We start from the raw sequence: 144,179 nt of genomic DNA, 5'->3' as shown, positions 1-144,179 counted from the left end.
TCAGTGGAAATTTACCTGATATTGGTGACCATTAGATGCCACAAAACCCTTTGAAGAATTTTGAGCTTATGATTTGTGTCTTTGTTCTCTTAAAGCATTCTGATCTCCTGAATGGTCTTACTTCCAAATGTAAGGAGGAGGACTGACCTCACCTCCTGTTCAGTGCGTCTACAAGCCAGAGACGAGTTAGAGAGCAGATGGGAAAAAAAACAACACAAAATCACAGTTAAGGAATCTCAAAAGGTTTTTAATAGAGCATTTATTTCCCCATATGAGAAAATACTTATTCAGACAAAGTATCTGGCGAGTAGGAAAAATCTGCAGTTTGTACAAGCTTATAAAGGTGTACTTGTCCATTTGACTCATAAACCAGGGCTCCAAGGAACAATCCATAATAAATAGAATATTCTTGGGGTTTATAGTGAATGATGGCGCTGGTCAGGACTAAAAGCTTGCCAACATCAGTATAAACACCTCAATATGTCTAAAATGTTGGCTGCATGTTTCTAAAACCTTATTCCATTCGTTTTAAATAACAGATTTCATTCTCAACTTCAACCAATATAGCTTTATTTCTATAGTTCTGTCTTCCATAAATAAATTATTTTTCTCTGTATCAAAAAGAGAATTCAAATATAAAGAATGGGTCATTGTGTTGTGTGCCGACTGTGCACACATACACAAGCTCTCTCACGCTCTCTCTCACACACACACACACACACGCACACGCACACACCCAGCACAATGAAATTACATCAAAGACAAGCTAAATACACTCTGCAGCAAGTCAGGAATTATGTTTTCCTCCACAAATATACATAGCCTCTGTTTACCCCTTGCGGGCTGATTGAAATACGCATTTTTAAACAGCAACATTAAATTAGACTGGGTATGATAATACACATACATATGTACACAAAGTGTGCCTTTACAATATACAAGTGTTTTCTGTAAAAGATTAAAATGTAAAAAGCTATTGTATAAAAGATGGCAGTGATCCATTCATACGTCTTCCATGGTTCATATAAATATGTGAAATCTCTTTTTCTGACATTTTGATTCCTTGGCAGTAGCATTATACAAAATAGAGGGGAATTCTTTTACATTTGATCCAGCCAAACTGCACCGACACATGATGTGGAGTAAGCATAAACCTCATCCAAAAATAAAAATTAAAATTTAAAAAATTAAATAAAAAGCCTTCACAGGGCATCGATGCTTACTGACCACATCAGCGTGGGACCTACGACTTCTTTCGTTTCCGGAGCTCCACATCTATAAAACAAATGACACGAAGGCATTTACCACTGCTCTTTGTGCGAGACACTAGTGGTTTAGTAAAGAACTATAGTCCAGCACCCAGTCATGCAACTGATACTTGCAGTCGGACTCTTCAACGTCCACCCACTGAATTAAGACCAAGAAGAGATGCATAGTGGGTAGCTCTAGGTGCAGTGGGGCGGCCTATCGCCCTCTACAGGTAATTGGAGGTCATGAAGCCGTGGTCGTGGCTGACTCTGCTCTGGTGGATCATGGCCCGGTCGTAAGCCACCTGGACAGACTTGCGGATGCTGGTCTTGCGGCCCTCCATCATGCGCAGCTTGTCGGCCGTGTCATCTACGCCCAAGGGTGTCACCTTGTCCCGTGGGAGCCACTGCCTGCAGGACAACACACACAGACCAGAGTGACGAGCTCCCCTTGAGCAACACGTGTCCATCACTTTGGACATCTGTATTATCTGCCACTAAACATTCATAATCAAGCCAGCATTTGTCCTCTCTACTTCATATTCATCAACTAGTTAGAAAAAAGAAAAAACTGTCCATTTCAAACGGTTTAAAAAAAGTAGTGCAATCCAAAATAAAGAATCAAAAGGTTATTCTGACTGATTGACAGTAGGCTCCAGAGGCCTGACTCCACTACCACTACCTCTTTATTCAACCTTTATTTATATCATAATTTATTCAAATGTTCCATCAACTGATATTCCTCAAGAGCAATTTCAGTATTCACTAATACTGCAGTCAACTTCCTGATGCTCTTCATGAAAATAAGCAAAAACGACTCAAATAAACACTGCAAAATTTCTGCTCAAATGTTTGGAGAAACTCTTTCACTGTACGAAAATACCTTTAAACTTTGTTTTTGAAAGTTACAGCATTTCTCTCAAAAACACGGCACACACGTTAGGAATGTTGGGGTCATACATTTTCAAAATCAATGAGCCGTATTATTCATGTCAACAAGCTCGCTGGGACAAAAGCAGCCCTTACTGAGAGGGACCTGCAAGAGCCTGTGCTTGAACTCTGCAAAGTATCATCTGTGCTTTATAAACATCGCACAAAAAGTAAGGAAATTTGTGTTTGGTAGATTATTTCTTTGTTGTAACAATACCTCTTGGCAATAAATCTTATACCGCTGGAAAACCTGTTTATTTCCCTTTTAAATGGTGCGACATTTGTAAGGAGCATGCGTTTGTGGGATGAGCAGCAGAGCTGAGTATGTGGGCTGTGCACATGAAAAATTTGCCAAATCTTCTCTGCCATAATACTCAGACATCAGTCCATTATGAAGACATTATAAAATTATGTGTTTTGTGAATGAACAGGCTACTTGTAATTCATTGCACTGATAAACTCCTGGCCTTTGTATACAAGGGGGAAACAAAAGATTTGTTCCGAGCTGTCTGCTGTTCCCTGGGGGTTTTCAAAGGGACATAAGGGCAACTTGTTGAACTTTCAGCTTTTTATCTTGGTAAAATGACTGACAATGGTTACCTCTCTCCCAGATTTTGAAATCAGTGAGAGCTACTATGATTTTACTGGGTGGCCTAATTTAGGTTACAGGAACTCAAGTAAAGTATTTAGGGAAATGCAACAGACGGATGAGGATAGAGCAAGGAGAGAGGCTGAGCAGACAACCTATGGTAGCAAGGCAGCTGGACTAAAGACTGAATTCTTTGAATCTAAATTAATTAATTAATTAATTAAAAAAACACATTTATAGGTGTTTTTCTGAGCTGTTTCATGGATGGTTAATTTTTAGCAGTTAGATCCTTTAATATTTCAATGAGATAAGTGGTTTGAAAACATATTATGAGAACCTCACTGTATGGTGTGATGTCAAAATATTCAGATGTACAGTATTTCAAATGAAGGCATTATAAAAGCACTTCTTAAAAGATTTAAAACTTATAGTACATAGTGAGTGGAACCAGACTTTTGGACTCCACTGTGTGTATTCATGATCAAGTGTTTGGTGCTTAACATCGTCTTTCAACTGGAGGACCTGGGTTCCAGACGCCTGCATCACCAAGTGTCCCTCCTATTCAAGTGTCCTTGAGCAACACACTGGATCCCCCCTGAGCTCCAAGAGGGGGAGGGCTAGAAAAAAAGAGACCATTTCCCCACTAGGTTCAATTAAGTATCTCTGCAAAAAGGTCGACTCTCACCATGTCCGCTTGTTGTCGAAGAAGAGCACCAGGTAGAGCCTCTCGCCAGCCTCCTCCTGCCTCTGCTCCCCCAGACGGAGGACATCTTTGGGTGGGACGGGGATGGGAACCCCGTTGTGCAACAGGCCCTCCTCAGGCATCTCTGGGTCGATGATCTGGGATAAAGACATGGGCATCACAATGGGAAGCTTGCAGAAAGGCTTTTAGGTGCTCATCGCAACTCTCTGTAGAGCCAGTCACCAATTTGAAGCCAACAAATCATCATCACAGCGGATGGTGTTGAAGACTGAGGAGAAATCTGTATTCATTTGACATTTAAAAAATAAAACTCAAACAATACTGCCAAATGAAAAGAGTCAGGAATTACCAGTGCAGGATAGGAGGGATATCCCCGACACTTGGCCCACACCAGATCTAGAGGCTCCAGCTCCGTCTCATCCTCAGACATTTGGCTGCTGTTGCCTGCTCAAGAAAACAACAGAGGGTCAGATTTTCATATGAAGAGAGTAAAAAAATAATGCAAATTCTCTACAACCAAGGACGGTCATAAAGGGATCAAACTTTAGGGCATATTTTTTCAGAATCCCATATGCATGTCTGGCATAAAAGGTGACACTCCAGCTGATGTTTAGAATGAAAACTGGTTTGTATTAATTATTTATGTATTAACATATAAATTCCATGACTTTATGGGTGTGCATAGCCAGATGTGTCTTTTGATTTTATTTTATCTTTTTTGTATGGACCTTGAGTCTGGAATAAAGCATATCTATCTATCTATCTATCTATCTATCTATCTATCATATAGCATAATGGTTTTTCAGTATCTTTTACACCATTTCTTCTGCAGCCACCCATCCTGGACTTAGGCTGACGATTTTAAGCCCTGTCATAAGATTTTGCATGGTGGACTTATTCCCACTACTTTAATTTATTTAAGCAAAAGAATGACATGAACATTGGACATCAACTCTACCCGGACTTCCCTGATTAGTCACAGTAGAGTTAACTGCTTTATCCTAATTACTGCTCATTAATCATTAGTTACTATGATTTTTTTTTTTTTTATGGGCCAAACAGCATCTGTTGCAAGCACCACTAATATTGTTGCAGATGATCTAAAAAAATGGCCATACCAGTGTAATCGGAGTCTCCATTAACCATCTCGAGGAAAGGAACTTTGGACAGAGCTGGTTTCCCCAGGCTTCGTTTGGGCGGTGAGCTGCTGTAAGATGAGGCAGTGCAAACATCGGTCAGTGACAAACAGAGACAAATAGGGAGAGTGCAGATGTTGGGACTTGAAATCACTACCAAAGCCACAAAGATGCAACAGATCCAGCATGACTTACATTTCTTTATGGAGGACTGGGCAGGTGCTGTACGCCAAGTCGGACCCAGAGTCTTTGTGCTTGCTGAACCCATTGGTCAGTCCTGAAAGCCAAAGAGAAGCATTGTCATTGTCAAATGTCTAGAGCAAGAGGACAACTGATAGAGGAGCCCATTCTGAAACAGAAGATGCAACTTCAGTCAAAATTAGTCAGTGGGAAACTGTCAAATCAAATTAATACTTGTGTGACAAAATCCCCCTGTAGCAACAAAGCTAAAGTCTGTAGCTCCTGCAGAGGCTGCGATGGACAGAAGATTGCAAAAACCGATCTGCCTCTGCTTGATCACCTTGTACTTCTTCTTGTTTTGTGATTGATTTCCCCTCGAAATAATGCAGACAACATTGGGTCAGCCAAAGCGAGACAAGGTTTGTATATATTGTCATTTCTACAACACATCATCCCCAAATCATGAAAACTTACGCAAGTCACAAAATTTTAGGAGAGAAATACCCAGTGATTTGGCCACAGCAGGCAGGGATCTTCTCCATCTAACTGACCTTTTTCACAGCAGCTATTCTGACATGAAATAGCAGGGGTAAACACAGGTGTAATGACATTAAGGTTCTGTTCCATTTAGGTCGAACAGAGGGTCCTGCTATTGTTCGTGCTGGCTCACTGGAGAGACTCTGCAATACTTAAATGGAACTGAACCATATTTCTCAATTCTTAATTCTCTTAATCTCATTAGTAATTTTCCTGTTTCCTGACTACTTACATGAGTGGTTGTCTTTGAGACTGACAAAATGCAGGAAAAATTCATGCTTGTGGTCTGAGATTTCCCCAGACAACAATGGCATTGTTTGAGAGAGGCTCTGCACATGCCAACATAAGCTAGCTAGTTACTGATGTAGCAGCATCTTGGAGCAACTGCACAGCTGTGCGTTGTGGCTGTTTCTATGGTTATCATGCAGGGAACACCAGGTGTTCCTTTGTCTTCACATGAGGCATGTTGCGTGCCACAGAGAGGCGGTGAAGGTCCACATGCAGCTGTCACATCTCGGCTAAAAAAAAACCTCTCACACTACTCACCACTTTCCAGTGTATGCTTTGGTGTCTTCTCCGGCTCGCTGTCTGAGCAGACATCTCGACTGGGTGTCCAATGGTGAGGTGTGGTGAGGGTGGGGGGGCCAGGGATTTTTTGTGGGGTCTTGGATGGAGTAGAGAAGGGTGAGGAGGACGGGGTGCTGGCTGTGGAGTTGGGTGACAGAGGGGTGCTGCCTGTACTGTCCTCCTGTGGCCCTTTCCCATTAAGCAAAGGATTGTCTCTCTCTCTGAAGAGCTTTGCTCCATTTTTTGCCTTTTTGAACAACACAGAGGTGCGTCGGCCAACTCCCCCTGTGGTGGGCCGTGGAGGCGTGGTGATCTCCGGCAGACCATTAGTCACCACCAGCCCTCCCCTGTGCAAACTGGGAGGCGGTGTAGCTGGCCGCTCCTCTGTTTTAGTGCAATTAATGTTCCCTGTGGCGCCGTCGGAGAGTTCGCTGTCTAATTTCAGGTGCTTGCAGGGCCAGCTCGGGGACCGGGGCTCCCCGGTTATTGGCCTCAGGGTGGGGGGCTCCAGTGGTGCATCCCCCTGTCGAGGAGGAGGAGCCGGGCCAGTAGGCTCCAGTGTCGGGGGCGAAGTGGATTTAAGATCATCTGGAAGACGAGAGCAGGAGGGAGGTAATTTTTAAAATTCTATTCCAACAGTTTATTTCAAATGAATGTCCATTTAGTATGTAGTGTGATGTGGTGGTGTAGTATTCACATTGGAGAATGACATCAACTTGTAATGACTCCTTTCAGGCATTCTAGCATAAACACACTTTTTTTTTTTGAAAAAGGCATGGAACACCTTCAAGACGAGTGAATCAATAACTTTGCTCTCACAACTATAAACTGAATGGTAATATGGCAGTACTTATGACGAAACTGGCACAAATCACAGGTGTTCAGCTGCCCTCCTCTATGGCAGAACAAATCCTTTCATCTGACTAGCCTGCTGTCAGAAGTGGGATGATATGGCATGACTGTATGTGGCCAATGGAGAGTGGTGAGTCCATGAGAGTGATGTATAAAAGAGGTGCAGACATAGAGTGCACTTAGAGAGAGGAGTTGTGAGGCAGCCATGGCTAACGAGACTCTGTGGGCCCCTACTTACTAGACTGGAGACAGTGGGGTGGTTGGGGTTGGTGCGTGGGGGGGACCCTGGCTCAATTACCTGAGGACAATGTTCTGTTAGCTCATGTTCGCAACTGGACTCATTTGAAAATAGTGGCTTTTAAAATGTACATGCACTGGCAATTTCATACTGTTACGACTTCAGTGCTTTTATCACCCACCTTTATCAGAAGACGACAGGCGATTGTCCACCTCTGTGTCTTTCTCGTCGTCTTCCTCGTCGTCACCGTCGTCGTCGTCTTCCTTGAGGTGTCCGTTGTGGAGGACGTGGCGGGGGTGCTGGCCCTGCCGGTAGCGGACGTTGTTGATCTCACGGCGAAGCAGGCGGATGCGTCGGGTTCGAGCGCCGCTGCATCGCATGGAGGTGACAAAGTCCAGCTTGTCCAGCAGCTCCTTCAGCTGCTCCTCGACCGTCATGTGAAGGCGGTTGTCTGGATCCAGCACACTGTCAACTGGGCAGGACAGGGAAGAGTTACTCAAACAGTGAACCTGTCCTAAGCCTACGGGTAGCCTGCATGAGTTGAAATTTACAATATGTCAGTGTCTGTGGTTGGTTGTTATGAGCCCACAGACTTGCAAACACAAAGGTTTTGTGAAGGTGAGCCAAATAATCCGGCTGTGATTCAAGTCATTGCGAGATGACCTGAAAACTCAAGTTCAAAGAATTTGGTGTCCTACCATTAGTCATACCCAACAAATTGGAGGAGACAACAGAAAAATAGTGAAATTTCTAAAAATACAGCTCTCAAAGTTTTAGCCATCAGCTATTTTTCTCCTTACCAGATATCAAAGGGGCTAAAAACAGCACAACTTTCAAAATCACTGTCTGGAGACATAATTACCTTCAGCGCTGCCACACCCCCTGAGCTGCAGACTGCTGACTACCATATGCCACATCGCCCCTATTTACAAGTGTGACTTACCATCTTCCCACGTGCAGCTATAAAAGTCGCGTTTCTGCGGCGACTCGAGAAGGTGCATGCCAGTATCGACATCCAGGCCAGTGTTGGTGGCTTGCCGTTGTGCGTGTCGCAGGATGGCTCCCCCCAAGTCACGGAGGCGCAATGCCGCCCGGTGGAAGATTGTGTCCTTGGCATTGTAGAGAAGGCAGTTGGCCACCATCAGGTTGAAGTCAGCCTCCAGGTCAGATAAGGAGCGGTAGGCATGAGCTTCCAACTTTGAGCGCATGGTGGAAAAGTCCATAGGCTGGCTGATGAACTCCAGGTAGTCTGGGACCTGAGGAAAAGACACAAGACAATATAACTAAATACAGGAAATTTACACAAATGGTATTACCTGTAATGTTATATGTAGCCCAGATCACCATGTCTGTATGTTAGCAAAGGTGCTAGCTCACAACAGAAGTAAAGGCTTAATAGCCTCACAAATTTCCACTCGGGCTTTGTTTTTGTTTTGTTTTTCTATATCATGCCTTAACAAACCAAACCTTTCAATTGTATTCACAATCAATTACATACTTTTTTTGCTACTACATATTATGAAATCTTATGGCAATATATTTCTCAAATATACGAAAAGATGGTTATATTTCATTTTTGCTTATTAGACCTGTGAAAACATACTAGTTGCAAGCAGAGATATGACCTACTGCTCTGTCTGGGAAAGTAAACATTGTTATGGTTAAATCCTGTACAGTTAAAATTAATGTTTGTCTTTGTCATCAGATCCTGAACTACAACATCTAGTCAAGTGACACTTCTACAAACTACTGTCCATCACATTAAAATTGCATGCTTCAGGTAACCTATTCACAATATTACGCACAGGAAGTTTCCCTACATCAGAGTAATTTCCTATACAGGAGAAGGGGCAGTGTGTTCCCTGTACCAGTGGTAAGAGTGAAATGCCTGACCTCCTTGATATTGACTGGCTGTGCAAAGATCTGGGCTGTGTCTTTCTCCTGCAGTTGATCAAGTGTGGATCGAAGCAGCACCAACAATGGGGTCAACTGCATCTCTAGAGCTGCCTGGTGAACTTTGACCTGCAGTGTTCAGAGGACAAGATGCTGGGTCAAAAACACAATTAAGAGATAAAAGGGCTAATGAACAGGTTAAGAACAGAACAAGCATCTAAACTACTTAAACTAAAGACCGCATTACCCTGCAGTCTCAGATATGGCAGCATACACCTTAATATGTTGTGTAATGTCTGTTCTTTGACATTAATTACGATGAATTTCAGCTGTAAAACATTGTCATTCCTATGATGATGTTTATCTACACAGACAACAGACTGAGAAACAGGTGAATGACATCATCCAGGATATTTTTAACGGAGGTAAGAATACATTTGCTGGTTTGAACAAATCACACTAGTAAGATGTAAAACTAATTTGGTAGTAAACTTTACTGATTCAACTCCAATGGAACTTCAGCGGCAATACTAGAAATATATGATTTTTTTTAGCCTCAGTAATATTCCCCTTCCTGATTTCAAAAATGTAAACATAAGGTCACATATTCAAACAACAAGCATCAATATGACAGACAGTCATATATCCAACATGAATCCTTGCATGTTACCTGCTCTCGTTTAAGTTTCTCCCTTTTGCGAATGAGCTCCACCAAAAGCCTGGCTCTTTCGAGGTCATGCCGAAGCTTCTGCCAATACCTCAGTGCTTCTCTTGCTGCAGACACCTTCTCATCCACCTCAGGCTAGAAAATACAACACACACCCATTAGCACACTGCCACTTTTTTCCCCTATCAAATGTATTCTCTGGAGATAGGACTCTTCCATCTAGTGTTCTAATCTATTTGCTAGCTCCCAGTTATCGTCCTATTGATATGACGAGCATGATACAGTCTGTGTGATTCCATACAGTACTTAGTGTAGCGCTTAATCTAAACAGTTTCTTATACCACTTTTTGATCAGACTGTAGACAGATGTGTGTGATTATATATTAAAAGTCTAAGTATAAGTAGTAGGAGTTAACTTTCATTTGTACATTATCCTGGGTTCTCAGAGTCACATAGTCTAAAGGCTGTATTGGAGGAAAATGCATTCTGCCAAGACTAAAATAATGGATGAAAACACATGATACTTTTTTTTTTTTTTAGAATTGTTTGAATTTCAGAAGCTTCAGTGGTAACAATGTCCTTTAAAACTCTTAATGAGTTAAAACTTCATCCAAAGCATATGATAAATTTTGCTATCCTAACCTGTTCTGCATTCCTTTGGGATTGGACGTTAGAGTGCAAACGCCGGACCAGCGGCACACCGTTCCTTGACTGTCGCTTCAGTAACCAGTAGTTGTGAAGCCTCTGCATGAACTGGTTTTTCTTCTGGAAAAGGATTCCTTTGCAGATGGTGTTCAGCCTGCGCAGCAGAGAGAGATTCAGGATGATCTGATCATCTATAGACTGACATCAGCTCCACTGAGGACTAATGTGTCATACTGCAAGAGTCCATAAATACATACTTTTGCAGTCAGGCAAGAAAATCATCAAACTCAAAGCAAGTCCACATTCCATGCTCATTCCACCAAAAGATCACTTAAAGATCATTTTATATCTATCTATCTATCTATATCTACATCTATCTATTTATATATAGATATATATCTATATCTATCTATCAATATATCTATCTATATCTATCTATATCTAGATATAGATATATCGATATAGATAGATATATCGATATAGATATCTATCTATATCTATCTATCTATATCTATATCTATATCTATAGATAGATAGATAAATAGATACACACACACACACACACACACACACACACACACACACACACACACACACACACATATATATGGAAACCTTGTCAAACAATGTTTTGATCAAGCTGGTCTGCATTAGGTGTGCTGAAGATGTGATGAACACCATCCCAGTCAAAACGTTGTGTATGACAACTGAAATATTTCATGGTTTTCGTTAGTGTTGTGCAGACCTGATCTGAGTGTCTGACCTAACTGCTGCTAGTACCTAGCACCAGTACCTAGCACCAGTTAAAGAGCTGGATGTGTGCATCACTTAATTTCATTCAGGCAGAAAGCAAATTATACCTGTGTGTAGGTATCTGAGGCACTGTGACAAGTGGTGAAGCAGTGCGTCGTGATGCTGCCTCCGTGCTCTTCTTCCCTTTCTTTTTACCCTGCTTGGCATCACTGTCACGCTTCTTGCCTTGTTTTAGCATTGCTGGACCCTCAGTGTAGGCACTGCGTCCTCTACTAGCCCTGCCCCTGCTGCCCACCACTCTTCCTCCACTCTCCTCCTCATCTGAGATAGTGTCTTGGCCTGGCGGTGAGTGGGCCTCGCAGAACGCTGTCTTCTTAACAGAGAACGTAGTCCCATTGATGTTTGTCTCTCTGACAGGGTCGATCTTCATGAAGAGGCCAGCACGCTGGGCGCAAGTCACATGGAAAGCGGTGTAACAGTTGGCTTTGTGGCATTGGATGGATGCACCACGACTCTTCTGCTTGCATAGGTAGCAGGTCAGCTTCCAGCGGGCAGAGGGGATGTTTGAGACTCCCTCCACTGGCTCTAGAAAGACTGTGTTCGCAAAGCAGACCTCTGGGATCCAGATAGCACAGACTACATGGGCCCAGCGCCCGTCACTTGTCTGTTTGAAGGCACCGCCGCGGTTTGGACAGAGCACGCAGTCGACAGGTTTCTGAGGAGACTGAAGGCAGCAGCGGCACAGCCACTGGCCCTCAGGGATGTAGGGCACTCCATAACACTCCTGGTGCACAGCCAGGTTGCAGGAGTCACAGAAGAGGATGACGTTGCTGTTGAGGCACTCGTCATCTAGGCACACACAGCAGAAGGCATCGTCATCGATAGCGCTCTGAGAGGGCGCACGGCTGCGGGCCTCCCTGTATGCCTCCTCCTCCAGTCGGTCTACCAGCAGCTCAAAGGTGTCCGCCGAGACAGCCGAGTGACCCTCTGATGTCCGGCCAGTGTTGACCATCTCCAGCCAGGCAGTGTCCTCTTCATCCATGTCATATTCCGCCTCGCCTTCCTGTTCCTCTGCTGAGCGTTCAATGTAACGGTAATAGGCCGTGGGCAGAGGAGGCGCCTCAACAGGCTTGAAAGTCTCAAGCACACGAAACTTAGGCTCAGGAAGGTTCATGTGGTGATGGTGTGATGAGTTTAGCTTGTCCGGTGTTTGTGAATGAGAATTGGGGCAGTGGTTCTGGGATGATGGGGGCGATCTTCCAGAGGAATATTTGGATTCTTTCCTGCGGCCTCGAGGCGTGGAGGGTTTGCGTACTGGGTGGACGCTGCTGGCGGCAGGGGATGGCTGCTCGCTGTTCTCCTTGTTGCTGTTACATTCGGCAATATCCTGCGCCATCATCTCATCTTCAGTAATGACCACCAAGGGTTCCAGGATGGAGATGCGGTGGAGCCTGCCATCCAGGTCCACCTCCACCACTTTCTGGGCCTGGGCATAGGTCAGCGTCTCTCTGCTAGGAGATGCTTTGAGGCTATAAGGAGATGGGGAGCGCTGGCGGGCACCCCCACGCCCACTGACCACCACATCAGACTTTCTGCCACCAGCTGCACCTCCAGCCGGCTGGCCTCTTCGGCGTGGCTTCCTCATAGGCCTCCGACCACGCTTTCCCTTGTTCTAATTTAAAGGCAAAAAGCAGAAATAATACAAAAATAAAATTAGCAAAGCAAAACTTAAAAAACACAAAATTGCAGCCTCAAATGCTTCAGCAACTTCTACAACAACATATAGAAATAAAACTTTGAGGACTATGAAACCTGAAGATCACTGAGATCAAAATGTTGTTTGTTTGTTAAATAAAGAAGTCTTGAGACGAGGTGTGCGGGCTCTATCTACTTTCTATGATGTTCTATCTTTGACCCAGCACCCACCATCGATGTGCGAATTGTTATGTCCTCACTCAATATGTAATGTTTTGACAAAATTACAAGTATGGCCCAAAGCTAATGTCGGCGAAGTCCACGTGTAAAAAATTCCCAGTTCAATGATAATACAGTAGCATCCTGCTAATCACCACCTGACTGACACAGAAAGTTCTGAGGAGAATCTGGTTGGCCAAACTATTTTTTAGTGGAAAACATTGTTACATGTCTTGAGAGATTGAGAGAATTTCATTAAGTTTTTTTTTTTTTTTTGGAAACATAACTCACTCACTGTCCCAACCACAGAGGCGAGTTATACATTTCCCTGCCCATGTTATGGGGTAGGGTTATGGCTGTGGTAACGGTAGTGTAAACATTCCTTCACACACTTTAACTCGCAAAGGAAACTGATTCACACTCAGTATCTAAATACATCAAGAGCTGGTGTGATGACAGCTGGCCTACTGTCAAACTAAGGATAAATGTCCTCAGCCAATACAGAAATGGTGAGTAAGGAGAAACGATCAGTAGATTATTCACGACTTTATCTCATAAAACTGTTGGCAACTACTAAGGAGTCTGGCAACAACACAACGGGCTCGTCCAATCGCCTTTGAGATTTTTTTGATTGACCTATCCTTTAGCCAATCGCTTTCGAGAATGCGGCAGCCTCTACGGATCAGTGTCCTTATTTCGCGAGTAAAATGTCAGCCATATTTACAGTTTTAAAACATTGTTAAAAGATCCTCTACTATTTACACCATGACAGTCGCTTTGTAATTTTTAAACAACTGTTTAACATGTATGCTCAGTTTGAGGAATTAACAGTGTCGAGATTGGATATTCTGTCATAAAAATACATTAACAACTGACAGTAGCAGCTAGCCTGCTAACTTTGCAGATGGGTAGCTCTAACGTTAGCTAGCTACTTATCATGCTTTAGCGCTGACAAGACGGTAACTGTGAGAGCAAATCAAACTGTTGCCAGCTTAAATACACTTAAAAGTACTGAACTATTCAGCCGTTTATTATAGGACGTAGTACACTGACGCTGTCTTACCTATAATGGCAAGTGACTGATACAGGTACCTCGACAGCCGGTCTAAAGCCGCTTTCTCAGTAATGGTTGCCTAGCCAGTAGCTCCCACAGCACTGCTAGCAGCTCCCGCTAGCCAGCTACACTCCTTGGCCGTCAAAGCCGGTATTTTCGCTGTTTTAAAACGCTTCCGTTTCTTTATAGCACGGCGGCTGCCAATCGTTCAGTCACCCCAAACGCCTGACTCAGAATATGAGTGGCATGATCCCCTGAAATTAGTCTGAACAACAGCTTGTTGTCGACCCAGTTTTATGAGGAGAAATGCTAGCCTCAGCTAGCTGGCTAGCCACTTGGAATCCTCAAGATATGCGCTAGCTAATATTTTAAGTCGATGTTAGCCAGAGCACAAACACAGGACTTCCGGACTCTTTCGAAATTAAATACTTATTATTTCCAACGATTGTTTTTTCCGACGTTACAAAGTAAATGTTAAAGAAAAATATTATGGTTTCATCGATATTATGAAATAAAGTGGAAATTGTTGTATTTTCCATCTAAACATTATTTCAATAATGTTTAAAATCGTCATCTCTATTTCTGTCATGCTCAGTTTCTTATTTCTGTATTTATTGTAATATTGTGTAGGATTAACGCACATATTTCGACATAATGCATTTTTTTTTTTTTTTTTTTTTTTTTTTACAACTATGATTAATGCACAAGTGGTAATGATGCTCATATTTAGACATAATACTTTATTTATGTATTTATTTATTCATTAGTTTGTTTGTGTTTGTTTGTTTTTACAAATTTATAACGAACATATTTCTATATTTCTTATTTCTTTTTCTGTTTCATATAATTTAATTTTCTTCTTGAGAATCTGAGCAACTGCAGTTGACCCAATTTCCCCTTGGCTATCCACAGACACTGTAATACATAGGGTTACTCTTTCCCATACACCTTATTCATGCATTTACCTTCACATGTTGTAATAGCCTCTTATGCTTATATAGTCCCCATTTGCTATATTTATGTTTGTATTTGTTTATTTATTTATTTTTATGTTAAAATTTGCAAAGCCCTTTCCCCATTTCAGATTTCACTTCCTCATCAAATTGAATCCTTAAACATCATTCACATAGCGTACACATCTGGCAGTCATGTCTACTGTTTTGAAAAAACAATCTCAACTCATAGCTATAATTGCTCCTAATGGTCAGAAATGTTGAGCTTCATTAAATATGATCAAGTGATAATTTCCTTACTTGTTTTCATGCTGAAGAAAACATTATTTTTTTACTTCACTGTACTGTCTACAGAATACTTATTATTAATAAATCCCATCAACCAAAACCGTTTTTAAAACTATTTTTGAACTATGGTTAGACTCTGATTTAAAAGACTGGCTTAACTCAATCAATCAATCTTCGCGTCTGTACACAGCTCCAAGCAATAAATTGTACGCTTTTATTTTGATTGCTAATTCGCGTGACTTCCGGTGTTATGCTAGTCACAGCTGGCTACTTTGATTAGCGCACAAAGCCCGCCCCCCCTGACGTCACCAGTCCTTGATTTTCGCGCGCAAGCCTCAGAAAAGAGGGCTGCGAGCGGTTGCAGTTCTTTATAATGTAGGGCATAGATATAGAGCTACACGAGACTTGACGCATGTTAAAGGTAAAATGTTTATGCAGTAGATATATCAACATGAACATCACTGTCTGCACAATGCAAAAGTGGACGGAGCATTTCTCAGGTGTGACCATGTGGCCTCATCCGGATGCCTTGAAGCACATTGCTGACTCCATGTACACATGCACGCACACAAGCATAAGTTGAACTATTTATTTATGTTCACATAAATATGTGTACACACACTCACTCATTCACTCAGAGAAGGCAAAGGCAACAGACTAATATATTTTAAGGTATTATGCGGTCAAAATCTCTCCTGGGCAGCAACAAGTCTAATCCCAACCCTCATAAACAATAGATTTTGATAGAATTTCCCCTCCCACCCCCATTAATGGTGTCCATCCAACACTGCACATCATACATCAACCCCTGAAAGTACCCAGCCAGTCAAGTAGTAAGCAAATGCTAATACAGATTTAACATAGCCACACCAGTCTTGGGGTACAACATTGTGTACGAGAGTCAAATAATGCATTAGTGTTGATATGGTATGTAATCACAAAATGACATAAGCAAGAAATGGGAGTATAAGGATTCATTGCTCACAGCACTATACACAAACATTACTGGTAATCTTTACAGGGCCCTGAACCACTGAGAGCTGTGAGGGCTTCAATCATTTTCACTGTACTGAGAGAGAGTGCTGGTCACCGGCTGGTCTTCTAATAAAAGAAAAAAAATGTCTTTGCAGATGCAATTTTCACCATGACACAGAGCTAAATTCAATGACATAGTGTATTAGTTGGTTAAGGAGTGGCTGCATGCATGCATTCAACAAAAATCAAACTGTGTGGGATTGCACTACATAATGCAATGTGGCATTTCTTTGGACAGTTACCCAGCATCGTTTACTATTTATTGCAAAAATCCACTCCACTAAAGGTATCCTTTCATGGAAAAATACCATTATACAGTAAGGCTTACAGTAAATCCTGTGACATTTGGTCACAATAAATCTATGCAAGACACTAATAGGGAATGCAGGCAGATGACCGGCAGTCTACATTTAGGATATAATTGTTCAAGACCTGTTTTCGAACACTGATTCAAAATCTAAACATATCCAGTGTAAAAGAAAAAGTCTGAATCCGTGGGTAGAAAACGCAAGGGCACCATTGGCTGTATACTGTGTTGGTTTGGGGGCATCAGTAGTTACACGGTGTCTGACGGATCACTGAGACATAGTGAGAGTGTTTTTCCTCTTCGAGTCTCGTCGCGGGAACGGCACAAAGCTTTTCACCTCCTTGAAACATAACCCTGTGGGCAAAAAATATCGTTTCTGAATTAGCAACACATCCATCACTGCAGTTATAATTTTACCACAATATCATTAGAGGTGCTTTGTGGAGTATTTTATCATCAATAATTTGTTTCCACGCTACTATCATGTTACAACTCAAGATTCATAGCCATAATGAGGCATCGCATCCGAGCAGCGACAGTCTGTGCTGCAGACCCGGTTGGAACAGCTGGACAGATTAACAGCTGTGCATCTTCACTGGCTGCATGCAATATAAAGCTCATACGATGCATTCAATACAACTGGGAACTTTCCACATCAGAGCATTTAAAGAAGAGGCTGAGGGGGGGAACTGTACTGACACCTGAAAGAAGGCTGCCTTTTTTTAAGATGCTTTCTGGGAAACAAAAGCTAAGCAAATACATGAATAAATAAATACATAAACAAATAAATGGGTGTCAGGGACAGGAGCAATGGGATTTATGAGAAATGATTTTGAAAAACACCAGCATTAGCAAAACCACTGGAGTGAGATAGAGGCTACCCACTGTCTCTAGCATGGTCTCTTCTGTAAGCTGTTGCACTTAGGTATAACAATTAATTGATAATTGACAATGATTTGTTTATCTTTATTGCTACCTTGGCTTCGACCCCATTGGAAAAGAAGCTCTACTCTCAACTGGGCTTTTCCTTGTTAAATAAAAGTGAAATACATTTTTAAAAAATCACCCAAATTGTTCATAATATATTTTTACATTTAGAATCTTTTTCCAATTAATTTTCTTCTGCAACAACCTAATTTCCCTTCAGGGATCATTAGTTTAATCTAATCCTCTTCATTGTTGCTGATTTTCATTTTTCACTTACGCTTCCACTCATCCAGACTCAGTGTGTCATTGTCGTGGCTGTCGTCGTACGGCTCGGGCTCCCGGGTGTCCTCTGGGTCCCTCAAGCTGTCAAAGTACGGGTGCTCCAGAGCCAGTTCAGCTGTGGGCCTCACGTCTCCATCCAGAACCAGCATCTTCTCCAGCACGTCGATAGCTGCAACACAGTGGCGGTAGAAAACAATGTGACGAGTCAAAAAACACCTCATCATGTTATGTGTGTGGATGTACAATAACATTTACAATTTCACATTAGCTACTGAACAGCCAGGCTTCTCCAACCTTTTTAAGACTGACAGTCTGAAAGTCTGTATAAAAATATAAATGGGAGACATTTTCCTCTTTAAAATCCATGTTGTTGGCACATTGGCACAGTGGCTTATCATCAGTGGCAGCTCACATTTTCACCTGTCTTTCACCCAGCTGTAGTTTCATCTAGTCTGATCAAACTCTGTACAGGTAAAACTAAAATAAGACAAACCAGGATTCAACAAAATCATGGCTCCCTGAGTCTGCAAAACTTTTATAATGACCTGCTGCTGGAAATCACTTTGACCACTGACATAATTAGACAGCAATGGATTATTCATGAGGTAGAGGACAAAAAATGCTTTTTTATAAAAAATAAAACATGTGATCCAGTTTTACATCTAGAAGTACTACTTGAGTTGTATTACACACTCAGTGGCACTTTATCAGGTCCGCCTGTCCAGTCTGATGCAGTTCAGGTCAACAGCTCTGCCATAAATTCTACCTTTTAACAAAGTTTATCATGTTCAGTTTATGCTGACATTGTAGAGAATATGTAAATTTAATTCTATGTTTATTATTGAGGTTGTAGTTTGCAGAGGTCTTGTACTGGACTACATTATATCGAGAGGTGTTTCTATTTTTTTGTCCTTCCTATTTATATACATGAGGGGGGCAGAATATTGGAAACATCTCTCAATAAAATGCAGTCCAGTCCAACAGCAGCACTAACTATGAGCTCAATGCCAAACATAGAAGTGAATGAACACCTCTGTTACTGTGACAACAAGAAAAGCTGAGCATTATAGGTAGCAGGAAAGGAAACATCATGGCACAACATTTATATTGGACTATATTAGATTGTACAGGTGGACCTGATAAATTGGCCACTGAGTGTATATCTAAGTAAATTCAATTTGTAGATGGTGGTCTCAGTCAATATTAAGAGATTGTTTCATGCAAATTCTCCACAGTGCCCCATTTTATCTCCCTGCAAGAGATAATATAATAGTATTAAATCACTAGTGGGGCAAAGGTGTGTTTTCCAAGTTGCAAGTCTGTGTAGCCCATAAAAGGTCAACAGTTATAACATTATCTCCAGCTAGTTAAACTACACCAGGATACTCCATACTCCATGCATGCTCTGCTTATAGATCCTCATGCATGTGCCTGAAAACCATGTGGTTAGTGTTTTTACTACTGTACTGGGTATCACCTTCACTCATTAGCATTGGCCAAAAACTCTGTTGGTAATCTTTAAAATACAAACAGCAGCAAACAAGTCTTATGGCTACAGTGGCCAAACGTGTTACTATTTTTTCCATCATCTGCACTAGCCACTAAGAAAATGAAATTTAAACCTAAGATAACAGAGTTCTTCAAACTGTCAAAAAGTCATACAATTCAAAACCAAATTTTCCTTAGATTTTCAGCAATCTGAGAAACCCAGAAGCTTTCATGGCAAACTGTTGTGTGAGTCGTGAAATGAGCTTATGGATGTAAAGGATAGTGGATCTGTGCAGGTAAGGTGAAGAGGCAAAGGTGACGTCTTGCAGGATGATTCTGGAGGGTTGGAATGTTTGTCCTGTTTACTACGATTTCCCCCACATTTTACACTGCAACCAACCATTTTGCAAGTCATGCACGGGTATGTGAGATTTCACAACTCAAAATGAAAATCCTTTGATTTTTAAATATGAAAACTGCGTGACAATTGGCTGTGTAAAGCAAATGTTTCCCTGGGAACTATTTTCTGACGGAGGCCTGATGTCATCAAAACACAACAGTGCTGCTAATGTGGAGGACTTTATGACAGTGAAGGAATACTGGTGTGAAGAAAGATTGAAGTCTCTGAAAGTTCATTTTCATATTGTAGTGGAATGAATGGAAACCGTTGGTTGGATAAAAGGGAGGAAAAAATATATCCAAGTTCTAAGATGTGACTGTTTGCTTCAGGAAAAGATTAGCGGAGACATTTATTATAGCTTATACATGTTGTAGGTATTAAGTTAAACATATAAAATCACAAGTATGATCTGCTGCCGTGGTTGTTGAGTGAGGAGGTTTGTTTATTATGACCAGGAAGCTAAGACAAAAAAAAAAAAAAAATCCATACAAAGGATTTGTGGTTGAAATGTAGCAGTGATGCAGCTGAAAACAATGAAAAAGAAGTGAAGAAGTGAAGAAGCAAAAACAGAAACAACAACTTTGTGTTGTTTGTGGGCCACTAAGGTAAACATGTTGGGTTTAAGAACAGCATGCAGTACACGGTGACGCATCACCTCCCCACCCCTTCAACCACCATTTGTGGTTTTCAAAGTTAACGGTTTACAATGTCACCGCCCCCTCTGCACAGAACTGGACTGACTGCTGTCAGAGTGACATGAGATTTTCTGTTGATGACGTTTGAGTGTCTGTAGGTGGCGCTCTGTCTGTTAGGAGAAAGTGGCTCATGCAAAACTGAAGGATTCTTCAATTTATTCTAAAGAAACAGGAAACATGACATGCCTCACTTCCTGTACACAGAAGGAAAACTATGGTGCCCAGCAAAGCTCCCCTGAATGAACTCACCCTGAGCGCTGGCTGTGGGGAACAGCGACGAGAAGTCCTTTCTTGGAAAGCGAGGGAGGGACTTGATGTAACTCCTGGCCTGTTGTCAGAAACAAAAGGAAAACAAATCATGCAGTCATTAAACTAACTCTGACAGGATTATAGTGCAAGTCAACAGATCACATCTATCCAAAAATCAAAGAGCTGCCATTTTTGCAGGCATAGCTAGAGTTTAATCTATTGCTGTAAACATGTACTACAGTTTCATTCAATTTGATTTGATTCTGCACTGCAAATTCCTCCTGCTAAACTCCATTCATTTAGTGTTTTTCAAGACGATACTACAAAATATAACCATGGTTGGTTGCAGTGTATAACCATGATGATAGTGAGATAATTACTTTCAAAGTCAGACAAATTCAGAACAGCGTTAACTGGAAATACAAAAGGCAAACAAGAATAAAATCATCAGAATGATAGAATAAACATCTCTAAATCTGGTATCCTTTCGCTCTGAATGGCCGCCTGAAAGTCTCCGACACTCTGACTCCCAAGGCACAAAATATCTACACTAGGTCTATGGAGCAACATTCAGGACAAATGAAAATAAATATATCAATAAATGATTTGTGAAATGTTATTATGACTACATGTATGTACTGTTAAATAAATAATTCAATATATGAATAGATAATGACTATATACACCATTACATATATGCTAAAATATAAGTTAAAATATATACCATTTATTTTTTAATTATTTATCTATTTATTCTTTTATTGAAAGATGTCATCACATTAGCAGACATAATGGAAACAGCAGGTTCTTTCTTCAAATTTTACAAGCAACTTGACTGATGACTGATGATCCCGTACTTGCAACCCTGGAGGAATTTCTCCAGTGGAGTAGGCTGCATTATTTCCTGCCCTCAACGCCCCTGTTTTGACATGCCTGCCACCTCATGTGAGCGCTATGCCTTATGGGCCTGAAAATTTCATCAAGACAGTATTGGTAAATAATCACAATAGTTTTTACTCCAAATTGGTGGAGTAGATAGTGGCAGTGCTACGGCAGAAAGTAGTTCCACCATCTTAATAGCCAGGGGGCTGAAAAGAGCGTCTACTTCATTGACTTTGGAGAACTACACTCCCAGTGAAGCTCCCATTCTTGCGGCAGGGAAGGATTTACTTGGTGGATGTAGCAAATTCCACAATATTTGGATCTTAACTATCAAGGTTCAGTTCAGTACAAAACTGTCTCTTGGCAGCATCACCCTGAGAAATATTGGCATCCTTATTTAAATTTGAAATCCCATGTCAGTTGACCCCTTGTTTCATGATGTTTGTTTTGTCCTACCTCTGGACTGTCCAGCTTCTTTATGAATTCTGATCCAGGTACTCCAGTCACTTTCATGATCTGACTCAGCTGGTCCATGTCTGATTGTGCAGGACTTAAGTCAAGGATATTGAAACTGAAGGGCGTCCTAGAGGCTCAGTTGGCTAAGGTGCCTGTCCGGTACCTGCAACATCCTGGGTCGCATTCTGGTCCAGGACCTTTGTCGCAAGCCTCCCACCCCCAAGCCTCTCTTCTGTGCCTCTCTAGTGTTATTTGTCCTTTGAAGGAAAAATGCCTCAAATAATCCAAAACAGCTATTTAAACTTCATATATGGTCATAAGATACATTGTTTTCAGACTACTGACATGCTTTGTGGATCACGCCATAGCTGTGCACTTAAACCTTTATCGTTTTTCGTTTAGGTTGCGCTGTCTTGGCCTCAAAAGTTAGAACTTCAGCAAATGGACAAGGAAGATGAAAGGATACAGTCTTTCCCTTTGAAAAGGGTTTTTCCATTGATCATTTCTGCCATGATACACCCCACAGACCAGATATCCACTAGAATAAACACCAAAAAAAAACATCAATGAGAAACCAAGCAGAAGACACATCAATCAAACTGTGCTGCAGTTGCTCAGGGAAAAAGGAATGAAGAAGGCACCGTTTATATGCCAAAGAAAGCAGCTTATTCCTGATAATCTGATCCTGTGAAGGGTGTAAACTTGCTAGCATTGTTTTCTGTGCTAAATTCCGTTCTGCAGATTGCAGGCTTTGTTTACAACATGAAATGCCATTATCTTCTGAGGAAACATTATAAATCCTAGGAAAATCAATTGCATGGCACTGACAGCTCAGTCATTGACTCTCAGCTCCGGAATGCTGTTGTCAGGCCAATTGGTGTCAACTTTTCACAGATTAAGTTTTGATGTCAGACTGACACCCATGACATTTTGAAATTCTATAATGTATTTCAAATGAGTTTCATGCACCATACATTGATGGAAATTGCCCCCAAAAAACAGAAAGGCACCATTTAAATTGGCAAAACTGGAGACAGGGCATTTTCACATGACAAAAGCAAACAGCTGAAGCACTGCCAAGCCAGTTCAGCTGAGGCAACAGCGAGGACGGCCATGAGAATATGCAACAGCTATGATTGTCTTGCCAGTCTGGGTGTAGTGCATCCAGTTCAGAATGACCTCAGGCGCCCGGTACCAACGGGTCACCACGTAGCCTGTCATCTCTGCGTCAGTGCTGCGAGCCAGCCCGAAGTCCAGGATCTGCATCAAAAACAAAGGTCTGATCAAAATCCGGGACATAAACACTGGCTGGATTTCACACCTGTCATGTGAATACGAGTGGACGTTTTGCGCACGTATGTAGAGCCATCTGTAGCCTTGTTAATGTAAATATGATGCATTTTGGCATATCGTGTGTACTGCTGTAAATTCACATATTCGCTTTGTTGAGCTTTCCTGGATCCCTCTCAGCGCTGTAATGCTGCATAGAGACTATTTAATACTGCATACATGTTGCTATTTTTATATCATTATTATTATCACTGCAATGATGATGATGATGTTATTATTATATCATACACATTTCTATTTGTATAACACTTATTTTATATTTTGCAGTCCATGTTTTAGCCAGCAAAACAGAACATCTGTAAGAACTGTATGTCAGTCCATATGTTTGTAATCCAAAGTCTTTCACATACAAGTGTAGAAGATTTTACTTTAATTTCTAATTTTGTATTTATTTTTTTCATATACTATTTTGTTCCAATATTGTTTTCTTTTTTTCCCTGCTGAATTCTACTACCTTTGCTGCTAAAACTACCCACCACAATCATTAAGGTTTCATCTTAATTTTGGCCCTGTGATCACAAACCTTCAGCTCGCAGTCTTGGTTCACAGCCAGGTTTCCAGGTTTAAGGTCCTGCGAAAGAAAAGGAGCTGAGTGATGGTCACATAGTGCAGCACACTGTGGTGAGCAGGAAATTCCTCTATTTGCATGATGTGGTATCAAAACTGAGGCTAAACGTTTCAGGGCTTGTGCTCAAAGTATTTTGCATGCGGCAAATCAAACATAAGCCCACACTGGGAGTGCAGCACTTCTGCATGCTGTCATTCATAAAATACTACCGGCTGCTAGGAAGTGATGATAACACCTTTACTGCTGCAGACACTGTTACTACTTGCTACTAATTACTACTACTCATGGTGCACACACACACATACACATACACACAACTGTAAGGCGCAGGCAATATCCGTTGTGAAGACTAGTGATTTATGTTCATGATTAAATCTGCACATTGGCAACATCAAAATGGCAACATGACGTGACTGTCTGAAAAATTTGGAAGTCTGTTTAGTCATGTTTACCAAATGGGCCTGTCTGTGACATTTAATACCAAAGCATATCAAATGAATGAGATCAAACATTTGTGAGTCCAGCTCAGTCCAGACGCAGTGCTGCCTCACTGCTGTCGCTTTGATTTGTCACTTTCTCAAGTCAAGTACTGTCTCTGTCTGACAGCAGAGCTTTATGTAGGCAAACGGAGGATCTATGGTGATTTATTTAGTGAGGATGGGACACTTTGCTCTGTTGCAGGCCCGTGTTGAGATTTAGGCTGACATGACAGATGTATGCATAAAAAGCCTGACTAATGCCTCTTTAATAATGTCATGCAATGCCCAAATTTATTCAACCAATATGGGCTGCTGACGGTGGAGACTGAAAATATTTAAATTGAAGGTGTATATCTTAAGTTGAAAATTTGCATGCCAAAAATTCCCCAAATAACATATTTTTCAGTGTTTTCCCCATTTTATTCTTGTCAGGGTTGAAAAGCCTCTGAAACAACATTTAGACCATGAGACTTGAAACCAGGGATATTACAACTAATGCAACTACTGCTAACGTATCCATGCACACTCAGATACAGTGGAAACCCATTAAATGTCACATTAGATTCAGTATAAGTTAAGATCTACCCAGAGACAAATGCAGTATTAATAATTACCTCTCCCCATTCTGTCTGTCTGTTTGTTTGCTAGCAAGATATTTTAAAATGTTATGAACAGATTTGCATGAAACTTGGTGGAAAGGAAGTTCTGATCGATTATCTGTATTGGGTTCCAACACTGACATAATTCACTCATTGGATATCAAACTGACATTACCAATCCACATGCTGATCCAGATTCCATAGTCTCATGTTTTTATGAATGAATAATATATAATAATGCAATTTTAAACCCATATCCAAAATGATGTAGCACATAATTAGTAATTAAAAAGTTCTGCAAAGATATTCAGTAGTCCCCATATTTTATTATTTATTTGATATTTTATTATTTTTAAGGGCTTTTTAGATGGGTGAAGAAAATTGCATCTGGCTCCATGCTGCCATTCTGTCATACTCACCATGTCCCATGTGAAGGGATAAACTACAGGGCTGACCTGTGAGCATGTGCGTTGTAACCATTAACACAACTGCAGCACTTCAGCACAAAAGCTGCAGACACTGTTACTACAGTAACAGTATGCGTGCTAAAAACTGTCTAAAACGTGTTGACAAACATACAGTTTGCCCACTAGCAAAGTAAGCCCTGCAGCCGGCTGTGGGCTGTGGGCAGAATGCCTGTGGAACAGGAGTGGGAGATCAACAGTTTAGTTGTGCTATGAGACCTGTGCTGGCTTCCAAGTCTGACTTTGGTTCATTTCACCACTTGATGGCAGAACTAGACATATCAGAGCACACCTCGTTTCCACTCACCGGTCAACTGAGTGAGCACCTTCCATGTCACGCTGTTCAGGACAGGTCAACTTTTTAAGAGGAGGCAGGCGGAGTGGGCTTGTCCTTGTAAAAAGTTCCACTTGTGCTCAAACTGTGCACACGTCTGCTCACCTGCATCGCTCAGGCCGCACTGCTCCTAAACTCGCCTCTCATTGAAAATTAAAGCCATGCAATTTTCATCACCCATGTAAAAAGCCGTTGCGCTGGACCATTAGTCTGCAACTGACTGAGCCAGTAACAGCTGTGTAAGAACTGCTGTGTGGTTTACTACAGCCTCATGTAACATTACAGGTAATACCAACAACAATAATAATAATGACAATAATAATGATAATCAAGAAAAAAGCAATACAAAGGCTAAGCCACAGTGGCCTGGGCTTGAATTTGACCCAGACCCTTTGCTGCATGTCATCAACTCTTTCTAATCTGTCTGTCCTGTCCCCCTCCAATGTGACTGTCTAATAAAGCAGAAAAATATATATATAAAAAAATACATAAATGAATATAGAAAAAATTGCTCTGGTCTCTACAATGTATTAGGGCCATTGTAGGGAGAGAAAAAAATTACAGAACTGGCAGAGGGGAGTAATCTTCTGAGAAAAAAACTATATGAGATTAAAGTCATAAATTTACAATAAAAAAATAGATTGTCTTTCATTTTTTTCCCTTTTTTTTAGCCAAGGAACCAAGAACCAAGAACCGGATTCAGCAAAGTGAAGTGATGCAAAAAAAAAAAAAAAAGTCAAAGATAAACTATTTTTTGACTTTATAATATCTCAATTTCAGTTTAATTTCCTCAAAAATCTGTTTTTTTCCTCATAAATTTACCACTCTAAAGATTTTTTTTCTGCTTTATTTGACAGACACAGTAGAGGCAAGGGAGCGAGAGGGGATGACATGCAGCAAAGTGGCTCAGAACCAGATCTGAACCCCAGACAGCGTGGCCAGGACCCAGCCTTCACAAGTGGCAGGACCTCCACCGGGCTCCACATTCATAATATTTCAGAATATTATCCACCTGCTCCACAATTTTTTTCCCTACAGTGCCACTAAAACACTGTCGGTAGGTATCAGCACGGGCAGATATCAAAATTCACATACCAGAATCAGATCAGAACTGAAAAACATTGGTACAACTCTACAAGGAAGAGCAGATTAACTCAACCATGCTTCCTCCGACATGCACACAGAGCCAGCTGTCTGGCGCGGCTGGCACAGGGTGTGTCCTAACAGCTCTAGACATGCAGGCAGACACCAGAGAAGACTCTACTCATCGTACCTGTTCGGGCAGCATAAGTAATGACTCAATAGCAGTGATGGATTTAATCAACATTCTCATGCTTCTCTGTAACACAGTTATAAAAGGTCAAGCCTCCTGTCGATAAAAGCATTGTCTCTTGTGCTCCACAGTGCCCTGGAGAGGAGGATCTACTGAAGACAAATGTACCCAAAGATGTGGCTATTTTTTACACCTGAGTTCTAATATCGGCTCATGGCAAACCGACTCCCACTTACCCTGTGGATGATGCCAGCCTTGTGAATGTACTGAGGACAAGGAAAAAACACAGCAGTTAACAGGAACAATTGCATACATAATCAGCGGTGAGTGGAGTTTGAGGAGAAAATGCTTTCACGGTGACACTTTAAAGGTATCACAGATGTAAATTTCAAGTATGGGTGAACAGTGACCTCCAGTAGGTGACCATCACCATCAGCATGAACAAACATCAATTATATTTTCATAAAAGCATTCATTTATACTTTCATCTTCACATATCCCACATCACATTGAGACTGCTGATGTTAGTGTTAAAAGGTGGTCACACTGAGTTTAGCTGCCATCCCGCTACTCAATTTCTGCCGTCACATTAGAAAAATACATGCACAATGTATTATGCATTATTTTAATATGCATTTAAGTGCATTTTTCATCAGTGGTATGATCATCCCACCACGCTCTAATTATAGCTTATGGTTTTCCTGTTATAAATAGAGAGCTTTATTTAACGTTTAATGTTTCTGACAGCCTGTCCAGCTTCACTGGCTCACCCGCAGCCCACAGAGCATCTGGTAGACGAGAAACTGGACTCTGTCTTCTGAGAGGCAGCCTCGCACCTTCGACAGGTCAGTAAACATGTAAGGCATCACCAGGTAGCTGGGGACAAAGAGACAGAGAGAGAAGGGGAAAGGTATGAAGATGGAGAGTGAGATCATCACTTCAGATGTGAGGTGGGCGATTGCTACCCTAAACTTTACTCACTCCAAAGCAGCAACACCGCAAACGCTTGTCTTTGCCCCCGTAAGCGCTGCCGCTGTTATTTTGCACACCCTCTTAATGCTGTAATCCATGCCTTTTCATATTTGCATGCAGACATTTCTAGGCAGCTTAGTGCTCAAACCGGTGGCTGCGTATGTTTACACAACTCTCATGTTTATATAACTCTCAAAATATTCCATTTTTCTGTGCTGCATCCACTTAACCTCCTCAACCCTGTTGGTCCCATCAGTGGGTTCGTCATTGCTGCGTGGCCCATCTTTGTTCAAAGCCACAGACCTTTATTTTTAATTCCAGTGGAGAACCCACGGTTTCCAAAGATACCCAACAGGCCCTGGCGAGTTACAGGGAAATGTGTATTCAATGATGCACAAGACAACTAGATCTTTTCTTTCTGGTGTAATGCTGCAGCCTTAAAACAGCGGTGTCAGGGGTTTCAAAATGTCACTCTGTTGCTTCAGTGAAGTGTTGCTAGCAGCAGACACAGAATATGTATGTGACACTGTAAAATATGGGAAAAAATATCTAATGGGTTAATATTTTGCAGCTGAATAACAACTGTTGTACGAGGAAGTTTAGCAGATTTTTTCTCTGATGCCATTGTTTAATATGTAGGCCAACAAAGAGCCATAGTCAAGAGCTGGCAAACTGCTCTTCTGGGACATATTCATCTTTTTCAGGGTGAAATCCATGTTATAAAATGCATGTATTAACAGCAAAATCATATTTGGATCAGATTTTTTATTGTGTCACTGTTCAGAATGATGCATCCTGATAGCAGCTTAATAATGACTGTCAACTAGAGCATATCTCTCCACAGCTGGAGATGATGCTTCACAATAAACACAACATGAGATGACAATAGGTCTGTAACTATAAGAAAGTGGGAAGCGAGAAGACCACTCGGCTGAATAGTTTGTTTGCACCGATCTGTGGAATGGCAAAATAATCAGCACCTATTCCCAATGGTCCTGCAGTCCTGTGTGTATTTCTGCAGGTAAAAGCCTTGTCTGCACATCATAAGAGGCGCTTTCTGACTCTGCCTGAAGGCTTTTTTTAATCATGGCAATAATTACTCACAAGTCCTGGAAGTCGTCGAGACTTGAGGCTGGCGTAAACACATCAAGAAGTCCTATCACCTAGTGGGAATGAAAGAGGACGATGACGAATATCAGCATGATGAATAGAGCACAGAGAGCTGAGCCATGGGAACAGACGTGTGGTACTGTTCATTCATTCATTCATCTAGCATTTCCAGTACATTATCACCCCTGAAATGTACAATTGTGTCAGTGTAAATCCACTGATGTGCAAGCTCTGATGAAGGAAAGCAGTGCACAGAGTCAGTCTAAAGACCGACAGTGCTGAGATGTGCAGGAGAAACCTACGCAGCGCGGTGGGTCTCAACTACTCACATTTTCATGCTTCATGTGTTTGAGCAGTCGGAGCTCCCGGTAGGCCCTCTTGGCAAAGATCTCCGACTGGAACGGCCTGTGGAGCTTCTTGATGGCTACTTTCTCTTTAGTCTTCTCATTTATTGATGAACTGTGAAAAACAACAGAATAACTAGTACACATACACCAGTGTTACAATTATGACAATATGTTGTTTTCATTTCAGCTCAGGAAAAATAAATCCCAGAAGTGTGAGACCCATCATGATAGAAGAAGTCTCAAATTGACAAGATATTAATATAACGAACAGATTGGTTGACAGACAAGCACGTCAGCATCATCTGAGACGGTAGTTCCCAAAGTAGGGTTGGGACCAGGGTTTGGTCCACCTGCCACAGTGTCTGGTGGGCGGACTCCCAAATTTTAAACAGCCAGTCAGATTTTTTACCAGATACATTTTTAGGTTTTTTTTTTTTTTTTTTTTTTTTTTTTGTTAATTACATTTACAACAGGCATTTTTGTGCCCAATGGGCAGGTTGTGGTCCTTAAATGCTTGTGAAGGGCATCTGAACAATAAATCTGACTTTGATCCAGAATCACTGATCTGATATTTCAACATATTATTGGCCTTTTTTAAAAAGATTTTTTTGCTACTTGTCAAGAATTTTAAGCTAATTTATCATTTGGTCATTTATTTTATTTTATTTTATTTTATTTTATTTTATTTCTTTGTTTGCTTATTTATGGCTAATCTTTTACAAACGTTCCCCCATGTTTCTGAAAGAAATTCATGAATTTGCACCAGTTTCAAAGGCTTAATTACTTCCAGTTTAATTTTCTTTCCCCATGACAAACGTGTTTAACTGCCCCTTATCTGAGACATAAACTAGGTGAAGAACATCATATCATTGTGTTCTGTTCTCTTCCCCTCTCATCTTTTCACTGCCTTTCATTACATAATCTTCTCTACTTAGGGTGTTTCTACTTTCTTTTATTGTTTGCCATTTTAGTGGCTTCAGTGGGCCTTTTCAAGCCGGGTCTGTGTCGCCACATAACTTTTTATGCCCTGCTGGGCTTTAAAAAAATCTACCCGCTGATGCAAATATTTACATGCATATATTTGGCATGTGGCGGGTGCTAATTTGTCACTCTGGTTGGGACACTCAGGGGTCCTTATGGCGGTTACAGATTATTCCCAGCAAAATAAAGAATTGTTCAATTTTGCACGTGGATTTTATGTGAACATACACCAGTTTTAAGTGAGGATGCAACAGCGTAGATTTGCGTTCTTTGTCAAAAAGTGGTATAGGAGTTGATACGGACAATTCGGGCAAGGAATAATTGATTAAATGGTCATTGGGATGTGAAATCTGGTGATAAGAGACTTGTTTCAAAAACCTAAGAGACTGTAAAACCAAAGAATCAACACAAACATCAGTGATAAAATTTCAGTGATCTGAATGATGCAAGTTGGAGACCTGCTCAGTGGGAAGTCTGCACTCTGTGCGAACCATGTAGTTTCAGGTTTACCATTTAAACTTAGAGCAGTGGGAGAAAGATGAAGAATGTCTACTTTGATCAGAGGTTTCAGTCCCACCACAAGTCTTCTCTCTACCTCCAGCTGTCCAAGTCTGTATGAAACCGCATCTAGCAACAAAGACCTGCTCAGACAGGAGGCGCGCATCATGCAGGCTTGTGCAGTTTCATGTGTGTCTGTATGTAAATGCTTGGCACTGCAGCATCATGTTGTGGTGATCAGGGCAACAAGCTGTAGGAGGAAAGGCTGTCAGGCTATTTGAAGCCGCATCCACCAACACAGATTGCACACGCTACTGGTGCTCATTGTTCCAGCTGCTGTCGATCCACCCGAGCAGGCTCCGCTCACTTTTACATGCAGTTGGATCCAGATCTGCAGCTGAATGTGCATCTCACACATTTACTGCTCCCTATGCTTTCACCTCTCTCCATGAGGGTTTGAGACAAAGGCAGGAAATGTAGCAAAATGACTTTTCTGCTACTGAGGATCATTCGATGGAGATGGCAGCCATGTTTAAAGTCAAATACTTAATGCTTTAAAACATAACTCCTACACTGGAAATGTGTGGGGAAACCACTTGGGTCTACTTGGTCAACCTCCAAACTCCACCATAAAGGACTTTTCACCAATTTCATTTTTGGAAAAAACTGTTTTTTTCCCTCCTCACGGGGTTTCTTAATTTTTGACCTGGCATACCCAAACAGGCTCAACTGGAAAAATAATATGGCAGCAATACAAGCTGGAGAAATGAAGACTGGTTGTGGAAAAACATTAGCACGACAATAACATGCTAATAACGGAACACAACTATAATTAATGTCATTAGTAACACCTGGGTTTACCTGCTGTTTCATGTCAAAATGGCTAATGTGGAAAAGCTCTACTGGCTCATTACAAACTAAATATTATACTAAAGGAACATAGTTAAGTGCCAGTGATGGCAGGGATTAATTAGGACTTTATGAACTTTAATGTATTTCTACTGTTTTTCAATGTGATTCACTCTATTTCAATGTGCCCAACTCAATTAATAAAACTCTTCTGACAAGAATCTCTTTCTGACAGGCAGGTGGTTACCAGCATTTGACAACAGGCCATATTATTCACCCAACTCTAGTTGAGTCAGAACTGTGAACCACGATACAATTACAACCCAAATTAAGTTTAATTTAGTCCATGGAAAACTTCACAAGAATTTGCAATTTGCATATTGCTCCTTTTTGGAACATTCCTGAGAAAAATGTTTTTCATGCCATTCAGTTATCACTTTACAAAGAGCGCAAACCTCCTTAAAACATCTGAACTCACAATTAATTTCATATTTAGTAGCTAGATAGCTAGAATAGCTGGTCACATCAACTTGGCTTGCATGAAAAATTTACTGTGATGTTTAAATTACAGACCACTAACCCTCTACCACATGAGAATACACTTTCACCAGAAGAGATGTGTAGATTGACAATAATTAGTGCTCTAAATTCATCAATCCATAATTCCTCATTCAAACTGATGTAAATTACAAGGTTATTGTTTTGTTATTTATATTTGTTTGTGGAAAAAAATGTTTTTCAAGAAGTACAACTGATTATTGTTATTAGGTGCTGTTTGTATAGGCCTACATATGTCAAAAACACCACGCATGTCAATGCACAGTGTATTACTGTACCATGTATGTGAATGGGGTAGAAATTTGAAAACACTACTGATATGTATTTACATCTCCTCATACCGACCAACTGTACACGTGTAGATCTGTTTATATCATCACGTCATGTATAGTGCAAAGCGTCGTATTGCACATGTTATATTGTACACATGGTTACAAGATGACAGATTAGTAATGCATGTGTTCGTCATGTAACATGCAACATAAAGCTAGTAGTTGGATGTGTTTGCATGATGTCATCAGTGTTGACAGTAAGGCCCAGTGTGTGCAGACGATGTGCGGAGTGATGTGACGGCTGCGGTGTAAGCGCTGCTCTCCCACCGACAACAGCACGCCTCAGGACGGCGGCTCACTCACCACACCGAGCCGTACGCTCCCGTCCCGATCTGCTTGAGTCGTGTGTATTTCTCCGGGACTTCCCACACCGTGCTGTTGATTTCCTCGCGGGAGAAAGGTGCCTGAGCTTCCATGTTGGAGATTTACTGCGGAGAAGAAGAGAGAGAGGGGAGAAAAAAAAAAAACTCGTAGAAGGCGAGGCGAGAAAGTTGCTCTCCGCCCCCTCTCCGCTGGACGGCCGATAGCAGTCACCTGCTTCCAAGGTACAGCTCTACACCCCGGAGCTTCAAGCCGCACACCAGCAAAACACACACCACTTCCGGTGAGGACTTTCAAATTACGTGCGAAATTAACTTCCGGCAACAACTTTCAAAATATAAGTGTTAAGCACGAATGTGGTGCTATAGTTTGTATGTGGTGCCGTAGTTTGATGCAAAGTGCAAAAGTAAAATAAATAAATAAATAAATGTGTGTGTGTGTGTGTGTGTGTGTGTGTGTGTGGATAGATACATATAGATATAGATATAGATAAATGATATAGAGCTACAAAGTGGAGCAGTTTGGATTCAATAATTACTCACCAAGCTTTTCATTTTCACATATATTTATGGAAGAATCCATGGCAAATGAAAATACAACAGAGCTTTTTCACAGCAGCAGTTTTGACATATAATAGCAGGGAAACCCAGGTGTTGCTGGTGATATTAATTAAGGCTCTGCTCCATTTAGGTCTATTACTACAATCTAAATGAATGTCATTACACCTGTGTTCATCCTGCTCTTTCATGTTAAAATGGCTGCTGTGATAAATGTCTATTGCCTCCGCCCCAGAGATCTTTTACATTGTATTATATTCATGATTTGGAAGAATGTCTTTAGAAATATAATATTTTGAGACTCAGTGCCTAAATAATGTAACTTGAAATTTGTCTGTTAATCTGCACCAGTGCAAGTCAGCCTTTTATTTTGCAGGCAAAATCGCCCAGTTTCCTGTCTTGCTATGACTTCCTGTGGCTGGCTTGACACAGCTCCATAATACTGTATCATCCTGTCAACACTGTGAGCCTGTTATAGTTACTCTGTTAGACTGTATGGTGCGTAGTGTGCAGAAAATCAGTTTAGAAAAAGTGCCACCGTTCACTGGGGGAAATAACCAAATGATTCAATAACTGCAGAAACTGTGAGCTTCCCAGAGTCAAAAACCAGAGGAGCAGCTTGCTTAAACATGTCAATATGACTCAATCTGCTCTCACCCACACATAGTAGGTGGTACTTGTCATGAATAATTACTGCACATTGCCAATTGTTTATGAATCATGACAGCCCACAGCAGGATGTCCACTTTCTCAGACAGCATGTAACCTGGTGGCTGGGCATGGGCATGAGACTTTCAAGTTTTTATATGACTAGATCTAAGCTGATTAACATATTCACAACCCATTTAGAAAACCCTCATTATACTGCTATGACTCCATTCAAAGCCACATGTTTCTCTGGTAGCCAGGGTTCCACTGTCAATATTTGTGAAGAGCAACAGCTTTCCGAAAGCTAGAAAAGCCAGATCATCAAGACTGCAATCTGTGATGTCATCAGATAAATAACCTGAAGCTCCTCCATTGGCAGTCAATAAGGATTTGAAAATACAGTGAGCATTTTCCCACCAAAATGAGTATGATTTCACTGTGGTGCCGCCAGTTCTCAAAAATACCCGTCATACCAACATTACCATATCCAACATTACACTGTACAAAGGTCTACAGGAAATCCTATGTGACCCAAATTGAGCTGTGTTCAGTGCCAGGGCTCTGAAAGCACTGTGAGTTTGTTGTGTAAACAAAAAGAAAGAATAAAATGCATGAACACATAAAAAAGTACATGAATGAGCAAATTAGAAATAGGTACCTTTTGAGTAGCAAGGCAGAGCTGCAGCTGAGCAATAGGCCTTTTTAACAGCAGCCATTTTGACCTGAAATAGCAGGGTAAAAACAAGGGTCACAACTACAGTACAGGCCAAAAGTTTGGACACACCTTCTCATTGAATGCGTTTTCTTTATTTTCATGACTATTTACATTGTAGATTCTCACTGAAGGCATCAAAACTATGAATGAACACATGTGGAGTTATGTATTTAACAAAAAAGGTGAAATAACTGAAAACATGTTTTATATTCTAGTTTCTTCAAAATAGCCACCCTTTGCTCTGATTACTGCTTTGCACACTCTTGGCATTCTCTGGATGAGCTTCAAGAGGTAGTCACCTGAAATGGTTTTCCAGCAGTCTTGAAGGAGTTCCCAGAGGTGTTTAGCACTTGTTGGCCCCTTTGCCTTCACTCTGCGGTCCAGCTCACCCCAAACCATCTGGATTGGGTTCAGGTCCGGTGACTGTGGAGGCCAGGTCATCTGCCGCAGCACTCCATCACTCTCCTTCTTGGTCAAATAGCCCTTACACAGCCTGGAGGTGTGTTTGGGCTCATTGTCCTGTTGAAAAATAAATGATGGTCCAACTAAACGCAAACCAGATGGGATGGCATGTCGCTGCAGGATGCTGTGGTAGCCATGCTGGTTCAGTGTGCCTTCAATTTTGAATAAATCCCCAACAGTGTCACCAGCAAAACACCCCCACACCATCACACCTCCTCCTCCATGCGTCACAGTGGGAACCAGGCATGTGGAATCCATCCGTTCACCTTTTCTGCGTCTCACAAAGACACGGCGGTTGGAACCAAAGATCTCAAATTTGGACTCATCAGACCAAAGCACAGATTTCCACTGGTCTAATGTCCATTCCTTGTGTTTCTTGGCCCAAACAAATCTCTTCTGCTTGTTGCCTCTCCTTAGCAGTGGTTTCCTAGCAGCTATTTGACCATGAAGGCCTGATTCGCGCAGTCTCCTCTTAACAGTTGTTCTAGAGATGGGTCTGCTGCTAGAACTCTGTGTGGCATTTATCTGGTCTCTGATCTGAGCTGCTGTTAACTTGCGATTTCTGAGGCTGGTGACTCGGATGAACTTGTCCTCAGAAGCAGAGGTGACTCTTGGTCTTCCTTTCCTGGGTCGGTCCTCATGTGTGCCAGTTTCGTTGTAGCGCTTGATGGTTTTTGCGACTCCACTTGGGGACCCATTTAAAGTTTTTGCAATTTTCCGGACTGACTGACCTTCATTTCTTAAAGTAATGATGGCCACTCGTTTTTCTTTAGTTAGCTGATTGGTTCTTGCCATAATATGAATTTTAACAGTTGTCCAATAGGGCTGTTGGCTGTGTAGTAACCTGACTTCTGCACAACACAACTGATGGTCCCAACCCCATTGATAAAGCAAGAAATTCCACTAATTAACCCTGATAAGGCACACCTGTGAAGTGAAAACCATGTCAGGTGACTACCTCTTGAAGCTCATGGAGCTTAACTAGACAGTACAACATATCTACACAGCCCTCAAGCAAATGTGACACACTTTACTGACTTCTTTCTATAGCAAACAACTATAATCACCATTTTATTGTTTCATTCAAGCTCCATTCAAGTTCTGTGGTCCTGGTCTTGTTCATGCTGGCTCACTGGAAAGACTCCGCTACATGTAAATGAAATGGAACCTCAAGTAAAGTCATAACACCTGTGTTTACCCTGCTATTTCAAGTCAAAATGGCAGCAGTGAAAAGGTCTCTTGCACACTGATGGACCCTTATCCAAATGGGTCTTTATCCATCCAAGTAATTCACCATTAGCGACTCGACTCATAGCTGTTAAAAAATGAAAATAATAGCCCTGTTTGTGAAGAAAAGGACCACAAACATCTGCCTTGGCAAGGGAAAGAATTCTCCAGGGTTTGAGGCTTGGCTGGCACCAGTGCACCAGTACCACCTCATATCCATATTATCAGATTAACCTAGGTAAAAAAAAAAAAAAAAAAAAAAAAAAAAGGGGTTAAATTGGCATATACATCAATGACAAAAATCAAAACTGTACTGCAAATGCAAAAAGCACTGCAATCATTATGGCTGAAGGAGAGAAGGAATGCACCTCCACAATATAATAGGTACTTAGCTGACAGAGAAGTTTTTAACCACTGGTGATTAGGATGGTAGTGGAGGGCAAAATTGCTTTCTGCTTTATTCGATAGTGACAGAGAGAGAGAGAGAGAGAGAGACTGGAGAGTCAAGGGAGAGAGAGGAGGTGACATGTCCCGGGACACTGTGACAAGGACTAAGCCTTGATATGTGGTACACACTTTACCAGGTGAGAATAGATTTTCACCAGAATAGATGTGTCGGCTGACAAGATTAATCACTGACCTAAATTCATCCTACACATCGTAGCGGGTAGCGTCAAACTAATATAAATTCCAGAGTTACAGTTTTGTTGTTCATATTTATTTGTGAAAAAATGCTTTTCAAGAAGTATAAATGAATTATTGTTATTGGATGCTGTTTGTATTTGGATGATCACAGATTAATTCATAGTTTACCCACCTTTTCATGTAATACCGCATCACAGCTGATGATAATAATGGATGGTGATCAAAGAGTAAGTTATGCATGTGTATGTGCGTATGTATGTATTTGACACTATGCAACAGTGTCTGCAATACATAGAAAAGATAAATACAAGTGCAACAAACCTGCATGGAACTGATAAGGGGTTAAACACAAGGCTTCAGTTCATGAAATACCCCAGAGCGCAATATCAGGTTGACCTCCATATGCTTGCTGTTCAAAATGGGCTCCCTCTCCTTTAAAGTAATATTTAAAATAATAATTGACTGATTAGCTGAAACCAACGATCTTCGAAGGACAATTTAGTGCCTGGCGCAAGCGTAATTTAATAGTCTATTTTTTATTTTTTTTTTCAAATCTAAAATGAAGGAAATGAACCAAACGTGTCGTTCACCTTGTCATTCACATTCACCAAACAGTTCAGTGCAGAGGAAGTCGCACGTTCCCAGCAGTTAAATGGACCTCATGAACGTATATAATTAAGACTCTTCAAGACTGTGAATATCATTCATGTTAATTAGGTGTTGTTGAATTAATGGTAACATGTGGAGCAATACAGTTGGCTGGAGTTGTGATGTCATATGTTCTACCTTAAATTCACATAATTAATCAGTCTACATGCACTTTTCTAACTATTTGCAGTGTTATGGGTAATTCCATTATGTATTATGCATTATGTACATTCAGTTTCCCCTCAGGGATCAATAAAGTACCTCTGATTCTGATTCTGTATTACGTGCAGTCTTTTTTTGTTATACAGGTTTGATATAACTGATAATACATCAGGCATACTTGATCTTTCCATGTCTATATGCATTTTGACATTTTTTAGATAAGGCTAGTGTTACTATTTATGGGTAAATGGCACTGAAATGCCACATTTCTGATATTTCTGCAGTTCTTGAGAGGCCACGGGTGATGGGTCTTGATAAAGTTCTACCCATGTACGTGCAAATCACAACTTATCTGAAGCCATCATGGAACAAAACAGATCTTCATTAGCGTCTGTTGTATCCCACTGATGCCCCAGGTCAAAAAGGCTTTTACACGTCACATATTCTCAGCAAACTAGTTACACGCTGGCAAGGGACTAGAAACAAGTTGCCAACATTATGTAATATGGGTGTGGTTGACAGGTAATCATTTTCATTTCACAGGAATTCTCAGTAATAGTTTAGGCTGTGTTCCAGTGATCCCCACGGCATGTCTCACAGTAATATAAAGCAAAATGGATTCAGTGAATTCATTGTATGTTTGTACATTTTCAACTGACCCATTCAGTGACTGAAGCAGCTACAAAGATTTCAGCCCGTATGGTTTTGTTAAATCAAAAACACTATCACTATCCCAATTCACATATTTCCATTCATAAGCAGACATAAAAAAGGAAATTAAGGTCAGTTTGTCTGTGTGACTAAATGCCGTATGTAAGACAAAGTGAGAAGTCCTCACATGCAGGTGACTGCTTTAAGGGGACTCGTCACATTGGAATGATTCTGGTTAGTCCCCACAAGATGGAGCCAATGTCCTGCGGTGGACCTTGGGCTGAGCCGTTGGCTTTATGATGTTGGTATGCATTCAGTTATTTTAAGAAACCACGCTAAAATTAGTGAGCAGTTTTAGCAGTCTATGTGGATTTGTTTTGTTTTTTCAAAAGTGCTTGCACCACCAAAATAAGTCGTGTTTGAATGTCATTTCTGACCAAACCTACAGACATACTGTCTTTTAGTGGTAACCTGCTAATCTTTCTAAATGTTATTTTTTTGTGTCCTTGTTTGGTGCTAAATGCTCACTGCTGGGATGTTTCTGCACTACACTTCCTAGAGATTGCCTGTCAGTCAGACACTGTGGGCGGTGCTGTGATGTCTTCTTCCTAGGATTCTCTGTGAGCCTGTCTGAGTGCTGTCAGTGTGTGTGTGTGTGTTTGTGTGTGTGTAAACACAGGAACTTAGTTTCACACACAAAAACACACAACCACAGGTGTGCATGCACACACATATGCATGCATGCCGCCACAAATGGAAACATGCACAGGCAGTCAGACTCAAACACACTCATGCAAATATGCATGTCCATATACACCCACACACACACACACAGCAAAGCACTCTGCGCCTCTCTGTGGATACTGATGTGTAGTCGGAAACTGTGTGTGTGTGTGTTCTGTGTTTGCTCACAGGTTCCAACTGAACAGCGGTTATAAACATAGCGCTCTACCATCAGGCCTGCTTGCACCTATTTGCCAAAATCCTCCCGAGCAAAATCTGAGTTGACATTTTCAAGCACTGAATTAGCAGAGAAATTAGGCTAGTGCGTAGATGCATGCTGCTGAGAAGGAGCAGGAGAGCCAGAGAGAGACAGTGGAAATGAAAGAGCGACATAGGGAGAGAGAGAGAGAGGGAGAAGGAGAAGGAGAGAGCAGCTTGTTTCACAAAAGGCCACAGCTAGAGGAAGACATCTATTCGCCCTCGTGCCACCGAGGCACACAATGCCATTAACCTAATGAGTCTTTACATAGTAATTAAAGGTTCCCCACTGAATGATACTCTCAGTCTCTCTCTCTGTACTGAAGGGGAATTAATTATTAGTATTAATCAATGATGTTATCTGTGGGTGTTACTTGGTTAAGAAGGGAGACGGGCAGACAGTGGCATTTAGCTGTGATTAATGAAGTGACCTTCCCTACAGCCTTGGCTGGGCTCTAGAAAAATCTATTCCATTTCAAAGTGACCTCCGGGGGGATGGCTGGTAGGTGCAACCATACAGCTCGGCATCCAAATGCACTGAAAACACACACAGGCACACATGCACGTGCACACGGCCGTGTGCACAAGAGCTTCACGGTGGGAGGTGAATGATGCCGGCGTTGCTAAACTTCAGGAGGTAACACCTACCATTTGTGGTTCTGGGCAGAATTCAAATCAGTCATGGTAGTTTGGAGTACTTCATTGTCTGAGGGTGACAATGTGTTAATTTTTTGTGATGAGGTAGTTATTAAATGAAATGCATCTTATATTCAGTCTATACTGACAAATGATTGAAAATAGTCTTGTCATTTTAGCTAAATTTAGCAAACTGAACCCGTCCCTGTTAAGATATTATCCCTCAAAGCCTTAGCACACTGTCCACTAGCATGCAAATGTGGTGGCAGAAGTGGCAATAATAATGATATTAATGGGTGCCCAAAGACTTCTGAGATATTTCCATATTTTGTCCTATGGGCCTCTGTTGGTAGAGCATGGCATTAACATTTTTATGTGGGTACCATTCCCATTAGGACAGAACAGGCCAAGCATGTGGGCTGTATGAATTCTTCACGGTGCAATTCACAACAGCAGAGCTGCCACACTAAAAGGTCCACCAAACAGACACTGAATACAGCACTTTATTCGCCAGTGAGTGGAAAGGCAGGAAAGGCAGGGGAGAGAGAGGGGATGACATGCAGGGCTTGGCTCGGATTTGATCCCAGGCTGCTGCAGTAAGGACTCAGCCTTGATAAGTGGTACGCACTCTACCATGTCAACTACCAGGATGGCCCGATATAATTGCTTATAGATTGTCAGTAAAGACAAATACTCTGTGAATGAGAGTTCTTCCACAGTGTGTGCACATGCATAGTCCACAGCTGAGGGCTAACATGCAGCACGTGAAGCACCTGCTAAGATGAAGTAACTCTCCGTACCAGAAGGGGGCACTAGTCTCAATAGAGTCAACTGGCAGCCTCAGGATCGTGGAAAGATGAGGAGGCAAACTAGCATCAACCCTTCATTTTCATGCCACTCTAAGTCTGTTCAAACTGTTATGCTTTATGAATCAGGAAATTGTCTTATGAGACGCTGCAGTTTGCACTGACATTGTCTGCCTGAAGCTGCTTTGCTATCTGCTGGTGGTGGCATATTCCATGGGGGGATTTTTTGCATGCTTGAATCATGCTCTATCCATTGAGCTGACACTTCAGGACTTGTCTTTCAGTATGGATATATTTAGATGTTCCTGTCTTTCCTGCCTCCTTATTGTGAAAATGTCACCTAATCACCAAGGAATTGGTAATTCACTGTGCGGGCACTTGTTTGCCTCAATGTTGTGATGCCATCCCAACACCTGTTTAGTAGATGTGCATACCTTGACTCTTCTGAATCCTTAGCATGGTTCCCATGTGGATCTTGGACCCAGGATCCCCAATTACTCGAGCTGTCTCTTTTGTGGCCTTTGGGACATTCAGCCTCCACCAGCACTAATCATCTCTCCTTTCTTCCCAACAGTCTGTAAGGTGGCTAAGAGAGTTGCTGCCTCATTCTTTCCTGACATGCAGTTTGATGTTATCCATGTAAAGGACGTAGCTAATGGAAGCCCCATTCTTGAAGCTATATCCCTATCTGGTGACTTTGCTGAGGGGGTCAGAGTTATGCAGAACAGCAATGGGCATCACCTTGGTGTATACCGCATGTGATGGTCCCTTTTGTGTCTTGCCTTTGTCTTGTGTTGGCTTTTGGTGCCGCTCTCCACTGACCCACTGAGTACGATTATTTTTTCTGGCCCTCATGATGAGCCAGGAAAAAATCCCCCCCAAAACCCCAAAATAATAAGGATAAAGGATTTTTTTAGAAGACTATAGAGAGAGGGGGGCTCTTCCTGGCCAGTCAGAAGTTCATTTGGTGCCAACCAAGAGGGCAAATTATCAAATTAAATTAGCCAATTAGGCCAAAAATTGCAAATCATACATTACATACCGTACAATGCTCTGTTTGCATGCAATTCTTTACACCAAATCATTGCTGTTCAGGAAAATATTGGATATAATGAGGTAATTACTGGACTTTTGGACCCAGAGCACAATTGTTTGGCTATAAAATGCTTGAATTATGTTGTATCAGCTGTTTGGGGAAATTTAATGGACATTTTATGTTTCTTTGGAGCTATAAAAAGATGGCTAAGTTAATTTCAGTTGTGAGAAGGCATGGCTCTACATTGGCTCAACTCATTGTGTGTTTGGTGATTGTACCACCTTCAGTGGAGTTTCCGCTGATATGGGGTGAGACGAAAATGACTGCAAATTCATTTTTGGGGTCAGCTATTTCTTACCTGCTCTGTATTAATCTCAGACTGAACATGTGTATGGAAACAAATGTAATGCAGATACCTGAAAATGACAGTACTGCCATTCAGTTAAACATTCTGTAATTACTATTTATACCAACACCTAATAATTATATATTGATGAAATAAGACTTCTAATTTTTGAAGAAACATTTTATAATTTTAAGGCCCTAAGTTTAGATAACTTAAGACTTATTTAGACTGTTAATCGTGTGCAGATGCTTTACGGTAATAAAGTGGCAGTGCAACATTTGGACTTGCAGGCGTCTGTCACAGATGATTCATCGCCACATTGTCAGCCATGATGGCCAAGATTTGACCATCCTCTCAGAGCACAAAGCACTTTACAATCCCAGCTGAGTCCATTCAAGATGACTGTCACCAGATCTGACCCAGCATGAAGTTGACACAGAATAACCCCTCAAATGAAAATGAGGGGGGAAAATACATAAAAAACTAATTTCTCTAAGCCTTGCAGATGTTTCATTTGTTTTTAATAGATTAACATTGAGTAACAGATGGGTAATACATGCACGCACACACACACACACACACACACACACACACACACACACACACACATACACACACAATGCCAGTGAGAGTTAACACACTACTGCTCATCAAAACGCCGATTACCATCTCATATGAGGCTGGTGTGCTGCCCACACAATGACAGCTCGCCATACAGGACAGCAAGTCCCCATGGAGCCACTTTACTGAGCCTTAGAGGCATGTAAGTCATTGTGCCACATTTAATCTCACCCACTCATTAATGATGTTTGTGGGCCAGCACATGACAGACTTCAGTTTGCCATTGTTTGTTGGCTGTGTTGCTTCAGCACACTAAGCCAGTTCTAATAGATTATTTGGCAAGCTACTACTGCTTTTCTGGAGTGTACAGAACACTCTTGGTGGACTGACCTTCAGTATAATGACCCAGCGTTGGCCATCTTAGTCCTTATAAAGTATTCAGGACACTGACTTTACATTCATGAGTATGAGACTGAGGAAAAGGGGGTAATAATGAGCTTTAGACAGGCAAGTGTATTCATTTGTGTAAATGATGACCCAAATAGTGTCAGACGGTACAGTCTCATCTGAGTGAAAGACTGGAATGGGAAATTTGTTCCTTTGTGGACAATATGTCACTGTCTGTATTTTCAATGCAACTTAAATGCCGATTATATTGCAGCAATGGTAGAACATTGTGCCATTATTAACCTATGTTAACGCCCAAAGGAGAAAAGTGCTGCTAATTGCTGATCAATACAATTTTAAATCAATGTAAAATTGCTCTGTGGTCAATGAAGTGAATCTAAAATGGAGTCACATGCTTTGTCTTCTCTTCTTAGCTTCTGTCAGGAAACTGGCTGCAGCAGTATGGACGATCTGAATATTCCTCTGGGCTAGACAGTGTCCAGGGAGGTACAAAAGTCAAAATATAATGAGATAAAGCGCTTATTACACGTTTCAGGTGATTCAGAGACAAAAAAAAAAAAAACAAGCTCCAGTTTGAGTTGTAGAAATCTGTCTGTTTCTCCAGGCTAAGACTGGCTTTGAATAATGGGCCCAATAATGATAAACTCAGACTCATCTTCAATCAGCTGTAAGAAATCCAGCTTTGAATATCCAAAACAATATTGAATTCAGGTATTAAGAAAATTGTATTAGGAAAAATGTCTTCACTGAAGCATATAGGTCTTTACTTGGCATGTAAATTTAAATTCTAAATAAAGCTGAGCAGTAAAACTGTAGTGAGATGTTGTAATGTCACAGGCATAGCGATAAATAACTTCACTCTCCTGCTTCAGCAAAGGCGCATCACTCTGAAAGCTGAATGCAAGTTGTGTGTGTGAAATGCTTTTCTAACACTAGCTCTGTAATAAAATGTGCCAAACATGGCAGCAGACGTGTATATAAGTTCATGAGTAAAATCCATCTGTATATGTGGGTGTCTTACCAGTGGGCCCGCATGCTTTTGTGACTCCCCATGTGTGACCTCATGTGTTTAATACTATACACAGCACTTCACAGCACACATGCCCTCCCATTTGTATGCATGAGGTTGTGTTTTCACCTCAACTTGCGTAAAAAAATACCTTAAAAGGGTGCTTGACATTTTGTGTTGATTTTCTGCAGCATCATTTAATATCATGAATATCACATTATCCAAGCCAGCACTATTCATATCAACAATAGGTAATAACAATACATTTTATTTGTGGGCCCCGTTCAAGACACAGCAATAAAAGCAAAAACAGTAAAGTGAAACCATTAAAAGCACAAACTGAAGCACAATAAGCTGCATAATTTGTGTTGATTAATCAGTATCAGCAATTCTAAATTTAATTATGGCGGAAACACAATGTGATATCTGGAAAGCTGCAGGTCTAACTAAGAAACTTAGTGCTCAGGATAAGTAGCACATCAATTGTGGTAGTAAATATGCCGCAAAAATTTTCAGTTAATTGCCATTAAGGTTAGACTGACATATCAGTCTCTTTTTCAGAGACTGGCCAGTCAGTGCTGTCAGCCGCTGATATGATGGATGCAGTTTGATTACTTATTTAGAGCATCATTAAAAAATGCCACACTGTTTGCCAATTGTAACCTGAAGTAAATCTAAGTAGTAGACGTAAAAGAAGAAGAAGAAGAAAGAAGAAGAAGAAGAAAGAAGAGACAGATAGGTCTATCTGCGTACTGGCAGTGCAACATGACACACCCCCTGTGTAGACAGAATAGAACAGTGGTCACAGTTTGGGCAGGTTGAGGCATTAAATCTACATGGTTAAGGTTAGGGAAAGGTTATGATTTGAATTGAAGTTCTTTGTCATCACGATTCAGGTTAGGAAACGGTCATGGTTTGGGTTAACATACTTCATTGTTGTCATGATTAATGTTAAAAAAAGGTCATGGTTTTGGGTTAACATACTTCAGTGTCGTGGTTATGGTTAAGAAAAGGTGATGATTTGCGTTAACATACTTTGTTGTTGTGGTCAAGGTTAGGAAAAGGTCATGGTCTGTGTTATCACACTTTGCCATCATGGTTAAGGTTAGGAAAAGATCATGGTGTGGGTTAACATACTTTGTCATCATGGTTAAGGTTAGATACAGGTCGTGGTTTGGGTCACTATTCTTTGTTGTTGTGGTTAAGGTTAAGAAAAGTTCATCTTTTGGTTTAATACACTTCGTTGTCATGGGTCATGGTTTTTGGCTTTAAGTATCACTTCACATGGAAATCGAACTCCAGTCTCCTACCTGACTGTCCACTGACCTCTCCACCACCACAACCACAGCCTCACAGATCTACTTACACAGTTCTGTATGTTAACATGCGTCATTCTCCTACTAATCCATGCCATCAGGTGGTGTTTCTTGGGTACCGTATTTCACCAATTAATCGCCCGGGTGTTTAATATGCCAAATCAACATGGACCCCGGGCGTTTAAAAGAACCAGGCGGCTATTCGCTGCAGACCTTTATTTATTTTTGCACAGACCTGCACCAGGCCATTACCGTGATGACAGTTACCGTCCAACATATTTATAGTCGGGCAATTTAAGATTACGGTACACCCTTTTTTTCTAACGTTAGCTAGCGCTCTTATTTTGCCAGAAAACAACACAATAACAGTGCCGCACTGTTATTGTGCGGATAACTGTTTACTTCTGCAAAAATAAGGTGAGTAGCCTTATTTTGGGTTACCTCATTACGATGCAAATAATCGCCCTGGCGGTTATTCGGATGGGCATTTAATACGCAAAATGGGTGCAGACCCCAGGCGTTTATAAGAACCCGGCGGCTATTTGTGGCCAGGCGATTAATTGGTGAAATACGGTATGTCATGTTGTAAAATGAGTGTGTTGTGTTGTACTGCTGGTACGTGGTTAGACCCTTCTCAAAGGAGAAGAAGAAGCAGAAGAAGGATTATTTTCAGTACTAAGAATAGAACTTTTTACAGTGTCCCAGTGCTATTTCACACAATTATACACCAGGAAACAGTGGATATTTGGTATGATAATGGTCAAACTTAAAATACTGAACATAAGTTTAAAAACACTGATTATCAGCAGCTTCAGTTCAACCAATCAAAAACTATATCCCTCAGACCCTTATTGCTATTGCATCCCCCCACCCCCTCCCCCGTGCAAAATCAGTGTTTTTTAAAATACTTGCCAGAATGGCAATGATCTGCATATGCTGATGCCAGCAACAGACTGTAGGCTTTTTATTTGGTAATGTTGAACTGCCGTGTCTGCGCTGCCTGTGGTAAGAACCATTATGGGTGTTACCTTGTGCACACATCACATTACAGTATTGTGTGTCCTTGATTGGCCTATAAATATACAAATGTGCATCTAATACATTAATATAAAGAGGCAGAGAAGCCGCATCAATTGCTTCTCTTAGCTCTACTTATTGTGTGATAAAAATAATCTATTAAGGGATAAATTCATTATCCAATTAGAAGAAATCCTAAGGCATTATTCTGTTAAACAGCAACTGACAATGTACTTTGCGTTTCTGGGCACATATCATCGTGTGGTGTATTTTCCTTATTTCCACGAATAACTGGCCAAGTACAGATGACATGATGTCTCACTGAGATATTTCCAGCAGCTACAGCAGCGTTTAATAGGATACATTTTCAGCCATCAAAAACGTCAATGGTAAACATCAGTTTTTTCATGCCAGCCGCGCAGAATCAAACAGCAAAGGCCTCTTCCTAGACTCACCCCTTTGCTCCGGCATTAAACAATCACACAGAGGGAATTCCATCATCAAAGAGCCAATTTATCCACTTACAGTTGGTACAGCAGGTCAGAACGCAATCACATGCTGTGTTTTGAGTAAGGGACATGACACTTGCTTCTTCTTGACAGTAAAAATAATCTCTTGCCATTTTTGCTGCTATAATGTTGTTGCTGTCTCCGCCAACACATAAAACCGAGTGGTGTACGCAACAAGTTCAGGCAAGTTTTCTGAGAATCGTTATTCTGGCAAACATAGAAAAACACTTACTGAAGTAGGTGAGTCAGGGGGGAAAATTAAGGGAAATTAGGTTCACCAAAAATGTAAGTTACAGCAATTCATACAAAACAATTTCCTGAAATGCACTGAGCATCACAGATTGATGACGTCCAACCGTTAACTGTTTGAATATCTTAGGGTGAAATTTTCCTTCAATTCTTTGGCAGAGTGTGGGGCTGTATGGTTACCTGGGTGTTATATGAGTCCACATGCTGGTGAAATCTCCTCATTAGTTGCTCTGTGCTCCCCTGGGCTGCTAATCCACAATACTGCATTTGTGCCTCTCCATTCACTTCCATAGCCGCAAAACAGCTCCCAAAATAACACTAGGCACATAAATGAACGCAAACAAAGTGGATTTTGCCAAGATAAAAAGTGACAACTCAAGGTTGGGCGAGATAAAGAAATAAAGAAATTGCAGATACACAGTAAACAGTAAAGTCAAACATGGTTCATTGATTCTTACTGTTATGACCAAAGTAGAATATAAAAAATGAATGATAAAAAAGCAATAAGTTCCACTGCCCTTTTTTTATTAAACAGCTCTTTCCTTGTTATTTATTTATTTTTTTTTTTAATGTTATTGGTATTTTTTTTTTTTTATTAGAAAGTAGATCCGGCAGTTAGTGGCTGCGGGACATTTCTGCATAGTAGCCTCAAGCCAGGAAGAAACGGCCTGATTTTACTCCCAAATAACTGTAATTATATTGTTTTTTATATTAATCCGCTTTGTTCGAATTCATTTATGCACTAAAAGTGTTATTTTGGGAGCTGTTATAGAAGTGGATGGAGAGATAGAAATCCAGTATTGTGGATTAGCAGCCCAGGGGAGCACAGAGCAACTAATGAGGAGATTTCACCACCATGTGGACTCATAACACATCCAGGGAACTAGACAACCCTAAACACTCTACTTGTTGAAATTCAAATTTGATGAATGTTTCTAAATTTTATTAGAGCATAGTGATGCCAAGTAATGCCATTACACTTGTTAATTATTTCTCACAGTTTTTTTTTTTTAACAAAATAAAACTAAAGGAATCTTACTGAATCAGTGGGCTAATTCAAACCTGAGCTCTCAGCAGATTCTCCAAGAATCTAATGACTTGTAACATTTTTCTATTGCACACACTTACTTTGCAAATAAGCAGTGCTACTTAAAGCTTAGAGGTGTTGTCTCCATGGCTGCCATACAAAAAAACACCTCAACTTGTTATGATAATAATAATAATAATAATAATAATAATAATAATAAAACTTATTTGTATAGCACCTTTCAGTTGCAGCTTAGTAGTGCTTCACAATAAAAAGAAGCACATTTGAAACACATTGAATAAAAATAAAACATTAAAAAGAATAAAACAGCACAGGGTGTAATTAAAAAAGGAAAAGGCAAATAAAACAATAAAAGACAACATATAAAGTACATTAGACTCTAGGTAAAGGCTTAGAGTGAAAAGGTAGGTCTTTAATCTTCTTTTAAAGATATCTAGTGAGCTGGCTATGTGACCTTCCAGCTAGAAACCATGTCGCTGTCAGTGCTAAGCTACCTTTCACTTGATAACGATGAATGGCATAATGTATCATTCTCTCAAGTCTCGTCTGAGTCTGTGGCAGCGCTCTGTAAATGTTAGGCGTAGCTCCCATAACAACAACCAACCTGGAGCCAACAATTAGTATTGAAACTGTAAATGGTGAGAAGGCCGCCTGTGTGGTGGAGAGCATTATGTCACAGTGTGTTAGCGTCCAGGCTAAAAAGTGTTACTTACGCCTGTCATGGCCGCCCTGGCTGCCTGTCAGATCAGCCGTGAGGTGACAGTGATGAGTCTTGTCTGTCCAGCTCACTGGCCCAGAAGACCTGTCACCTGTCACCACACACACACACACACACACACACACACACACACACACACACACACAAATAAAATCTACTCTGAAGCTTCTCCATACTCTCATATTACTCTGTTAGGCATACTGATATTTCTACTACTTCCACTTACTTAACGCTGCAGAGATCTCAGTTTTTTCATGTCTTCACCTTGTACGTAAATTCCCTTGTGTGTCTCAGTGTGTTCTGCAGCTGTTAGGTTTTGCGTTTTTTTTTTTGTTTGTTTGTTTGTTTGTTTGTTTTTTATTTAACTGCGAGATCATTCAAGGTTTCTTACCATTTATTTTTAGAGCTGCTATAAAGTCTTTTGACATTTTATGTTAATGCTAGCGTACAGCCATCACTCAGCACACTGCAAAAACATTACCATGTGGCATTAAATGCTGTCACGCAGCGTAAGCGGAGGCTAAAATGTTAACATTAGCAAACCAAAATCACTAAATATCTATGTTAAAGAGTGACTCAACAAAACACACACTTCATGGGTTGAAACTTTCAGCCATGTTACATTTCTGGCCACAGCCAATCAGTGATGTTGCAGCAGGGCTTTTTTTTTTTTTTTTTTTTTTTTTTTTTAAGTGAGTGCCAGTGGCAAAGTGTCTGCAGCTACATTACTGATTATGTATGTCCGGAAGGGAAACATGCCTGAAAGTTTCAACCCCTAGAGGGCACTGCAGCAGAACATATCTGCTAGTTTGCATGCGCATTTAAAGTACTCTGTTAAGCACTGGAACCTGTGATCTAGTGGCAACACATGGATGGTTTTTGAGAATATTTTTTCATCAGTAAATTGACCAATAACCCAATTTCTCAAAAACTGGCTCTGTTCCTCTGAAGCATTCTACTGTAGAAACTGTTGAATGCTATGCAGAAACTCCAAATTTCACTCTGTTCTTATTTATGTCCTAATTTACTTTGATGTATCTCATTATTTTCTGCAGCAATAACCCAGACTACTCATGGGGACCATTACAGTTTCACTCTAACTTAACTGTTCCTTCCCGGTCTCATCTCTGTCCTTTTGGATGGCCCTGCTCCAAGCCTCTGCCACCCACCCTGCAGCAGCTCAGCCTACATTTCTCTTTCCCACCGCCCTCTCTGTTCATCCTCTTCCTCCTCTCTTCTCTCCTCTCCAGTGGTCCTTGTCTAAGTGCGTATTTACGTCTCTCTCTGAGGTTCAGTGTGTTAGTGCCAGATGACCCGAGGCCGCCCATGACCAGTGGTCCACAGCTAAAACGATAAGGCAGAAGACTTCTTTCCTCAATGCATTTCTTTTCCTCTACTCTCTTTACTTCCATTTGTTTACTTTCCTCTTTACCTTTCCTTTCCTTTCCCTCCAAGAATGTATGAATATTCCTATTTCTGTAGATGTGTTGAGGCATTGGGGTGGCATCTCTTGGACCGCACTAGACTTGTTTATGCTCCATAATTCCAACAGGAATTTGACAAGATCAGCTGGTGGCTTTACATCATAAGCTTCTAAAATAATATGTGGGATGCCTCAGGGTTTAGTTCTTGGGCCTATATTGTTCTCTTTTTACCCAGTACCACTGTAAAAATTATTCATCAGCTTCATATTGAGTTTCACTAATATGCAGATGACATTCACTTGTATCTCTCAATTAATCTGAATGATCTTACATAATTGTTTGGTTCACAGTTTTCTGTTAACCAAACAGCACCCCCCATGTAGAATATTTTCACAATTTGTACTTTTTTTCATGACAATAAATGGGTTATTCATACCTCTGCAATGGCAGAGTATTCTATTGTATTGCCTTGAGATGGTAAGACTGCTGACTATGACTAAATTTATGTCAGACATTGCACTCTCTAAGTCACATGTCAAAATTATCATTATCATTATTGTCAACATGAATCCCATGTTTCACAGCTTGCACCCTGTAAAGATAAATAATTTAGAGGAAGAGAATGTCAGCACCAAATTTTGGCTTGCTTAAAACAATCCTCTGTATTTGTTTGTTTGTTTATTGGTTGATTTATTTTCAGTTCTGCCTTGATCAAAATGAAGAAAGTTGTAACAGTGAACTCATTTCTTATTCATATATATCCTTTTTTCAAGGGAATCTGTCGATCCTCAAACATTAATTTCACATTAATTTCATGTTTTGGGTTGTTAACCTTTTGTTAGTCATGATGGTGGTGCAACTCAAAGGGGATTTTGACACGTCTGTCAGGTCTTCAGATGTTTCCCCAGCTGATGTTGTTTCGCAGAGACAGTCGGCAGCCCTCTTAGTGTACTTTCCCACTAATACCCATGCAAGTCAATGGGGAACCGATGTATTTTGTCCCCAAATCAAATCCTACGACATCTTATGCAACCTAATGGAACAGCTTGCAAATGATTTTGAGAGAAATGGTCCGTGTCCCCATTGACTTTGACTGCAGCTTGCAGCCATCTATTGGCTTCCAAAACCCCCAGAGAGTTTTAGTTAACCACATCTGGTCTCTCTCTTTATTGGGATTCATCACAACAAACCCTTTGGTAATTAAAAAGACCGTCCTTCATGTCAAATCAAAAACATGACTGATGGCTATTTGTAATCTTTTGTGTGTGTGTGTAGGCCTATGCATATGTGTGTATGGGTAGAATGCAATAGAAAAATCTGATTAATGATGCTCATCTCGCCCTCCTTTGGCTGTCCAAATGTAAACAGAGGACTCAACTGTTTGCTTGCAGCGTAATTAGTCAGTGGTGACAGGTCTCTCTCTCTCTCGCTCCCTCTCTTCTCTCTCTCTCAGCCTTTCTTGTCAACAGGACAGATACACACCATGCTGTCAACAAGCCTGATAGCCAGCACTGGCAGAAAGGTTAGGATTTACATAAAATATAGCAATCTGCTTACACACACTCCTCATCAGAGAGCATTCCCATTATTGTGTTTTTTTTCTCTTTGCCACTTCTTTCTGTGCTCTCTATCTCTTTATTATTTCTCTTCTCTAATGCAGACGCCATCACACAGACTGATTCTCTCTCTGTCTCTCTCTCTCTCACACACACAAAACACACATACAGAGGCGAGCATGGTGCCTGCACCCTCAGACTCGCGCACACTCACAGTCATAAACATTCATCTGTGTTGAGCAGCGGGTACACAACAAAATAATGGTCATCTGTCACAGTCAAGGTAATCTAGTTCTAGAACATGGTGTCCTATATATACACTATACATATTACCCACTGTGGCATTGCGCAAACACTCTTGTCATCAGATTATATTCTTTAACAACCAGAAAGCTAAAAAAAAAAAAAAAAAAAAAGCTAGTCCTTGAAAAGCAGCAGTGGACTGAACCATTTGTTTTCCATAGTGCCATGAAATCTGCTATGCTTTTGTACACTGTTAAATCTCTGAAACCTGAATGAAGTTATTTCTTCAAGAAATATTTAAAAATCATTACTTTGCTCAATGAAGACACCTCCTCTTTTGTCAGAAACCACAAAGTCTTCCCTTAACAACAAACATGCATTAAAATACTGCATGAATGAAACTGTTTTTCGTGGCCAATGTTTAAAAGATTTTATTTATTTGTTTAATTAATTTATTTATTTAAACAGAACCAGAAATATTCTATTGATCCCCTCGCAGACATTGGGTAATTTATTTAGGCAAAGTGGACCCACATGCTCACGGACCATGCAAAACCGACCTGCAGTCCACTTTTGGACCGAGGCCCACCAGTTGAGAACCACCGATTCACATAACAGTCATCAAGGCAGTGTGGAGATGGATGGTGAGCAGTGAGAGCTGCTGCTATTCAAGCAGGGCGGAGAGCTCAGTTACCGTTTGACTACACATTAGAACGGGCACGACACATGATTTAAACATCTCTGAACAAAACGCGGTGACTTTGCTCTGTGCCCTACCTCCTTTCCCCCGCTTTGGTACATGCTGGCTCCGTATTTTCAAAGCGCTACATAAATAAAGTTGACTTGACTTGAACATTGGATGATTGCTGGTGCCAGGTGCGCCGTTTCCAGCATCTTGAAAATGGCCGACCTCCTGGGATTTTCTAGCGTGAAAATATCGGGTGTTAATCAAGAATGTTGCAGCAAACACTATAAGCCATGCCCATTCACTGCTGCCAGCTAGGAACAGGAAGATGAAGCTACAGTGTACACCAAAACTGGTCAACAGAGGTTTTTCCCAGCAGCCATTTTGACATGAACTAGCAGGTAACCACAGGTGTTACTGATGACATTAATGAAGGTTCTGCTTCATGCCGGTGGAGCAGAGTCTCTCCACTGACCCAGAGTGAACAACAGCAGCAGCCTGGCTCTGTTACCTTGGTGAAGTAATATGTAACACATGTGGTTACCTGCTAGTTCATGTGGAAATACCTGCTGTGAAAAAGGTCATTGAAAGAAAAGAATTAAACACTGCCCGGTCCACATCCATACAACTGAATCCAATTCAACTGAGAAAAATCAATTAAATAAAAAATTGAAATTATATTACATTGAAATGATTAGTTTTATTCATAATTTTATTTATTTCATTTAATTAATTGATTTTTTATTTAATTTCTCATCTTTTTATACATAAAATACAATCCCTGTGTAAGTCTAAAGTTGCACAATATTCATAATTTTGAATCACAATATTTACACAATCACACAATCACAATGATTACCGAATCGCAATACACATTGAATTGGCACCTAAATATCATGAATATCATGTATCGTATCACCCGTTCCCATCTCTAGCCAGCTGCTGGTGTAATGGCAGGGTATACAGCGAGCATCTTAGTACAAACGGAGCATCATTTAAATACCACAGGAACACTGTTGTTGCCCACAGGTGCACCCCTCCATGGCCACAATCTACCCTTTTTCAAATGTCATCGTCTCAAGATGGTTCAGGAACACGACAGGGACTTTTTTACTTCAGTGACCTGCACAGTCCACAAACGTCAGCCCCCGGCAGCACTTCTCTGAATGAGGTGGAAGTGGATGTTTTCAGTGTGAATAGGCCAGTGGACATTCTGCAGGAGCTGTGTGATGCTATCAGGCCAGCATGGGCCATGACAGCTGTGGGGTATTTCGAATGCAGGCCTCAAAGAATATATGTTGAAGGCAAAATGGGGTCCCACCTGGGCCCGTCTAGGTGTATCTAATGAAGTGGATATTGAGTGTATATGATGAATATTTTGGATTATTCTTTTGGTGTTTTCACAGCATCATTACATATCTTCTGTAAGACTCAGAAGAACAAAGAACCCAAACTGGGACAAACCTGCAGCAGCACAGTTGACATGCTACCACCGCTTGAGCAGTTGTCAGAGCTAATGAAGCGTGCTCTCTTGGGCGGATGGTGGATCAGTGACTCACATTGCCACATATTGCTATTTTCATGTGAAATTGCTCCAGTTTTGGTGATTTTCATGTTTTAACTTCAGCTGAAGGATTACATGGTACTCTGTGGTGAGAAAAATCCTTACAACCCTTGGGCTGATGAAACCCTTTCAAAACACACTGCTTAAATTCAAAGCTGTATGGTGGTCTCGCTAAAAACAAGGCTGTTTTGTTTTAGTGCTGAAATGTGGAGTGGAGGAGAGAAAAACGACCATTTAAAGGTGCATACAGCATTTTAACAGCAATAAATCCTTAACGTAATTAATTACTTTTAAGACATTGATGTAATTGCTGTAAACAAATTGGATCATCGCTGAGAAAACTGGCAGCCTCTACTGGCCTCTACACACTGCTTTTACATCGTGCAATACTGGCTCAAATTTGGCAGGAAATCTGCCAGGATTGTGTTTCACCACAAAACAGGAAGAGGGCGCTGTTTTTCCAGAATAAATGGAGCTAAGGCAAAAGAGTTTCTGGTGGATTCTTGCAAATGATGGAAGGAGAGTGAATGGGAAAAAGCTCTTCAAACATGTTTATCCTCCTCGGGCGGGTGGGGGGGCAGGAAGCAACAGGGCTGATGGGAAATATGGTCTTAATTCTGAGAAACACCTGCTGTAGCACTAATGTGGCATAGAGGCAACAATTCATTTATACTCATTACTCATTTCTGTATGGTTATTAAGGTATCAGAATTAATTTGATGATGTTCTAGTGATTTAATTTTTTTTTTTTTTTTTTTTTAAATATATGTTCATGAAACAGATCTGACTTTTGTGCAAGTCTGCATGCAGCCATAGTGGCACTGAGTTTTTCAATCCTTCATCCTACCACCCCTCGGTCCTGCTCAAAACTATCCAGATCCGGCTCTGAGGTAGGAGAGAGAGCCGGCGTTAGTCAATATTTTCCCTCAGATTTCTCCCCACTGATGCGCCACCCACTCCCATGAATGCCAAATAGTCCCTTTATTATCTCTGCATTTACATGATTTTGAGGAGCAGCTTTTTCGTTATCCCTCCACCCCTCCTTCCTGCTCCTCCACCACCTCCCTCTCCTTCGTTTTCCGCCCTCCCCCTCTGCTATCAAAGTGCTGTATCATTACGCTCGGGATAATCCCGATCCCCTCCCTCCTCCTATGAGTCTTGAGCCTCACCCTTCAAATTTCTCTGTTTTACAGGGTAGGGTGTGTGTGTGTGTGTGTGTGTCCTTTTTTGTGCCACTGCAAAATGATGATGAAACCATATGGAGAATGGTGGTGTTAGGAGGGAGGAAGGGAGGAGTAGAGGAGGTGGGGGGTGGAGGGGGTCGCAGGGAGGGAGATAGGGAGACGGTGGGGTGGGGGGGGTGTTACATGGCCGCGTAAATGACTTCTTAGCAGTGCAGCGAGATGTGAAGGACAGACTGACGTGAGACGGTGTGGCGAGCAAACTAATGAGCTACACATCTCACACCAAGGAGCGAAAAAGAAAGAAGGGAGAGGGAGGGGGGTGAAGAGAGAGAGAGAGGAGAGAGAGAGGGAGATGGAGCAAGAGGGGAAAAGGCGATGACGATGGAGATAGAGAGATGGGAGACGGGAAAAGAGAGAGGGGGAAAGAAAGGAGAGTGATGGAGGGAAAAATGAGCAAGGCAGGGAGATGAGAGGGAGAGAGGGGGGCCTTCCATTTGCAAAGTTAAGAAGAGAGGAAGAGAGGGAAGAAAAGACTTTGGGGAGGAAAGGGGGGGAGGGGTGGGATAAAGACTGACATGAAAAATGACCTTTCTCTGCCAGCTTTTCTCATTTATCCTTGCCATGACAATGAACAATAAAGTTAGTTTCAGTGAGATACTGCATGGCGTGCAGCGCTTCACAGACAGCACATACCTTTTACTTTTTTTTATTGTGGCTTTCACAGATTTCTATTCATCTGTCAGCAAATGAAATACGCATTTGATGCAATCTTCCAGGTTCCAAAGGGATGTACGGCATTAGCGTTAGATATATAGGGACAGTGCTGATCTTTTATTGAGAATCACATATCAGCCAGTCAGCGCTGCTCACCTCTGATATGATTCAGTTTGTTTGATTACATATTTATTGTACAGCTGATCAGTACTGCAGTGGTTGTCTATGGGAAGCCCTTAGAGGACCATACCAGCGAATTGGTATGTTCAGTGGAATATCTGTAAAATATATACACTTCATGTTGCTGCTAATCTTTTCCCAAAGGCAAGCCGTCATTTTTCCTCCCTTTTATCCAGCCACTGGTTTCCATTCACTCCACTATGATATGAAAATGAACTTTCTGAGCCTTCATCACTGTAATGAAGTCGTCCACATTCATTTTCCTAAAAGCAGCAGCACTGTTTTGTTTTTGGATGGAGTGAAACGGTCCCTCCGCCAGGAAAAATAGTTCCCATCGAAAGGTTTGTTTTACACAGACAATTATCAGTCCTGTGGTTTATAAATGCTGGTGACTTTGTTAGCTGCAGAGGCAGAGCATTATAAGGTGGATGTTTCAACTGAAAATTCAAAAGGGGCGCCCGGTAGCTCACGTGGTAGAGCATGTACCAGTTATCAAGGCTGAGTCCTTACTGCAGCGACCTGGGTTCAAATCCAAGCCCAGGCCTTTTGCTGCATGTCATCCTCTGTCTCTCTCTAATGTCACTATTAAATAAAGCAGAGAGGCCAAAAAAAAAAAAAAAGCTTTAAAAATTTTTTGATTGCACATTGTAAAATCTTGAGTACCACCGCATGATTTACAAAATAGTTTGTTTTAATGTAAAATGTGGGGAAACTGTAGTAAATGGACCAAATATTCAAATTCATAGGTGTGGTCCTTAAAGCTGAACTAATTATACTGAGACATTTTGACCAGATCTCTCACAAGTTTGCATGAACTTATTATTATTAGCAGTAATTATAATGAATATTGTATTGTCTTATTGTAATTCTAATTCTTATCAGCATGGTTTAACCCTTATAAGGGTCTGTGGGACCCGTTTTCACAAACAACAAACATATGTATTGTTTATATTACTTGCAATTGGGATGAAGTAAAAATCTGTATTTTAACAAAAAAAGGTTTGATTATTTTGAATTAAAAGCCCCAATTTGCAATGGGTCCATCAGATCAAGCAGGACTCCCTGTGTAACAAAAAAACAAATACTATATAAAGGTTAAATGGGAAGTTTTACTGCCCCGTGGTCTGAATGCTGTTTCAGAGACCTTTCTGCACAGTCTGAAAGGGACACAATGATGACAATTTGCTTTATACATTTTTGGTGGGAAAATGGTTAAATTTCTAGATACTGATTCAAGATTCAAGATTCAAGATTCAAGGTTTATTCGTCACATGCATGAATGTACAGGTACAGCAGCAGTGAAATGTAATTGCAACAACTCCGGCACTGTGCAAGTAAAAAATAAAAATAAAATAAAAATACAAATACAAATAATAATAATAACGGTAATAATAATAAAAAAATAAAAGAAAATAAGATAGAAATAAAGATAAAATAGAAAGAATATATGACATTCCTATATACAATGAACGACTATATACAATCTGCAACAATATACAAAAGGTACAAAAAGTACAAAACGTACAAATAAGTAGAGGAGTACAAATAAGTAGAGGTAAATAAGTAGAGAGTAACTGAATACAGTTACTGGCATCAAAATGTAAAACCCATTAAATGCTGTCATTTATATTAACCTCCTATTCATAGTCAGTGCAGCGGCTTTTGGTTTGACTTGGTTCATCAAGATTTGAGTCTACGTTCTGTGATTTTTGGTTTCATGTGAGATAGCTCTTCATGTTTACCCAATGAAGATTAAATTGTCCCATGTAGGAATATAGGAATGCCTGTATAAATTCTTAGATTTGATATGACCCCTTTAAGTTTGCTTTTCAATCATTCCATGTGGCTCAGACTCATAATATTGTCTAGTGTTTTTGCAAGGCCATGTTACTGTAGGTGGTAGCGTAACATAATTGGTTTATTCTAACCAGAGGTTAAAAAGGGCTAACGTGTGAATAATCAGCTTTTCCTCTCTCTCTCTCTCTCTGTGTGTCTCTATCTCTCTCTCCCACTCTCTGCGCCATGCTGATATATTATGCTATTTAAGTCTCCCTCTTTTCCTCTTTTAGTTGAGATAAGAGTTCATTTCCTCTGCCTTTCTGCGTCTCACATTATTGTAAAAGTCCTCCTTTTCATGCCAAGGAGCCTGGCAAATGTGTAAATTGCTTGTCCTGCTAATACTTTATTAGAGGCTGCTGGTGTGCATGTACTCCTTCAAACTCATTCTCAGTCGAACTCACTCACTCTCTCAATCAATCACAAATGCTCTCTGCAGCGCTCTCTGTTTACTGTAGCGATCATATGCACACACACACACACACACACACACACACACACACACCCTGAGTGAGAACACACTCCAGAAAATTTCCATCTTAAAATGTCATTTGGACTTGTATTCAATCTTAACATCTTAGATATATGTTTTTTCTTTTCTTATTGTGGAGAAATCTTTGCTGCTAACAGATAATAGCTTTGGTTTGGTTTTTGCACTGTCAATCAAACAGTGTGTGGCATCGTCAATGAAGTTTGGGTGTCTTGAAGTGGCGCCGTTTTCTTTGTCTGCTCAGCCGTGGTGGCCATCACTGCCCATGCTAACCACTCAGTTCTTCTTCGTCTGTGTAAATGTAAATGCATTCATGAACTGGCTGGTTGAATAACTCTTGTTCTCAATCAGCTGGCAGTAGAGAGTAGCAAAACAGACATCCATTGATATGAAAATGATGCAGATTATCATTTTTTATGTGCACTATGCAAGATTGCCAAGGGTCAGATGAAGTGAAAACCCTTTAGACTGAAATGACAGAAAGATGGAATAAGCCTGTAATTTGATGGCTGAGTCTGCATGGTTCTGATTGTCGATGTGACTCATTGATAGATTTTGTGCTTGTTCCATGATTTTTGTCTTCAGTGCAATCAACCCAAGGCAACTTTGTGTAATAACAGTAATAGTACTAGTTTGGTTTCTGCCACCCAAACTAAACTAAAACGAGATAGCCCGCATTCGATTAAAACCCGTTTAAAACTGCCTCATTGACATAAAATCCTGGATGTCCCAAAGCTACCTGCTTCTTAACAACTTGAAATTAAAAATTATCCTCTTTGGCTGTCCCAGCTCCAGACGTCTTGCAGAAAAAGGCCTTGGTAATTTAGCATCATAGATTGAACCAGAAACCTGGCAGTAATATTTGACAGTGACCCTGAATCTGATGAACAGGTAAAGAAAATGGTTCATCATGTTTTCTTCCACGAAAAAATATCTCTGAAATCAAATCATTTTTGTCAGTCTCTGATCTACAGACAGGAATTCATGCTTTCATCATCTCACATCTAGATTACTTGTTGTAGTCGTCACTAAGTCACTGATCACTTTCTCACCTTCAGATGGTTCAGAACACCACAGCAAGGATTTTAAATGAAACGAAGCAACACTGGCTGCTGGTTAAATAAAGAATTGATTTTAAAATTCTACGGATCACTTTTAAAACTTGGTTTGGTCTTCCCCCCACCTACGTTTCCTACAAGTCAGAGCACAGTTTGCGATCCTCAGACAGGACATTGCTGACTGTAGCTAAATTTACGCTGAAGTCAGAGGGTGTCCAAATCTGTGGAATGCACTTCCAGATGAACTGAGGCTTACCAGATCAGTAGGGTTGGGTCTAGGGATGCACCGATCTGATATTAGCATCGGATATCGGTGCCGATATCAACATTTTACCTGGATCAGGTATCTGTAAAAGCAGCTGATCTGTAAGACCATTCCTTCCCCTTTAAATCTTTGTGACACAGGCTATGTTGAGAGTTGATTGAGTTTAGCTGCAAACACAAGCAACATGGAGCGAATGAAAGGGTCTGCGATATGGAGGTATTTCACCCTTAGCACGCCAACTGGCTCGATGGCAGTTTGCAATGTATGTAAAATGAATGTTGCCAGGGGTGGTGGTAGCATTGCCAGATATAATACCACAAATGTAATCAAGCACCTCCAGAAACACCAGGCGAAGGAGAACGAGGAATTCCAGCAGCTGAACAGATCAAAGGGAGCCACCGCTGCTGTTGAGGTTTGTAGCTTCTTAAATCAACGATGAGCTGCCACAACCTTGCAGAAGCATTGGCTGGTGAAAATTTTGAAAGACTCACTACAGCTGCAGCGTCCGTAAAATCACTGCAGATGCAGAACGATGTCTTGATGACTGGGTGAACAGGTCCCGAGAGGCCAACATTTGAACTGTAACTGTAAACATTCCCAAGAGAAGCGAAATTGACGGGACGCAGTCGAGTTCATACCCGAGCTGCTGTGGGAGGTTGGGTGCTGATGTGTTGCTGAAGCCCCCCCAAAAACTTGAGAGAGCGCACCACACACTGTGCGCCAGATTTTTTAAAAACAAAAAAAGTTCCTCTGGTGTAGCTCTGTATCTCTTTCTTCATGCTCCATCTCTCTTTTCTGTTCTTGAATGTTCTGCAGTGACAGAGCCTCTCCCAGCTGTTAACACACTGTTATGCTGCCTGGCTAGCTAATGAGCAGTACTCAGTGTAATTTTGTAAATGTACAATAATTGGTGCTACAAATTGTTTGTGTGGCACAATCTGGCATGCGCCGTAGTGTTTAGCCTTGTTAAAGAAGTTGAGTTAACTTAACTGTTATGTTACAAAGTTACAACTGTTGTACCTGTTAGTTAATATGGGCCACTGAGGGGCGGTCGAGAGATGTGTGACACCTAGTGGCAAAATCCTGTGTTACCAATCCAGTCCAATGTTGGGCTTAATATCCAACTTACATCGGCCCAACCCTAGCAATCAGTATCTTCTTTTAAATTATTACTTAAAACACACTTTTTTTTTTTTTTAACTGTCTGACTTGTAATTGCTTAGGCAAACGTATTTTTAATTTATGAAAGTATTTTGATTAGTATTTAAACTAATTTGTTTTTATGCGAGTCATTTTGTTTTCACCACTTGTTTTTTGGTATTCTGCTTCAGTTATTCTCAATTGTTGTTCATTTTTGATTTTTATTTAAGGTGCAGACCCACTACTAATTTTGATTACTATGTAATTTCTAATTTAACATATTGTTAGTGTGTGTGTATGTGTGTTTTATTTTCTCCCCTGCTATTCTTGGTTTTATTCTGCTCTTCCATTTTTTATTTTATTTGTTTCAGTGATTGTTAAGCACTTAGTAAACTCTGTTTTTAGAGAAGTGAAGCTTATTATTATTATTACCCATATAGTGTTTTGAAGGACACACAACAACACAAATTTGTTTTTTTTTTTCTTTTTTTTCTTTGTTTTTTTTTTTTGAATTCATTAATAATAAAGGACTGGCTTCTCCAGCCCTTTTGCTTCCTAACTGGTGGAACTGCTTTGTTTCTGTAACATTACATTACAGTCTCATGTACCCATGCTGATTTGGAGGATCTAGAGTATTAACTTTCATAAGGAGCAGCTATATGCCACTATATGAATAAGAGCCCAAACTATCACTTTAAAGGTACACAATGCAAAATTGCTGAAGGTCAGTTGAATTGAGGTGAAAAATTATTGCAATGAGGTGATATTCTGTTTGTTTCAAATGTAGTTTCACTCGTCGAATAGGGCAGATCCCACTGTTTTTTTTTAACCAAGAAAATTACTCTTGAGTAATAGAAATTCTTGAAAGAAGTTGCCTTGCATTGTGACGTGGCAAAATTTGTCACTTTAAGACTCATTTCTAGTTTCCTAGTCAAGACAAAATGATCTGGTGAAATATTTTTGCACACATGCTTGCTGACAAATGCATAGACAAACACACATGAACTTGTCCAAAGATACACATAACTTAATTTACTGCAGACACAAACACAGCAGTGGAGGCTTGCCTGGGTCTTTGGGAAGAGGACAAACAGGAAATGTCATGATTGCCAGGAGCAAAGACCAAAGTCTGCCAGGAGGAGGCAAAGGAGATCACCTAATTGATTATAGACGGCATCTCTCCTCTAATAACAGCTCAGAACAGACTGCTGCATCAGCCCCCAACACACTGCATTAATCTGATGGCAAACATCAGGAACGTCTGTCTCTTACCTCCCCTCCTTTATGCATCTGTCTTTCCTCTTGCTTCATTTCCTTTCTCTCTCCCACTTTTATCCCGTTTCCCTCCTCTTTCCTTGTTTTTCTCTTCTAATCACTTCCTCCATCCTCTTTGCTGCTTCTCTCTCTCTCTCTTTCTCATCACCATGTTCCACTACAACGGATCCAAGCCAAGCCTTTAAGACAGATGGATGATGATGAATGGAAGGGGGGAAACTCTGTCTTTTCTGTCTCTCCCTTTCTTCCTTCCTTTCTTTCAGCCGGTCTTGACTTTGTTTTCTTTGATGCACTTTTGAAACTAATGACAATACGGCACCAGAAGGGAGATGATGTGCTTTCAAACGATTACAGCCAAAAGCTACCTCCTTGGCCATCGAACAACAGCGGAACAAAACTAGTCGGTCACCAGCTGGGTCGAGGCTGCGTTCTCCTCAGTTTGTTTGGAAATCAGAAGCGATGAAATGGTTGTGCTCAGAAAGTCGGCTAGGATCCCTCTCATGGGACAGCGACATGGAGCTGTCACCAACTTGTTACAGCCTTCCCAAGCCCCTATGATAATGATGTGACTCTGCTTGCATTTCCATGGGTAGTCAGGGATAAAGATCTGCGACATGGAGCTGTCGCCTTTGATGAGACGCAGATGAGACCTTGTGGGAGATCCCCCGAAGTCTCAAGATGGACTCCCCTTGGTCTCAATTATACCAGACTCCACTTGCCATTATATCTCTCTCACTCTGTCTCTCTCTCTCTCTCTCTCTCTCTCTCTCTGCATGGCATTCCTGTGACTCTTGAAGCTCTGCGGGACATTTGTGTCCTTTACCTTTTAATCCGGGCAGATCAAACACTAGCAGCTCTTTGATAATCGCTGTGGTGCTGCTGGAGGGGGACGGATCCCAGGGCTTCAGACCCCCCCCACCCCCCCAGCTTGTCACTCGAAGACCTGGACAACCTGTAGCAGCAGGCCTGGGGTGATCTGGTTGAAGAGTCTTCACGGGAGGCACCACAAATAATGGTTGCCTGGCCATAGGGGTGCAGGAGTGGGTGAACACCTTGTGGTGAGCTGTTGAGATGGGATTCACGGTCATGCACACTGAGCGGAGCTAAACATTACGTGACTCAGATGCTGGTTAAATGGCTAAATGATGAAGATGGTAGTTGTCGAAATGAGGTCCAGGAACTCCCAGCGGTTGAGTGAGGCCCCCAGGAAAATGAGCAATAGATTAATTTCACTGTATTTTAATTCAGTTGAAACATTAAGCATTCTGATCATTGCTTTTACTCTCACCCCCATTATCCCACACATACAGCACAGACACTTCTATAATTTAATACGAAATAAAATCTTCTCATGAACTTGTATCATATGTGGGCCTATGGACTAATGAGGGTCTAATTGTGGCTGCAGGACATGAACATGTTTTGAAAACCCCAGGAATAAAGGGATAGATCACTCATTTTGAAAAAAAAAAAAAGTGATATTATTTCTCTTCCCCCCCAGCTGTTCTGTAGGACAGTAGTGGTGCTCTCTTCCTCTCATTGTTACTGAGTGCTGGATACTGGCTGGATGCTCCACATGCTAAGTGTTAGCCTCCTGCCATTGAGCTGGACTTCCCAACAGTCTTAAAAATAACCACCTTAATCCACTCAGATTGTTAAATTAAAAAAAAAAAAAAATTGATGATGAGTTACAGATTTTTCACAGCCTGAAATCATGTAAAAGCTATAGACCATTTGCAAAAACAGTAGCACTATTTTCTTGTGCAGTCTAAGCTCTCTGTGCTGGTCCTCAGGTACTACGGTGGTTAGCAGGTGCCTTTTAGTACTCAGGAGAAAGTTGTTATTTTTGTCCTCCAACATGCGTCCATGTGTTCAATGAGGAAAACAAATGATAGAAAACTCAAGCAAAGTACTTCTGTCTCTGTGGTGGCTGCTGCTCCTCTGGGGCGGAGGGATACAGGACGTGCAGAAGTTACCGGATCTTTCCAGGTGTTGATATCAAGAAAAATACAGTTACACAGTAATTTGAGCAGAATTATCATCCATGTGCACTAAGTAGTCATATGTGCATACAGATTTGGACTTCTGGCAGTGCATTAAAGGTAGTTGCCCTTTTTTTTTTTTTTTTTTTGGCCATTTTTATTTTATCCACTCACCTCCCTATGCAGTTATTTTGAAGAACGTTAGCTGGGGGGAAGTCCAGCTCAGTGGCAGGAGGCTAACAGTTAGCATTTGGAGCATCCAGCCAGTATCCAGCACTCAGTAACAATGAGGGGAAGAGAGCACCACTACTGTCCTACAGAACAGCTCGGAATAGAAATAATATCACATTTTTAAAAATGGGTGAACTATCCCTTTAATACTTTGTATAGCTTTTTGGCTCAATTCCAGTAACACCCTGTGCCATATCCATAATGTAACAATAATACATTCCAAACATTGGCCTCAAATAATATTCTATATATCTATATAGCTCATATAATAATAAATACCCCCCAACACCCCCAAATTAACACAGTGATCATCCAAATAGCAATAATAACCTACAAGCAACTCCAAAGCAGACTTGGGTGGGCAGCAAGGCTTTGCAAGGAGATTTATGACCCTGTTAGTCATCATTTATGCAGCTCTTTTCATTACTTCAAGTTCATACCTTCTCCAGCCCTCGCTAATACAGCTCTGAGCGGCGATATAAAATGATACAGCCGATATGGACATTTACGATGCCCACATCCGTACACAGAAGAGACCAGACACCTGAAGGTCAAGTGGAAGAGGGGGGAGCAGTCAATTTCAAAGGACCTTTTGTCAAGTCCTTATTGAAATTCATCAATAAAAACGGGCCGCCCTAAGCCTTTTCAGAAATAAAATTGTCATGCTAATTCATTTTGATTGCCACATTGGAAAGGCTAAACAAAATGAATGGCGGGGGCCAGATGCGACCACCGAAGCGTAACTCTGGATATTTCATAGCGAATTACCCTCGATCGACTCGCCCAATGGATCTTTGTGCGAATTCCGATCAAATCCCGGCATGTGTGGAATTCCAATCACCGCTTTGCTAACACATTGATTTGCATGCCGAAGACGTGCACATTAAAACCTCATTGAAAGCTACACTGCTGAGTGTTTTTTTTTTTTTTTTTTTTTTTTGCTAAATCAAAGAATGATGAAAATTAGAATTTTCATCAGAAGCGTGCAGCTGTCGATACCAAACATGAACCGCTCATGAACCAAAGATACATTTTCAACTCTTGCCGATTGTAAGAGGTTTCATTAAATGTTTATTCGGGCTCAGGTTTGCAATTAAACGTGCTCAAATGTAAGAATCCACACACGCACAAATATTATTCAGCTGATATATAAAATCCTGACGAGGTTTGTATGACTTGAAAAGAACAGCGGACACAAGCTCAGACCAAGGAGCGAAACAGTGCATCAAATGCATGACCGGCCATGTATATTAAAGGCCAAAGATCATAGTATAGAGGCACAGTAGTGGGATAACAAGCCCTCTGTCTTGCATGAGAGACAGGACTCTTGTGGATGAGAGGGGGAGGATGCTTCCAATGAGCCATCTGGACATGGGCACCCCAGGGGACACAGAGCAAAACATGCTCTCTCTCTCTTTCTCTCTCTCTCTTCTTCTTCTCTATCTATACTTCTATTGGTCTCCTCACTGTCTCTCTCTCTCTCTGAGCGATCAAAGTGAGAAACAAGTCAGAGACACACTGCGAAACACACCCACAAACTGGCAGAGGCTCATTCAGGCTATGCTCACACCCCGGGCCTTCATGCCCAGTGCCATGTTGCTGCTCACATCGGATTCTTTTGAATGACTTTTCACATCCTCTGACTGTATTGAGGCATCTCGCCTTACACGAGTCAAGCGGCTTTCTGTATTTCTTTGGCTTTCTTGCTATTATTGTGTCCTCCTGCCCTCCATACTTAGAGGATCATACCAGTGATTTTGCATGTTTGGCCCAGTTCTTACAATTTACCCACATTTTACATTGCAAGAAGGAAGGAAAGAAGGAAAATGAACAACACTTTGTGTGAATATACAACACAATATCATCATACCTGCTCACACTGATCCATTACACACCACAAATTGAAAAAAAGGGATAGGCTGAAGCCCCAAGTCAAATTTTTGTCTGTCCTATTCAATCCATAATATAACCCGGAGTACCAGCATCACAACAGAGAGAAATATGAAAGAAAATTTACTCTAAATTATAGGCTTTGATTATTTTACACATTAGGGCTTTTTTGAAACTCAACAGAGAGCTACACAATTTCAGCTCATCACTGAGGCCATCCCAAAACTGTAACAGATCCGTGTTTTACATTAGCTCTCAATTTACATATTTCAAAAATATATAACCCTCTTAAATTATAATGTCCTTCTCTTAATTTGAACAGTTGTTGAATACCAACTTGAAGGCTTTTACTCCTAACGCAAAAAAGCATTTCCAAAGTCATCAACAGCCATAAACCGACCACCGACAGATAAAAATTATCTGTGAAAATCAGGGATGTCAAACGCAATCATTAAGGGGGCTGGTTTAAAAAATATATTTATTTTATATATATTTATATCATATATTTATTAGATATTAGATATTTATTGAAAACGTTTGAATCATTCTTTTGATAAAGATATGTCCTGTGTAAAAATAATGCTTCATACACACATATGAACCTTGCATTAAACCAGTCAACCCCAAAAATGTCTTTGTATGAAGCAAAACAAGGATATCTACAACCTAAAAACTGTTTACAGAGAGGAAAATGACATGAAAAGAGTCCACTGCATCATTCCTCTTTTTCTGGCAAAACTTGCGCATAAATTGTATCTGCAAGTCTGAATCCTTTTGAATTACAAACGATTTCATCACATGCAATCAGAGCCAACCAGATAAATGATATTTTGCTGAAGAGAAATCTACAGTCAAACATGTTTTTATTCATATGTGCACACCAGCTACAAACATCAAAATATAGACAGGTTGACTTGTGATTGCAAAAAAACACCCTCCCGCCTCTCTTGAAAACACCTGTTTTCCACTTTTCGTTTTGACATTGATTTTGGATGGCTTGCTAACGACCTGCTAAGCTGAGAACGGCCTTGAAGGAAGCGATCTGGGCTGCCGATGAGCTCGCCGGAGGAAAAGGAGCAAAGGGTGCACAGGTGTTTGATGGTGCTGAGGCAACAGGCCTGATCTGGCCCCCGGGCATTGAGTTTGACATACTGTATGTGGTGTGAAACAAATGTTTCCACAGGGACTGTTTTCCAGCGGAGAGACTTGTTTCACTTGTCCAATTTCAAGTCATCAAAACACAACAGCACTGCTGCTTTTAGGAAATCCTGGCGACGGAATATCGGTGTGAAATTTCATTTTCATGTGGGAGTGGAGTGAACGGAAACCAATGACTGGATAAAAGGGAGAGAAAATGATCATAAATTTGACTGCTGCTGTGGGAAAAGCTCAGCAGAAATGTGAAGTATATTTTGCAGATATTTTGCTGAACATGCAGAATCACAGGTATGGTCCTGTGATTGGAGTCCCCCCAAGCTGTCTTGGCCACTGGAGTCATGACAGTTGTCTCAGATAAATGACAGATAATGAGCTTTTGAATAGGTCGCATGCCTGGGGATCCTTTTGCGTCACGCTCCTCCATTTGGCTCAGATGGGAGTTAAAATGAAATTTTTAAAAAATGTTGCCGTCCACATTATGTGATGATTAGAAAGCATCTTGGTCTGCGTGAGGGACGTCCTCGGCTGCACGGTGAGCGCAGCCTCCAACGGGATGCTTTTTCCCGTGCCTTCCCTTTGTCATCTCCCCATCAGTCTCGCTTTGTTTCTCCCTTTCACACTTTCTCATTCTTGTGGTTCTGTCTCTCCATCTTTCAGTTTGCAGGGATCGGAGGCCCTCAGGGTATCGATTGGGCTCGGCTTGATGCTGTCAAAGTGAAGGGAGACGTGATTCACAGAGGGGCTCCTGGCCCTGGCACACTCAGCCTCCAAACCCATCCCCAGCCCCAGCACAGACACACACACACACACACACACACAGGGATGCAAGACAGCAGATGCATGTACACACACTTAGATGGGTACCACACGCATTCACAAAGACACATCACACTGTGCACAGAAACGAATACAAGCACCCATACCTAAAAGATACCACACATATGCACACACACACGCTCACAGATGCAAGAAGTGCATGTATACACCTATATGGACACCACATGCATGCTCATATCTGCACACACACACACACACACACACACACACACACACACACACACACCCCTGGGAGTCTGTCCTGACACCCTCAATCTGTCACAGCTTAAACCCAAGGGAGCTAGTCTTGAAGTCAGGAGGGCTGGGACAGTACATTGAGCTCAGTGGAGTTTGAGCTAATCAAGAATGGCAATGACAGAGTGCCTGGAATGATGGATGTTTTTTTTTTTTCTTTTACATATTTCTCAGCCGAGGATATCTTGTTTCTTGGGTTCGAGGCATGGAAAAGAGAGTTCTCCCTGGTGGGAAAATACATTACGTGCTTAATCACCCATCGCTGGACTGGGGCACAAGTCTGAATGGATACAGAGATACAGAGAGTTTTGGGTTAAGGTTAGAGAAGAAAAGCAAAGAGCCAAAGCGCGGTGGAGAAGCAGAGTGAGGTGGAAGCAGGGGGGTAGGGGGTTGATTATATCAATCTAATTTTCAGCTTACAGCAAATTTAATTTGCATGGAATACAGGAAAAATGGCTTTTTAAAAATAGTCTCCAAACGCACATTGATTATGAGGCAACCGGCACCACAATTTCATTTTGAACATGAAAGATGATCCAGCAGACAGAAAGGGGGTGGCAGAGTTCATATTTTGCAGCTATAATCGCTGACAATATTTATGTGACTGCACTCTGAGGACAATTAACATTTTGTCTTCCTGGTTTCCAAGATGATATCACAGCCAGTGGAAAGCTGAGGGCGGCGAGCAGCGCTGTGGCAAACAAAACCGCGGCTAGACTTTGAGCTGCAGTCAAACTCCAGTATCAACAGAAAACAATTATGTTTTCAGGGAAGCATTTCTCTGCTCACAGCACTGCCCCCTGCAACAGCTACCATCATTTTGATACCACTGAATATGTACACTGTGGATTCACATCAGACAGACTCATGAGCAGCTAAACAGATGGGAAGAACTCTCTTTGTAAATAAGGCGGCGGATAAACTGAGTTTAGCTGGGTTTACTCTCCACTGCGTGATTGGCTGTGACAGAGTCTCACTATCCATATGCTGTGTGCATGAATTAATAGTACATGCATTAAGCATATGTTTATTCACTGTTTGCAGAAAAAAAGAGTGAATTTCCATAATGCTGTGCAAAGCAACAACAATACTACATGCTAAGAACAAAGTGAAGCGCAAAGCTGCATTAGACTCAGTGACAAATGCACAAATACAATAACAAATACAACATGTTTAATAAAAAAGTATACAAATTAAGCATATATTCATACCTTGATATATGAATCATGATGACTTAAAGGATATACTAATGACCAGGAATTAATGACTGAACAATTAACTATCCTTCTTGTAATGTACCAATTCCTCACCAGCTAATAGTGTTAATATAATAAACTGACAGACACTACATTTTTTACATATACTATACTGTTTACAAATCATTAGCCAATGCATTGTTATGTAAAAGTATAATGGTTCGGCTCCTGTGGGTGGCATTTTGGTTTAGCTTAGCATAGAGACTTGAATTTGATAGGAGACATTAACCTAGCTGCGTCAAAGTGAAAAAATAAACCTTACAGTGACTGCAAAAGCTGTCTTATTTACAAAATGTATTGTGTGTATCACCTGAAATAATAATAAAACAAAACAAAAAAGACATTTTTTTTAGGAGAAGTTAAATGGTTACAACACATGTATCCTGATTAGTTGATTTTTTTCATTTTTAAGTGAAAAAATCTTAAATCTTAAGTTTAAAAAAGGGTATTTTGCCCAAAATGTTGGAGTATTCCTTTAAATAGCAATCAATACATCCGCTCATGGTATTATTTTATACCTTACGTCACGATGAATTAATACATTATAAGAAAGCTTAACAGTAAGCTCAGGTAATAATGCTGAATAATTAGTATGCAGCATGCCTTAACTTATTATGATTCCTGATTCATTCATTAGCTAAAATATTAATATATATTTAATTCATGAGCCAGATGTTCTTGTTGTAAAATGTTACCATCTGTTGTGTTCTGTTTCATCAAAAGGAGTACATTTTATTAAATATACTTGTTTGTTCTCCTTGACCTTGCTGTTTTTCTGCAATTGTTGCTGAATCTCATGCAGCTTTGTGCTTAGCATGCAGCATTGTCGCTGCTCTGCATGATATAATGGAAATTCACTCTCTTTCTTAACTGAGTCCTCAGTGTCCTCGGTGGCATCGGGTTGTTTTCTTTGCGTGGATCCCGGGAAAACTGGCTCCTGGCGTGTGTAAAGCTAATAAGAATCCAAATAAACAAGCCTCCTGCATCTTCCATTGAGGCTTCCCAGCAGTGGCCGGGGCCTGTTAATTGTCTACATGCAGGAGGTGGCTGGCGATCAGCAAGATAGAGGTGGCAGGAAAGAGTCCTGTGATGACTTGACCCGCGTGTTAAACGGTGCCACTCAACCTTTTAAAATTCAATAAACAAGTCAATAGTCCCGCGTGGAGCTCCAGACCCTCATCACAGTGAACTTCCTGCCGCTTGCATGGGTCAATGGTAAAATCTGACTTCTGACCTCCCCTTATCAGGAGGGCACAAGAGGTGGCCAGAGGGAACAACTCAGCGTCAGCGTGGTATACCAGTCTACAGGTTCACACGCAGCTGGTTTAGCTGAAAGATGGCAGACAGCTGACTTCCTCGTGGCTCTTTCTGAGTTTATCTAACAGGCAGAATCAGATGAGGCAGAGTGCATCCTTGGAAGAATAACCCTTGAGAGAACGCAAATGAATCACATAGACTTTTTCCAACGGCTCGAATATGCAACCCCGCCGTCACATGTTGACGTGAGAGAGCGACGGCCCCATTGGTTCATTTTGGCTCCGGCCCACTCTCTCCTTGACTCACCAAATGAGGGGAGTGAAGGATGTTGTGCTCTTCTGTATAAGCGCTCGCAGCAAAATAGAGTTTATTAAGACCCATAAAAAACAACATTAAAATTCACAACCGAGGGAGCGCCGCCTGACCCCCGGAGAATGATAAATTAGCTTGTGTTGCTCTAGCAAAACGACCATTTTATACCTTCATCTCCCACCCCAGAGTGTGAGTGGAAGCGATCCAGAGGCTGTGGGCCGGGAGGCGGCTGGAGCAGCCAAACGCTCCCCGGCTCTGTGGATGGCATTGATCTCCTCTTGTCTTCTCTTCTCCTCAAAGGAAATTAGTCAGTGTGGTATGATTATGTGACTATGAGGTGTGAATGACATTTAAGAGTTTTTTTTTTTTGTTTTTTTTTTGCTTTTTGTTATTACTTCTCTTACTTACACGAGGTTAAATTGCTTGTCTTTATTGCTGCTTTTATTGTTTTTTAAATTGTTGTTTTTATGTATTGCACCACAGCCCGGGAGGCACTATAATTTTGTTATTTTGGTTTCGCACTGCAACAGGAAGAGTGACATTAAATGTAACTTGAGCTGAAATTCAGTCACATCTTTTTTCCCATTGAAGGCGTGGGCATCAAGTCATCTCGGCACTCTGCATACGTTCATCGACTGTGAGTCCAAATTACATCTTGTAGTTTTTAGCACTGTGAAGAAGTGCAAAGATCACAAACAAACAAACAAACAAACAATAGGAAGCAGTAGGGACTCACAGAAATTGAATGAATTTAAACAGGTTTTCAGTTTTGGTGACAAATAATGGATGGACTCCAAATGCCATTGAGGTTTCTTAAAATAACCGCCTCAATCTCACTCAAAGAAGGTTTAACATCACTTTACAAGTGTTGCTTTCCATAACTAAAATACACATATGCCCAGCGAGCGCACACGGATGATAGTTTTGCGGTGCATGCATGCTTGTCTGGGACGAGTTGTAGCTGCTGAGTGCAGCCGCCTCCTCATCATTTCGGGGCACGAGGGCGCTGGCCCTCCTGCAGTTCCAATCGTGAAATAGACATCTGAATGAAAACCCTTGTTGTGTTGTGTCTGTGCATAAATTTCAGTTGTTACTCTCACATAAATCATGCATTATTACAGCAACATGCGATGGCTGATGAAAAACTGCAGCCTACAATCTTTGTGTGCTAAAGGGCATACTCTGATCGGCTGACACTGCACATTAAAAATAACTGGACCTGGGGAAGTAAATTTTTCTCCTCCTGACTAGCAGTAGTTCAAATTTGTCCTCTGTGGAGGACATGTGTAATCCTGAATATCTCCCACCCACTGCATACTACTGCATTAACTCCTTTTGCTATCTTCAGAGGACATTTAGGGCTTTTCAGTGATACCAAATGTGAAGGGGTGGGGCTTTGGTACCTTTCACTTCCTCATTCAGGAAAATGGCGTCCATCAGTGCAAGCACATTTTATGGGAAGAGGAAAAATAAGTACATAATACATTTTATTGAGCAGATTTTGGTTTGAAATGTTGTTGGCATATTTTTTATAAGTCTCTTAAGAACACATTAAAACATTTTCTGAATTATTTTAGCTGTATTTTAGCATAGTGTTTAAGTGTTTAAAAAATGTCCTCCGTAGTGGACATTTGTAGTTATTTCCTCCACTTTGTTCTGTTTTTTCAAATGATAAGAAAGGGACAAGAAAGGGACAACAAGCTAGTTGCCATGGCATCCTCTGCCTATTGCATTGAACCTCAGGACACACACAGAAGATGGTGCAAGAAAGACAAAAGGTTTGTCCAGGTGTCAAGGCCACTGGCAATTGCTGAGTACAACACCAACATGGGTGGTGTGGACTTGGTTGACCGAATGTTGAGTTTCTACAGGATGGCCTCTCGCACTCGGAAATGGACAGTGTGTGCAGTTTTCCACATTTTTGACCTGGCAATCACCAACTCATGGCTTCAGCATAAGAGTGACTGCCAGTGTCTGGGGAAGAAACCACTGAAGTTCCTTGACTTCAAACTGCTCCTTGGTGAAGACTTGATTACTCGGGGCCCAAGCAGGAGTCGCAAGTGACAGCGAAGATGACTACACTCCCCCACATCACAAGTGGAAACCGCAGCCAAATGCAGCTCTGAGACACTGTGGCGCCATCCATCTTCCAGAGATGGTGGACGAAACACATGCATCAAGGTGTCGCAGATCCGGCTGCAAGAGCAAAACATACGTGATGTGCATGAAGTGGTATTCCTTTGTGTTTCCAAGAGGGGGAATTGCTTTTTGAAGTATCATACCAAGTAAACACAACAAAGCAAAACACAACAAAGCAAAAGTGATGATGGACAGTTATGTGGATGTTAAACTCATTCTTATGTTGACTTTTTGGTATTTTCTGTGGAACTAACTAGTTGCCATCAAGGTTCCATTTTACAGATATGGCGTTCCGATGTCCACTGCAGTGGACACAATATCTTAAAAATAAAACCTTATAATAAAAAAAAAAAAAAAAAAAAAATTCAGTATTCTAATTATCTTACAAAGATTGGGGAATTTTTTAAAAAATGTGATTGGACAATATTTTTTTTCCCGGTAGTCAGGAGGCTATGCAGCATTGCCAGTTGATCATGAACGCCGGATGGCCACCGGGACTAAAGGAAATACTATCAGCGACTTTTCCAGTATTTATAGTTTTAGGTGTTGATGAATGTCCAGAGTTCTTTGTACTTAGCTAAGTCGCCACCAAAAGATCGGCTTACTGTTGAAACCTTTAGAAAGCGCCGGGCTAGCTGCTAGACACCAGCAGCTGGATCTCGGCCACACTGTGAGGCGCATGCACACACATGCAAAATGCTGTAGCCCCACCTAGTGGAGAAGTCACACCATGCCACTGAGTTTGAGGAATGGTTCAACAGATTGTATAGGACAGCAGCCACAGAGCCAAAGAGACAGGTGACTGGAGCAGAATTTCAGTAGAAAATCAGGAGAAAATCTAAAATTGAACATCAAGTAAATAATTATTAATGATAGCCAGATAGAGACTGTGCAGTGGATGTTTGTATGTACCCACGTTTTGGAGGAAAACACTCAAACTGTGCTGTGTTCCTGCAAGAGGTGGAGTGGTGAATACAACTTCAGTCAATACAAGGCTGGGTATTTAAATCCAAAACTCAAAATGCTCACTGGAGGTGTATGAAAAATGAAAATCGCATTGCATATGTGTTCAGGCATCTGAAATCACCAAGTGGTACATGCAGGAACCCATTGCACTGCGAGTGTCTACCTTTAATGACGATGCGCTAGCTAACCAAAGTCCCTCGTGAATCATCATTGGCATCTCATTAGCACGATGCTAAGCTAATGGCTCAGTAAATGGTCTTTTATGTGGGCATAAATGCTAATTTGCCACGCTGCAGCGCTGTTCAGCGATGCTGTGTTTAGCAAGCCCGGGCCTCAGGAGTGTGTTTGTGTCTCATTGGGCTTGTCCAGGGATCTACGACGAAAGGCATGACTCAGTTAAGAAGCAAAACGCAAGCCAATAAGGCCGGAGCCGTCCAAGTGCCCGTTGTCATTGCGCTGCCTGATGATTGTGACTCTCTAGGGCACAAAATGAGTCCACTTGATGAAGCTTGAGGGTCAGAGCCCCGGCGCTAGCACTTTGAAAACTCATTCTTCTAAAAACTGGCAAGAAAACACCAGTAAAATGTGATGCCGTCAGCACCGAGCTCGTTTCCATGGAACCAGTAGCGGCTGCCAAACAGCGGAGGTGTTATTTGTGCCAGTGATGTTCGACTCTTTTTAATGTGACTTCTATTATCAGTTGATGCTGGGGCACATTAACTGGCAGGGCGGATTTTGAGCCTGACCGCTTTGAGATGTGAAACAAGTCAGACACAAGATCACATCCCTGTTGCTCCTGGTCTTACTTAGATCTTCCTCTGAAAACCCGACCACTGCCGCTCTGACTGATGCAGTGCAGCAGCAGCTCGCGCATCCACACTGATTCCAATCAAAGAGACAATTTATTTATGGCGAGTGCAAAGCAAAGTGATAAAAGAGGCTGCACCAAATCAAAGGTAGGAGATCAGGTGAGAATTTGTTTTTTTTGTTTTTTTTTCCCTCCCCACAGTCCGCTGTTGACCTGGAAACCAACACACACACACGCACACACACATGCACAGACACAAGCTCCAGGGAGGAGACACTCGCCTTTTATCCTCCTGTAATTTCAAAGGAACAAATACATCACATTAACATTACATTAACATTAAATATTAAAAAAACAAAACAAAAAAAAAACACGCCAACTCATCCCCAATGTATATGTACTTGTCTAACCACAGTCTCTTTTGTGCCCTTGCCTTTCTTCCATATTCTACCAAAGGGAAGGTTCATTTTCTGTAATGACACCCATGAAGCATAAAATACATTAACTCCATACATGATTCGAAATGTATGAAGCATTTACAAGCATAAATTATGCATCCCGCTAGTTTGCCTGCATCCATCCGCTATCAAAATAACTTAGACAATTTAGACAAGGATTTTGAAATACATTTAATCACACATGAATGGATTTTAATTACAGAATTTAACTTATGTGACATAGCATAGATCTTTCCCCCATTTTTAATAATATTTCCCCAATATAAATATAGCTAAAGAAAAGACCAGAATGAAAATACAAATCAAAGCAGAATTCATCCATCAAGATTTAAATGAGATCTGTAAAATCACAAATGCATCTGTTTGCAAGATGGTGAGCTCTGGTATGGGTGTGTCCCAAAAAAATGTACAACAGTATGAATTATGTACCGGTTATGATTTATTTCACAGTGTATCTCAGGATGTGCACACACACACACACACACACACACGCATACAAAAGCGTATATACACCCATACATACAGACCCACACGCAGAGGCAGGCACCCACATATATATATATGTAGATGTACACATATATACATGTATACCGATGAAAACAGATGCATACATACGCACGCACATACACACTGGAAAAATCAGCCAGGGGTCCGTATCTGCTAAACGCTTGTGGTGGTGTGTACAGGATGTGTGAGGTTCATTGACATAATCTACTGGGCTAGTCTATGTTTGCACCACATAAAAAAAAAAAAATTAAAAAATACAAGTTATAAGCCAAGTCATTCAAAATGTCCACATTTCACCATCATGACCTCGACTGATTAAAGAAAGACAGAGTCAAGTCATTTCTGTCCTCTGTACTTGTGACATTCCAAAAAAACTTCCATGCTGTTTTCACAATGTCCATCCTTTGTATATGAAGATTTTGGAGGTGATAGCCTTGAACGTTTTTACTCAGTCACACAGGATTAAAGTGTAAAAGCCTACAATCCAACAGATGATATGCTCTGGCTCAGTCCCAATGACAGAAAGCGCTGCCATTAAATAAACCGTTCTGGGCTGGAATATAACCCTGGATGTCTTCACAGCGGTGATACTGGAGAAGATGAAGGGGCTGATATTTGAAAGTCTAAATGAAGCCACCGAGGTAAGAAATATCTTGAAGGAGTCTTCCCCGGCAGAACTGACAGTGGCAACAAAAAAAACAAAACAACAACTTCAAAAGACTTGGACTTCAGTGGGTATTCCACTGCCCTTTTGATGAACGCTCCTCAGAGGGCTTTTGCTCTACATCGTCTTGGTCATGGATTGGTTGTGGTGGAGATTCAATGCTGATGGTGCACCATGCTGCTCGCTGGAGACTTCGCTGACAGTTCTCAGAAATCTGGACCGGATGAAGAGCCAAGAGTCTGTCATAGTGGTGAGTGGAGGGGCTCTGGGTATTTTTCCTGAAGTTCAAGCCTTGTGTATTGTTTGGGAGCATTAAGTTGGTGAATGGACACAATGTTCTGGGGTGGTGATTGGCCTCCGTCCCTGTTGTACCATGGATGTCAACAAACCTGCAGAACATAAGAAAACAACAATGAGAAAAGAGAAACCCTGTGATGAAGACCATTCAGTCTCTTATGGTTCTTTCCTCCCTCTAACTCTACCTCTGAGGAAAGCTAATTCTGTTGAAAATATTGTGCAGGCTAAGGAATACATGACACAGGTGTTGTTTTCCACAACTCCTTCATTTTACCAGCGGAATTCTGCTGTTAATGACTAAATTTAGCCAATCAATTAACTTAAAACCCCATCGTGCTATATTATGAATATATTATGTGGAGAAATCTATAAATTCAAATGCATAAATGATTCAGGGTGACAGTGGACAAATTTGACACCCTAGACTGCCCATATGAATCATTCAGACGGTTAAATATGAGTTGGCAAATCCACAAAGAATTGCATGAATTCCCAGGCCTGGAAAATAAATATTTATGATGCCCCCAATTCCCCTTTTCTCCCTGTCCTTGGTAATTGCGCGTGATTCATTTTGTTTTCTTGGTGGAAGAGGGAGAATCAATCTTCGAATATTGGCTAGGAGACATAAAGCATGCAGATTCCAAATGCCTCCGGTTCCGCAGAATATAAAAGCTTCACACACACTCAGTCATGTTCTCGGCAGTGGAATTCAATTAAATCTCCAGCAGATTTCCTTCTTTATTCAAGAAAACAATTTTTGGAAGTGCAGTTAACCTGTCTGCGATGTCAGTCTAACTTGGCTGCAACTGTAGCTAACCTAGCAACACTTACCGAGGGAACATCTGCCAGGGGAAACATAAAACAGACCCCCAAGTCTTAATTAATCTGCCCAATTACCATAGTCAATGGCGTTGAGAAAGTGACTTTGAAAGCACAGGCTTTGTTCGAGTCTTGAATATCTTTGCCTTCTTTGGCCAAAAACATGTCTCCATAAATATCAGTGTGTGATTTACCCATCCTGGCAGAAAACCTGGCCATTTGAAGTTGCCTTTCCCTTTGATGTAACCTCGGTGGACTTTGCTTAATTTGCAACCATTCGCATTTCAGAACTTCTACCAATAACTCCCTTTGATTTCCCTTTTTACTATTTCTTCACAAAGATAGATCAAAGTTGCATGGCATCCAAGCGAGAGAGGAAGGAGCCCATTGTGTCTTCTTTGTGTCCTAGACAGACCTGATTAAAGCGAGGTGGTGGGAGTGGTATTGGAAAATAGATGATGACTAGACACTAATGGCCAATCTACTACTGCTGTAGTGCTCCGAGTTAAATTGAACCTGTATACGATACACGCTACCTTTGTACACCATAGAATCCGAGCTACAAATGATTCAGTGTAAGGACCTGTAATAGCACCAGGCATGAACTTAGGGGTGATAATGCATTGTAATGTTTGCTTGCATGTGGTATCAAAACCAAATTCTCTGAAGCAAGGTCAGAGCTGAGCAATCTTAGTAAGAAATGTAGAAGAAAACATGTATCTAGGACTTACTTACTTGCTGTTTTTCTTTGTTCTCTACGACGGCTCCTTGGGCAAAGGCTGGAAAAGAGAGGAGAAGGTCAGCATCAGAGGAACAGAGGAACAGCCTTCACTATCCTTCTTTTGCAAGCAAGCTATCAGGCTTTCTCCCTCGGTGTACTGGCCTTGGACGCAGGACAGCATATGTCCATTTAAAAGCACAGATGGCATAGCTCTCAATTATATCTAAGGTGAGACGATGGAAGCTGAAGGTTATTTTGTTCTCTCCCGGTTTTTACGACCTCTGAGGACGCTACTTCTAACTTTGGCCAGAAGTACCAGTAAGTAATGGCCACGTCATCATCTGGGGCTAAAGAGCAACAGAGACCTTTGTGTCTTTACCATCAGCTGTATCAAAGATGTTGAAAAATTTGATCACATTAGCTGTGGTGCGCAGCGATAAGTACATGCCATCTCTATTTATTTTTTCCACTTTGTTTCTCTAACAACTCCTCTCTAACACATGAAAAGGCTCTGTTTTCCCCTTGACCGGCAGAAGAAAACAGCCCCCTTGCCTTCTTAATATTGGTGAATGAGCCACTTTTGTGTAGATAATGACTCGGCTAATCATAATCAGGAAGCTAATGGGCTGTTTAGCCAATCAGAGCAGCCGAGGCGAGACGGGTGTCTGGGCAGCGCATTGGCATTCCCAGCAGCCGCCGCTCTCCTCTCAGCTGTGCCAGGCTTTCTGCAGCAGCGAGGCAAACTTGGTATGCTGCTGCCTGCCCGGCTGGCCTGTCGTTCTGCCCATCGCTCTGCGATCTGTTGGTCTGTCTGTCCGACCGGCCGGCCGACTCTGGCACTGTCGAAGAAATTCAGTCCTCCGAAGAGGCGCTGATCCATCACACCTCTCCACCAGCATGTCATCTAAATGCTAAGTACTTCCACTGCATCTTTAAATCAAAACAAGAAAAGAAACAAGAACGGGGGGTGTGCTAGGGTGGGGGTTCCGGGGAGGAAGAGATAAAGGCTTATAAGGGCACAATAGAATCTGCCGAGCAAACCCTTGGCGTTTTGATTACATTCATTGTTGGGGGAGAGGAGATATGGAAGTAGGGGCACCGAATGCTTAAAAACATGATGTATTTTCCCTGTGCATGTGAGAGGAATCCCAAAATCTTGTTATCCATTCAAATGTACAAGGAAGAAAGAAACAGGATAAGTATTGATATACCCAGCTTCGTGCCCCGGTCCCTATTTTCTTTCCAAGAAAAAAGCATTTTGTTTGCTTTCTCGCCAAAGCACATCAAAAAAGTACCTGAGCTGGCTTCCACAACAGAACATCCTCCTCTCCCTCTTCTCTGTATCTCAGTCCAACTCTTAGCAATCGATTGGAGGGATTCTGGAAGTTGGAGCAGAGTGCTGATGTGGCAGAAGCGGCCAGCACTATTAACTGCTCCTACTAATTAAAAGGGTAACAAGGTGAGTTTGGCCCCACGGGACGAACTGTGCAAGAGACAGAGCAGGCTGCTTTGCCTGCCAAACAAACCACTGAGCAGCGCTCAGTGCCTGCGGTGTTTACAACACAGGAATCCAAGGACATCGCAGACATATTCATCTACCGCTGGCACAAGGGATGAGGGAGATTGAAAGATAGGAGAAAGAAAGAAAGAAGGAGAGAGAGAAACACACTAATAAGCGCTTTGCTAATTACTTATGTTGGGGTGAAACTGAAACACTTGGACCTCCTCTCTGAGCTTGAGGTGCTCCTGTTTCATCATCACTTGTAAACACTGAACACTGTGCATAAATGATAAAGTTTCACAGTTCAACTGAGGCGCACAGGCTGGATCTTTGAAAGAGTGCCAATGGAGACTGGCAAAAATATTAAGGGATTCAATTAAGTTCTCTCCTTATCATCAAGACAGCATATTTTGGGATCAAAGTCTTTTTAACATACAGGACGCTTCACATTACACAAATAAAAACCTTAGCCAAGGCAGCATTAGAACTCCCAGAAATCTCTTCTTTTTCCGCCAAAAGGAAGAGCCACTTCAGGTACACCAGACAGCTTGTTTGCTCACTGCTCAAGGGGAAATAAAGCGAGGAACCGCAGATGTGGTGGCACTTCAAGCCGCTAATTCTCACCCGCAGCCCACATAGCCATTATGGAGAAAGGCGCTGTGCCATCGCAGCAGTAACTAAAAACATATTCCCTGGGGTCTTCCTAACAAGTGGACTCCAAAGTGACATGCTATGATGCTGGAGAGGGCTTCATCGGCTTCATCAGCTAAGGACTGATGGAGTTCCTAGCCATTAGCAGCCATTAGAACAGCTATTATTATTAGGTGAACAACCACAGCTATACTGAAGACCTTGAATTCATGCTCAAGGCCTGGACTATAAGGTCCATGTACAAACATATCAGTGTGAGGCACTGTGCTTTCAAAGGGTCACAGAAAACATTAGTTCCCAAGCATCTGGCCCTGTTTGCTGCATTATTTCCTGAGGGTCTGCCACCTAAAGCAAAATCTAGCACCTATTGTCCCTGGTTGTTTGAGGAAATCGAGGAGACATAATGCAGAAATTGCTCAGGGCAGAACATGTGTAGGGTGACGAAGGCATCTTAAATGGGACGAAAAAAATGATAAGGATTTTGGTCGGTTACATCACTGGTAAGCGTGCTGAATAATTCATTAATAAAAATGCATAAACAAAAGATCCAAAGGGCACAAAAAGCGTCAGAACTTTGAAACCCCATGTTGCATAACGTGCATGAACATGTCCAGTTCATAAACTGAGCTCTGCATTTCTTATTCCAGTTTAAACCCCATGCTGCAATGTGGCCTGTGACTCTGACAATTTCACACCAGATGAGACGCTGGAGAGAAGCCGTGTGCAGAGTAAAACACAAATGGCAGTTCAAAGCTTGGCAATGACAGAACTTCAAATAGGGGAGCAGGCTAAAGTGTGCTGAAAGTGACAGCAGAAGGGACCACATTCACACTGGGTCTCAGACGGAGACGAGAGGGGGTGAAATACGCCCGGCAAAAGCCAAAAGAAAAAAGAACTGGATTAATAGATGATGGCAGCACCAGGGGAAAAAAAGAAGAAGAAAAAAACATAATAAAAAACAATGATGTGTTGCTTTATTTACTCTCACCAATGAAGGCCATGCCAAAGGAGACATTAGATATTGTAAATGTAATCATGAAGTTAACTGCCTTCCACATCACAGCAGCTACAGCTACAGCAACACAAATGAAACGGGTGAGCAAATGAAAGCACGGGCTTCGAGCAGTTTAAAGATTTCTTTTTCCCCCTGCAGGTCTCTATCCATCCAACCTGTTTCAGTGTATTTTTCTGCATCACTCCCCACACTATCTGCTAGAGACTGATGACCATGCCATTGCATCTGACAAACAGATGAGGGCAAAAAACAAAGGAGTGCATTTTTCTTTTCCGCTTGATAAATGGCAGATCAGGGAAGACACAGAAATGAATACATTTGGTTATCTACCATAACCTCCATGTACTGGGTGTACGTTTGCCAGTGACATTCACATTGTTTGAACATCAGTCCTTTTATATACATCAAAAGGCAGGGCGACCTATAGTGTCTGTCCCTTAGGATTGAACGACTGACTATCAGATTGGTTGACTGTCAGTTGGAGGTAAATCAGCGAATAAAACCTGGGCTCATGTTCCCTTGTCTGATACATTTGCAGCACTGAGAAAATCTATAAGAGTCTGGCTGTGATGAAACGTAGCTTGGCTGGTGGGTTGTGTGTCACAAATTGAGGTGTTATCCAGTCATTAGTCGCTTAATCAGTTACTAATCACAAATAATAATTTCAATGAAATGTAGATTGTTGGTCTGAATAGATATTTCTTCAAAAAAAAAAAAAAAAATCTCAGCCACACTAAAACCTTGCCTCCTAAAGCCTAATACCACTGAAATATATTCTATTAGTTGTGCACAATTGTTGGAATTTACTTGCTGGTGCATAGAATTTAATAATTTCAACTGCAAATTAGACTGAAAGCCAACAGAGCATTGAGGGACACGGTACACAGCATACATATCTAATATTTGAAAAAGCTTTGGCCTGGTTTTTCCATGCATTTTTAAGATGCAAACATCTCTCTAATGACCTCCATTAATGATGACATTTTTTAAAATACATTTCTCCTGCATCAGAAACAAGAGAACTCAGGGGGGCCCGCTCATCCTGTCACGGCCCGTATCACTGCAGTACAAGGGATTGGTGTTTTCTTAGGGTAATGTATGAAACAATCTGCAGTATTTGATTCTTTCTTCTTTCATTTTTTGATGCACTTTGTTTAATTGAGCACTGCTGGTCACAATCCAGTCAACTGCAGCTAAAAATGACTTGACTTTCATAAACCATTTTCACATTTTATTTTGCTCAAACCTTAAGATAACAAGGCCATGCCACAGGAAATAAAAATCTCTTTTCCAAGAGGCCAGGTTCAGAAAGCAGCATCACAAGTAATGGCAATGTTGTAAGTGGAAAACATACAGCAGTGTACCTAAACTACAACATGAAGTCAGATTATGTAAAAGATAAGTGGAAAGTCATGTAAACTAATGAACAACCAAAATGAACTTTTGCTGTGACCCCATTCAGGCTTGTCAGTTGATTCTGCATTCACTTGCAGTCATTTCAGTTAAAGTTTTACTCCAACACAGCGGTTTTCAAGCTTTTTCATGCTCTGGACTCCCTAGTTGAGTCTCATTAAGCCCCAGAATCTCAGTTGGAGTTATTTTGTCCTCAGGATGCTGATATGCTGATATGAAAAGGTATTTTGGTTTGTGCTAATTATGACATTGTCCGTGTTTACATATATTGTACATAATGTTAAAATAGCTAATAATTTATATATAATTTGATGTCAAAGCAATGTCAAGTAAAATTAACCTTAGGAAAACTTATCAAATTTACTTGATTTCTTTAAAAAAAAAAAACATAAGAAAAAGGTGACTTGAAATTAGTAAAAAATTACTGTGACAGTTGAATAATAGCAAAAATAAAATAAAATAAAATTACCTGAAAATTCGAAAAAATATAGATATAAAAAAAACAACTAGATTTATAATGATTAAAATTATCTATTTAAATGTCTTATCAGTGATGCTGAATTGCATTCAGATTCCATTGACTAGCATTTAAATTATAGTGAAATTAAATTATTCATTCTGCTGAGGGCCCCTGGAAGACCCTTGAGGCCTCAGCCACTGCTCTAACACATGCAGCAGCCGCAGGGACGTGGCTGTCAGTAATATTACTGTTTTCTGATTTTGTGGCCGTTGTTTTTCAAGCCAAGTGGCATTCGCAGAGCGCCTGCAGCTAACACTGGCTGCAGCTTGTTTCCATGGCGTGCATACGCATTAATCTGCGCGGTATGGTCACTATTTCATGGTACATGTATACATGGATTGGAGATTTAATTATTTTTTCGGAGGCAAAGCTGCTCCAGGGGGAAAAAATAATCTTGTTGTTTGAGTTAAAGCTTAATCTGTGTGGCCAAAGCACATTTCATTCTGGCTAAATAACGTTCCATATCCAGCAGTGTACACTGGTTATGTTGTGCCAGCAGCATGTCAGTAGCACACACACACACACACCACCTCCATTTGAGTTCACACTGGTTCTAGTTTAGTTGTTCTTCAGCCACACAAATCCAAAGCCTCAAAACACACAAGCAAAAACTGCGACATTTCATTTACATGTTCAAATGTGTCAATTTTGCTCATTTTTTCTACCAGACAGTTAAATACTGCAGCTACACCATATCATCAACATGTCAGCAAGTGAATGACCTTGAATTTGTCAGGTTTGGAAACACAGAGTGAGACAACAAGACAGTGCTCTTGTCAAGAGATACACAACCAACCATTCATAACAGACAGGCAGGGCCCAAGGATGGCAGTGTCGCTCTATCCAACACTGCTGACAGATTGTATGGTGTATGTATGGTGAGCACATCCATGCTGCCCAGCGTCTGAACTCTGGGAACACTGGTGACCTCATGACCTTTTCTCCCGGTGCCACCTGCAGGGAAAAATGTAGAAGCTCCATTCTCACACGACTTGCATTCCCCTCAACATGCACCGAGCCAGCAAGGCGCTGGAGCTGGAGGGCCCATGCTGCTTCATTAGGCCAGTGGCTCTCACTGCTGGCCTTCAAGATTCAAAGCCTGTTGATCACAAATGAAATCCACCCACTTAGAGAATCACTAGATCGCTGATTTTTTTTTAAAATAAACAGTTCTGTACAGAAAAAATAGACTGCAAAGCCATCACACAATTGTAAATGTAAAAAGCTAAAATAGAGAAAAATATAAATAATAATGAGTTGTGATGGCCATCTTCATGTTCATACTTGACACCAAACAGAATACAAAGATGAAGCCATTTTTCAGTCAGTGACCAGGGATAGCTGGGATCAGCCCTGGCTACTGTCTGTTTAATATGGAAAATACACCCAACCTGTGCTGCTCACATGTCAGTGTAAATGTTTTTTTTTTTAATCTGCACAGGTAGAAAAATACGAGAGTTGAGGAGTAAAAGGGACAGAGCTGTGTGTCTGCATGGAGCCACTGTAGACGGCAGCATTAATTAAAACAAGAGTGTTTCTCAAGAGCGTGAAGATAGTTGGTGTGCCTGCTGATCGTACAAGGTCATGAGTGCCACAGTCAGAAGGAATGGACAAGATAAGTCACTACCATAGAAAGACAGGATGGAAACTAGAAAAGGCTTTGCTATCTGGAGCCTGATAGTTTGGTATTTCTAATATATTAACATTTGATTAGATCTTTTCAAATATTGACCTGTGAGTAGAGGGCAACATTTTTGTCCAAACTACAAGAATTTTGCAAACCCTGCAAATATTTTTAGAGTCATTTTCTGTCTGTATGATCTGACTTGGTTTCCAAATTGTGCACAACTGAATAGAATAAATACTTTACATACAAATACTTTTACTTGCTACTGTTTGAAGGCTACACCAAGCTCAGACATGCCCATTCACCGTTGGTGTTCATCTTTGCAAAAAAGTCTTCCAAAACCGGTCCCAAAATAACACTCGGAGCATGTCCATGAATGTGAACAAAGCAGATAAGGCCACTGTTAAAAGCAGCAAGTCCTGGTTCCCATTTTTTGAGGAAATTTAAACATTATTTTCTTTCATGGATTGGAAAATAGGTCTGGCAGGCAGCATCTGCAGGTAACATTCACATAGTAACCTTGCATCAGGAAGAAAAAACCTTACAGCACTCTCACAAATAAGTATCATTACACACACACGCACACACACACACACACACACACACACACACACACACACACACACACAAAGAACAACCTGGACACGGACATTTTTATTTCATTATTGGCATTATCTGCTGTGTTTTGGTTAATTTATGTATTCAAAGTGTTATTTTAGAGTTTTTTTTTGCTGTGGAAGTGAATGGAGAGGTAGAAATGCAGTACTGAGGATTATCAGCCTAATGAGGAGATTTCACCACCATGTGGACTCATAAAACACCCAGATTAATATACAACCCAACGCTCTGCCACAGTTCAATTTTTATAATCTTAGAACAAGCACATCATCCATCAGCGAGTCGGTCCATTGATGAGAACCATGTAGACTCATGTTTTTGATTAGTTGCGTCTCAGAGATCCTCACCTCAATCAAGCCCTGGCAATTTTGCATAGTACACCTTTTCAAGAAGGGGAATATTGAAAGAAATATTATCCAGACTCAAGAAAATTGCAGAAACAAATTGATTTGGATTGGATAGAAATGACAGTGGAAGGTATTACCACTTAGTTCAAAACAGTCTGCACTGGAGCTAAAATTACTTGTTAAGACGTTCTTCTTACTTGGGCACACATAGTAACATCCTTTTCCACACTCTTCCACTGACAACAGCTGTATCCGTCAGTCATAAAGCAAAGCCAACCACAATGTGTCAGCTGCAGCACGATGCCCAGCTCAGTTAAATCCGGACAGAAAAGTAGTTGCATGCCTGACTGTGCCTGTGACTTTGTTGCGTTGCCTTGGAGAAGGCAGCTCATTAGAAGTCTGTCTCTGGTCAGATGGGTTTCCAGCAGAACAGTGGCTGAGGTGAAACATGACTTGGCTGCCTGGCAGTTTGTCGCAGACACTGAGGCCTTTATAACTGAGGTGCTATCAGCTATTACATCATAGTGCTGTTGCTTTGAATGTGTCTGAATACAGTCTCTATTGTTTATATCTTTTTTTGTTTTACACCAACTTGCTTTTATTTTGTAAAGTGCACTGCTGTAACAACACAAGGAAAACAGGAGAGGTAAAAACACACCCAAGTCAAACAGGACAAGACCAGGCAAAATACTAAAATTAACAGATACCTTCTCTCATAATTACCAGTGACGGATGCAAGACAGTATTCTTATCTGTTCTAAAACTGGGCAGGAAAACATGTGCTTGTGTTCAATGACTTCAACTCTGGATCTTACTGGATGATGATAACAGGAAAATTACAGTTTTTAGCAGTAATTTGAGCAAAACTATCATCCATGTGCATTAAGTAGTCATACATGCATGAACATTTGGACAACTGACTGTGCCTTGAGAGGGATAGATCACCCATTTTCAAAAAAAAAAAAAAAAAAAAAAAAAAAAAAAAAAAAATTCACTTACCTCCTGTTAGCTGGGGGGAAGTCCAGCTCAATGCCAGGAGGCTAACAGTTAGCATTTGGAGCATCCAGTCAGTATCCAGCACTCAGTAACAATGAGAGGAAGAGAGCACCACTACTGTCCTACAGAACAGCTGGGGGGGAGTGAAGTAATATCACATTTTTCAAAATGGGTGAACTATCCCTTTGAGTCAAATTGAGCATTTTTGCCTTCCTTGATCAAGGTTTCAATTTTTTTAATACTGCTATGGTACATGGTTTATTCTTCTTTATGTATTTTCATGAGATACACCTTTTACTTCTGCTGCGCCTGTAAATCAATTTTCATGTCAATCCATGTCACATGGCATCCATTCAAAAAACAAAAACAACAAAAAAACATGGGGAATGTGTGTGGCCCACAAGTTTCCATCTATTGAAGTGGCAAGCCAAAAGCCTGCAGAGCTAACTGGCTATGATGTCTTCATGTTTACAGCAGCCCTGGCAGGACTACACACACTCCACTAGCTTTTAGCCCGGGCTAACGCTGGAACAAAGAGCACATAGCTGGAGGAGGGCCACCGAAGCAGAAAAAAGAAAATGCTAAAAACATGATGCAACCCTCTCTGACCTACTGGGTCGTACTGTGAGCGCGCTGCTCATTTGGTACAAACACACGAGCGCTACTATTCTCTCTCCAGGCCGCACACGAGCTGAGCAATGGCATGTGCTGTGTGGGTGTGGGACCCCCCCCAGCTCCGGTCTGCGGGACAGGGTGCACAGGGAGCTATGGCCTGACTATGATCAAATCCCTGTTTCAGTTACTCCCAGTTCATTATTCAATCTCCCTCAAACCTGTAAAATAACATTTGAGGCACAGAACACCATTTTTTGGGAAAGTGCCTGGCTTTATCCTGCAGTGAGGAAGCATTTCTAATAGGCTTAGTTTTAATTTGAAGCCACCACTTGATTGGCAAAGGCCAACAATACAATAGAGCGCTCTCTCGGCACGCAGGGCGCCTGTGATACAATCTCCCGACGCTGCCGCCTGCCTGAATGGAGAAAAGACAATTTACTACGTTCTGGCTCAATTGATTGCTCTAGTGGTGACGTGTTTTTGTGGAGCATGGGTTCCCGCAGCAGATATCCAATCAATTTTTCTCCAAAGGGTTTTTGAAAATGTAAGACAATTAGCTCTGTTGAAAACAAAGCTTTATGATCCTAACACTTGTCCAACATGATAATCTCCACAAACCAATACACTTTTCAATTTTTGAACCACAATTCATGTGTGTAGGACACTAACTAGGGCTGAACGATATCGTAAAAATATCACACTGCAATTAGTTTTATAGATATTTCGAATGCGATATGATTCATGATGTCAGTAGTAATGATAATTTCAGCATTATAATTCTCTTTTTCACTGAGAAAGCTATTAAAATGATGATGGTGTTGCCGGGGTCTGTACTAAATAAATGAATCAAAGTTTTCTCATATTTTACCTTTATCAAAAAATAGCAGCTCCTGTGATTTGGGTAATTGCACTTGATCATATTATGCTTTTGATAATTAAGTTTATTGAGCTCCGCCAACGTCACGTCACCACAAGTCCCCTCCACATGTCCTCCTGCATTCAAGTAGCTAGCTAGCGGTCTAAAAATTTGTAAATGGCAGTAGAGTTAATATAATAATAATATAATATATAATACTTTTATGAAGCGCAGAACAAAGTTTTTAAAATTCAGTATAAATTGAAAATTATCATGTTAACCTTAATTTCTGCATAAATTGAAACCTATAGAAAAAAAAGTGTAAGTACATCTGGCCAGGGAACCCGTGGCTCAACAACGCGAATGCACTTCTCGGTTATTGGGCAACAAACTGCTTCCTGCCAATGGAGTGTTCTTCCTCCGGGCTACCATTCTTAAAAATAACCGCTTTCATCCACTTGAACAAAGTTTAACATCATTTTACAAGTGTTGATTTAGAACAAAATGTCGGTCTCTCTTAGGCTTATGATAACCATGCACCTTATTGTATAAATGAAAAACCCTGTGGGGAAAAAAGCATCGTCAGTCTGTCCAGGGAACCCATGGCTCAAAAATGCTAACTCAATTCCAGGGTTTAGGACTTCAAACTGTATCTCTCCTGTCATCTTTCAGGCCAGCAACGACTCTTTGCTTGATGAACTTAGCGGCCCACTAAGTGGACACGGCGCCTGATAAATGAGTGAGCGACCTCATGCAACCTGCCAGTTCACACCCATGGACAGCGAATGTCCGAATGCCCTCTGAGCACACTGGCACTTTGAGAACGGTCCCAAGACGTTAATGCCCCCCTCCCGGCCCCTTTCCCCCATTGGGCTCTCCACCTCGGAGAATATCATATCTGGACCTTTCAGTCGCTCACTAGTGAAGACAAATTGCCAGCTTGTTTGGAGGGGGGCCTCCTGAGAGTGATTCATATTAATGGCTAGCTGGCAGTGCAGAGCCGGCTGCATATGCAAACTCCATTAGCAGGTTAGGCTGGAGTGTGTGACCTGGCAGTGCTGCCATGAGCTGCACACACTGGAGTGAGGCGGTGTGTGTGTGTGTGTGTGTGTGTGTGTGTGTGTGTAGGCAGGTGGGGAGGGGGGGGAGGGTGCTGTATTTAGACGGGGCTGCAGGTGCAGGAGAACCTGTGAATATATGTGTGCGCGGCAGTGGGCTGATATATCACTCTGACAGTATATGAGATGGTGATGATGATGGATGATATAGTTTTCACCAATTACATATTTATTGTAGAACTGATCAATAGTACTCTGGTTGCCTGCAGGAGGACCTGATTCCATTGAGACATTCTGATCAAATTAAGTATGTATGAGTATGTTCTTATACATGAAGGGTTTTAGTGTCTTATGGTCTGAACTGTGTTGAGTTTCTCAGTTGAAAATGATCAAAAATTCAGTGATTTCAGTACTGGCACAAAATTACAAGCTATCAGCAGCTTCAAAAATAGTTTATTAGTTTATTTGTAAGGGACGAGCACAGAGAACATTGACAGCTGCAGAAGCAGTGTCTGATCTACTGTACGTGTGTGTATGGCCAGGGCTCATTTCCAATGCAGGTCCCTTGATGGGCAGTCATAGTCCAAGCAATCATTACAAATACATGTTACATGTTATTTCAAATGTGCAATATGAGTGCATTAGGAGGGCATATAATAATAAAACAGGAATGACAATCATCCATGACAACACACAAACAAACATAGAACAGACAAATAAATGAAAACATGACAAAACACAATACTTTTCTATCATATATTGGTATAAGCGCTAAAAAACCCACACAGGTTGAATCCCAGAATGTGTGTGCACATGTGATGACAGATATTCACAGATTAAAAGCTACATGCCTACGCTTACACACACACACACACACACACACACACACAGATGTGGACAGAGACTGTCTGACAGACAGTGCTTGGCCGGTTGCCGAACTGCAGCCTGGCCTGCTCTCCAGCCCTCCCCCCTTCCCGGTCCTTCTCTCCATCCTCCAGTCTGATCAATCCTCTTTATAGATTTCTCATTTTCATCCATCTTACAGAATGTGCTTTCCACCCATTTCAGGTCTTACAACAAATACCTCTGAATACCTCCTCCTCTCTGCTGCCAAATCCTCCCTATCCCTGCTGCACCTTCAAAATGAAAACACCAGCATCACTTGAAATGGACTTCCCTCAAAAAAAGAAAGAAAGAAAGAAGAAAGAAAACAACTCGTCACCGAAAGCTAATTGAGAATATGCAGTGGAACATGTAATCGGCATTTTTTAAATCTATTTACAAAAGCTGTAAACACTAACGCAACTCCGCTGTCAGGGTAGATTACAGCATGATGGGAATGCGAGCGTGAAATGTGCTGCAGCTGCCCATGGCTGCTGGATGAGAGAGATAGAGTGAGAGAGAGCGGGAGAGAAAGAGAGAGACTGAAATCCATCAGAGCAAGTCACAAGTTGACCTCTGGCCCTGTGTACCTGACTATGAGGACAGTCTTTCCCTCCTGTTCTCTATCTTGTCAGCCTTGCTGACATAAACTTGCTGTATTGTGCTGTCTGCGTCTCTGAGAGTTACCGTCTCCCTCCTCTGCTTATCCCCTTACACTCACTCTCTTTCTCTCTCTAGCCCATAGATATTTCATACCTCAGGTAGATGTCTGTGCTTTTCAACTGCATAACTTAACGATTGAGTGGGTTTATTTTATTTATTGACATTTTCCTTCATTATCGCGAGATGGTATAGCTGAAAGCTACATTAACCAAGTAGGCCAAAAACAAAGGCTACAGTGACTGGATTGCAGGGAACATATGCTGAGTTCATCTCAACATGGAACTCATCAAAACGACTTGTTGAAAAACGTGAACATTCATCACACTCAGAATTACAAGGTGGAGATTCAGGTATCATTTAAGAGCTCTGATCTCTCCAGTTTCAGTTCATATGACACAGGGGTACACAAAAATTAACCCTAACCCTAACCCAAACAAAAAAACCCAGACATTTTTAGCAAGGGTTTTACCAAGCTCACACCTCGAATGCAACTTAACTGTGAGGTGGGCGGAGCCACGGGTTTCCGAAGTATGATCCCCATTGTTTTTCACCATTTGGAATTTTACCTTTAACAATAAGCACAATATTGCTCATTACAGACGGACTTGTGGCTCGCCTGGGTAAATAAACCACACTACAGGGTGATGTTATGGCCATTGCTTCCAGATGTTTCGACTGAATTTCTGAGAGAGCACGTTTGTTATGTCAAACAGCTTTAAATACTCATGAACTTCATCAAGCTGTGGTGAAGATGCCAGTTAAAGCTGCAAATTACATTCAGATATATTCAGTCTTATACTGTATTCCAGAGTGGTGGTTGCAGAGAGCAACAATCCAGCTCAACTCAACAGAATTTCAAGCTCAATGATTGGTTGCTTCTTGAGGTAATGCACTGTGGGACTTGTAGTTGACCTATCTCCTAACATTTTATATACACAGTCTTGTACATATGACCTCTTTTCAATGGTCCGTGAATAATTTGAGTGCAGTTGCTACTTGTTCATACCAGTGATTCAGCTGGGACAGATTGATGCCCACCTAAGTTTTAGAAATGCTCAAACAGAACATCATCTAACATTACAATTAGGACACTGAGCAGGATTTCACTTCCAGAACCCTGAATATAACCCTGATGACCTCTCAGCTGTGTGTTGCTGCAGGTCTGAAATATGGAAATTCAGCCCAAAATTTCTGAGTTGAGACAAAAGAATCAATAATACCAGCTGATGCAGCAGTTGGCTCCCTCATGTAAACTTCATTTCATTGCACTTACAATACACAAGTCTTTATGCTAAGCTAACACAGAGTAGTGCCCATAGGAACCGAACCAGAGGATGCACAGAGGTGAAAAGGCATCAAACATCTTGTCTAAGAAGAAGTCGGAAAAAGGCTATTTTTCCCAAAACGCTGGAGTATTCCTTCAATCTATGTGTTCTCCATCATCACAGTGAACTCTAAAAGATGAAATTTTAACTAACCTGGATGAAGGTACCTTGCCCTACTCAGCTGACACCGGGATATTGCTGTAAGTAGCAAGCGCAGTGCAAAGCCCCCATCACTTGCCAGCACAGTGGGGGGGCACCATACTGACAGGATCAAAAATTTAACATGTTTTGTGTTCTTTTATGTCAGCGTGACAGAGGTCAGCAATATGTCATACATTCCTGTCAGCTATTTTTACTTTTCTCAGTGCCGTACTGATACATTTTGAATTGTATTAGAAGGCATTAGATCAAACAGAGACAGCCAGTGTTCTACCCCGGATGAGTCAATCAGTTTGTCATACTCACACTTAGATCCTGATTTGGTTAATAACCAATTAACCTTCTTTACCTTCAACATTACTGAGAACCATGACGTGTTCAAAGCAGAACCTCTTCAAATTGTCCTTGACTTTGGAGAGCCACAGCATGTGTTTGCTTCATTAAAGCTGAACGATGACTTGCTGTTTGACTGAAGTCTGCTGCTCCTAGTCCCGGGCTGCTGGCTGAAGCCTCACGTGGCACTAATACTGTCAGGGCTACGGGTTGGATTCCCCAGTGGGGATGTCTGATATTGAATATGTAGGTGTTTTGGATAAAAGCCTCCACCAACCGGTACATGTGAAGGTTATGTCTTGTGTATTACCGTGACGGTCTTGATGCGACCGCTGCCTCTGGTGCAGGTCCAGCCGGATCGGTTGAACAGGAGGCCGCAGACCTCACCCTCCATGCAGGGCGCCATCTCACACCACTGCCGGCTTCGCACAATTCGCGCTGAGGGAGGAAAAACAGACAGATTGAATAGGCAAATTAGACAGAGATAGAAAGATAGATAATGTTTACAAAATGTCAACTTTTCAGCAACTAAAATGTTTTTTTTTTGTTTTTTTTTTGCGAGCCAGAAGGTCCACTATGTCCATGTGTTGATGTATCTAAGAAATTGTACAAACTTTTCATATTTCTCGACAATTCAAATTAAATGGCTTAATCTATTGTTGAGGAAGTAACTATAGTAGGAATTGTTAAATGTGCATAAGCAGTAACATTTTAATTGTTGCGGCATAGTGCAAAGATTATTTGTGATTTGCTTTTATTACCTTATTCGCCAAGATGCCCACAGATTGAAAGTCTATAACTGGCACCAAGCTAGTTCTAACTGATAACCATTTTGAGGTTGATTCAGTGGAGAGGGTTTTAGCAAGAGTTTGATCCCTCAGCTAAAGTTTAAAAGAAATATTTCTTTGCATAATAGAAATAGATCGATAGCAACAGAACTGGGCTGGCTGGTATGGAATGCTAAAATCTTTTTCTAGTAAAAAAAAAAAAAAAAAAAAAAAAAAAGCTTGTTAGTATTTGCCGAAAGTCATAATTTTGCAATATCTCCACTGTTTGCCTTAATCATAGTTTACACTGTCTGGTAGCAATTCTACTTTTTGTTGTTGCTTTTTTTTTTCTTCCAGAATTTAAGAATCAACATTTATCCACCACTATGTTGGAGATTTCCAGAGCGTTCTGTGATGTTAGTGTATGTTTCTCTTTTTTCCCTTTTCAAATGGTCCCAAAGCTGGGGTTGAAAGCTGGTGACTGCAGAGGAAAAGACAAGCCAGTCAGCGCTCCTTGCTCTTCTTTGGCCTTCAAAGAGGCCTGTCAAGGCTTTGATGCATGTTTAGGGTCACCGTCCTGCTGGAAAATGAATCCTCTTCCTCACAACTTTAAGCCACAAGGGATGGCTGCCTCTGCAGAATAGAGTGGCACTTCTCTCTGGTCAGTAGGAGGCTGATCCTGTGCAAGTCACCAACTGCACAAGAGATGAAGCATCACCACACCTGAATATTCCAGCACCGTGTCTAACTAAAGCTTTCATGCTCTGTCACATTAACCGTGCAGTCCTGTCCTCACATAAGCTCTCGGATTTCAACCAAAAAGTTCAAACTTTGACTCATCCCTAAACAAGACTTTTATACACTCTAGTCTTTTTTTTACATGCTTGGCCTAAAAAGCAAAGAAAGATTTGTTTTGTCTTTGCAGAAGTGGTTTGAAAATTGCTTCTCCCACATTAGGACCACAGTTCACCAGTCAGCTTTTGACTGTGCTTTTACCAAATGGACTATTGTGCTCTTTGCTCAATTGGCTTTTTATTTTGGATGCAGTTGCTGTTGTTCTGTCTCATAAAGATGTTTCTTTTTTTTTTTTCAATTACTGTGGTCACTTCAGGTCTGCCTGCTCTTGCTTTGGTTAAAAATAACTTGTGTGAAACTCTCAGCATGCATTGTACTCTGCCACTTAAAAAAAAATGTTTAATTTAGCTGCAACTTGGCTCTGGGATAATTTCCCAGCACTCAGGAGGACAATTTGGCCTCAAACTGCTTTACAAAGATCTTTTGACATTGTTACAAAAAAGTAGAAAACATTTTTTAGAGCTGAAGCACTAGCAGCGGCGACGATAACTGTTACGGGGGCATTTTCATTCAGTGACTACGGGGTATTAGTTATTAAAAGACCAAAGCAATTTACTGTGTAGTCTAATGAGCAAGCATGCATTACTCTGTTAATGAAATATTTGTTATGACAACAATTTGAGAAAACCTTACGAAATGCTGTACCAATTTTCATACAAGCATTTCTCAAAGATCTGAAATTTTTTGATTTGTTTCATTTATAAATAACACTCTCTTGAATAAGAGGCATCGTCGGAATAAAGAAAAAAAAATTTGATGAATGAAAATCAAGTGCTTGGTAGTGAAAAGCAGAAGGCCATTTAGATAGTGGCAAGTGTTCTTCATCTTTATAAAATGTGGCACAGAAGAAAACCTGTGCTGCCTTTATGTCTCAAACATAGCAAAGTAATCTGAATTAGAGACTGCAGTTTAAATGATGTAACTAACATTGTACCTGCACCTGATCAATAATGATAGCGGAATGCATTTTCAAAGTAGCCTCCCTGAGCATGGAGAATGTAATGTAAAGATAGAGAATGTATTACAGAGGAGGAGGCTAATAAAAAAGTGGATGGACGTGGTTTTTAATCTCATGAAAGTTATTTGTCAGCTGCAGACGGCCAGCTGTTAGAGCGAGAGCCAGCGATGCTCTCACTCTCTCTCCCCTGCAATCCGTCTGCATGACATTGAATTAGCATGCGCCTGTAGTCGACGCTGATAAGCACTGATTGTTCTTTACACAGTGCGCTAAAGCAACACTGAAAGGTTATCAGCTCTCTGCGGACCTGGCTGGGGCCACCGCTCCCGCCTACCCATGATCCCTCAGGGCAGCGCGTAGTGGAACGAGGTAACACAGTCGGCAAATTGAAAGAGAGGGACTACAATTCATTGAATGTCCACGGGAGAGCTGAGGGCGGCAGAGAGTGAGGGAGAGAGAGAGAGAGAGTAAAGAGGTGTGGAAAGGGAGGCCTTGTGACATTTCGCTGTGAGGCAGCCCTGGTCCAAGCCTTGTTAACAGTCTGTCGTTTGAGATTGGTCCTTGGAGTGCCAGACCGCTACTGCTGCTCTGCAACAAAGATCTGTCATTTGGTGGTATTTATCAAGCCCGATGAACAGCACCCACATGTATGTATGCACACACACATACTCACAGCTATTGCTCCGTGGATATAAATCAAATAACCTTGCCGACACCCCCAAAAGAAGAGGAGGGTGGCAGTCCGTCGTCATGCACTGCAATGTGGTTGCCGGGTTCAACAGAACAAAGCAATCCAACCACCTGTCACTTCACTGAGCAGAGCGAGCTAAACAAAATATTAGTCCCCCCCCAAACCAGATTCGGTGCAAAACGGTCATCAATGCTTCACCCTACCCTGTGATTCCTTGATGAACGGGGGAAAACTAAAGCGACTTTGCTCCTGACACAGCAAAATGCCACGGTGAATTTTCATTTTCACAGCCATCCGTCAGGCGCAACAAAGCGTAGATTTATCAGTCACTTGCAGATGTAGTTTTGAGTACATTACAGGGCCAGCAAAACTCAATTTCCAGGGCACAGAATAAAAGCTGAGCTGGCACAGCGGAGGGAGTGCTGACTAACCGTGGAGTGCAGCAGCCAACCAACCCGGAGTCGCGGAGGTTGGCTAAAATAAATGCATTTTCAGCTGCTGCCGTGGTATCGAGGTACTCCATAGCATGTCCTTGTTACTTTTTCAATGCCATCGATGACAGTTTGACTTGATCTATGATGACTTGATGAATTCTGCGGGGCCATAAGCCGCGCAGCGGTCACGGCGTTTGTTGGAGGAGCGCTCCGGTGATACCGTCGTCAACAAAGACATCATGAATAACGCAAGCAGCATCGAAATGGCATCACTGCAGTTTTACATCAGCCAATCTCCATCCATCAGCCTTATCTCTCTCCAATATGCTTGCACACGCACACACCACAAACATACTTACACAGCCACCTCCACACATATACAGTCAGTGTAAACACTATACTTTCAAACTTCAAGTCTGTCTGCTGATATAATTTGTTTTTATCAAAATACACCTCTGTGGACTGAGAATTACTGTGGCTGTGCTGAATGAAAATTAGTATATTATCATTCTTCGTATTCTTAAAGTAATTAATTAATGTAATTAATTATACAGGCATTGTTGCAGTGAAGCAGCAGTGGTAGTTGCAGTAGTACAAGTTACAGTAGCAGTAGGGAAAACAGCAGTAGTATTAGTATAGTATAGTAGCAGCAGTAGCAGGAGAAGCACCAGTATTAACAGCATACTAGTACATTGTATGTATAATATCATGTTCAAGTGCTAATATTTTTTTCTACATCAGCATGAAAATTTACTTCAACCACATGTTCCTTCAGCAGCTTCTAAAAGGGTTTTTTTTCCCATAGCGCTTTCATAAATGTAAAAAAAAAACAAATGTCATTGTGAAGGCTTATGTTACTTACACATTTTGTTCAATGCAGTCTCCACAAGCCAATACTTTTTTCCTTTTTTGAACCACTCACACAGTTAATGTAGGCTAAAAGCTAACATTAGGCTTAAACTAACTCTAATAACAGACCTTTTTCATGGCCTCCATTTTGACAAAAAATAGCAGGGTAAACACAGGTGTTACTAATGACAGTAATTAAGGTTCCGTTCCACTGAGGTCGAACAGAGCCAGGGTCCTGCTAGTGTTCATGCTGCTTCAGTGGAAAAGCTCTGCTACACTTAAATGAAACAGAATATGAATTAATGTCATATGTATTTTTACCGCATGTACATTCAAAATGGCTGCTGTGAAAGAGGTCTGCTGTTTGTGTTGTGGCAATGGCACATTGACCAGACCCCCCATACCTTCAGTGTAGGAGCTACTCCTCTAACTACTAGCTTACTAGCTAGTAAACGAGTAGATAGAGGAGTAGCTAGTACTATCTAGTAAGCTAGCAGCTGGTTAGCCGTCTAAAAATGTGTAAATGTGCAGTGGAAAAGCTTGATAGAAGCTGAGATACAGATACAGAGGAGAGCAAGAACGTAGTTTAACCTGCTTGATGTAACGATGTGTAATTATTCCAATAACAGGTGTATTTTCATGAGGCCTCCAGCTACTTGTTAGTAACTGACTTTTTTTAAAGCACATAACAGATGAAAATTTCGCAGCTGTCGTGTCCACAGGTGCAATCTCTGTTGTAGATCAAAGCATCAAACTCTCATGTTAACCATAGATCTTATTTTCTGGGTAAATTGGAAACCCTATGGGGAAAACCCAGTGGAGATCTGCCCAGGGAACCTATGGCTCAAAAATGTAGCTCACTTCCAGGTTTTAGGGCTACAACCTGACAGTCTATTAGAAGTAGAAGTAGCAGCAGCAGCAGCAGCAGCAGCAGTAATAGTGGTAGTAATACAATGAGCAGTCAGTAGGCTAGAGCTTTCTGCTGTGTTGGAGCATGGTTCTGTGCCAGCTGAAGTCCAGTTTGCCTGTTTTGCAGTGGCCAAACAGCTGGCTGTCCTGGTCGGGGCAAAGTGTGTCTGGCTGGGTGACTCCTGGGTGGCACGTCCCTTCGCCATCTCTATCAGAATTCCACCCAGTGACTGTGGACGTCGGCTCAGCTGCCAGGGTCCCTGCTGGGCGACGGCTCTGGACCTCCCACTAGACACACATATGACCATCTGTCCCCCAGTACACGGTGCCAAGCCAAGCCCTGCCCTGCCCTGCACAACACAGCACAACACAGCCAGAGGGGACGAGGGAGCAGGCCGGAAACTACCAGATTATCCATCAAGCAGCATTAGTTTTCCGGCATTTACCCTTGTTGAAATAAATTACTAACATAAAAATTGTGCTAAAATAGAGAGAACTCGACTTAAAAAGTTACTGAGTTAAAAGACACAGTATGTTCTTCCATTTAAAAGGATAAGAGTGTGGACTAATCCTGTGCATTGAAAAAGTATAGACTATATTAAATACAGTGAAGCATCATTGTTAATATGATAGGAAAGACAACCCTGAAATGCCTGTTCCTATTGTTCAACATTACTATGTGTCTTATTAGATGCCCCACCAGCAAACAATACTAATGAACAAGCTGGAAAACAATAAAACAAACCACTAATATTATAGCTCCACATCAACTGAGCTACTGTCATAGACAAATGCAAATATTTTGATGTTGCAGTCGGTTAAAACTGAGGCACAGAAAGAGAGAGTGTGGAGAGAGAGAGAGAGAGGCATGCAGCTTGCATATATCTTTGCAGCATACAGACTCTTATCATAGCGACCATCAAGCTCCATGTGATTGCGGTGTTATGTGGTGGCATGGCAACAGCAGGCCAAGGAGAGACGGAGAGAGAGAGGGAGAGAGAGGAGGTGAGAAGATAAGTGAGAGGAGGGAGGCAAGCGAGGAAAAGCTAATAATTCTCCTGTGTAGATTACACCAACACAACGGTGGCATGCATCATCACAAAAATGGCTCGCAAACACTTCATGGGAAAAAGAACACAAAGCAAGCGACTTATTTTTCAAATATCACTGCATTTACGTTTGTCATGTGAAATTGTGAAACTAAAAAGATAAAAGGCTAAAGGTAACAGTGTCTCCACAAATGACGTAATGACAGCACTGTTGCTAAGCCTGGAGAATGTGGGTCCTCATGGACGGTGGTGGACATACACGGTGGAACCATGGCAGATGATGGATATAAAGGCATGCGGTGATGCCAAATTGTCTCCTCAAACAGCCAGCTGCAGACTGATTGAAGAGTTTGCATAATGCCTTTCTTTGCGCATCAACACATAAAGCTGTAATCTGACTGGAAGTGCTTTGAAAGGTCAGCTGAAAAGTACGAACGTCAAGTAACTTGGTGTGAACATCGAGCCAAAAGCAATGCTGCCAGTGCTCACTCCACAGCCAAACAGTGATGGTCAATGATGAATATTTAGAGGGATTTTTTTTTTTTTTAGAAATTCAAAATGTGGAAAATCTAAAGCAGCATACATCAATGCTCGCTAGTTATATCATTCAAACTTGCGGCGAGGGAGATATAACTGGTTATCAAAGTTTTTTCATTTTGATCTGTAATTGTAGCACCCCCCTCGCCCTGCCAGTGACTGTAATTTTCAAAACTACTCTCAGCGCCGACCAAATGATTCCTCTTGCATTAACGAGTGGTATTCTAAAAATCAAACCTCATTGAAGAGCAACATAGCATGACACGTGTGGCAAAACAGTACACAGTGGTCAACTGCTTCCTTTGCTTTGAGAACTATTGAGTGTGAAAGTCATATGAAACTGACCTTGAGTGATATGACCCAGAGGATAAGCCCATAACAAGTGGAAAAAATATCCCAAAGCCTCAAGGAGGGAAACAAATGAATAAATATGTTTATAAGTCAGTAACTTGGTTTATATACTGAGAAGGGCGAAGAGGCACTTGTGGGGATACACATCAACACAAAGCATGATGGAATATCTTATGCATTAAAGGTCAGTGAGAACATCTTCACGGTGAAGGCACTCGATCGATCACGTTCATATGTAATGTGGATGTTTTCCCCTTTAAATCCTTGCGGTGACGGACACCATTTCACTTGTCAGCAGCCGGCCTTTTAAATGGGCCTGCGAGCAACAGGTTCCATCTTTAATGCACTGGCTATTAATGGAGTGTAGGGTGAGGCGCGGCGGGCAGCCAGTAATAATCAATTTCCTGCCGCTGTAATCATAGTTCTCTCTAAGTTAATTAGCATCTGTTGAGCGTTACAGAGAGCCGACTGCAGAGCGAAAGAGAGAGAGAGGTGGGGAAAAGGAGTGTGGACAGCGTGACACTGGCTTTATTGGGTGGCAGGGTCGCATCAGGCCTATTAGATCTGGACTGCCATCGAAGAGATTAGTCATTGCGTGACGTAGTGGACCTAATCACGCATCTGATGCATCCGATCGTGATATTGTGAGATCCAATCTGCATCACCGATGTCATTTCTCCCTCACCCCCCCTCGCCTCTCCCATAACTCTCCACTTGGTCCTGTCCAATAAAACGGAAATTGCTCCCAAAAAGAACAACTACAAAATGGATGGGTGCCACGTACTCTCCATTAAAAGTAATGTTTATTCAGCTGTAGTATATTGAAATCACTGGCCAAGGAGGCAACTATTATCAGGCGACAATTATGAGGAAAACGCTGCAATATATAGACGCTGAAGACAAAACAAAGTTGTTCACCAATTTGCTGGTGTCCCAACGATCGGGTAAGAGAGCCATAAAGCAGACAACCAATACTCTATATAGATTCAGACATTCTGATATGCCTCGGTACAGGGAGAGACACAATGTGATTATTGATTGGGTGGTGTCTATTGAAACGCATTACTAAAACAGCCACATGGAAAGAGTAAAAAAAAAAAAAAAAAAAAAAAAAAAAACAATCGAATGACATCTCTGCTTTTCATGGAGAAAAAGCAACAAGCATCCATCTATTCATTTTGCGACTCTGATTATTTTTGTGGTTGCATGTTGGAGCCTGATGTTCCTCCTGTGACCCAAAAATAACAGCAAAAAGATAGTTTTGACAGTTTGTCAGATTTGTCAGAAATTCACCAGCTCAATGTTTCTATGGTTGGCTTGATACAACAGGTAGTATTAAAAACACAGAAATATTACAAATAGGGCTGGGCCTCATAATGATATTGTGGGGATGACAACTGGGGTCCATAAGATATTTACACACCTAAAACCAAGTTACCATCTTTTTAGTTATGGAGAAGACTTCACCCAAGTTCACATGCTTATTTATGATGCAAATTCATAGTATCCCCTCCACTCAAATATGTGTTTTTATTATGTTTATGTCCCCTAAAATGTCTATGCCTGTGCGCGCCTATAAAATCTGAGATTCAGACATACATGGTTAGATTATCAACAACCTTTGTGTCTCTATAGGATGTCCTGTTTCTGTGATCAAAGAGCTGTCCGACAGGCGTTTTATTTTCAAACAAAACAAGAACAACTCAAAATGGCTGCTTGACATGAATAATAGCGTATCTAAGACTTTTACTGAGAATTTTTTTTTTTTACATGGATAAATGATAAAATATGATACAAGTTATGAGCCAGTGTGTGAACTAGCAGGGAGGTGGGTGGGAACTATTTGCATATTCATAGGTCCGTGTATACATAATGAGTGCAAAGTGTAGACTTATATCTGAGCTGTTTAAGGCATGAAGGGATATTTTTCATGGAAAAAAAATGTAATGTTGATGATCAGAGATGATTTTTTAGGGGTCTAATCAATGTCTGGAGGGGAACTTTAATAAACAGAACCCATCTATGTTATAGTGTTTTTTTAAGTGAAAAGGAATGAATGCTTTCTTGAAAATACAATTTTTTTTTTTTTTTTTTGATAACCATGATGTTAACTACCTTCCTAAAGACTTCATGAGCATTACAAAAGCAACACATTACTGTTAGCATTATGAAATAATAATATCTTTTACTTATATTCATGCTCACATTGAGCTAGTGAAAATATACAACAATAGTATGAGTAAGCCTCATAAAGATCTGACCTCAGGCTCACAGACTGATTGATGAGATAAATAAACCAGATGATAAGCTTGATGAGATGATAAGTAAAACACATTATAAAGCATTTATAATACCCCGTGTAATGGTAATGTAACACTTTTGCAATGCTCATGAATACATAATGAATTCTTCATGACAACAGAGTAACCCCTTGAAGCCCAATTATTTTTTTTCATTTTGTCTGACAATGGCTCATACATTTTCTATATATTCTGTATCTGTTGATTGTCACGGTGCATTGAAGCTACATCACACCTACAGTGAGTGAAATATTCAAACCCAAGATGCCAGTGTTTTATGGCTGAAACAGAAAATATCTCAATTGTGTGTCATTTTATGAACATTTCCCTGTAATTCAGCAGGACATGTCTTGTTCTTTGCAAACATTGGGATTTCCATTGATACTAGTTGTTTACCTTGTGGTAATCAACTGCTGGCCGACAGTTCAGCTACATTGACATAACCCTTGAGTCAAACCATCAAATTACATAAGGAAAAAATCCACTGTTCCCATTGTGCACATAAAACAGAACTCTTGCCTGAAATGAAGAGCATGATAAAAAATAAATGAGAAGTTCAAACACAAAAATGCTGTGGGAAGTATCAAAGCTCAGCAGTCTACGCCAGACATTCAAACGTTTTCATGTTGTGGACCCCCAGACAGATGCACATTAGACTACACACCCACATTATAATAAGGTTTGTTCTGGAGGAACACTGGATCACTCATACCATGCCATCCAGTCACACTAGGAGCTGCCCGGTACAACCACAGCCTTCTATAATTGGGCTTCAGTGCTTTGCTCAGGGGGCTCTGACAGCAGCTGTGCAGAGATGGAGCATTCACTTTCCTCACCCACCTTTTCTCAATCTGTTGCGAGATTCAAACCAGCAACCATCCTGTCAACAGCCCACCTACTTAACTTCTCGGGCAGTGTTTCTCCACACATGCTCTGTTGTGACCCGAGGGCTTAATTTCACTAATTAAAGGGATAGTTACCCATTTTGAAAAATGTGATACTATTTCTCTTCCCTAGTAACTACTGTTATCTGCTCAAATTGTTAAATAAGCAAAGTTTATATTTATGCAGAATACTTCAAAAAATTATCAATAGTAGAACTACCTTCTTGTGCAGTCTAAGCTCTCTGTGCTGGTCTAAGATAGAGGGAAGTAGATGCAAAGAAGAAGCTTCCCACAACATTACCTGCGAGCTATCTTTTAGCACAGGAGAAAGTTATTTTTGTCCTCCAACATTTGAACATGTGTTCAATAAAGAAAACAAACGCTAGCAAACTCAAGCAAAGTACTTGTGTCTCTGTGGTGGCTACTGCTCCTCTGGGGTGGAGTGATACAGGAAGTGTAGAAGTTACCGGTTCTTTCTGGATGTTGACAACAGGAAAAATACATTTTTAAACAGTAAATTGAGCAAATCTCTCATCTGCGTGCACTCAGTGGCTGTATGCACATTTTAGTTTTGGAAAGCAACACCGGTAAACCTTACTGGAGTGGATCAAGGAGGTTAATTTTAAGAATGTTAGCTGGGGGGAAATCCAGCTCAATGTCAACAGTTAGCATTTGGAGCATCCAGCCAGTATCCAGCACTCAGTAACAATGAGAGGAAGATAGCATCACTACTGTCCTGTATCACAACTAAGGGGAAGTGAAATAATAGCAAATTTTTCAAAATGCGTGAACTTTCCCTTTAACACACCTTCACTAGGAGAGGGGGAATTAATCAGTGAAATCTGCTGGTGTGGTGTTTGGCTGGAATGAAACCCCTCAGACTCTTGGCCCTCCATGGCGCATGTTTACATATATTGCAGTTAGGCAGACAGACTCACCATCTACACAGGCTGGCCTTGCCCTTGTGGTTCCGGCGATCTGGCCTCTCCGGCAGGCGCAGCGAGCCGTCTGCCGGGCGATGGTCCGTCTGGGAACGCTGCTATCTCTGTTGAGCATCACTATCTCACAGGTTCCCACCGCCAACTGGCCTGTCGCACACAGCAGGGAGGAACATAGGACATGGCATTAGCATAATGAGACAGTACTGTGGATATTATGCAGTAAAAAATGGTGCTGAAGAGTTACAAGCGGCAAAACATGCAGGCCAGCTGCACAGCCGCTCAGAGGTCTGTGTAATGCTCATCAGCTCAGTATTCTAATTCAAAATGAAAAATAGAAAAGAAGGCTTATTGCGATGTCCTAAAATCTCATAAAACAGGGCTGGGAGGCCTCTTAAGTTTTAATGTTAAATACTGCAGGGTTGGGTGCTCTTTGGATTAAAAGGGCCCTTGGTAATCATGTGGAAAATCCAAGACACTGCTAAAAAGCCTTTTTCTATTTGGCTACTCACACTGGTGAGCTAAGAACTATAGCTTTTCCCCATTTGGAAATCTCAGTTTGTTTCCCTGTGGAATTTGACTGTTTTAAGTGTTGTTGTGGTTGTTTTCCTTTGCACAGAATACCCCACATTATTGCTCTAGAGTAATATTAAATTTTAATTTTTTTCCAGCAAAAATGAGTATAAAACCTCAATTTTGCACTCATCTAAAGTGCATGAAACTGATAACTTTTGCATTTTTTAAATTCAAATATAAAGCTAATATACATTCAGCGTCCACTTTCTCAGGACCACCTGTACAGTCTGCCATCAATTCTACCTTTAAACAAAGTTTATAATAGTTTTTGGTGACATTGTGGAGAATGTGTCAGTTTAATTCTGTTTTTATTATTGAGGTTGTAGTTTGCAGAGGTCTTGTACTGGACTACATTATACTAAGAGGTGTTTCGAATTTTTTGTCCTTCCTATTTATATACACGAGGGCGGACAGAATAGTGGAAACAGCAGTCCAGTCCAACAGCAGCACTAACTATGAGCTCAATGCCAAACATAGAAGTGAATGAACACCTCTGTTACTGTGACAAAAAGAAAAGCTGAGCATTATAGGCAGCAGGAAGGGAAACTTAATGGCACAACAGTTGGATTGGATTGGATTAGATTGTGCAGGTGGAGCTAAAAAAGTGGCCACTGAGTGTATCTTGCATGGTGAAATATTTTGGTCAACGCCTCATTTGGATGACATGCCAGCAGCTGTTGAGTACTGGTGACCTACAAAAAGCACTCCATTCTTGCGAGACAGCAAATGAAAAATCTTTTCTTAACCTGATGAGCGCCTTGCTAAGAAATCTCTGTGGTGTCTGCTCTATTCTCATCGCTGCTATCCAAGCAAAGAGAATTACATGAGAGTTGTCCGCACATTACAAATTGATGGATAACTCCAAGGCTAGTTTATCAGTTTTTTTAAGAGTTTTAAGTTTGTCAGAATGTAATCTCGAAATTAATTACACAATCTGGAGAAAGAGACAACTCACAAGGGTGTCTCAGCAGCAAATGGACTGTCTGGGAAATACAAATTTCCCATCTACATTAACATCTGAGAGGGTACATTTTCTTCATCATTTTGACTTTTAAAAGTCAGGGGACTCTAAAGATCTGATAAAACACTTTCAAACTTTTTACTCAACTTTTCCCGAGAAATGATCCAATTTGACTTATGTTCATGTTAAGAGATTTTCAACGATTTAAGATGGAAGAGGGGGGGGAGAACTTGGTGAATTTGTAGAGGGAATATTCTAACTCATTTCCCCAAACAAATGTGAGCACTATTAAGGCGGGGACGAGCTGCTCTGAAAGTTAAAAGTTTGTTCTGGCTGCCGAACTGAAGCTTGTGCACGGCACTAATGGTAAGTTTTATCAAGTCAATAATCTCAGAGCTGAGTCAGACAAACACACTGGGCTCTGCAGCCTCCCCTGTCCAACAGCCATAGGCACACAATACAATCCAGCAGTAATAATCACAACACCAAGATGTTTTGATGTAGCAAATGAATCCCCTGCGTGGCCTTTTGTAGCTTCCAGTCTCATTTCAACATTTAATGACGAGATAGTGATTTTGTCTAGGAGGCAAGTTGGGGAACCTGGGGGAGCAGACTTAATTGTCTTTTATTTAGGTCTACCTGAGGTGTACGAGGAAATGATTACCTGTTATATATGCTCGTGTTTTGCAGAGAAATGAGCTTTATTCAAAGTTTAATTTTCATTGCTTAGGGCTACCTACTGCCTTCAGAAATACTTCAAAAGCACATTTGGAAGAACAAAGGTTTTAATATATGTGCAATACGTTTAATAAATCTACAACACAGTACTTCAAACTGGTCTGGGATGAGCCCACCCGTCCCAGCCACCTATTTTTTTTTTTCTTATTTTCAGTGGCTCAAAGCTGGAGGACAGCACTACCAGGCAGCTACCGGCTCTGCAAAACATTTCGTTGTCAGGCCAATAAAGCAAATAACAAAAAGAAATAATATTTTGCTTCATGACATGTTACCTCATCAAAAGGCATTTCTGTTGGTTCTCCGCTCTAATGAGTTGGCTTCCTTGTACTATTGTGACAATGTGACAGGCCACTGTGCGAGAGACTTGTCAATGTTGGTGAAATCCCTGGGTCCCTCATAGATAAAAGTTAATTAACTGGCATAAATTGCTTGAACTTTAAAACTGCAGAGAAACTTCACACTTTGCTGACTCCGAGTTGCAGAGAGTGATAATTCGGAAATTCTGAAAATCTCAGGGACAGAAAATGATGTTATATTTTTTATATTAATCATATGATATGACATTAAGGAATGTATAACAGGAGGAGAGGACAGTGCATCATGGTTACAGCTTTCCAAATCTGCATCGGTGCCCAAGTGCTGCCTCAAATACTGAAGCCAATAGATTAGGCATGCAAAATCCGACTATAAACAGCTACACCAATGTTCACTGAACTGTGATTAAAAAAAAAAAAAAAAAAAAAAAAAAAAAAAACACACTTTACATAATGCTAACTGGGTTTTTATACAATGTGTGCAATTGTTCTTGTTATTGGTCTCAAAACATTGAGAGTCTGTCCAGCAGCTGCACACAACCGAGTCTATTTCTGCATCTAAATGCATCTAAATTTGCATAAATCAATAGATCAAGTGTGAACTGTGTAACAATATGACAAATTCCTACACCTCGCTGCTGTTGAAATGTCAGTGTTTCTAAACCAAAAATATGGTGTCAACATTAAAACTTACAGCCAATGTGGTGGAGCCTGCGTCAACGTCACATGACCGTTAACATTCATGCATGCTAATATTGGCTCATGAGCTACTTAGCCACTTTCATCAAAAGGTCATGGTTAAGAATAGTACAAGGTCATGGTTAATGTTAAGAAATGTGAGTTAACGTTCACTAATATTAGCTGCTTGAGGTTAGATAGCTAAAAACAAACACAGATGTTGCCTGCAGAAACAAAATCCTGTTGATTGTGACTTCTGCCACCCTCATGCAGCATTTTTTACTCGCTTTACACTACGTCATTACACTTGGATATGTTATATTTCATTGTATCCTTGGTTTTGCTGGCAACTGGGCTGCTTTCCAAAGTTCTTACCAATCTGCTCAACAGATTTCGAGATTCGAACGGAACAACAGAAGGACAAACTGTAAGACGGACCAACCGACACAGCAGCCTCAAGCCCAGCCTGCCAGCAGGGCAACAGTCGGGTTCAACTGTTAACTGGTGAGGCCAGCTTGCTCTGGATGAAAACACTCTCTAACTGCTGTTTAGGATGCAGTTTTGCATTTCGCCCTACAGTTTTTGATTTGTCACTTCTTGCACATTGGGGATTTCCTGTCAGTAACCATGCCAACACCAGAATTTCATTTGCGTAAATAGGGCAAATCCAAGGCCTCTCAATTAGTGGAGATGGAATGCTCTTCTCTGTTGAAACCACAAGTTGTGATTTAGGCTGATAAGACAGGTGGATTATTACATAAAAATATTGCCTAGGGCAGTCTGGGGAGTCATAAAACACAACCAGCTCCACAAAGAACTGGGAACCGACTCGCAGAGCACATTTTCATTTCACAGCATCAGTCCAACAACCCTACCCACCCACCCCCAACACACACACACACACTCACACACACACTGCCTACCCCACCCTGCCTGTACTTGCTGGGTGCTTGGGGGACAGCGGTACCATCAGATATCAGCGTACTCTCCGATGTTTCAACAGTGAACAGATGAATAGGCTTCATGCGATAAGCCTGAAGGAGGTGGATAGGAAGGAAGTGGGGGGGGGGAGTTGGTGGGGGTGGGGGTGGGGGCTTTGTGAAGTGCCCTCGGCCTCAGCCAGCGCTCCATCATGTGTAGGGGAGTTAATTCATGTGACAGGGGGTTTCTGTCACTCAGTGGCGTGAAGGCACTTGGCCTCGTCTCTATTTCAGATGATGAAAAGTGCATACGGCTGCGGCGGCGGCGACAAGCGTGCCAAGCGAGGGATGGCACCGGGCTGCTGTCCGGGCTCCCCTCTCCATCACAGACGCCGCGGACGGAGGCCACAGGAAGCCGATGCAGAGCACAGAGACGCTGGCTCTCAGCACTGACTGGCAGCCAGATGACCTTATCACTGAATCACAAGACTACGCAGTGCACTTGCAACGCGCCAACACATGCACTGAGACACGCGCACACACACACACACACACACATGCTGAGGTTCAAACACACAGCTTAGAGCAAAGTTCACTCATGTCTTTGCTGTACATATCCACGCTTTGATCAAACACACTGCAGACCACAAATGTCTTAATATCTCTGTTTGGATGGGGCTTTATCCACACTCGCCTGCACAGTTCCCCCTGTGCTCTGTGTGTAGCTGCAGACGCTTGGAATTCGTTGGCATGGCGAGATCATTAACCTTAAAATAATACATATCTCTACTTGACCCTGGAAATGTCCAAGGCATGGTCAAAATACAGGAAAAAATACATTTCCCAGGATAGAGCCAGTTGGCTGAGCGTACTGTTGTACCAGTAATTCATGTTAATGTGCCTGTTAACACTGCGAAGCTATTGATTCTGACTGTTCCAGCCTCTGACACCTTTAACAGCCCGCGCTCCAGAATACAAATTTGACCGAGCTGTCAAGTCTCAGATGGACTCTCTTTATACAGCATGAAGAGTTCAAAATTCAGCTAACATTTCTTATTGTTTATTTCTATAAATTCCAATGAGGAGCGAGCAGAAATATGAACTACTACTCCTAACTGATGAATCTTTCATCAATATCAGACGAGGCAATTATACGAGTCAGAGCTCCATCCAAAGCAGTACGCTCATAGTACTGAAGCATATTCCAGATTGGGGACTGTAAGAAATGCTCGACTTGCCCACAGGGAATCTGCTATAAAATTATATGACAGGGTACACCGAATGAACTATGACAGGGATTCCATTTCCATATTAAAACAATATTCCTTTATAGATTGTAATTACTTGCGGGCTGGTAAAGACGAAAGTGAGGTTTTACAATGTTCTAACGCAATGAATGTCATTGCAAACTGTGGTTTCCAATCACATTTAAAAGTGACTGTTCTGGTAAAGCTTGTGCCGTAAATTATTCATATGCTGTATTTGTTATGCTTTCCCACACAGACCCAGCCATAGAGGGGAGTTTTGGACATTCCGCACTGGCATGGGCTACGTTTCCTGGCGTCGAATCTAACCAGTTTTCCCTGAGAGAGCCAGTGAAATTCAAATCACTGCATTAACATGCAATACTAAATCTGAGTGATTATCTTCATCCTATTATGCATTTCTTTGTGACATAGGTGGTGTTTTCAAGGATGAAGACGGCCCAATTAACAAGGCACCAGGAGATATCCTATGGTTTAAAGCATGACAATCATATTACCATGAACCAAATCAGATTGACCTCAATTACTCATCTGTAGAGGATTTAAAACCTTGGCTGAGACCACCGTTAATTCTGTGCATGAATTTTTGGACAAAAACAAAAAAATAAAAATAGTCGTTGACGATCCTTTTTTTCATGACGACGATGAATCCATGACATGAACAAGTTGCTCTGTGGAAACAGATATTAAAACTTTTTTTAAAAAAATTTACTCTCAACAAAAACACCACAGACAACTAAGATGCTTTCACGTCTGACAGCAGAATATCCCTCTTGTAAATCTGTAACCACGGCAATAGCACAGTGTTCCTGGTGTAACCTGTGGAAAAATTCATGTTTTCAAGAGGAAGGAACTCTTACTTTTAGAAGGGAATATCAAGGAAGAGAGCGTTCATTTTCCTGAAATGACACAGCAAACGGCATGGCGAAATTTTATAGATGACACTCTGACGTCCCGTTCCTGTGAGAGCAGCATGGAGAGCCGACAGAAACTCTGGGGAAACACTGCACCGTCTTGTCTGGTCTTTTTGGGGTAAAGTGGCAGGTTTCAGAACGTTGCAGACCAGCCGTGTCGACGTTATTTTGCAACATTCGACTCGTCTCACCGTGAATCTTTGGTGTAAACTCCCCTTTAATGCACTGAAGCTCTAACAATCACATTAATTAAAAAGAGTGCATGTCGTAATGTTCATTTATGAGCTCACTAAAACGATGATCACTTGTTGCAAAATATTAGTAAAGAGCAAGCGCTACACCTTAATGTAAGCATGGGGAGCGGCCAGAGCGATCAGCCAGGGAAGCTCAGCAAATGCAGCGGTGTTTTTAGAATAGTGTCCTGTCAGTTGACTAAATTTATTAAAATTATTTTAAGTGCTTCTGACTAAAACACAATTAAGAATAAAGTAAACTAAATCACTAAAATCAAACAGAAATGTGTATAAATTTCAAGGGATGACTAAGACGGAAGCTAAAATTCACATACCTGTCGTTAAAACACCAAGTCAAGCAGAGTGAGAGTGAAAAGCCAGGACGAGTTATTACACTAAAATGCTACGTCTGTCAGTGTCACCTCAGCATAACCTGACCAATCAAAATTGTCAGAATCTGATAAGGTGGGACTTAAAACTTATCAGCAACGGCTGGAGTGGCAGCTTGTTACCTAGTAACCAGATGGAGGAACACGCTGCATCTGTTGCAACGGCCTGTCCAGGCGTGGCGTTACACTTTGCCACTGACAGTTTCACAGTTGCGATGTGATCGCCGCCTTAAGCCAAATTGTCAAATTTAATATCTCAAAATCTATTGTGTGGATTGCTATGCCATTTGGTGAGCGCATTCATGCTCCCTGGAATGAACCCTGTTCGTTTTGGTGAACTCATAACCGTTCCTGAGGACCACCCTTCAAAAAAAAAAAAAAAAAAAAAACATTCAAAAATGTCAAATTAGCACATGAGATATAATCTAATTAATGGATTGCCATGATATTTGGTGAGTGCATTCATACTCCTCAAAGAAAGATTCCTCTTGATGAGTCCTGTACTTTCATCTAATGCCCCCCTCAAGCCAAAATGTCAAATCTGATATATTTTGGGTGCATTGCCGTGGAATTTGGAAAGCGCAGTCATGCTAGCCAGAGGATGAATCTTGTCAACTTTGGTGATCTCATAACCTTTCATTCAGCGCCACCTTCAGGCCAAAATGCACAAACCCCATTCTCCCGCTACTTGCATTCTCCCAAAATGCAACAGACCAGGGGGGGTGCCCCTGTTTCCTTGAAATACTATTCCCATATAACGTACATTAGATGCCACTGCTACCTTTGACATATACTGTGAATAAAGATGTTATATTTGCCTCACAAGTGAGGCTAATACACTCGACCCTGCAAATAGCACGTCAGAGAGTGTGTTTAGCTGGGTTTACCCTCCACTGCATCCCTGAGTTCGACCATAACCTGCAGCGCTGAGCTCTGTTACCTTATCTTCATGTCCATTCTAATCTCATAGCTCCATCCATGATTAACAACTCAGGTTGACACCTAATAGCAATCTTATTCAAATAAGCATATGCTACTCAAGACAGCCACAGCCAAGTGCATCTCATTACCTTAACACCATTTGATGCCTGCAGCGCAGCAGGTAGCATGTAATAAGACACCAGGTGAGAGAAGCAGATGTTTGAGCTGACCCCCTCATGCTATATGCTTCCTGACACCACTATGATCTTCTGTTGCTAAACAAGCAAGGCAGCAGAGCTCTGGAGCCACAGCTACACACATGCTTTATATCAATGTGCAAGGATTAAAGGCGAATACCATCAGTTCATTTCAGATGTTATTAGTATGCGCTACAATGTTCTAATTAATATTTATGCAAGGGAACACTCTCCTCAAGCTGGAGGAGTACAATCAGTGAAACTATTGAGATATGCAGTATAATCTGGAGCTGAGAGAAACAAATGAGCATTGATGGTAAAGGAGACTGTGGGAATAGCCGGCATCATTTCTGGAGATGGGGGGTTATGTTATGCTATGTTATAATACAATGAAACCCATTTGTCTATAAGCAGCAAAAAAAAAAAAAAAAAAAAAAAAAAAAAAAAAGCAACGGCTTGCAGAGTCGGTTGCCCATTCATTGTCTTTGGGCTTTTCCTTCTTCATGACACTACAGGCTTAGGCTTTTGGTCTTGAGAACCATTCATGTCCATAAATGAACACTGGTGAACATTGGTGAAGCTGCACCAAGAGAGATTCAGATGTAAAATACAGCTATGTTGAACTGGCAGGTTGTTGGTGTAGCTTACTGATGCCGATGGGGATGTTGTTGGTAAGCCAGCTGGCTGGCAAACTGGAAGAACATGCAAGCTGGAAATGTTGTGTCATTACTCAGCCATGCTGCTATGCTCTTGCTGGAACAGGAAATTAGGTCCACGCTGAAGAACTGTGAATAAATCGGTTCAAAGTGCATTATCCAGATTCAGGCCGACTGATAACTTGTGCATTTTCTGTCAGCAAACATTGAAAACATTCGCTCATTCTCAGTCATTTTGATAAACTGAAATCAAAGTTCTCCTGCCTGTAGTGATTTTTGACTTGATGACGCAGTCAGCAAGGATTTCTTTCCCAACAGCAGAGCTGCATCACCAATATGTAGATTTAAAAAGCATGATTTCATGTGGGTAACTTCAAAATGCCATGTGTAACTTTTAATAAAGAGTAACTAAGTCACCAGTTACGCTCAAAAGTAACTTTGCGCAATACTAACATTTGGGGCCGATGTCCTGCAAAGTGCTGAGTGCAGCTTTAAAGTGAATGTGATTCCTCTTAAATAGATCACTAAAATAAGACCGAGACACTACTTTGATGTGGTCAGCATTATGTCATCGACGTACGATTATCATGGCCTCCTGCAGAGTTGTTATGTGAGTCAGTGAAATGATGCAGCCTAACACATGTTGGTAATAATGTAGGGTTCATTCTAACAATTGGTTCTGGCTGTGTACAGGCTTGAGGCGTAAAGACTGAATGTACAGTATGCCTTGCCAACACAGATAGTACTGTAGTTCCATTGAGCGTAATGCAGAATGGATTGCAAAGCCATGGTTTGTCACTTTAAATTTGACCGAGAAAGCCCTCTGGGATGCATTCCCTTTGTTAATGCAAACATCGAGAAAATAGTGAGCAGCAGAGGACTGTTACCCCTCCACAAGTAATAAGTAATTGTACATCTGGAGTGAACTGTGGCTTTAACATTCAAGAGCAGCCTCCCTCCTGTAGAAAATGTGATCATGGTATCAGGCAGAAAATAGAACAGGACACAAGACTGAAGGAATATAACTCAAATCATTTACACCACTCAGCCATTGATGGAGCCGTTTCAAGCCCAGTGCTTTCCACCGAGAAAATAACAATGCAGAAACACACTGAGCGGTGCACTACACTCAACCACAAGGGAGGTCAAAGCTGACGGCTAAACAGAATTCATAGTAAGGGAGCTATGAAATATGAGCTTTGTGTGCTGCCAAATTGATTTAGCTGTAAAAATTGTTTTCATTTTTTCTTCCCGTACAGATGCTCATATTTTTACAGTTTCAGTGCCTATAAGACCGAATGATTTGCTTACAATTGATGGTCAAGGTCATAATCAAAGCTATCCGTCCTGCGCATGCTTAACGCCGGCTTGAGGAAGACTAGAATGGAAATTGTCCTTTTCGCTCCAAAAAGTCAGTAATTCTCTTCAACTCTGATTAGTTTAATGCTTGGATGGATGCAGTGCTCGCTAAGCTTAAAAGAGAATAGTAACCAAAGATTTTTAAATTCGTCATTCCTATGCCCCGTGACAGATTACTGTGTCCCGCATAGAGGCTGAGCGGTTAAAGATGGGAACCGTGATGGTACCCGGATTAATTTTCTCGATACAAGTCCACTGTCTGGCTTGTGACTGACATTTGGATAGAAAACTTCAGAGCCGCATCGCAAGAGTCCACAAAGCAGAGGGGCGGACTGATTGTGATTCCATGAGCGGCCTCATCAATGGAGCAGCCCTATACTGATTGTAAAGCCACAGCGGCTCATTTCAGAATTCACTGACATAGCCTGTAGATCTATCTCGTGTAATCACTGCTGTCATCCCCTTGCTGTATATAGCGCGGAGATCAGAATGACAGTACAGATTGTTGTCTCCGCGCTTCCTAGCTTTGGGATAAAGTTATTTGTGTTTGTACGTACTGATGGGACTGTCTGAGGCAATCACAGTGACAAGTGACTTGTGACATGTGACATGTGCTGTGACATGTGGTATTCCCCTTTACGTGACTTGTTGCACCCGGATGACAGCGAGCTGGGGATGCGGGAGATTCAATCTGTGCTGCTGTGTGTCTCTTGGTTGATTGAACTTGGTTGAATTGCACTTTTAAGGGCCCATACCAGGGATTTTGAAAGTTTGTCCATTTCCTGTTCTAAGCACTCAGCGCCTGGTAGGCCTTCCCTGGGAAAAATGCATTGAGTGTTTTTTGTTTCTTTATTATATAATCAACCAAAAAATAAAGGTTCAGGATTAAAAAATAGCTTTGGAAACAAACCTATCAAATCTATAATCAATCAATAATCAAGTGAAATATGTTTTGTCAACTCTTTCTTTTGTGAATCCAACCTTGCTGTTGAGTTGAATCTTGTGCCCCTCCAGCCGCTAGAGGCGCCCCTCCCAGAGCAGGGGCCCTGGCAACTACATAAATACCTTAAAACTTACCTTAAATAAAATAAATTCCCCCTACCCATCCTTAAAATGCTAAATAAAATAAAAAATAAAATAAATTCCCTACCTATTCATGCCCTTAAATGCCGACCAGTGCCGCGCCCACCCTGTCAGGTCTGCCGGATCTGACAGGTGAGCGGCGCACACAGACTGCCATCCTCTCATTATAAATCAACTTTTGTTCATACGCGGCTGCAGCAGCACAGCGGACAATGACACAGACAACATGGTTGATTATTGACTGCGCAATGCGGCTATTCGCCGGTAATCGCGGCATCAGGCGAGCCTACCTACTGGTTTATATATGCAACAATACATGTGTATTTGCTTAGACCCCAATATTAGACAAGGTTTTTTTTCAGGGCATTTTCAATGGAAAAAATATCATCTTATACAGGGACGGTTTTTGCTATAGGCAGTGTGGGCAACCGCCCAGGGCACAATCTACTTGGGGGCGCACGAGAAAAAAAAAATCGCCAGTTTTCTAGACTACCGTATTGACCCGCAATATGCCGCGGCACCATCAGTCGGCATCACGCAAGCCGATCGCGGCACCGACTGGTACCACGCCCACCCGGTCAGGTCTGCCGGATCTGACAGGTGAGCGGCCTGATGCCAGCTGGTGCTGTGTCCGGCTCGCGTGATGCTGCCTGAATGTGCCGCGGGGACGGGGGTGGGGGGACGTGGGTGAAGGGGTGCCTAAAACCGCTACTGGTTGTTGTCAAACTGTCACTCAGATCGAGACCGGCCAATAGAGATGTGTCTTTCATCTCTCAGCGTAGGTCCCGCCTCTGAGATTCAGCTCCACAGCAAACAAAACATTTGGATTTGCAAACAAATCACAATTTTATTTTACTTGCAGTAAAACATTTTTTTGATTGAGGTGTCGATAGTTTTGCTCTCGAATCGATTTTTTGATCGCAAACTATTCTAACAAAAAGCACTCCGTAGCAGTCATCTGATGCACAGGAACTGATGCAAATTAAACTGCAGACCCTTTTCACAGTGGCCATTTTGACTAGGAAAGCAGGGTAAACACACGTATTAGTAATGACATTTTCAAAGATCCTGTTCCATTTAGCTGCGTGGTCCTGGTGTTGTTCACGCTGGTCCACTGGAAAGGCTCTGCTAAACTTCAGTAGAACACAACCTTAATTAACACCTGTGATTACCTGCTATTTCATGTTAAAATGGCTGCTGTGTAAAAAGGTCTGCTGTCAAGGTGTACATGGTGTCATTTAGTAGGATTTTGAGATTTGTCACTCAAAGCGTTGATTCATGCCGTTAGATGTTGAATTTGAGCAGTGGCTGACTGCCTATGCACCTCAAACTTATAAATAGTGAAAAACAAAAAAATCCTTCTGTCTCAAACCTCACGTTGACCCCCCCCACCCCCCCACCCCCACCCCCCTGTCTCTGACCCCCAAAGGTTCGCGGTTGACAAAGCAGAGAAGGGTTGCCACCGCTCTCTGACTGCACCACTGAACCGGAATGGGATTCAGTGAGGAAATCCAGACATTTCCAAATTTATCGTTGAATAAACTGGCAGCACGGAGAGGGGCTGACAGGCCATTCATCGTGGCGGGCGCCGGCCCAATGTCGAGCGCGGACAGGCCACTGCGCTTTGATTTCCTGTCCTGGCCGCCATGACAGATGAGGTACGGAGGGGAGAAGGCAAAGCAGCCACACTCACCTCCGCCGCCGCCACCGCCTCAAAACGCTTTACCTCCTGCCCACTTCAGTGCCCACACTTTCACCCACACCCCTGCTGCTGGGGCCCTCGGGGGCCGAGGGGATGGTGGTGTCTACTCATGGAGGGTGACGTGCTTTGACTTACAGGTCTGCCATTGGAAAATAAATCTAAAGATACTGGTTTAACCTTATAAAACCTGACTCAAAATGATAAAAAAAAAAAAAAAAAAAAAAAAACAGCAGTGGCAATCATAACTACATATTCCCTCAGCAGCATTGAGTGGCCAAAGTAGCCAGTTTCAAAGGAGGATTTTTGTAGGATTTGCAGATTACTAGTAAGGATTAAAAAATACTACGTGTTTCATCCTTAAAATTCATCCCAAAGCTGGACTGAGGAGTGGAGGAGGAGGAGGAACCTTGAGAGATGCACAGAGAATGTCAAAGATCACATCTAGAGGAGTAAATGGGGCAGGCAAAACCCAGGAGAGGATTTTTTTTTTTTTTCTTCTTTGCATTGGAAATGGCAGGGGCGGTGAGGATCAAAACAGATTGATTAGCTGATTTTGCATTTCACAATGAGACGGTAATGAGATCATTTTCAGATGAAAACAAGTCAATAATAAATGGCCGGGGGGCAGGAGGAGGAGAATAAGGAGGAATGCTGTAACTCCTCAGATCATATGCAGCAGTTCAGCGACGGCGATGAGAGGACAGCGACAGCAGCATTTTGGGTGAAAAACACGGCAAATGAAAAGGAAAAGGGAGCATATTTCCAGGGCATTTTTCACATCAGTGTCTACTTTTGTACCCGGCAGGCGGCCAGAGACATTGATGTGGGCACCATCCCTCCTCCACAGGGGTAATTATGCTTCTGGCTGACGCTTGATTAGAAGATCTAATCTACACACTTAATGCTCAGCGTCTCCCAACAAGTTCCAGTGCTCTGCGTCTTTGACTGGACCACTAAATGTTTTGCCATGGACAGCAGCCAATGGAGCGGAGAGAAACATCCTTTTGCTTTCTATTCTGTGTCAGGGTGAAAGTGTAATTGCACCAGCGAATGTATTATTCAACAGGAGAGCGTGGCATGGCATGGATATAACCTTAACCTGCATGAGTGAAATTACATAGCCCTGAAAAATTCAAATGAAGGCACTAGTGAGCCTGTAAGTAGCAGAGCCAACTATTTGATCTCGGTGTTGCTTTTTCAGCTGAAGCTCAATCATGGTTTCACCAAAGCCTAAATCCCTTGAAATTACTATCAAAGAGGAGAGACTGTTGTGTGTTTCTTTGAGAGACCGCAGCAAAATAAGGGAAATGGTGAGGGTAGCCTGTTGCAAAGATCATGAATTAATGAGGAATCAGTTGTGAGAAGGATAATTTACAAATACTATGAAGTAGTGAAAATGACCTATTTGAATAGGCCTATTATTGTGGTAAAAATGCTTTTAAGTGCAATAAGGACACCGTAAACCCATTACTGAGTATCACTACACCTCCCTATAGGAATATTATAGGGATGCCAAATGAGATAAAAATACCAACAAGGTCACTAACTCACTGGTGAGAAGCACAGAGACATTACAAGTCCCTGCAGGGATATTTTAATAGATTAGGGATTTTTCCTCAGCATTGTAGGACACGGCCACACCATGTGCAGCTGCATCCCAGGACAAAGCCCCTCTGAGACAATGCCGTACTGCTGACAAAGTCATAAACACATGTAAATGTCCTTACCCTCTCTGAGCAGATGGGAGTAGACGAGCCAGAGGAGCAGCAGGCAGCAGAGTGACGCACCTCCACCTGCGGAGAGCGTCTTCACTCCAGACTGCATCCTACACCTTAATACGAAGCCCAACTTTGAAACGGCTTTCAGCTCAGATATCAAGCAGATCTGCGGAAGAATAGCTGTTCCCGTGATGTTTCCATAGCCTGTCGTCGGCGTCCATTTTGAGCTTATAATAGGAGAGGGACTGATAACAATCCCCCCGCTTATCACATTCCCTCGGCGCGCCGCATATCCATCCAGGCTGTTCAACACATAGAGGCAATGTCACCAGATCTGGCCAAGTTTACGCAGCTGCGATTTTTTTTTTTAACAATTCAGGGGCAGGCTTTGGCGGAATGACTTGAAGTAGGTAGAATGAGACTGTGCAGCGCAGTCCCCCGCAGATTTGATCCTTAGACTGGGATGATGGTGATGATGATGATGATGAGGGGTAATTTAGAGGAGGCTGGAGACCTCCTGTATAAGCCGCCGTCACCTTTTTCCTCTGCGCACCGCACTGCTATTATTCCCAACCAACTTCTGCGCCGAGTGTGGCTGGGTGACACTCTACAGGGAGACATATAAGTTAACCATATCCGGCACTTGTCTGCCAATCGGCTGATAGCGAAACTTGTCCTAAAACGCAAGACAACGCGCGCGCTGGAGCGCGGCTACAGGCACAAATGCGTCATATGTGGCCACATCCGTGCAAAAAAATGTCACATAAAAACAGCGCGGCGCTGCTGGACCAACGCACTCGGAGCGCGTCACCGCCGGCGGACGCGATGAAGTTGCAAATGGCCAGAGCCGCCGTCTTGTCACCTGTATGAGCGTTTATAATCGGAGATGCTCTGGAAAATTCTTCGCGCTGATGCCTTGCTCCGCGGGCACGGGGAAGCTCGCTGGTCTCAGATCAGTTATCCTGTATTATTCTGCTGTGTCCCAGTCGACTCGATCCGCCTGCGGGCAGCGCCGAGGAAGAGGATCTCCCCTTTGGATCCATGGAAGGAGTCGATGCTGCTGCACCCCGGGTTGCCTTGACTTGCAGTGCCACCCCCCTCCCTCCTCTCCATGCACGCACGCACGCTCGCACGCACAAACACACACATACGCGTGCCCTCGCTGCCACACACTGTCCTAATTCTTTGCTGAAAGGGAGACAAAACTTTGAGCTTCCAGGCTATAAATCCCAAAACAGTAGCTGATGAAGCTTATTTGGACACCAGTTTCCTCTCTGTCCTCATGCACTCTCTCACAAGTGGAAAATGGCCCTGGGTGCTGGGATCGGGCCTTCTAGCTGGCATTTAGAGGGGAAATGTGATCAGAGGCTTCTCCTTGTTCTCCAGTGTGTCTCTCGGAGCTCTTTCAAGCACAAACATCTGACCTAAAGCAAGAGCCACATCATCGCCATGAGCCTGGACTCAGAGAGCTCCCGCTTTTCTGTGAGCCTCAGCGACTGTGTGCACAGAGCAGTGCTGAAGCCTCTGACGGCAGCAGCATCTGCCTCACTGAGGCCCCTGCAACATGTGGCCCCTCTGCAGTCACCTGGTTTACTGTGCTGCTGTGTGGCAGCTGTAATCATGCTGCTGCCAGGGCTTTACTGTGGTGCTGAGTTAGTGCCAGAATAAAGCACATATGTTGTACAAATGCTCAAAAAGTAATGTATTAAAATATTTTTAAGAATATGAAGAATAAAAGGCCAACCAAACACCTCTCTAATACTGATTAATAATAAAAAAAAAAAAATTATAAGTAAAATAAGTAAGTAAAATTGTATTACATATTAAAATATATAATATACAATATAGAAGAAGACAAACATTTTAGTTATTAAGCAAGATGAAACATTCATAAATAGTTCTGAAAAATGTGAGGAATTAATTCCCACCACTATCTCTTTAATACTGATTAATAAAATAAAACAAAAACCCAAAAACGGCAAAAGCAAATTAAAATTGTATCAAATATTAAAATTTAAACTCAAACAAACATTTTAGCTACTAAGCAAAATTAATTATTCATTTTTTTATGCAAATAATTAATTCCCACAACTATCTCTCTGATATTGATTAACAAAATAAAGGGAAAAAATTGCAAAAAAAAAAAAAAAAAAAAAAAAAAGATAAAATTTGAATTAAACATTAAAAATTAAAAGTAGACGGGGTGATCCAGTGAGTCATCTGGTAGAGTGCGTACCACTTACCAAGGTTAAGTAATAATTAATAACTAAGTAACTAACTAACTAAATAAATAAATATTAAAAAATAGAGCCAAATTCCAAAAAATAAAAATAAAAAATAGACAAACATTTAAGTTATTTAGCAAGATTACATATTAATAGTAATATTATTCAATTATTTAAAAAAAAAAAAAAAAGAATAATTAAGTTACTTTAGTTTACTTTAATTTACACTGGTAAATTTGCATTAAATATTTAAAAAAAAAATAATTAGACAAATACTTGTTTGTTTGTTTGCTTGTTTTAGGTTTATGTATTTTATACTGCTATGAGTATCATTAGTATCAGCCTGTGTACTACTACAGTTGCTGCAACGAGTATTAGTCTTACAGCTCTCATTAATACTGCTACTCCTACCTCTGCTACTGTACTATAGGACTGTTCCTGCAGGTCGGCTTTGGGAAGACCTGCGTCAAGAACATGGTCTGACACCATCAGAATCATCTTTGAAGTAAAATCTTAAAACTTGCACAGCAGCTTATCATGACCTATGACTTTTATTCATTTTCATCTCTGTTGTGTCATTTTTTTATGAATCCAATCCTTTTGTTTAGTCCCTGTAGTGCCATCTATTTTTTACCTGATTTTATTTTATTTACTTTAACTCTGTTTGACTGCTAATTCTATCTTCTAATGATCTGCCAAATTGATCTTTCTGTTTCATCGATCTGTCCTTTGTCAGCCTTTTATCTCTTTTGACAGTGAAGCACTTTGTAACTTTGCTTTGAAAAGCACTATGAATAAAGATTATCAGTGCTGCCATGTTACCCTCACTGACAGGACCACTGCTACTACTACTATTATTAACATTGATACTACTGCTCCTATTAGGGATAATAATAACACATACTGAGTCATCACTCATGGCATAAAAGAGTGGCAACATGTGGATATGGAGGTACGGTATGTGTCAAACAAATCTCAGAAGCCAGTGACTCATATCCACCAGTCTGCTGCAAGGATGCATGCAGGGGTACATGCTTTACTGAGAGAGAGCGAGTGTGTGTCTGTGCGCGCGCGCGTGTGTGTGTGTGTGAGAGAAGCAGAGCCCTGCAGATGCCTGTCTATCTTCTGAAAGAACACCATTCCAAAGTCCCCTGCCACTCGAGGACCACAGCTATAACTCACTCCCGCATGCGCCTCCATGACCAGTCAATGTGCACTTTATTAGCAGATGGAGAGGTGGCCCCGCCGCACTGCTGTGCTATCATCCTTTCACTGAATGGCTTTTATGGTGACGTATTAGCCCAGGCTGGTGGGCAGGGGCGTCTCACATTGCCACTGTAATATATGAAAAAGTTCCTGGCATTCACATTGCAAAGAACATGCTGTTGAGTCTTAAAATATTATTTTTGTTAAAAAAAAAAAAAAAAAACACCAATCCGCCAGCAGAGAGAGAGATATTTACATGTTTCCAGTGTAATCAGCTTGTCTCCATGATTTTATTGAATCATGTGATACTTGTTTGGGTGATCCACCTCATTTCAAGAAGATTCTCCAAAGAGGGAAGACTGCATTGGTGAACATGTGCTTTTTTTCTGAAAGGTTTAAGGAAGGCAAGACCTGAAGCTTGGTTACTAGACTAAGAGGTGATTCAAGAGGTGATTCAACGCTCAGAAACAAACAGGAGCACTGTAAATGTGGCATGCATTAAATGTTGCTGCTGAAATTTTGTACTTGTGTGGTTTATTCAAATCCAATACGTTGCTCTAACACAGTGTGGGGCAGTGTGGGCAGGGCAATATGGACAAAATTAAATATCACTATCTTTAGCTAATTATCATGCTAGCAATACTGTAACAGTGTTGTAGGTATGACTATTGGTACTTTCAGAAGATATTTCATTGATAAACAGTGATTAGTAATGTGGATATGATGACCAAGCAGGTAGTGGCAAATAGAAGAAAAGCTAGAAACAGTCCTGTGAGTTCAGAAAACTGTCTCTCTTTACTGTAATGCAGCCTTTAAAACCAGGAGAAGGCGACACATACGCCACATCACAATATTATAATATCCAAAATCCCTGAACTGAATATATTTTATCCCAGGCTGGACAAGTTGGACATTAGGAACCCCAGCTTACACAGAAGAACTGCACATAAAGGAAGGGACTGGAACCTCGCTTTTTCAAGAGGTACAATGAACTGTATGCTGAAGTGCAGACTTGTGAAGAGTAATAATGGAAATTCATCTAACGTAATGTGAGAGCTTATTGCTCCCTGCAGGGAAATTCTCTTCTCTATTGCCCGGCTCTACAGGGAGGTCAGAGGTCAGACTCAGTTACAGAACAGCATCAATACAGCTGATAAAGATTCAGTGTGTGGGTCTGAGCCCTTGTCATTCAAGACCAAGACCTGGGAATCGAACTATAAACTATAAATGCAAACCACCGTTCAGGCCATGACTCGCTACACCACATCTTTGCATGTTCAGTGAACTAATACTGACCTTCCTCAAGGCATACCTACCAGGCAGATCCAGGCTCCTGTAAACTGAAACTCCTACAGCATAAACATTCATAGGACACACAGCATCATCATGAATGTGACTTGTTAGGCACTGAAACTCTAGATTTGTCAACTTTTTATCACTCCATCCTAGCGAAGCACGGACAAAAACAGAGGTAATCATGTTTACATTCTCCGAAACAGCCAGGGTCGGACACATTCGGTGGTGGTGTCGAAACTGATGTTCTCCGATATCTCTCTCCATAAATTCTCCATAAACATCTGGCAGACTTTATAATTTACAGCTGAGGTGTTATACAGATCAGCATATATGCAAATCTCCTCAGCTTGTCTCTCTTTAGCGGGCACCATGCTGCCTTCACTATGGCTGGAAATCAACCAGAAACATGGGGGAGGAAGTACACAGCAAGCAGACCAATCACAGTCCTTGCATCGCCCTATGTACAGTTACATTTTTGGAGCGATGCATGAAAGCTGCGGCGGCACCGCAGACACCTACGGTGTAGCTGAGGTGGTATTTTGATGCAGAGCCATAATTAGCCTTGAGACAGGCCACAACCACGTGGACTCACACCTCTAATGCTCTTTTTCCACCCACTCGGTATTTACTGGCTTTGTTTAGATGCTGGAGCACAGCATAATGATGCTTTAAAGCAGCTGTTCCAAATGGACCTTTCTTCTGCATAGAAAGGGCAAAATATCAAATCAGCAGGCAGATTCTGTCATATTTGCTGTGTAGATTTTGTTTAAAGTCGTGAGGTGAAACTGTTCGAATTTGCTCAAAAAATGTCATGTTAACGCCTTCAAGTGGAGTGTTCATTGTTCCACAGGGAAGAGAGGTTACTGTGAACAAAGCCCTGTACAACACAGTTCTACATGGTGCACTGCAAAAAATAACAGGCAGTCATTTTATTTTGCACCCAAACTTAGAAACCTTAATTCAAGATACTTTTAGTTAAATAAGTTGGGATAGCAAACAAAATCTATTGCCAAGCCTCTCATCTTTGGACGTGTGCATAGTGTACTGCCAGCATACAGATCAGTGGCTTCCAGCTGTGGTTTTCATGTCTCAAAATGATCCAAATTTTGCAAAGCAGGTGACCCCTCAGGACCCCGCCAGCATTATACTGGCCTGCCCTGCGGATGGCTGCAGTAGCCGACGGCTCTGCCTTCTGAAATAACTCCCCGTGTTCCACACGGATGTTTGTTTGGTTATTACAAGCATAATTCCGTTCCTGCTCTTTCCATCCGGACAATGTGAACGGCATGCCACTCAGATGGGACACGGACTGGACCCTTTTTCTGCTCCGCTGGAGAGAGAGTCATGTTGACAAGCCACTGCAGAAAAGCAAAGGAGCGTCTGTCCTTTTGAGGCGCAGCGGACCTTGAAAGAACAACACAAACAAATCCGAGAGCAACAGCAAGGTCCCTCACGCAATTACTGAAGATGCAACGTGCCCCTCATAATGATTTGGACTGAGTTTTGGCTCTTTGTAGTCATTTCCTGGAACATCTCTGGCTGATTTCAAGACCGACTTATTGGAGAATTCACATGTATATGCCTGCAAAGCCAATCACAAGATGAAAGTAAGAATGAAATGTTCATATTTGTGTCTGTTTTGCTACCTTCTATAGAGCAGGCGAGTAGGGCCCTGGAAGTTAAATTCCCATTCATATTTGCCAAAGCTAATATGATAATTGGCCATAAAATATTAACGGTTCAAGGTCTACTTATTATCAGCTACGGCATTCATTATAGAATTACAAAGGCTTCTTCCAGAAGCCATTGTTTACTTGGCTGACTTTATTCCCGATGCTAATACAGAGGTCACTACATTTCCCATAATTCTTTAAACAAGGTCTACAAATCACAGAGCTGTTCATTGAGTGTGACTGACTCTCATGAGTTTTTCATTTGTTATTGCAAACATGATTTTATTGTCAAATATATAGTGGGTTTTTTATGGATGAGGAGAAGAGTATCAGCTGGGGTGGTGGTCAGAGATGATAAAAATACAATATGTACACAGTCTTGAACGACGTCCCTTCTTAATGTTTTAATTTTTTTTGTGTTCAAAATCTGTTTAAGTAATGTCTTGATCCATCTCACAGGGGATTTGTGCCATTCAAGCTGTAACATTCTAGAAATACTGAGTTTTCAAAATGTTTGTGGAAGAAATGAATGGGAAAGTAGCACATAGCCTTAGCCAGAGGATCAAAAATAGGAGGCAGACTGATTGTCACAGAAATTTACAGCCAGAACCTGGCAGCCAAAAGGTGGGTGTTAACGTTCCGGCGCTATTACTGATTGATACGACACAGAAGTGATTCATGTAGGTTTTTACATGATTTTGCTGCTCTAAACAGCCAGTGTCCGGCAGGTATTTGCAAGAAAAAAAAATACTCTGTTGCACTGGAAATGATGTATTCTATGTTTCTGATTTGTTTGGAATAAACAGTAAGAACTGGTTAATTAGCATGAGATGCAATATCCACCATGGTTAAACAGAGAAAGAGAGGAGCCCACCTACAGAAACTCAAACTTCCTCAAGAGAACATCTGAGGAAATGGACATCACAGTGCTGGACATGCAGATTTCCATGTGATCTCTTGGAAGTGCAGTGCAATGAGGCCTCAGCACCAAAGACTTAGACTAGATAAAAGGCAAGCAGAGCTTGAGGGTTAGCCCTCAGATGCACAATGAAACTGAAGTCCAATCAATAGTAGAGAGTCAATAGAGATGCGGTGATTTCCAACCCTACGTGATACTCACTATTCAGTGATTTATTAAGCTCTTTGCATGTGGAATGCAGCCTCAGGGAACATTTCAATTACAAAGTGTTTTTCTTGTCTGTCTCTTCTCCTTCAACTGTTATGATCAAAACAACGACTTGGGGAATTCAATATGGTGTCCATGCCTCAAGGAATCCAGCCTATTTTCTGGCCTGTCAAGTTCTGAACTTTTGGCACTGATCACCCCCCCAACAAAACAAGACCAGCTCTTTAGACCAAGATAAACACAGAGCACTATTTTTTTTCCCCAATCTAAAAGCCCTTTTCTCCAGTTTTAAGAAAAACACTCCCACTGTTGTTGCATCTTATTGTTCTGCAGGAACTGTAGCTTTGGAGAGTTTGTTTTTGATTAGGAATGTTTAATGGCCTCTACACATTCAATTATCAGCAGCCTACTCCGCCAGTCGATAGTCATCCGCTCATTAATGGCCCAGAACTGATTACCAAGGAGAGGGAGAGAAATGGGTGAAATGTAATTCATTCAGAGCGCTAATTAAATCCTCCTAGGTGGGAGTTTCAATCCCTCCAGAAACTTTGCCAGTGTTTTTCTAAGAGCCATACTTATGAACAAGAGGGTCACCACTCAGTACAGCTGTAAGACATTTAATAAAATTAGGTTTTGGAGTTTGGGATTTCTCTCTTGTCTGACAGCTTCTTGCACTGTACCTTGTGCTGCTGCTGCTGCTGCAGTACGTATGATGCAGTGTAGCCTTCGTCAACCGACTGGGCTGAGCACTGCCACAAATCTGGCACTAACTGTACCATGTGGGGACACGTGTTCATTCGCGTCCATGAACACAAACAAACGAACCAAAAAACACTTGGCTAAGGTTAGGGAAAGGTTAGGTTTAGGTTTAAAAAGCTCTTGTCTAAGGTTAGAGAATGGTTTGATTTAAACATGGAGACCGAACCTGGAAACTGGACACAGTCTCAGCCTATGAAAACCAACAGCGGTCTCACCTCGGACTCAAACCTGAGTTGGCAGAGTGAAAGTTGTGTTGACTGACCCATCCGCCACCCCCACACTGCCCTCAACGTGGAGATTAGAGCTCTTTATCTATAGATTATATTTTCACAAAGTGCCATGAGACCAGGTTGGATCTCCAGTCTCTAATAAAGACGTAATAGTCGAGCATTTGCAACGTGGAGTACTAAAAGCCACGAGAAGATTTTCGAACTCTACGTTTTGCCTTGTTGATGTTTATAGGTATGCAGGCTCCTTCCTTTCTCTCTTAGTACTAACAAGTCAATGAGCCTGTTGCCAGTTCAACTGAAGGACCTAATCTCGACCCAGCAGTTTCTTCTACTGTTTCTAACCTTCACACTGTCAGAGAGCTTTACTTTGGACCATGTCATGAGCGCAACTGCTCAGTTTGAGGTTTCCAAAAACTCAATTAGGCATACTGCCAACATCCTATTGTGCTTTTTCTGGGCCTGTCCCACCAGCACCGGGAGGAGAGGGCTTATGTGTGTTGATGTGCAAAGTTTTTCTGTCAGAATTAATTCTACAGAAAATGGCATGGATGAACAGGGATTTTTTTTTCTTTTTTCTTTTTTTTTTGCACGCAGTTGCTCCCAACCTCATTTGCCTTGCCGCTGTGACACATCCGCAGCATCAACTACGGCGAGCAATAAAAGGACTTTTACCCTGGGTCATTTCCTTTCCCCTTTGGCCCGCCTACTCGTTTTTCAGCGCTCATTTATTTTGTCTCATTCACTTACCAAAGACAAGTGAAATGAGCTCCTGTGTCCATAGAGCTATGCAGAGAGCAGGTGGGTATCTAACTGGGCTGTTGGTGGGTTGGGATGTTTTGCTGGACTGATGATGTCACTATGATCTTTCATGGCAACATGTTTCTGCAGTAAATGTTTATGACAGTTATACTGGGCTATATCTTGCTATTATTGTCTAGAGCTGGGCAATATTGATAATAGTGATAATTGATAATATGTCGACACTGTGATATAAAACTAGATATTATGTGGGATTGGGTATTGTAATATTATTATATGGCATAAATGTTGTCTTTTCCTGGTCTTAAAGGCTGCATTAAAGGTATGCAGTTTTCTGAATTTGCTAGACTGTTCTAGCTGTTCAGTTGTTTGCTTCTACCTGCTTGTTCATCATATGCACATTACTAATGACTATTGAAAATCTCACTGGGTAAATATTTAGTGAAAGCACCAACAGTCGTCCCTACAATATAGTCATAAGATCAGCATTGAGGCACTTGGTCAAAAATATTGTGAAATTTAAATTTTGTCCATATTACCCGCCACATGTGAGCGCCCAGTGAACTGGACTCATTCGGATGTTTTTGCTAATGCAAAGTATCGGGACATTGACATTGTTCTTGCAAACATGGAAACATTAGCTTCCTGTTGTATGCTGGGATTTGCCAGGAGGACTGAACAACCTCAACTCAGGAAGCTGCCATCATTATCCACTCAGCGCTCCGTTCCTTTTACCAACTCCAGTCTTGTTCTGGTATCTCGTTCTCTCTGGAGGAGCTGTTGTGACAGTGAACAGTAGATGCTGCTGCGTATGCCCCGCTATCACTAGCACTCACTCCTAGAACATTTAGTGCCTTATGTCTACAAGGCCGCCGTGAATGCATCCTCTCCCCATCGAGAGATGCCGCTTTGCATTTCCGTCAAGGCTGCTTTTAATGGGAGCTGTTGTAATCACTGCCTGTAGGCCTACGGGCGTCTCTGGTTTAATCTTGGTTCCAAACTCCTCCGGCCCCGGGCTCTCTATGTGTCAGCCCTACTTTCATCACACGAGGAAAACTCAGCATGGAGGAATACCTTAAAACTACTGAAATATGTAAAGGCATACCCTGAAACCAACAAAAGTGCACAGTTTCGGCTTGTTGAGTGGGTGACTCGGGTGCCTCGAATTTCCACATGACAAAACAGCATCTACATGCCGCGTCCCACTGTGCTCTTCACCTCCGACAGACAGGGCAAGAAATGTATGACAGGACTTGCTGGCGCTGCCAAGAAAAGCAACGCACACGTTCAAGAGGAGCAAGAGTACAGTAACCAAGTATCTCAGACTTGGTTTTTCTCTCTCCATTTCTGTTTATCTCTCTCCTTTGATGCGTATCCATGAGAATAGCGAGACAATGCAGGTAGGTGGTGTTGCCCCTGGTGTAAGAACAACCAAACTAAACGGAGGAGAAGCAACGCCGAGAGTTTTTTTGTTCTTGTTTTTTTTTTTTTTAATCATCCTCTGTCTCTGTATAAGCAATGCAAATCATTCCAAGACAGGCTCTATTTATGCACAGGCAATGGACAAAAATACAACACACACGTAGGCCTATGTCCTCCCAAACATATAGACGATGAAATGCACAACAGCACACATCACAATTGAGGTCTGGATAATGAAACTACCCTTCAAAAGCTGAAATTAGAATATTTGTTCACAATTTTTGCACATTTTTTGCACATTGCCCACATCTATGCACATTGTATACATCGATGCACACTGTTTTTTTTTTGGGGGGGGGGGGGGTTGCACATTGTTTTTTGCACATTGGGTACTTAGATCTTTAGATCTCGAGTGTCATCTTTTACTCTTTATTTTTTATATTCTTTATTTTTTATTATTCTTTATTTTTATTATTCTTTATTTTTTATTTACTTAATCTTGTACTCTGTGGATACTGCTGAAAACTGTGAATTTCCTTCGGGATGAATAAAGTATCTATCTATCTATCTATTACTTTGACCCTCCCTTAACACAATCTTTGCCATTTCTCTTATCTACTTTTTTTGGAAGTGAAATGCGAACATGAGTCACATAACGGCACAGTGAACACATATGCATGTGGCTTCACCCTGCCTATATTCTAAGTAAGGTGGAGTATATACACACTAAAGCTGCTTAAGTCACTGGGGAGCAGTTTCACACAACTTTAAAGATTCGCCTCTTCACATATACAAGGTTACGCGGGGGTGCAGAGATCCCATTTGCGCGAGCCAGAGTCTCTCAATGCCATTTACAGCCTTCTTGGACACCATGACAAAGTGGAGTGGTGCGGCACTATTCATCTTCCAGCTGTGGCCAGGAGCCTCTGACACCCCAGCAGACAGAGGGAAATGAAAAGAGGGTGCAGCAGCCAATAGCGCCATACTCTATCTGCTGAGAGACTTGGCTTATCCTCCAGCTGTGTGGGCACTGCCTTTGAATGCAAACAATATGGCTGCAGAATGTAGGGCAGTCAAGAAAAGAGGCTTGGATGGTTAATGTGTGGATGCAAAAGCCATCACGTCTCTGAGGCTTAACGAACTTCCTCTGTTAAAGGTTTAGAGATGTCTTTAAAAAAGGGAGGTCCCTGTCGAATTTGTGGGATTGTGATCTATTTAGAGGCGATCCCTGTCATCTCTGTCGTCACGTGCTGTAATTTTAAAGGCCCATACCAGTGACTTTGAATGTTTGGCCCATTTCCCACAGTTCACCCACATTTTACATGTCAACGAACCATTTTGTAAATCATGTTGGGGGTAATGAAGATTCCACAACATATAATCCAAATCCCTGGATTTTTAAATTTGAATTTTGTAATGTGGCTAACAAAGTTTCCCCGGGAACTATTTTCTGACGGAGGGGCCATTTCACTCTATTTCAAGTCATCAAAACACAACAGTGCTGCGGCTCTCAGGGAAACTAATGTGGAGGACTTTATTATGGTGATGGAATACTGGGGTGAAGAAAGTTTGAAGCTTCTGAAAGTTAATTTTTGTATCAAAGTGGAATGAATGGAAACCAATGGCTGGATAAAAGGAAAAATGATATCATAAGCTGAGAAAAGATTAGCAGAAATGTGTATATTTTGTAGATATTATGCTAAACATGCAAAATCCCTGGTATAGTACTTACACGCTGGTAATGACACCAGACTGTGGCCTGGCCAAAAAAACCTGGTCTCATAATGTCGCCGTCACAACACCACAGTTACAACTGTTGCATGAATCACCCGGTAAGCTAAGGTCAGCTCTGTAACACAGGAATTTCAGTTTCAAAACACCTTGAGCCAAAGGCAAGGCCATATTTCCTCTTCAGCAGGTCGAGTTCTCAAAAAAGTGAAATTTGTCATTGAATCAGTTCTGCAGACTGAAGTGTGAATTATGGGCAAAACCACGTTTTTCATCATCTGTCTGACTTTGTATCTATGAGCCATCTGTCAATGCAAGAGCTGTCAAAATGATGAGCAGTAATTTAATCTGTGTACCTGAAAGTAGACTCTGTGAATGACGAGGGAGAGGTAGAAGATGGCTCATGTGTCATCTTTTTGAGTTGAAATGAGCTGCCTATGTCACCGCTTTAATTGTCAGAATTATTAATGTCATACAACAAAATAATCGGTACAATGTTATTTAAAATGCTGCAATGCTGTAGTCAGTGTCCCTATGGTGGAAAGTACAATGGAGAGAAACAGTTCAAGTACATTTGGAAATTGACTGAAAGGCCTGTATGTCATTTCCAATGAGGGACGTGAATGCATGTGTGTCTTCCTGTCTTTTTCAATCTGTGTGTTAATTTCCAAGCTTTTGTCATCGTGATTTTTATATTCCGAACCTCATCCCTTACTCCTCTGTATGTTATTTTAATTAAAAGGAGCGCTCTGATGCCATGTGCTGGACATAGCTATTGGATTTTCCGTAAATATGAACCATCACATGGGGAAAGCACGTACGCTTCCCTCTGGTGATTAACAGGATGTGTGGCATTTTGTGTGGGCTCCAGTATCTCCCATGTGATGTCATAAATTGGGGAAGTATGCCAACACAAGCAGTAAACACAGCAGGAATGTTCACCAAAGTGAGCAGGCCAAGGTATTAAAGGGCCATTGAAGGGCCAAGGTATTAAAGGGGACTATTTTCTGGTGGAGGGCGTTTTACTCTGACCAATTTCAAGCCATCAAAACCGAACAGTGCTGCTGCTTTTAAGGAAAACTAATGTGAACGACTTTATAACAGTGCTGGAATACGGTGTGAAGAAAGATTGATGTCTCTGAAAGTTCATTTTCATATTGCAGTGGAATGAATGGAAAACAATGGCTGAATAAAAGGGAGGAAAAAATGATAAAAATGAGTTTGAAAATGCGATTGCTTGCTTTGGGAAAAGATTCACAGAAGCATAATGAATATTCATTTTGTAAATATTGTGGTAAACATGCAAAATCATTGGTATGGTCCTTTAAAGTACAAAAACGTGAAGGTGTGTGATTTAATTGTGTTCAATTATAGCTATGTAAAGACATGCAACTGAGGTGTGTTATTTCAACTGGTCCTCTGTGTGTGTGTGTGTGTGTGTGTGTGTGTGTGTGTGAATTGGAGAGCAGCGTTCCCAAGAACTCTTCCAAACTAGAGCTCTAAAGTGGAGTAAAGTGACTTAACTTTTGAGCAATCAGTTGCCATGATGGCAAAAAAGTGGGAAAATAAGGGCCCGGCTGAAAATAATGAGAATTGTTCTTTAAACAGTAGTGCACCAGCCAGGCAAGTAGACAGTCACAGCGGGAGTTTGGTGTTTGCTTGTCAAGCAGTCGGTGGCAAATTGACTCCAAGGTCTTAGAACAGCAGGCCTGTCTCTGCAGCTCCTCCTGATGTTGCCTAACCGTCTCCCTCCCAGCTGCGTGCCTGATAATCCCTGGCAAACCAGCAAGCACACGTAAACCCCGTATGGGGAGGAATCTGCGTCTACAAGACATTAATTGGAATTTTGCCATTCACACTTTAACTCTCTCACGAGCGACCGCTTTTGTTGGTGCTGTAGTTAAAGTGCTGTCCAATTGAATGGCGAATGGTCGCTTTTTTTACTTGGCATAATGATGACAATGACTCATCCTCTTATAGAGGAGATAATCTTAGCATCCATTTAGCAAAAAAGAGTTTCACCATTATCAAGCGGGACCTGTTTCTTTTCATGGAAACCCATGCTTCGTGCTTGACAATCGCAGAATGGCCAAAAGGCAAAGAATTCAAAACCTGTTTTCACAAAAAGTGATCTGCCTCCACACAAAAAGGCCTTGAACTGCATGAAACATCGCAGCGTTGAGACCAGACAAGAAAGTGTGTCACTAGATTTTGCCGCTGTCAGTCATGTTTGAGAGATTCAATTTTTAGAAAGAGGAATACAAAGAGACCAGCCGAGTAAAAGCAGACAGAAAACAAGAAAGGAATGAAAACAAGGACACAAATGCGCAGGGAGCAAATGAGAGATAGAGCAGTCAGCAGAGGGAAAAAAAAGAGGGAAAGAAAGTAAAACAGACAGAATGAAAGGAGGCACACCGAGCACAGATGAAACGGAGAGAGCGAAAACTCAGATCAGGGGTAATCAAGCGTGCGGCTGTTGTGCAAAATTTACAGCCGTAATTTGGAATCCCAGAGCCCCGGCGTTTGAATGGAGAGGGAGGCACGACAGATTCTCATTTGCCAAAAAACAGTCCTTGCTTGGTGCCCGCTTTTCTGTCACCGCTTCCCTCCCCTCCTTTTATCTTGTGTCTCTGGTGGGGTGCTTTTCCACTCCCGCACAGTGTATAAATGAAATGTGCGTCACAAGACAGGCGGCATATCTGGACTCTACCTGAGCAGCAAGCCTTGAAGACACAATGCCATGAGGGATCATTTCAACTGTAGAGGGCGAAAAATAAATAAAATTTAAAAAACCTGACAGAGTTCCCAGTCAAAGAGAAGGCCAATGCTTTTCGTTTCGCTTGTCACTCCCGTCACTCCAAAACTGCTGCCATTTTGAATGTTCTTTAAAGCAGTGATCCATGCAATGTTCATATAAATGTCCCTTTTGCCATTTTGCCTTCTATATCCCTGTGTAATAGCAAAGTTCCTCAAAGCCCTAATAATGATTTATACGGAAGAGTTTTCCCTTTTTCCTGTGAAATATCTCCGGGTGATTTCAAGAGAAGAGCAACCTATTGCAGCATTTACGTATAGATGCCTTAAGAGTCAAAAAAGATTAAAGAATGACAGTTTCATATTAATAAATGCCTGTTTTTCCACTTTATGTTGCTGACTGATACACCAAAATAGTGATGCAACTTATATCCTGTTCGTGAAAGCCTTTACATTTGCCGTGCTAAACGCTCAGTGCACGGTATGTCTTTCCTGGAAACGTGATGCGCGTTACCGTTCAAGTTTATTTGGGATAAGTAAGAGAAGAAATAGGTATTTAAGATGAGCAGCAATAGTCACCATGGCTGAACAGATACCCCTTTTCCACCAAAGTGGTTCCAGGGCTGGTTCGGAGCCAGTGCCTGACTTAGCACCAGTTCTTTGGTTTTCCACTGCCCAAGCACCGGTGAAACTGGTTTTAAACCAGTTCCAGGCAAGCACCAACTTCAAGCAGGGGCTAAACAGGGGCCAGAGAAAGAACCGATGACGCGACCCACCGTGTCATTGGTGGGCGGGGTTACAGACCCAAACGGGAACAGCGAACGCTATAAACGTATAGCTAAACGTAGTCGTCATTCATTCTGACCACGAATACGATGGGTAGCCAGCAATAATTACGTTTTTCGCATCTGGATCGCAATGTAGGCTTGTAAAGACACGAGCAGCACTTGCATCACTACGATGAGGTCGTCCATGTTGGCTATTGTGATTCCAAGCGAGCATCTCGCACACCCACACCCACACCCACATGTGATTACGCTGACGTAATGATGTAGCTCTGACTTGGCTCCGCTTGGCTCTTGGCTGATGGAAAAGCAAACCGGTTCTTTGTTGGAACCAGTTAAGCACTGGCTCTAGCACCAGCACCGAACTAGCACCAGGTTCTTTTTGGTGGAAAAGGGGCAAGAGAGAGAAAAGAGCGCCATCTACAGAAAGTCAAACTCTATTGACAGAAGATACATGGGAAGACATGACCAGTTTGAGTGTGCACCATCAGCCATGCAGATGCCCTCCAGAGACTGTCTTTCTAAACTGTAAAAGTTAGACAATGCAGTTTTGTTTCCCCAGCCAGACATAAAGAAGCCACATGAAAAAAAAACAAAAAACTCAAAAACAAACAAATTTAGAGGCTGATTAAACCTGTTTGCAGATGATGTTAACTCATGTGTCATCAAAAGTTACAGGAAATTGAACTTCAATGAAGTGTTGGGTTGTCTAGTTCCCTGGGTGTTATATGAGTCCACATGCTGGTGAAATCTCCTCATTAGCTGCTCTGTGCTCCCCTGAGCTGCCAATCCACAATACTGGCTTTCTATCTCTCCATTCACTTCCATTGTAAAATAGCTTCCAAAATAACATTTTTAGCACGTAAACGAATACAAACAAAGTGGATTATGCCAACATAAAAACAACAAGTCCTGGTACCCATTTTGTTCCAGTATAACTACAATTATTTTTTGACAGTCTATCAGGTCTTTTCTTGGTGCAAGGTTACTTTCCAGATGTGTCCTGTAGATGCTACCTGCCGGATCTACTTCCCAATTTAAATTGGAAAATAATATGAAAAGGGCTGTTTAATTTCCTCAAAAAATGGGTACTGGGACTTTTTTTTTCAGTTGGCATAATCTGCTTAGTTCAAGTTCATTTATGTACCAAAAGTTTGGTGGTGCTATGGAAGACAGAAATACAGCATTATTGACAAGCAGCCCAGGGGAGCATGGAGTGACTACTGAGGATATTTCACCAGCATGTGGACTCATATAGCACCCAGGGAACTAGACAACCCAACACAATACCAAAGCTCAGTTTTGCTTTAAGCTATTTTCATGTTTTTGATGGAGCAGGCAGTGAGATTTCCGTGCACTGCACTCTGTCAGTCAGTGTCATCTATCATGTATTTCAATGAAATACATGTGATATAGTGGAATGAATCTTTGGCTTAACATTGATTCAATTCAAGTTATGATTCACTAATTGGCAATGCCATTTAATAACAAATTTTCTTTGTTTGATGTGATTTGATTCTATTTGAGTTTGTAAACCGCGAGTCAATGACATGATTCAGGACTCTTAGCCAAAATTTTATACGCACGAATAAACACATGCAACACTATCAGGCTGTCCTTTTTCTTTTGAAATGTAGAACGAGACAACAAACCTTTACAGACAAAAAAAATCTTCATTTTAGCATTTTTTTTTAAATCACCATAACAGTCAACCTCTCCTTTAAGCAGCGTCAATGAATTGATTCAGAACATTTGGTATTGATCCAGGCTGAAGTCAGAGTAATTCATTCTGTTTATTTCTTTTGGCAGATTGATGCAGTGGAATTGGCAGAATTTCTAATGACTGTATTGACACGGTGAATGCATCGCTATTGGGATAGTATGTTTTTCTTGCAGAAACGCTCATGTGAACACAGCCTTGGTATCAAAGATAGAGACAAAATAAAAACAGATCTGATCACAAAGCATCTTTCGGCTAATGTGCTGTACGACAATCACAGTTTACTTTGCAAAGTTGTGTAGAGAATAATACCAGAACCATCAAATGCTTTCACTTCAGATAACTCCAATTGAGCATTTAATCGGCTGCTATCATTTCAAGGACATTTCTCTGTTAGGGTTCATCTATAGCAGCAAGATAATTTGCAAAATACACACACAAAAAAAAAAAAAAATCACAAGGGGACAAAATCCGCTGTCGATAACATTAAAGAAAGGCTAAATTAGGAACACGATGTTTCTGTGCCACATCAATGATATTCATTTGGATTAATGGCAAAGTGGTGCATATTCACTTCACAGCTTTCAAACTCTGCTTACCTTGAGGAACAGCCTGCAGTTTAATTAGAAAGCTTTCGGCTCCATTGTGAGGGAGACGGAAGGGGCGGAGGAGGAGGCAGCAGTCACTGATTGAGCACTCTGTCTTCAAAGCCATTTACTAGACACGAACCCACCGAGAAACCTTGAGGAAGAGGAGGAGGAAGAGGGGAGGGGGGGAGAGAAAGTAGGAGATAGTGTGATCGTATCAGAATCCTAACAAGGGAACAAACAGGAACGGACACACACACACTGTAAAGTCGGGGTCTCTAAGCATGCAGAGGCCTGAGAGTCTGCAGGGTTCTAGCCCAGCAACTGCACTGGGTCATTTCACTGATTAGCACATCTTCAACCAGAGAGGAGGAACTAATCAATGAAATCACTGTTTGGTTGGAGTGAAACCCGCAGAGTCTGGCCCTCCACAGCACGACTGGGAACCCCTGCTGGAGGAGAAGTGTGTGTGACGGTAGAAGAGGGGGAGATAAGAGAGTGAGAACATGGAAGCTGAGCAGCAGCTTTATGGTCTTGTCATTTAATTTGCAGGGCCGGGCCCGCCAGCATGCTGTCACAGTTTAGTTTGCGGCTATCTAAATAGGCTAAACGTGAGGGCTGAACTGTGTCTGGCTGTGTGGGCCAGCGGTTAACAAGCCCACCAGTGGCACCAATGCCACCACCGGCATTACCGGACCAGGTGCAGTATTGAGTAAATGCCATAATACTCCCATGATGTTTTCCTATTGAGGGAGTGGGCCACCGCTGCCTGCTTGCCTGTGGTTTCGCTGTGTAATGAAATATGTCTCCCTTGATGTATGGCTGCAGGAGAAGCCCAAATCGAAAATTGAATCACACTAACTTAATTTGTGGTCGGGGCAATCAAATTACTTGTTTTGGCTGCAGTGCTGACGATGAATTCATCTTTGTGACAAAGCTGTCACGCCAGCGTAAAGGGGGCGGAGGAGACAGAATGTGCATGTGTGTGTGTGTGTGTGTACTGTACTAGTTAATGGTGAATAGAAGTAGCTGAGAAATTTGCTGTTGGGGCTGCAGTGCATAGGATTACACCAGTGGCACCTTTATGCATGTACTGTCAATGCAAATAGTGATGTTTCCCCTTAAAGAGAAGATAAAGACAAGAATACTTTACAGTCCATTACATTTTCTATAATGGAAATGTACCTTTGGCATTCTGGCAGCAATAAAAATAGACAGTTGAAAACACAGTTACAAAATAAAAATAGATGTGCCATGTGGTTTACTTTGGAACATGATATTGATGCCTCAACCACTACAGTCAAGGCCAGTCAGCACTGATGAGGGCTCAAAATAGGTTTTTTGTGTATTTGTGCATAAGTTAACGTTACAGGTTCTAGGCCTTAGTTTGAGGAATTTTGTGTTTGGTTTAACCGTGTGAAATCTGCGCAAATCCATGATTTCTTTCAAAAGCATGGCAAAGAGGTGATTAGCAAATTAGCCCCCATACATAAAAACAAACAAAACAAAACAAAACAAAAAAAAAGTCATAAAAATTTTTTTAGAAAAAGTTTATTTAGAAAAAAATTAGCATTAAGGTAGCAAAAAAACTACCTGAAAATGATTTTTTTAATGACTATTACATATTAAAAATTAAATGACATAAAAAAAAATGACCACCAAAGTATCCTGAAAAAAAAAATCAAAACATGAAAAAAATATGGAAAACTGCAAATTGCTCATTCCAAGTTTTTTTCTGTCAGCTGTGTTGAAACAGGCCAGACTTTAATCAACTCTTGGCAGTCCTGTATAGCGCACCTTTCAGACAAAGTCGGCTTTCCAGGCCTGGGTCAAATTCTTAACTGCATTTTGTGTTGACAAAGTGCATCCGTGAATTTTCGATAGACATCCACTGCATGACCCTCCACTCTCAGCAAAAAGCCGCGGCATTAGAGCTGTACCTTGAGACGCAGGTCGAGCCGTCCGCTGTCTCGCTTGCAGGACAAAGGGCGGCGGGGTCAAACTCAGTCCCCATCAAGTCCTGGCGCTGAAGTTTTCCAGGAGGAAGGGCTGATCGGAGGAGACACGGAGGGCAGGGGCAGTGTTTGTGTGCCATTCCATCTTCCTTCCCCTCACTTCACACATTCTGAAGACCAACGCCGCGGGCCTAGAATAGTCATACGCTGAATAAGTCCCATAAAAGCAGAAATAACAGTTTTTATTCACTGAGGTGGACATGCCAAGCAGAACTGCACGATTCAGCCCCCTGTTCAACCAATTTCTCCAATTGGGAACCAATGTTTGACGGGCCATTTTTAAGTAAAGGCCGTCCATTCATAGACACACACTTCACATTTCACACTAATGGTAGATTTAACACACACATAAAGTGCATACAAATGAAGCGGCATCCTTCTTTACATTTCACGGCTGGAAAGACAGAAATGACAGTAGGCAGCCTTACAAACTTATTGGTAAACGTCCTTATCACTGAAGTCTAAAACACCGATTCCATTGATTCATACAGAAATTACAGTAAGCACAATTAAGTTAACGTAAACTCTGACGATAGGGTCTCATAAATGAAAACAAAAAACGGAAAGTAGATCATTGCCTCAAAGATGACTCATCACTCGTTCTACAAAAATACATGTGTAAGAGGTAACATGACATTGTCATAATACAAACTGTATAATGGAACCAAGAAGCCACCCACAGCTGTAGCCCTCTTCATACCTGCTGATCCTTGTTCACCTGCTGTCAAGTACAGCTCTGTAATGCTGGTGACTCATCTGTGCCGGGAAAAATGCCAACAAATGAGTTCAGTAACTACCTCTTTGAGCTAGATTAGCAATGCATTTTTTTGTGTGTGTGGAATTTGTTTGCCCGGTAATGAGCTTGCTCACCTTGTATTGACTGATGCTCGCTTGGTCAGCATTCATATCACAATGTGTGTAATTGCAAAGGCTAAAATACTGTAGGAATGACAAAAAAAATGATGTTTGTCACAAGCAGACTCAGCTTACAAATCTGTGTTGCCACACTGACGGGAAATTTAGGAGGTTTTGGCAATGCCACGACGTTTTGGGCACAGCAGTGTGATCCCAGTAAAGACAAGCCCCATGGTCCATCAGTGTATTTTTACCTCAGCCAGTGCAGTTGGCTGTCTGTCTGCTTGTTTGATTGTTAGCAGTAATATCTCTAAAAGTTCTGAATGGATTTGCAAGTGTCATGGAAGAAATGATTCACTTTTCACACTGTTTGGCCAAAGGGTGGCATGGCAGTGGGCACAACTCCACATGCACCGTCCAAACGGATCCACGCAACCTTATGAAACTTTGTGGAAAGGTCGGTCAAGTGACTTGGAAGAAGAAGAACTGACTCACTTTTCACAGCAACTGGCCAAAAGGTGAATGTGGTGGCGTGTGTGTGATTAAATTTGGTGACTATCCGACATGTGGAAGTGGCATGTCTTGGCAACAGCATGGTGTTGGCGGAGTTATGCACACTACTGAGTGCTTTCTAGTTTTCAAACTGAAACATTTTCCTCAGTCATGTGTTCTCTCAGCATCTCTCTTATTCAAGCACACTGTAACATCACAAAACAGGACCAAAGTTTGTGTCAGGTCGGCCTCAGTGTAGCATGAAACATTAGCCAAATACACAATCCTACATTGCCTCAACATAAAAAGAATAATAATTTTCGTCCATGCCCTGTGTTATATTAAAACAAAATGCATAATGTGCCACGTACAGGTTCAGTAAATAATATCTGAAATGGGGTTTGAAAATGGAGCATGAAAAATTTACACTGAGGGAATACAGGGCCCTGGGAATATAGCTACGCTCTGCAAAGACTACTGGAGCATAAATGTATAATAATAGTATGGGACTATTTTTCTTGATAATACATTGATGAATGCTGTGGTAATTTTGATTGCTCCAGGAGTGCAGAAGCTCCAGCAGCAGCTGATGCTGCGCACCTCGCCGGGCGCCGTGGGACTTGACAGCACCTGTACTCGTCTGTGGATTTGTTTACGTACAAACAAGCAGTGCAAATCAAAGCCAGTCCTCTCTCTGTTTCGGTCGAGGCTATATCTTTGGGCTGTGAGTCCATCCTGCACATTTTGAGAAAAACCAAACCTGCGGGTAAAGAGGATTACCACACAGAAAGCAACCTATACACTTGGAAAATGTCATTAATTTTCATGAACATTGGATGGTTGTTTGAATTATGATGCTCCCAGACTGGAAGTCAAAGTTAACCAACTTTTTATTTACCGCTACGTCTCCGGTCATAGCACTTGACAAATGAGGTGACATGGTGAAAATGTGCTGAGAGCAGCACACGTTTACACCCACCCCTTCCCGAGTCTGTTGAGCATAATGAAGCAGGGCTCTCCCTCTCCTCTGCTCCTGATATCTCCCAGTCCTGCACAGAAAACTATGCTGCTTTTGGCTTCATAAGGCCAAGCGACAACATGCTATAAATAGGCCATGTTTACCCCCTCTGTGTTTGGGTGGGCCTGTGTCCTGCTGTGACTCTGTGCGCCAGCTCACTGCTTTTGCTTTGGCAGTGTCACGTTCGATAGCCTTGCAGAGAGAGTGAACAGACTGAGGAGGAGCGGGAGACGGAGGCAAGGTGAATCGAAGACTGAGATGAGTGATATTCAAAGACAGAGGGAAGCGAGGAGGGAAGCGGCAACGGAGAGCGCGGAGGAGGCTGCAGCAGAGTCAGAGAGGATGAAAGGGGAAATTTGGAGGGGTGAGGGAGACCTGAGGAGCTTTAGAGAGAGACAGCTTTTAAGGAAGAGGGGGATGGAGGGAGAGATTGAGAGGAAAAGGCTCCGGGGAGAGGACAGAGATGGAGTTATAAAAAAAAAAAAAAAAAAGACTGAGAAAGAGAGGAGGCAGACTGGAAGAAAAGAGCCAGAGAGAGGGAGAGAGAGGAGTAAAGATGTAGAGAAAAAAAAAAGTGTGTCAAAGAAAGCCACTGCTCTTTTAAGAGCCCTCTTGGTGTCCTGGCGGGGCACCACTCCCCTGTCAGGCCCACCTTCTCCGCACAAGGCCCGCTTGTCACATTAATGGCCTGGAAGGAAGACCGTGTCACTTTATCACCTCACTGCGACGCCAACATGGCCGTGGCTTTTGTCTCCTCAGCTCCCTCTCCGCTCCACAACTCCCTGGAAGTGACTAATTGATCCTGGGAGACGGGCTTTTTGTGTCTCGGGGGCTGATGAACAATGTGGGGAAAAAGCCGCTGATAAAGGGGAAAAAAAAAAAAAAAAAAAGACAGAGGAGAGTGTGCAAGCGGGATAATATAGCCCACTGTCTGCTGCAGTGCTATCTCATTTCCCCGCACAAAAGTAACATCGCTACTTTGTAAATGAAAGTCAGTCAGGCAAAAGATGCCCCTCGCGCTCCGGCGGCCCCTTCGTGAGATAATGGCCGCTTGCACATTATTTCTCTAGACACAAGATTGACTCAAAAAGCAGTGTGGGGGTAGTAAATGAAATTCATTCATCCGTGTGTCCGTTTCATGTTATCCAACCCCCGGAGCTTTCAGAAGTATTATCACAGGAATGTATAGAGGAGAAGTGGTGGGCCTGTATTCCATAAGAGGCATTCTTTCGCTCTCTAATCCCTTCCCGTTGCCTCTTCTCCTCTGAAGCCACGAAAGGTTTTACCAGTTTACTCATTTGCCCGTTGATGTGAAATGCCCCGGGATGCAAAATTAAAAGCGCAGGGTAAAAGAAATGCTTGAGCAAACAATGAGGCAAAGGAAAGGAAAGGTGGCT

The 144,179-nt window shown here is 41.6% G+C and overlaps 3 protein-coding genes across 6 annotated transcripts; all 3 read right to left on the bottom strand.

The window, feature by feature from the left end:
* Nucleotides 1-226: 226 nt before the first annotated feature.
* brpf3b (bromodomain and PHD finger containing, 3b) lies at nucleotides 227-14,269 on the bottom strand. 2 transcript variants are annotated; one of them, XM_030055313.1, is made up of 13 exons: nucleotides 13,915-14,269; nucleotides 11,045-12,609; nucleotides 10,182-10,338; nucleotides 9,543-9,674; nucleotides 8,873-9,001; nucleotides 7,923-8,235; nucleotides 7,161-7,451; nucleotides 5,869-6,477; nucleotides 4,801-4,882; nucleotides 4,588-4,673; nucleotides 3,819-3,913; nucleotides 3,452-3,606; nucleotides 227-1,658 (listed from the first exon to the last, which is right to left on the bottom strand). In XM_030055313.1, the coding sequence occupies exons 2-13, from the start codon at nucleotides 12,580-12,582 to the stop codon at nucleotides 1,475-1,477; spliced, it is 3,771 nt and encodes a 1,256-aa protein (XP_029911173.1). In that variant the 5' UTR covers nucleotides 12,583-12,609; nucleotides 13,915-14,269; the 3' UTR covers nucleotides 227-1,474. The 2 variants fall into 2 exon arrangements, with proteins under 2 accessions (XP_029911173.1, XP_029911172.1); XM_030055312.1 differs by having other exon boundaries at nucleotides 4,588-4,676; nucleotides 13,915-14,268.
* A 1,351-nt stretch (nucleotides 14,270-15,620) lies between these two features.
* Nucleotides 15,621-36,225, bottom strand: mapk13 (mitogen-activated protein kinase 13). The gene is made up of 13 exons (XM_030055710.1): nucleotides 36,212-36,225; nucleotides 32,885-33,009; nucleotides 29,346-29,475; nucleotides 29,011-29,069; nucleotides 27,705-27,810; nucleotides 27,171-27,200; nucleotides 23,741-23,788; nucleotides 23,013-23,127; nucleotides 22,334-22,405; nucleotides 21,868-21,947; nucleotides 20,530-20,608; nucleotides 17,693-17,866; nucleotides 15,621-16,842 (listed from the first exon to the last, which is right to left on the bottom strand). The coding sequence occupies exons 2-13, from the start codon at nucleotides 32,995-32,997 to the stop codon at nucleotides 16,757-16,759; spliced, it is 1,092 nt and encodes a 363-aa protein (XP_029911570.1). The 5' UTR covers nucleotides 32,998-33,009; nucleotides 36,212-36,225; the 3' UTR covers nucleotides 15,621-16,756.
* A 40,331-nt stretch (nucleotides 36,226-76,556) lies between these two features.
* tafa5l (TAFA chemokine like family member 5, like) lies at nucleotides 76,557-140,385 on the bottom strand. 3 transcript variants are annotated; one of them, XM_030054855.1, is made up of 6 exons: nucleotides 140,343-140,385; nucleotides 138,415-138,556; nucleotides 105,509-105,658; nucleotides 94,297-94,424; nucleotides 79,418-79,465; nucleotides 76,557-77,959 (listed from the first exon to the last, which is right to left on the bottom strand). In XM_030054855.1, exons 2-5 carry the CDS (start codon nucleotides 138,527-138,529, stop codon nucleotides 79,442-79,444), a joined length of 417 nt encoding a protein of 138 aa, XP_029910715.1. In that variant the 5' UTR covers nucleotides 138,530-138,556; nucleotides 140,343-140,385; the 3' UTR covers nucleotides 76,557-77,959; nucleotides 79,418-79,441. The 3 variants fall into 3 exon arrangements, with proteins under 3 accessions (XP_029910715.1, XP_029910716.1, XP_029910717.1); XM_030054856.1 differs by having other exon boundaries at nucleotides 79,422-79,465; XM_030054857.1 differs by lacking the exons at nucleotides 138,415-138,556; nucleotides 140,343-140,385 and adding an exon at nucleotides 120,142-120,895.
* Nucleotides 140,386-144,179: the final 3,794 nt, after the last annotated feature.

Source organism: Myripristis murdjan, chromosome 7 (genome assembly GCF_902150065.1).
Source record: "Myripristis murdjan chromosome 7, fMyrMur1.1, whole genome shotgun sequence".
In the NCBI taxonomy this organism is placed as follows: domain Eukaryota; kingdom Metazoa; phylum Chordata; class Actinopteri; order Holocentriformes; family Holocentridae; genus Myripristis; species Myripristis murdjan.
The sequence above is the reverse complement of the archived record's forward strand: the minus strand, read 5'-3'. Positions and strand labels throughout refer to the sequence as shown.

Bases quoted from the DNA above. Each gene is read 5' to 3' on its own strand.
- brpf3b (XM_030055312.1), bottom strand. From the start codon at position 12,582: ATGAGGAAGCCACGCCGAAGAGGCCAGCCGGCTGGAGGTGCAGCTGGT. The intron at 4,883-5,868 runs GTGAGTAGTGTG...TTTGGCTTTCAG, and splicing joins AAAGCATACACTGGAAAGTG to GACTGACCAATGGGTTCAGC. The intron at 4,677-4,800 runs GTAAGTCATGCT...CTCATCTTACAG, and splicing joins CCAGTCCTCCATAAAGAAAT to CAGCTCACCGCCCAAACGAA.
- mapk13 (XM_030055710.1), bottom strand. From the start codon at position 32,997: ATGGAAGCTCAGGCACCTTTCTCCCGCGAGGAAATCAACAGCACGGTG. The intron at 29,476-32,884 runs GTGAGTGAGCCG...TGTTTTTCACAG, and splicing joins GGAGCGTACGGCTCGGTGTG to TTCATCAATAAATGAGAAGA. The intron at 27,201-27,704 runs GTGAGCCAGTGA...CCTTGTCCTCAG, and splicing joins AGATGCTCTGTGGGCTGCGG to TACATTCACAAGGCTGGCAT.
- tafa5l (XM_030054855.1), bottom strand. From the start codon at position 138,529: ATGGCTTTGAAGACAGAGTGCTCAATCAGTGACTGCTGCCTCCTCCTC. The intron at 105,659-138,414 runs GTAAGCAGAGTT...TGTGTGCGACAG, and splicing joins ACTGCAGGCTGTTCCTCAAG to GCCAGTTGGCGGTGGGAACC. The intron at 79,466-94,296 runs GTAATACACAAG...TCTCTTTTCCAG, and splicing joins GTCGCATCAAGACCGTCACG to CCTTTGCCCAAGGAGCCGTC.